The sequence below is a fragment of the Gobio gobio genome, assembly GCF_949357685.1.
Source record: "Gobio gobio genome assembly, chromosome: 20".
Classification (NCBI taxonomy): Eukaryota; Metazoa; Chordata; class Actinopteri; order Cypriniformes; family Gobionidae; genus Gobio; species Gobio gobio.
In genome coordinates this window covers 35,134,218-35,278,396 of record NC_137113.1, presented here as the reverse complement: position 1 = coordinate 35,278,396, position 144,179 = coordinate 35,134,218, and the positions used below count along the sequence as shown (strand labels likewise).

The 144,179-nt window shown below is 39.4% G+C and overlaps 3 protein-coding genes across 6 annotated transcripts in view; all 3 read right to left on the bottom strand.

Moving 5' to 3' along the window:
• The window catches only part of htra1b (HtrA serine peptidase 1b), a 51,432-nt gene extending 8,636 nt beyond the window's left edge, over window positions 1-42,796 (bottom strand). Inside the window, exons 1-3 of the mRNA XM_079846113.1 lie at window positions 42,185-42,796; window positions 25,609-25,711; window positions 24,050-24,254 (exon numbers count right to left, since the gene is read on the bottom strand). Coding sequence (XP_079702239.1) covers window positions 24,050-24,254; window positions 25,609-25,711; window positions 42,185-42,644 — 768 coding nt within the window. The 5' untranslated portion in view covers window positions 42,645-42,796. The remainder of the gene's footprint in view (window positions 1-24,049; window positions 24,255-25,608; window positions 25,712-42,184) is intronic.
• A 32,365-nt stretch (window positions 42,797-75,161) lies between these two features.
• Window positions 75,162-134,069, bottom strand: plekha1b (pleckstrin homology domain containing, family A (phosphoinositide binding specific) member 1b). Of its 4 annotated transcripts, none has more exons than XM_079801484.1 (13): window positions 133,954-134,069; window positions 114,236-114,396; window positions 108,594-108,650; window positions 107,020-107,065; window positions 104,532-104,629; window positions 100,408-100,536; window positions 98,718-98,855; window positions 98,040-98,108; window positions 90,877-90,941; window positions 90,368-90,431; window positions 84,050-84,139; window positions 82,682-82,722; window positions 75,927-77,629 (listed from the first exon to the last, which is right to left on the bottom strand). In XM_079801484.1, exons 2-13 carry the CDS (start codon window positions 114,374-114,376, stop codon window positions 77,422-77,424), a joined length of 1,146 nt encoding a protein of 381 aa, XP_079657610.1. In that variant the 5' UTR covers window positions 114,377-114,396; window positions 133,954-134,069; the 3' UTR covers window positions 75,927-77,421. The 4 variants fall into 4 exon arrangements, with proteins under 4 accessions (XP_079657608.1, XP_079657610.1, XP_079657609.1 ...); XM_079801483.1 differs by having other exon boundaries at window positions 76,488-77,629; window positions 82,652-82,722; XM_079801485.1 differs by having other exon boundaries at window positions 77,521-77,629; window positions 82,665-82,722.
• Window positions 134,070-143,450: 9,381 nt separating this feature from the next.
• btbd16 (BTB (POZ) domain containing 16) overlaps window positions 143,451-144,179 on the bottom strand; it is a gene marked incomplete at both ends in the record, with an annotated part of 44,245 nt that continues 43,516 nt past the window's right edge. The window contains one exon of the mRNA XM_079846318.1: window positions 143,451-143,516. Coding sequence (XP_079702444.1) covers window positions 143,451-143,516 — 66 coding nt within the window. The remainder of the gene's footprint in view (window positions 143,517-144,179) is intronic.

Here is a 144,179-nt window from a genome sequence, read left to right as displayed (position 1 = left end):
TGGTATATGAAGCTGCCTGAAGTGTACATATGAAGTCCCTCTGTCAGAATCGAGCATTGTTACTGTTCGTATCACTGTGTTTACAAGTGCTGAGGAAGCCTCCGGAGCTGATATTCTGATATGGTAATGAGCGTTTCATTTCTGACACGCGCTGTAAGTGGTAGACCAATCACAACAGTCTGGGTCATCTAACCAATCAGAGCAGAGAAAGCTCTTGGATAGGAGGGGTTTAGAGAGACAGAATCATTTATCAAATGGTTTCAGACACTGAGAAAAGAGGTGATGCCGCAATGTATATTATGAGAAAATGTAAGTCTTTTTCTCTTTTTTTACCTTAAGCCCGTAAATCTATTGTAGGAGACCTCCAAAACAAAATCAGGAATATTTAAAATAGCATAATCGAGGCACTTTAATATTTATGCTTTCATTTGATTCTTCATTGCTTCTTGTTTTACCTACTTCTTGCTTATGTGTTTGGGTTAACAAAGTATGGTTCAGCTTTTTGATGGATGCACACACATTTTCCACAAGTGCTCTCTGATATGGCCAGCTGAGCTGACCCTAAGGCAGTAAAACACACCCATAATGCATTCATCACCATGCACAGCTGGATATGGGTTTCTTCTGGTCAGTAGTTGTTTTACACCAAACATGAAGCCTGATATTGCGGCTAAACAGCTCTACCTTTATATCTATGTGCTGAATTTGATGGGATGTCTTGCCCATATGGTGCTTTGAAATGTTAAACATACATAGATGATCTTGTAGATAATGAAAGACCTCAAAGAGCCACATGAGGAAGCCGCACACCTCAGCTGCTTAGACTAAAGCAGACCACAGTTTTCTGATGTTTGTATGATGATTTGTCTTCCATGTTACTCTCTACTTAAGTTCTAATCATTTGCATGTCTTTTTATGCAGTTTTAGGTCTTTGATGATATTGGCTGTGTCAGCTGAATGCAGCTGTCTTATTGCCTCGCTACCAACCCAGGCTCAGTGGAAAAATGTGCCTGTGTTGACATTTCGGCAAAATTATATTATGTTTCTTCTTGTATGTTTTGCGACAAATGTCCAGTGAGTGGTGCTACAGTGTATATATATATATATACACTCACCGAAAGGATTATTAGGAACACCATACTAATACTGTGTTTGACCCCCTTTCGCCTTCAGAACTGCTTTACATGGCATTGATTCAACAAGGTGCTGAAAGCATTCAGAAATGTTGGCCCATATTGATAGGATAGCATCTTGCAGTTGATGGAGATTTGTGGGATGCACATCCAGGGCACGAAGCTCCCATTCCACCACATCCCAAAGATGCTCTATTGGGTTGAGATCTGGTGACTGTGGGGGCCATTTTAGTACAGTGAACTCATTGTCATGTTCAAGAAACCAATTTGAAATGATTCGAGTATTGTGACATGGTGCATTATCCTGCTGGAAGTAGCCATCAGAGGATGGTACATGGTGGTCATAAAGGGATGGACATGGTCAGAAACAATGCTCAGGTAGGCCGTGGCATTTAAACAATGCCCAATTGGCACTTAGGGGCCTAAAGTGTGCCAAGAAAACATCCCCCACACCATTACACCACCTCCACCAGCCTGCAAAGTGGTAACAAGGCATGATGGATCCATGTTCTCGTTCTGTTTATGCCAAATTCTGACTCTACCATTTGAATGTCTCAACAGAAATCGAGACTCATCAGACCAGGCAACATTTTTCCAGTCTTCAACTGTCCAAATTTGGTGAGCTCGCGGAAATTGTCTTGAGCAGGACCACACCCCTAAATGCATTGAAGTAACTGCCATGTGATTGGTTGATTAGATAATTGCATTAATGAGAAATTGAACAGGTGTTCCTAATAATTCTTTAGGTGAGTGTATATAAACCGATAACAGGCATAACATTATGACCTTCCTAATATTGTGTTGGTCACCCTTTTGCTGCCAAAACAGTCCTGACCAGTCGAGGCATGGACTCCACTAGACCCCTGAAGGTGTGCTGTGGTATCTGGCACCTAGATTTAAGTTGCAAGGTGGGGCCTCCATGGATCGGACTTGTTTGTTCAGCACATCCCACAGATGCTTAATTGGATTGAGATCTGGGGAATTTGGAGGCAGTCAATACCTCAAACTCGTTGTTGTGCTCCTCAAACCATTCCTGAACCATTTTTGCTTTGTGGCAGGGCACATTATCCTGCTGAGAGAGGCCACCCGTGAATACCGTTTCTATGAAAGGGTGTACATGATCTGCAACAATGCTTAGGTAGGTGGTACGTGTCAAAGTAACATCCACATGGATGGCAGGACCCAAGGTTTCCCAGCAGAACATTGCCCAAAGCTTCACACTGCCTCCGCTGGCTTGCCTTCTTCCCATAGTGCATCCTGGTGCCATGTGTTCCCCAGGTAAGCAACGCACACGTACCCGGCCATCCATGTGATGTAAAAGAAAACATGATTCATCAAACCAGGCCACCTTCTTCCGTTGCTCCATGGTCCAGTTATGATGCTCATGTGCCCACTGTTGGTGCTTTCGGCGGTGGACAGGGGTCAGCATGGGCACCCTGACTGGTGTGTGGATTTGCAGCCCCATACACAACAAACTGCAATGCACTGTGTATTCTGACACCTTTCTATCAGAATCAGCATTAACTTCTTGAGAAATTTGAGCTATAGTTATCTGTTTGACTGTGTAAAAGAAGAATCCCATGACTCATCACTTTGTGCCAAATATCATTAGAGAATTGTCAAACAATTCAAAAATCACATTTCTCAATGCAAGATTGCAAAGAATTTAGGTCTTTCACCAGCTACAATGTATAATATTGTGAAAAAATTCAGTGAATCGAGAGATATCTCAGGGCAAGGCAGGAAACCTTTACTGAATGTGCATGACCTTTGAGCCCTCAGATGGCATTGCATGAGAAACCTTGCTACTTTGTTAAATATAGCCATGCACATGGGCTCAGGAGTACTTTGGAAAACTGTTGTCACTTAACACAGTCTGCTCTGCATCGAGGAATGCCACTTGAATCTCTGTTACACAAAGAGAAAGCTATACATCAGTTCTACGCAGAGATGCCACAGAGTTCTCTGGGCCCAAGCTCATTTTTGTTGAGGTCTGTCTCTTACTGAAAATGTAAGGCACATCATGAAAAGGAGAATCAGACAACAACGACCATGGACTGTTGAGCAGCTGTGTTGAATTAGGCAAGATTGAACAAAAAAAAAATCCTCTTGCAAAATTGTATCCTGAATTCCCAGACTATTAAAAAGTGTAATTAAAAGGAAAAGTGATGTGACAGAAGTTGCAAACATGCCTCTGTCCCAACTTTTTGGAGCATGTTGCAGCAATTAAAAATACAATCAAGTTGTTCAGTGAAAACATTGGACATTTTTCCACTTTTGTCATTTAAATAAATGTGAAAGATAATTTTAAGATTCTTGATTTTAAAGCATCTTACAAAATGTATTGATTTGGGGTTGTGTGTGTAAGTACATTTTTGTAGTTTTGCAGAAATGTAGGCAGAAAATGGACATTTATGAATTTGTTTACTTTTTTCAACTATTCCATCAGATACCATTTTGTCCACCAAAATACATGCACAGGATTGTGGTATATCGTAGGCAGCTAAGGATACATTTACTGTATATGCAAACATTTAATTCAGATGCTTTCATGGCTTTCTACTTTCACATACTGTCTGTATATTTTTAGGTTTCAGACACAGCCTTGGTAAATACATTTCACAGCTCTGTTTATTCAGCTGTTATGTTGTTATATTATAACAGCTGTAATATTAAAATACACAACTACTGCTGAAACAAACCAGCCAAAATCGAATCCCTTGGTTCTGTCAAAGGCAGTGAAAGATGAGTTTTTTTCTTTCTTTTTAATGAACATTATAATATAAGCAAATAACTGCAACCTAACAATAGCTCATTGGTTTTATGTGTGGAATACTGGTTATGCACCAGATTTTCAGTTGTTTGGGAAAAAAAAATAATAAATCAAAGTGCAATCAATGCCTCCGGTGGCCACAGCTGTATGGTTGAGACAATGTTCAGTCAGATTAGAGCCTCCCTTTTTACTCTTGAGATTTCAACACCATTCCCCTTCTCGCAACAGGAAGAGAGGGAGGAAATGAAGATAAAAGTTCAGTGAGAAAGAGAAAAAGCTGCTCATATCATCTAGCTGGACAGAAAAATATCTGCTGAAAGAACTGACTACAAAAAAACAAATGTTACTGTGCAATCTGGAGAAAAAAAAAGATGTCCATATCTGAATCTGTGTGTGCACTTATGTGTATTGGTATGTACAGCTGTCAGCTTGTAGCCTAAGGATAATTCCAGATGCTGGAATAGAAATTATGGTATTCTTATTAAGGGGAGAATTCCGGAAAAACTGGAATGACATTTGGCAAACATGTTATCTGTGTGCTAGTCAAGCATCACTATTACTGTTGCTTAAACCAAAGACCTAACCTTAAGTACTAAACTCTTTATGTAACTCCCACACCATGCTTCAGACATGAATGAAAGCACAAATCATGAGAAATTAGGTGCTTGGTACTTTCTGAGACTAATTTATGATTTTTGTCTGGTTCAGGGTTTCCCAAATGGGGGCTCGTAAACCCCTGGGGGGGGGGGGGGGGGGGGGTCCATCAGTCAATAAAAAGCTAATAAGTAATTAAATCAAATCTAAAATTTAAATAAATAAATGTCTTAAATCAAAATAAAACTGAAACAGCTTGACATGACAGGTTTGATAAGGGACGTCACTCACTAGATATTCCTGGATGGGGGATGTCTTTTCATTCATGTATTTTTAGAGCAGAAACAGGTGTAAAATTTACCGACAATTTTTTTTTTCTTTGTCAAGGTTGGTTAAGTATACCTTTCTCATAGTTTGTGTTATACACTCAACTACAGCTCATGACTAACTGACTTTTTCACGGTTCCATAACATTCTGAGATGGTCACGATGTGGAGTTCTTTTGGGGTTGGGGGACGTTATTTGGCGGACCTTCAGGGAACATTCAGGACGTTCTGGGAATGTTTAGGGGAGCATTACTATAGAATGTTCCCTCTAGGTCTCTACACTACATTTCCATAACGTTTGCAGGACCTTTATGGGACAGACCTAGAATGTTATTTTTTGGTTTGGGGTTTGTCAACCGCCATTAAAAGAAAAAGAAGAAGCTCAAATGTGCTTTCGAGCTTCCTTGTTTAGCATATTTGATGAGCACTTTTGTAACGAATCACTCAAAAGTAATTGATTTACTCTTTATTTTTATCTGCCAGCTGTCAGAGATGTTGTTGCCATAAATACGTTGCTATGGGTTGCGTCTTGCTTCGTACTTGACTGACAGACTGGCATTCTGACACATAGATATGTATATGTAGATGTCACATTCAAATGCTTCAGACACGTCGGTGTACCCGCCATCTTGTGTCCCAATTCAGAGGCTGCATCCTTCAAAGGCCGCGAAGGTCAGATCGAGTGTTGTTAAATGGGATGGTCTAGCCTATGAACGGATTGTTCTTGTCGCCTAGCAACTGTGACAGCTGCCGTCAATGACTTTTTTGAATTTGAAACATTTGCAGGACCTTTAGGGGACCAACCTAGAATGTTATTTTTTTGGTTCTATTTAGGTTCTATCCATCTTTGAGAAGCAACTTTTGTGCAAATCCTGCATTCTACTGAACCTCATTTGCAAAGCAGCCCAGTGTACATAGATTCACACAAACTTGTTCTGAAAACATTCAGTAAACATGATGGAAGGGCCTAAATAGGACTAACAAATAACATTCTAGGTTGGTCTCCTAAAGGTCCTGCAAACGTTATGGGAATGTAGTGTAGAGACCTAGAGGGAACGTCCTATAGTAATGGTCCCCCAAACATTCTCAGACCATCCTTAATGTTCCCCTAAGGTCCACCAAATAACGTCCCCCAACTCTTAAAAGAACTCCACATCTTGATCGTCTCTGAATGTTTTGGGAACGTTACTAGGCGACGTCCTTGACATGTTCTGAGAACGTAAAATGTCTAATGGGGTAGTTACCTGCATATCATGTGACCACACAAAAAATGATAAACTAAAAATGGTAACACCCAAGTTAACTGGTTTTAAGTAAAAAATATGATTTAATATGGCTGAATCAGTACGTACATTCATTTATACCAATTAAACTAAATATTATGGGTTAAATCAGGTTGAAATAGCTCTTTAAAGGGTTAGTTCACCCAAAAATGAAAATTCTGTCATTAATTACTCACCCTTATGTCGTTCGAGACCCGTAAGACCTCCGTTCATATTCGGAACACAAATGAAGATATTTTTGTTGAAAGCTGATGGCTGAGAAAGGCTTCAGATAGGCCTCCATTGGCATTCAGTACACTTATACTCCCAAGACCGATAAAAGGCACTTAAAATGTCATTACAAAGTCCATCTCACCACAGTGACTCTACAATAATCTTACGATGCGACGACAATAGTTTTTGTGCGCAAAAAAAAATCAAAATAACACCTTTATCCAGCTTGTTATTGCCTTCCGCGTGTGCCTCCACGACGCATGCGCGAGAATATGACGTAGCGCCGGGGCTCGGGATTCCATGAAATGCACACTCTAACCCCATTTTGAGAACTACGCCGAGACCTAAAGCACGATCAATGTAGAATCCAACAGCTTAGATACGCGCGTCTTCCTCTGATTGTAAACAAATCACTTCTGGGTCATCTGTCCTAACGCCGGATCTGCATCATATTCTCGCGCATGCGTCGTGGAGGCACACACGGAAGGCAGTAACAAGTTGGAAAAAGGTGTTATTTTGATTTTTTTTGCGCACAAAAACTATTGTCGTCGCATCGTAAGATTATTGTAGAGTCACTGTGGTGAGATGGACTTTGTAACGATGTTTTGAGTGCCTTTTATCCGTCTTGGAAGTATAAGTGTACTGAATGCCAATGGAGGCCTTTCTCAGCCATCAGCTTTCAACAAAAATATCTTCATTTGTGTTCCGAATATGAACGGAGGTCTTACGGGTCTCGAACGACGTGAGGGTGAGTAATTAATGACAGAATTTTCATTTTTGGGTGAACTAACCCTTTAAGGCAACAGTTTGGGAAAAGTTTGGGAACCCCTGATCTGGGGTATGAGAAACCATGAGATTTACATTTTAATTAACAACAAATTGAGTAAAAACGACCCCAATGAAATGTACAACAAAACCGACTAAAAGCGTGGACCAATTATAATTCACTGTGGAGTGGAGCAGGACGTGGCCGACATCTGTGGGTGCGGAGCGAGGCCAGTGGAACGAAAGCTAATGAGAGACACCTTTAAAACATACTGGTCTTGAATTCCACGAAGGAGCTCCGGAAGGATAAAAGGAAAAGTGAAGGCAGTGGAGACAGTGGAAGACGAGAGACGAGACGAGAGTGGAAGACGAGGAGTATGGGAGAATGCCTGCTGAGCATTCCAAGCGGTCTTGTTTGCAGATGCACAATCAATGCTTTGCTAAAGATAACATGCTACTGTTCTACTCCTTCACTCACTCCCACAACCTCTGACTGCATCTGACAACCTACAATCATGCTTTTAAAGCCAGCAGGCTACGTCCTGCACCAAATCTAGCTTTGCTAAATTTACTCTTCAAATTATATGTGCTTTTGTGTGCAAAACAATATGCGTTATATGTACCAACCATCCCTTCTCCAGTTTCTCTGACACCTGTTCGAATGGGATTATAAATACATAAAGCATCATTTGTGCTCATCTGTTGCTCTTCCCTTTATTGCACCAGTGCAAAACACAAGAGACAGAATGACAAATTAGTGGAATTGTCCCCTTCTCCTAAATTTTAAATAGCACCTGCCACCAACTGGCAATAGTCTTATAACAATGCTCATACTCCGGATACCTCCTTAGTTTTTAAGATGAAATAGGTCAATGCAGTGAAATCAAATCATTTGATGGGTCTTTAATAGGGATGTCCTGAGCCGATCTCAAGGATCGGTATCGGGCCGATTAAGCATTTTTTAAACTGTTCGTATCAGCTATCCTAAGCCCGATCCTTTATTTTACCTCAGCTGTCACGCAGGTGTTGTGAAGTAGGCAGTAGGTTGCAATCACTGTGATGCTATGGGTTGCGGCTTGCTTCAGACTTGACTGACAGACTGCATTCTGAGACATATATATATGTATGTAGATGTCACATTTGACCATTCTAGACACGTTGGTGCACCCGCCATCTTAGAACGGTCAGCGTGTTCGCTCACAGTATGAATCTCTAGCTGTGTCCTAATTCAGAGGCTGCATCTATAAGAGGACTCAGACTTCAGAGGCTACATCCTTCAAAGGCTTTGTTAAATGGGATGGTCTAGCCTCTGAATTGGGACGCAGCCAATGATCCCACAACATCAAAAAGCTTCTGGTTGTGAACTGCTTACGTATAGCGACCCATTGAAACAGATGCTAATGAGGAATCTATGTATATAATCTATGTTTTGACACTGGAAGCTTAATGCTTTCAAACCTTTTTTTAGCAATTATTCTTCTTATTGTACATATAAAATACAACAAGTTTATATCAGTCCCATATTCATAATCATTACAGTCTGTTTACAATGTCTACCATTGTAACAGATGTTTACATCTACCAGTTTATTTAAATAGACCTATAAATAATTACTGTAGTAATTGTTATATTGAAATCACTCTAGTAATAGATGCCCTCTTTTTACATGTACATCTGCACAGCCCTGTATACTTTGGATTGATTTGAAAAACTTGAATGTACTGGTATTGTGCACCAAGCACATACAAGTATCGGATCGGGACTCGTTATCGGCAGATACTCAATATTCAATGAGTCCGATCGGATCAAGGGCACAAAAGACTTGATCGGGAAATCGAGTATTTTCCCTCTCATTACTCAGTCAGTCAGGACTAAAAGAGATGTTGAATTTCTGCATCTGCCTGAAATCTGATACTTTACCCTTGCTGACTATTGCTCAAAAACCATAGGACAATGACATTTAGTGCTGATTGTAGCCTACTAACTGAAGTGCTGAACTGTGCAAACTGGTGAAAGGTGACCATGTACAAACATGAGCGGATGAGTTACAGTAAATGATGGGCAAGAGCTCCTCGTGAAATTCTAAGATTTGAGGAACATAATATTTAGGATTATGTTTTTTTTTTTATTTAAATAATACATTATTTATTAATATCTTTTTTTCACATGTAAATATATTGTATTTATTTATTTGTTTACTTATTTAATTAATTTATTGTTTTGTATTCATTCTTTAATTCTATAGGCCTACAACTAGGGATTTACACTAATATATCGTTTGAATCCAAAATGTTCCATTCTTAAAAATGATGTCTAATAATAACTCCCATAATAATGCCTTCAATTCTGCTTGGGGCATCATATTTGTATTATATTTTATGCATTATTTTTTTATAATTTATATTTATGTTAAGGTTTATATAGGCCTATGACTCTAAATAGTTTGACAATATATTGTTATATATTATTTGTTCTAAAAATATAAGATGTCTATTTTTCTGCGTTCTGAATTCAGTATTGAATTCATCATTGCTTATTTATTTGCTTTAATTGTTTGCACATTTTTTCCTCCTGATTGTGTAGGATTGACTATACTTTTTCAAATGTGCAGTATAAAAAAGCATGCTGCAAGCAATACTGCAATGGGGATAGCACATTGCATTTATACATAAAATTTGATTAAAAATGCAAATACACATTTTTATGTCAAGATAGTAGCAATGTGGCATATAGCAGTATATCATATTTACTGTGCAGTATGCAGTAAGCAGTACTGTAGCATAGCGTTCCATTCCAAACACAACCATAGTTTATCTTATGTTAGATGAAGCTCAAAGGGAACATAAATAAACAGGGAATGTTTTGGAATCAACACATTTGAGCTGATTGGCAAAGTATGCCAAGCATGTACTGTTGTCTCATAATTCCATCTAATCTTGATGTTTCTTCTGTTCTTTCAGTTTCATTTTCCATCAATCAGCTAACAAAACAAAATGTTCATTGATCGTTCTACAGGGAGATTTAATCAGCTTGTGTCGTCTGTTAGAGTGGAAGCGGATTTGACGACTATTTCATTAAATCCCTCTAATCTCTTTACAAGTGGATCATTGATGTGAATTTAGAAAGCTCTCTGAGAAGAGAAAATGAACTACCCCTGCCAGACCCACAGAGATGAATAATTCCAACTGATGAGTCAGATTTTACTTCCACACGAATCCACAGGGCAAATGGACTGGCCTGATTTCAGACAACTCAACCTTGATGTAGGTCCAATCTGAACTGATGTTTTGACTGTGTTGGTCTTTTGAGTGTTAAAGCTGAAACTTTAACCTATTATGCTGAAATTCTGGGTATGATCATTATGTTATGGGTCAAATGGACCAAATTCACCAAAAATCAGTAAACCTTTAACTTAGGTTAGGGTGGTTCTAGACATTTGGAGGCCCTAGGCAAGATTTATGATGGAGCCCCCCTGAATATGATTCCAAATATATATATATATATATATATATATATATATATATATATATATATATATATATATATATATATATATATATATATATATATATATATATATATATATTAGGATGTCTGCCTTTACACGCACATGAACTTTAATGACATCCCATTCTTAATCTGTAGGGTTTAATATGGAGTTGTCCCACTCTTTGCAGCTATAACAGCTTCAACTATTCTGGGAAGGCTGGTTGAGAAGGCCTGGCTCGGATTCTTCGCTCTAATTCATCCTAAATATGTTCTAACGGGTTGAGGTCAGGGCTCTGTGCAGGCCAGTCAAGTTCCTCCACACCAAACTCGCTCATCCATGTCTTTATGGACCTTGCTTTGTGCACTGGTGCGCAGTCATGTTGGAACAGAAAGGGGCCATCCCCAAACTGTTCCCACAATGTTGGGAGCATGAAATTGTCCAAGATGTCTTGGTATGCTGAAGCATTAAGAGTTCCTTTCACTGTAATTAAGGGGCCAAGCCCAACCTCTGAAAAACTACCCCACACCATAATTTTACACTTGGCACAATGCAGTCAGACAAGTACCGTTCTCCTGGCAACCGCCAAACCCAGACAGGTCCATCGGATTGCCAGACAGAGAAGTGTGATTTGTCACTCCAGAGAACACGTCTCCACTGCTTTAGAGTCCAGTGACAGCAGCTTTACACCACTGCATCCGATGCTTTGCATTGCACTTGGTGATGTAAGGATTGGATACAGCTGCTTGGACATGGAAACCCATTAAGCTCTCTACGCACTGTTCTTGAACTAATCTGCAGGCCACAATCTGGAGGTCTGTAGCTATTTGACTCTGAAGAAGTTGGCGATTTCTGCACACTGTGCGCCTCAGCATATGCTGATCCCACTCTGTGTTTTACATGGTCTACCACTTTGTGGTAGCCTGGATGCCAGCCAAACTTATCCGCACCCACAACATTTGAGGTCGGGAAGTTTGGTCTAGACTTGATCCGTTGTAGAGCAACTATGCTCGAACCAGAGCTGTTCGGACCAATCAAATTGTCAGAGCAGGCTTTATACGATGATGGACAGATGATCAATATCATATTCTGACTAGAATCTGAGTATGACGACGTCAGGCTAACTTTGTGGCTGAATATATATATATGGTCAAGAAAAGACTGTGCAAGACACCTAACCCCTAATTTCTCCACACAGTGGATGGCTGCCCACTAGGCTAACCTGTTCTTCCAACAACAATACTTTTTTTTAATATATAATAACATAATATAAGGGCTAGTCTAAGGGTGAATGCCATGTTGTCCTAGCTAACAACTTGCATGGATTGTGGTTCTGTTAAAGAACAAACGCAACTTCCTGTGGAAAAATGCTAATAATTATATTGAACCAAATCTGACTATATCTGACCAAAAGCTACAACAAATTTGAACAACAGATACAAGTAGCTATGTTCAGTGTATGCTGTCTGAAAATATCCTAGGGATGTTATTTATAGCATATACATTTAAAAAACGTAAAACAGGAGTTGTTTTTAATGCTAAAGAAGTTCTCTCAGCCCACCCATAAAGATGATGAGAAAAGCATTCACATTTTCATGGCATTCTCCATGTCTTAGCATGATCTGAGCATCTAAATGAGATTTTAGCATGGCCTCAATGGTTAATTGGTTAAAAATGGGGAAAAACAGCAATGCAATATCCTTTCTTGATCCAAACTTCATCCATAAACATATTGAATGAAAAAGCTCTTCTGTAAATAATTAAATTGTTTTGAGTTAAAGGTCACATGATATGAATACATGTGTATTGTGCGCAAAACCTCCATCTAGAGTAAATAAATCCCAGCTGAGCCCTAAACATCCTCTCTAAAACTCCCGTGTTTTGCCAGAAAGAGCAGGAATCTTCGACTGGTTCTTCCTGTTCCGCAGCAACCGTAAATCAGATTCCATTGAGCTGGTGTTTCCAAAGTCAAAGTCACTCTTGCATAGGTCAAACTGACTGTTTAGACATTTCTGACTTTGGCTCCTTGTATATTGACAGACAAGGACTGTTTATGCCAAGTTTTAGCTTTTAGCTTCACTTTCACAACTTAAATCGCAAACAGGCAGCTCCCATAACTCTTATACAGTAGATGTGAATGTCAGAACACAATTCCCTGAAGATTCCAAATAAAATATATTGCCATATATTTCTACTATATACATAAATTAATTGTGACATTTCAAAAACATGGCTCTAAATCATCAATTTATCAAAATTTTTGAATGACAAACATATTTGTTTTTGTAATAAGTAGTCTGACCCAATTTTGGTGTCTTGCCCCATCATGGAAAAAGGCAGCAAGACTGCTTTCTTGGAAGACAAGACCAAACCCTTTCAAATATGTGCTGAAACAACCCAGGATGAATGACGACTGCATGACTGCCAGACTGCATCTCCAAAATACCCCAAGGGATGCCAAGACTCCTTGTATGTCTTTGAACTGGCATCGATCAGCTTTGAGTACAAATCTGCCAACATGAATGTTTGCGGACTACTTTTGTGGTATGCATTAACCCCTGGAAAAATACGTACATAAAATAATTCAATGATCCAGCTGCTGTTTACCCATGAAATATTTACCCTCATTTGTATGAGCAATTGAATGCCAGCAGTGAGACATTTTCTTTGCACTGATGAGTCAGGAAGATGTGTCTGAACAAGACTTTTGCATTACATGGGCCTTAACCCACATCAACCTTAAAAAAAACTGACCCAGATTTTAGAAAACCTAACATCAAACACATAGAACATAAAGCAAGTTACAACAGTGCCAGGATAGCATGTTGGCGTTGCAACTGAGCAAAGATCATCTTCAAATTATTGTTTCAGTGCATTGACATGAATTCCTTCTTATTGAGAAAGGAATTTAGCCAGCAGGGCTTCCCAAATTACCTTTAAGGGGAATTCCAGACAGAATAATCGGTCCCAAATTAAGTTGGATCCAGCCAACTAACACAGACTCATTTTTTAGGCTGTGCATGTAAACATGCCGTGGCCTCAAAAAAGTATATGGACACTTGCACCACGCTTTAAATGTTCAAATTTCATTGTGTAATATATTAAGTGACTGACATCTGCAAACTAGATGCTAGAACTTCAGAATTAACTTCCGTGTTCTGCATAATTGTTGTGATTTATATTAATAATTTTAATTAATAGTTGTGGCAAAGATTTTTATTATATATATGAAGTCGGTTCATACATCAAACCAAATTTATAAGAAATATCTTGCTTGAAAAATGAGCTTATGCTATATTTGTTTAAAATGAGTACACTGTAAAAAAAAATGCCGTAAATTGTACAGCACATTTTTTACAGTGTACATCTTTATTCTATATTGTGTGCTTAATGCAATGGTATTCAGACATTTAAGTGTCACTGCAGGTATGTTACTATGATCACATCAAACTCAAACGCAATCAGTCCTACTCAACCCGCTCTGAGCTGGATTAGAACCGGCGTCTTGCGCGCCTCTTGAGGCCAGTGGAGTGAGGTTTATTTGCACAGCTCTTGCTAGCTTACCTCCGTTACATTCACCACCCTAATCCTCACTCCAATCTGGGTCACGGCACCAAAAGAAACCAGCACTGCTCAGGGTTAAACACAACTGCAGAAGGCTGTACATCTCAGCTGCCGTTTTGGGACTCCTTAATGACAGGGGCTTCCATGAGACTGTAGTAAATTATAAAGCACAGACTACTGTCAAGCTTGTTCTTCTGTTTATGTAGTCTTCTAATAACATGAAGCTACTAATAGCGAACATAAACCACATCAATGAACATATCCCACAAACTAAAAAATCTGAAAAAACAAAGGGCCCAGATAAAAGAGACAAGATTGAACATAGCCTTCTGCTGTAGTCACCCATTCAAAGAAGAAAGGAGTGACTTGTAGCTCAGGGTTTTACTCTGACATAAATACAAAATGTTGTCATTTAATAGTTTGTTCAAACTAGATTTAAATTTGCATATACTGTTTTCCTTGGTAGTCAGAGATCCTGTGGCATTGGCCTCTTTGGCATTGTCCATAATGCATCCTTGAATCCCAATTACACACTATCAAAGGAGATTTCAAGGCAAGTCAGTTCACTTTCTTTGTTGATTAGCTAATTTATTTGGAAGGTTGGACTTATTTTACTAGAGCAGCCATACACTGATCAGGCAAAACATTATGACATTATGAGTTGAAGTGAATAACACTGATTTATCTCTTCATCACGGCACCCGTTAGTGGGTGGAATATAATAGGCAGCAAGTGAAGATTTTGTCCTCAATGATGATGTGTAAGAAGCAGGAAAAATTGGCACGTGTAAGGATTTAAGTAAGTCTGTCAAGGGCCAAATTGTGATGGCTAGACGACTGGGTCAGAACATCTCCAAAACTGCAGCTCTTGTGGGGTGTTCCCGGTCTGCAGTGGTCCGTATCTATCAAAAGTGGTCCAAGGAAGGAACAGTGGTGAACCAGCGACAGGGTCATGCGAAGGCTGGCCCGTGTGGTCCGAGCGAAGGCTGGCTCGTGTGGTCCGATCAAACAGATGAGATACTTTAGCTCAAATTGCTCAAGAAGTTAATGCTGGTTCTGATAAAAAAGGTGTCAGAATACACAGTGCATTGCAGTTTGTTGCATATGGGGCTGCATAGCCGCAGACTAGTCAGGGTGCCCATGCTGACCCCTGTCCACTGCCGAAAGCGTCAACAGTGGGCCACGGAGAACTGGACCACGGAGCAATGGAAGACGGTGGCCTGGTCTGATGAATCATGTTTTCTTTTACATCACATGGATGGCCGGGTGCGTGTGTGTCGCTTACCTGGGGAACACATGGCACCAGCATGCACTTTGGGAAGAAGGCAAGCCAGCGGAGGCAGTGTGATGCTTTGGGCAATGTTCTGCTGGGAAACCTTGGGTCCTGCCATCTATGTGGATGTTACTTTGATACGTACCGCCTACCTAAGCATTGTTGCAGACCATGTACACCCTTTCATGGAAACGGTATTTCCTGGTGGCTGTGGCCTCTTTCAGTAGGATAATGCATCCTGCCACAAAGCAAAAATGTTTCAGGAATGGTTTGAGAAGCACAACAACGAGTTTGTGGTATTGACTTGGCCTCTAAATTCCCCAGATCTCAATCCAATCGAGCATCTGTGGGATGTGCTGAACAAACAAGTCCAATCCATGGAGGCCACACCTCGCGACTTACAGGACTTAAAGAATCTGCTGTTAACATCCTGGTGCCAGATACCACAGCACACCTTCAGGGGTCAATGCCTTGATGGGTCAGGGCTGTTTTGGCAGCAAAAGGGGGACCAACACAATATTAGAATATTCAACCCTGCAGAAAACAATCCTAAGGTGTTTGTGGTTTACTAAAAGATGCCAAGTGGTTGCCAAGGTGTTCTGAGAGGTTGTTACTATAGCTTGTTCTGGATGGTTACATACTGGTACAAGTCTCTAGGACATTTTGGTCTCTAGATATGGTTCTACTTCAATGTAAGTGTATGGGATTTTTATAGCTGTTTTATCACCCCCCCCCCCCCCCCAAAAAAAAATCATCTGATTTGCCCAAGTAATAGACCCAAGTAAAATGTTCACCTTCCCCTGTGAAATTGCCTCACCGACACGGCATCCTCAATAAACCCGTCTCTGCCATGATGACTCCGATCTTTCGAATATTCCTATTTAATAATTGTTTAATCGAAATGTCACCCTCAATAAACCCATATCCGGCATGGTGACTCCGATCTTTCGAATATTCCGATCTAATATGACTTCTGACCTGTAAGGTTTCCAAGAATCATAATAATACACTGTTTGTTAATTGGCCAGAGGAGAACTGGCACCCCGACTGAGCCTGGTTTCTCCCAAGGTTTATTTTTCTCCATTTGGTCACCTAATGGGGTTTTGGTTCCTTGCCACTGTCGCCTTTGGCTTGGCTTGCTCATAGACCGTAAAAAAATATGGACGACGCGACTTCATTGACTTCCGCTGACCAAAGTTGAAGCTTTCATAGGCCCGCTCACGGCGCTGACATCTTGGGACCGAGTCTGCGCAGTAGCGATCTCGGGACCGGAGTTGCGCAGTAGAGAACAGGAAGTAGAGGCGCGATTATCAAAAGCCCGCCCACACTCTCGCAGGTGCAGAACAATTAATTATGTTGGTGTGAAATAAACAGTTATAGAAGTGTAGAAATTAAAGCTAAAGCTCCAATCTCCTCCCAAAAATCCAGAAAAAAGTCAGTTAGTGCCTCAGTGACAACTTCACTCAGAGAAGCCGTCAATCTCAGCTGTCAATCATGACGTCACACCCCCCGTTTTTATAGCATCAAATAACTCACTAAAACTAAACTTATTTAAAAAACGAACACTTGAAATGAAATTATTGTAATAAAAACTGCCTAAAATGACAGAAACCATCTTTAGGAAACAATTATTTGAAGTGTAATTAAATTGTTTAGTGTGTCTCACGCCCATTCAAATACATGGAGAGGCGGGGTTTAGGAGCTATACTGGGACCGGCCACCGGGGGGCGATCGAGGCGCGAAAGCTTCAATTTCTGACTGGAGCACTACAGGCTTGGGCTTGCTCAGTTGGGGACACTAAATTTTCAACTAAAATATCCAAATAAATCTAATTACTAAATAAAATTAACTATATCAACTAAATTGCTGATCTGCCCAGATTGTCACTATATGATAATTGAAATAAACTGATGACATCACCGTTTTCTCCAGAGCGGCTGTACAGCAGAATCAAATTCTGTTGCATTATTTTCCTGTTTAACACTGAGAAGCTGCTTTGAAACAATCTGCATTGTAAGAAGCGCTATATAAATAAAGTTGACTTGATTTGACTTGTGGTACATGACACGTTTCATTTTGCAGTGAAATCCTTACTGATTTTTATAAAGTAAACATAAGAATAACTTTTATTGTAATATGTAATATTCCAAGACTTTAGATTAAAATTTGAGTATTAAATATGATACATCAGGCTTTTAAGGAATGTTTATTTGTACATTTCTCAATCATCAATGTATTTCATTGCTTTGTTTTGCCCCCCCCCCCCCCCCCCCCAACATTTTACTAAGACATATTATTGCGAGATAGAGTAACAACTAATATCTATATGCATTTTATGTAAGCAGTTGTTAAAGTAGATGCTCAGTTTAAATGGGATTTTTTTCTGACTATTATTCAGGCCTTACAGGGTTTACAAGCTGCATGATATGAAGGATCATTCATGTCCTCAGCACAAATAGTTAAATGGGACGAGAGAATGTAACATGTTTTGCACATGGTCGTGATTCTTGTGCACCTCTGAAACTATATAAATCTGTAAACCAGAACTTCCTGAATGTGCATGACTTCACTAACAACCCATCTAACAGATCTGTCTATTTCATCTTCGAGCAACGTGTTTGGCAAACAGAACAGCTGTGGAATAAAGACAGCCGTGTGTACTCAGCCCTAGAGTGGAAATACATATACAGTACAGACCCTCCCGCCAATGTTTGCGTTGTGACCCAGATCTTATAAACAGTAGACATAGACATGTTTTTAAACATTCACACACATACACTGATCTTTTAGAAGTACCATGACCCAGGTCTAAATGAAGACGATCCAGTGTTAGTCATCCTTACCAGTAATTTCTCCTCACCCCTCTCACCCTAATGTGGCTTGTCGAGACCTGATTTTATGTGATACAAACGGGAACTCAAAGAGTAACATGCTCTATCATGCTCCACTGGCATCTGTTTTCCTCTGCATTTCTGCAGGGTATGCTTTTCTCATTGAAGGTTAGACCTGTTTCATACATACAGTATCTGGAGCAGGTTGTAGAAGCAGCAGGGATGAAATTTTTGGGCCTGGTACAAAACCGACCCCCTTTCACAAACCAATCCGGTTTTCCAGTTGTTCTCTCTTATAAGGCTCTGTGCCACTAGGGCTGGTCCGAATACAATTTTTTGAGCTTCGAAGCTTCGTTAGTAATCATTTGGAGGGAAGGGGCTGAACATATTCTTCTCTCTAATAAAAGCAGGAATCTCGAGAAGCGGCGCGCCTCATGCGGGCAGGGCATATATGCTCCGAGAATGGACACAAACACACAGGTCTGTTACGTCCCAGTTTTGATAAAGTAGTAAAACTTCTCTGGTTACGTATGTAACCTATGTTCCCTGAGAACAGGGAACGAGACGCTGCGTCAGCTGACGCTACGGGGAACGCCTCCAGCGTGACAGGTGCCTGAAATCACAATCACAAAACGTCAATCCTATTGACCGGCGACAGCCTATGACGTCATCAAGGTGCAACCAGGAAGTATAAAAGGGCGCCTTGCCAACATGACAGTATCTAAACGTCTGAAGGGACTGTTTGGCAGGCAAGCCTTGAGGCATGGCAAAGCGACGCAGCGTCTCGTTCCCTGTTCTCAGGGAACATAGGTTACATACGTAACCAGAGACGTTCCCTTTCGAAAGGGAACTCGCGCTGCGTCAGCTGACGCTACGGGGAACGATATACCAACGCTGCCATGCCGAAAGGAGTGCATGCCCACTGGCAGTGACAACTGTCAGGACAAGCAAATTCAACTGAAATGCCTGAACCACTCCCCTTCTGGTCACATTAGGCTGTCAGTGACAGCACTCCCTACGGTCAAAGCCCAAGCTATAAACCTGAGAAGGAACCTTCGCATACCATATGAAGTCCTACCCTGGCCGCTCGAAGGCCTGGAACCAGCCCATTCGACAGAAGGGGTTCCTTTAAGGGAACGTGGCAAGGGGACCCGAGGGAACCTGGTTTCTGTTCGGGCATAATTACTTCTCTACCGATCAAGTCCAGACCGAACTGCCCGAGTAAAAATTTTGTGGGCGGGGTTAAGTTCGGCTGGCATCCAGGCTAATCATGGTGTCGAGTGGAGCATGAGTTTAGTTTGAGAACAGATATATGATAAATCTATTATATTACTTTCCTCATTCAGCAAGTGCTATGCTAATGCCACCAAAGCATTGTGTACCAATTAGCAAGGTGGCATTTATTGAATTAGCTAGTTAAAGCTTCTAAAGTTTCCACTACTAAAATTTTGATTGCATGGTATTTTTAAGCTAAATTTATGAATTAGCTTACTCAAATATTTAATGTTCAGAGCAATTAAAATGTATGATTACAAAATAAAAAGTTCTTCTTACTTAAACTTAAAATTTCTTAACTTAAAAGATTTGAGGCAATCAGATTGCTTAAATTTTTTTGAGTTTTGCTAACTTATTCTAACTTATATATAGTGCACTGGCCACAATTTTGACATCAGCCATATAGATATTCTAACTGTTTATGTTCACTTAAAGCATAACTGACTGTGTACTTGCCAAGACTGGCATTTTGACTTTATTTTGTGTGTATTTGACTGTTTAAGTGCAATGAGCAGAGAAAAGAACTCAATTTAGCACTGAGAGGCGGCTTTATATTAAAATCTGAGGGAATGGGTAAAATTATGCACAATACGTGCAATCCCATGCCGAAATGTAGGCCCTGTAACACCAACAATATTCATCCAGAGCAAATGAAACGAGTGAGTGAGGTCAACTCGCTGTCGGAGAGAAGAGAGAGATGGTATTGTGTATCTATTCAGCAGAAAACTAGTATTGGAAGCGTTTCAGATATTTCAGTCTTGGTATCAAATACTATATCAGTGCTGAATAGAATGTGCTTTGTGTACCTATCACTGCAGGTGAAACTTGCATTGAGCTCAACAAAAGGAGAAAGTTTTTTGAAAGTAATTCCCTCCATTATTTTATGTGGCTTCATAAAAACATATATAGCAAAGACTGAGTTCATACATTTCTAGGTGCGTTTTCACTTTATTTTCTGATGATTTCAACTAATTAAACTCTATACTTTCAATGCTGCTTCTGTGATGCTGCTACTATTGAATCAGCCTGAATGAATATTGTACATTTTTTATATAAACGCATACAAATGAACATATTGTTGGGTGCTGAAATGCAGATGTGAGATACTGGTCTGAAGTCCAACAAGCCTTATCTTAAAACAAGGTCAACAAGTCCCTCGGGACGTGAAATGATGATGATTTAGGCTGCAATGTTCTCTCTGGTTTGAGGAACTGGCTAATTTGGTGGGAATAAAAAAAAATAATAAAAAAATTCAGATTAGATCGAGAAACACAGAAAGAAAGAACAGGTGCAAGTGCAGAAACTAGGGCAGATTTGGTTTCCCAGAGAAGGGAGCCATTGAGAGCCTCTTGACATTGCAAATAATCTGCAATGAGTTTGGAAATGACTTCCGTCCAAAAATAACCAGAATAACAAAGTGGTCGCCGTAACAACCCTGCAGCATATTTGAAAACAGCTTGAATGTGTTTCATGTCTGTTCTGTCAAATCATTTTAAATATGAAGACAAATTCGGATTTGGAATTCTCAATGGCGACAGAGACATTAACCAATCGACCAAAGTCTGGCATGAAACTCAAGCTGAAAAGAATATGAGACAGTTACCCAATATAAATAATTCACAGTACGGCAGTGACTAAGCAGAACCGGAGCCAGAGAGGAAGGGGGAGTTTTGCATGAGAGTCCGGGGAGGAATTACAGAGACGTGGCACTGCTGCTGGCCAGCACAAGAGCCAGTAACTGTTACCAAACCATATACAAACAGTAACACCACTCACATTGTAAAGCAAGTCAAGTGTCACTTGCGGTCAAAAGCTTTCTAGGTCACTGCTGCATAGGCATTTTCAATGTGTTGCAGTCCTTGGTATATTTTAAATTCAATCTGAATTGTAACTAAATGCCCTTTTTCTTTACCACTGCATCTGAAGAGGTGATGTGCCCATGACAATTTAAAACTATTTCATGACACTTTACTTGAAGCCTGAATATAATGCATTATGAAAATGATAGTTTTGGTCCTGCATACTGATTGGTCAGTACAGCGCTCCAGTTGTACCAAAATACATAACATACATATTAACAGCTATGATATGAAACCAGCTACTGTGCATCTCACCATGTAGCCACTTTATTTTGATGCTCCCCCAAATGACTTTAAGTAACTTTGCCTTGTCACCTTATATTACATGTCACCTTATACACTGAACAAAATTATACATTTCCTTATTAACTCTATGTAAAGGAGATGTGTTGCACTGCGTGAGGCAAATGGTGGTCACACCAGATACTGACTGGTTTTCGGAATAACCATAAAACTGTAATACAAATTATTAAATTATAATTTATAAGAATTTTATACAGCATACAAAAACGTACACCTGTTAACCATGAAAGCATTGTAAACATCTTTATGTGGCTTGTTTTGTCGTTTACTTACAAGCTTTTAGTAACATTTTAACATTTTCTTTTGATGACAAATGTGCAAAATGTTTCACTTTAGTATGTTACCTTCCCCCAACATAATGTGTTTATTGTGTTGTCAGTGTAATGTAATGTTATATAAGCAACTCTAATCAAATCCTTGTGTCTGGGGTCTAATTACTGTAAGTAAAAAATGGTCTCTTCATGTGTTTCCTGACCTTGCCTGGGTGTGGAGCCAGGCTTGTTTAGTGGATCAATTCAACACAGCTTATCTGGATCTGTCTCTCTTCATGATACAGAAGTGCCTTCCTTTAAAACAGGGTAATTATCCTCTGAGCCAAAAAAAAGCATATTTCTGCCCATTCTGGGCAACATCATAAAAAAGGCATGAGATAACACTGATGTTGGGGCAGTCTCTGGGGTCAGGCAGGATGTTTTGTATTTTGTTTTTTGAATTCATTGCTGAAGACATTTCATCATGGAAACAATCTCAGAGGCTAAATAAACACGACTAGACATGTTATCCATATCTCGAAAGCACCGATCCAAAAGTAGTCTTCTGAGTCAGCATTCTACCTAAAAAATGGAACCTTTTAAGTGACTGTTTTGGAGTGCTCATAGGCAGCAACTGTATATGTCACACAAATCAAGCATTCTGCGTTAGTTAAGGCAGGCCAGGTAGTCAAGCTCCGCTATCAGCTGATTGGAAAAATTCCAACTCCGCCCATATCAGCTGATCCGATTCCTATGCACTCAATTGGCAGCTCGCAAACAGAGCGCCTTACTTAAGTGTAGCTTCAGTTCAGTCTGCCTGCTTGGCTGCTTCTACTGCATGCTGCTTTGCAACCCACCTCCACCCCAGCTCCTCCTTAAACTGTGTTTAACTTAATCAGTGTCCTTCTTTTTTCATCGAGGCTTGCTCTGTTCTCAATGGGGGATTTACGCTGCCCTCCCAGTTTAAAAAAATGGGAGGTTGTCCCCAGAAGCTGCTGCTGTTCCCTGTCTTGGCTTTTCATGGAGCTCATGAAAAGGATGGGGAATTTAGATCAGAGCCATATCGCCAAATGTAAATTTGGCAAAATATGCCAATAAAAAAGTTGACTAAGTTTGTCTATGGTGATATTTACTTAAGTGGACCTGACTGAAATATGAGTTGTTGGAAAGATTATATTTATGAGTTTAAACACACATGGATGTCAACACTAGTAGTAGTAATTACAAGTGGGAAAACTCTGGCTGTTCAGAGATTGTCAGTGAGAAAATATGGTGAACGCAATCGATTCAGCATCTGTCTTGATGGTAAATTAATTTAGTTTTTTTTCCATTTGCAATAAAACTAGCTAAGTCACATGTACAAAATATGGTAGTATTGCACATCTACGATATATGATTATATAACAATTCAATGTACAGCACCTACATAAATTGAGTAAAATATAAAAAATACCTGATGCTTCGTTTTAACCCCATAAAGTAGAGTTTAAAAATTCAGATTTTTTTGTGGAAAAGGTACTTCGCCATCATTTTCAAACCAAAGTAACTTGAACGCACCTGACATTGTAATTATGACTAACCAAAAATATGAACTTCCAAGGAGGACTTGAATGCACCAATAGTCTTCACACACAAAGCACATGGTAGAATAGCAAATGATTTCAATGGAGTTCGGTTTTAGCTTGTTAGCTTGTTGCTAAGCTAATTATAGCTCACAATTATAGCGATACTCTTTAAGCTTATAGCACACACAAATATTGGGTAAAACTGACAATTTTTTGAAATAGATTGAGCTATATTTTCGGTATTAAATTAATTTAAATTGACATTTTTAAATTGATATTTTTCTTGCGTCATGCACCATCTCAGTGGATTTTTCCACTGAGCTTGTTACCATGCATTATGGAATTGGTTTCTCCATCTAAAGCTGCCCTACAATTTTCGCAAACGAATGTATCTTGCATTAAGAATCCTCCTTAGAAGTGGAAGCAGTGCCTTAAATCCTATCTATGTAGAAAGCTCATTAGGTTTTGGAACACATTAAGAGTCTTAATATATATGCGGTATCCAAACGTCCTGAGTGTGACATAGTATATGAGCGAGTATGAACAGGTACTCACTGGAACGTCTATCTTGATGAGGGCGATGTCTGCTTTCTCATCCACGTCTTTGATTTTGGCGTCATAGGTGGCACCAGTCTTTAGCTCAACCTTCACCCGATGTTTGTTGGCTACCACGTGAGCATTGGTTACGATCAGACCATCTTCAGACACCATGAAACCAGAGCCGCTGGCCACCGCCACTTCCCGCTTGGAGTACGCCATTCTAAAAAAGAAAATTTAAGAGGTTTTTGAACATTATTTTGGTGAGAAACCCTCATAGTATATCTACTTTCCACTAAGTAACAGCAAAGAATGATGGTCACTCAAAATCTTTGATTTGACAATATTTTCAACTAGACTTGAGACCAAAAATGAACTTCCTCTGAATAATGATTTGTGGAAAACATGATTGTTCTGCTTCAGATTTTTCACTGCAGTGCACGATTTCAACAGCCTAAAATTGAGTCTTATGCAATGATGAAGATGATCATGATGTTTAAGAGAGAGATACAATCTATTAATGTCCACAATGAAGTGGAAAAAACATCCAATCAGATACTTATTATAATAATATATAGAACAAAACTTTGTGGGACATTTTATACTTTTTTTCATGAAGGGCTTGACACTTTAACTTGCACAACATGATTTAGCCATGAGGAAAATATTCCTGATCAATCAATCTTAGGTCAACCTACTCCAAAAATAAGAGAGAAATAACTGGTTGATAAGAATGTTGTTTCGGGACCAATATGGATGTAATCACGCTTACTTTGAAGAAGTCATCTGATATTGATGATATAGAGGGCTATCAAAAGACAAAAATAAAGAGGGATAAAGATCTATGTTTTCCTCAGTGTCGTAAGGCAGAGAAAGATTAAGAAAATCCACAAAATTGAAATTGCTCATGATAAAGGAAAATAAAGGTTCCAAGAACCCTTTTTTGTTTTCACCAAAAAAACTTTCAAAGAAACAGTTACAAAAATAACAATTTGTCTTTGGGTGAAAACATTTTACTAATCTAAAGAATCTTTTTTTTCTCTATAAAGTTTCCATGGATATTAAATGATCTTCATGGAGCCATAGATGCCAATAAAGAACCTTTATTTTTGAGTGTTGTGTTTAAGGGTGTGCTCGAACTTGGCAGGTTTGGTTTGAGTAAAACTAATTCTGGTACGATTGCTCTGGGGTGGTTAATTTAAATAAGTGTGAACGCTGCCATCCAAACCCTCATGGGCACCAAAGAAGTGGCTTCCAAATGAACTCTGGTGTGGTTTGACTGAAATATAAATGCAACACAGACCAAAGTCATCAAAACAAACCAAAAACAGAATATTTATCACAAAATGTGACCCTAAAAAGGATAGAATGCTCAAGCATAGCTGTTTTTTCTCGTCATTTTGCCCATTACATTTCAGTACAGGACTAAATGTATAATGTTCTTTTTTGGTCTGGACACAAAAGACCAAGAGAATCGAAATACAAGCGTGACCACATCCAAAGATAGTCCTGATAAAGATGTCTTCTTGGAGACATGAAATCCTTGATTAATGGAGTGTGTGATTCAAGAGACATACTTGCGGAACAGCTCAATGTGAACCACAGCTGGAGCGATCTTCTCCACCACATCAGCGATGAAGTTATATTTGTGCCGGAGACTATCTGGATTGTCCTCGTGGCCTGGAGAACAGATGGCAAAGAAAGAGTCAGATTATACCAAGATGGTACAGCAAATAAACTGTGTTAAATTCAACCCAATTATTTTGGGTAACAGAACAGAATTGAAGATAATTCGATTCATTATTTATTCAAGGACTGGATTACGGATTGGGCCAGTGGTGTCAGGAAGTTGTACACCAAGGTTCTCAGTGCATGGAGCTCCACGGCCTGCCTTGGGGCATGGGGCAAGGCCTAGTGCGAGTTAGGGAAAGCAGGACCCCCTCATTCTAATTGCAATCACGTTCCCGGGGAGGGAAGGGGGTATGGGGTCCCCATATATCTGTTCACCGCAGCTTGAGTGTGGGACCCGGTGCGGGACAGCGCTGTAGAGCTATAATGTTGGCCAACCAAAAACTTTTCTATTTTTTGATAATTTGACATTTTTCTTCTTCAAGAAGCTCCTTCACTCATATACATCACAATTGGGAAGAAAAGACTGTCCGTTGCACTCAACGTTCCTTTTCAATGTGACAGTGAACAGTAAAAAGCAGATTTTGGTAATTCAAGTAGATAGGTATAAAAAAAATGTCATCCCATAATACCAGAAACACCATCATAGTATTTTTACAGTGCATTTCTGGCAACCACAGTGGCCAGCTTTTCACCGTAAATTTAATAGGATATGTTTTACCGTGTACAGTACTCACAAAATAATTAAATAACTGGATGTGAAATATTGATTTGAATTGAAATTGTTTCATTATATACTGTACGAGGAAAGAAAATTAGTGCGCTGTGAAAACATGAAACTAGCCCAGCTATGCAGTAATGTCTTGCCAGGAGACAGTTACTGAGAATTTTAGTGCCATTATACAAAAAAATTTGACCACAGAATGGAATGATTTCTCAGACAGAAACTGAAGAGAGTTATTCAACTAGATATATTCCATAAAACACCACTAAATGAATACGATAAATGTGAGCTTTATGGGAAACAGAGGTCGACTTGTCTAGGCAATGATGCATCCTCAAATTTACAGGAAGTCAGTAAGTGCTTATAAAACTTTGGGTCCGAGTCAAAACCTTTTATAACTTTGCACATGTAACACTATCTTTTACCTTGTATAACCCTCCTTTCACAACATCTGTAGGCAAGCACATCTGCACTGCCCCCTTGTCCATGTTAGGTAGCGTGCTATTTGTTTCTTCCCCAAGGGTCTGTGTATATCCACTGTTTGAAATCCCCGGTGATAAATAGCACCTTGACCCAAAACTCCAAAACTTTTATGACCTTTTTTTATTTCTGGGAGATGCTTGACTATTTGGGTTATAAAAGAGAGTAATTACCATAATGCAACACATATGGGTTCAACACTCATTGCACGCTTGCCAAACCAAACACCGCCTACAACATTAGTGTGGAATTAACAAATCATATATATCTGCAGTCTTGTCATGCTATTCTAAATTATATCAGATGCTAACCTCATGGGAAATGTCTTTTTTAATGAAACTTGACAACCTCTGGGAGAGGGTGAAAACCCTATAAGTTGAAAATTGGTTGTAAATAGGAATTACATTTTACTATTGTAGAAACACGCTGCTAAAAAAATTTTTTGTTGGCTTATATAACTGATTGCCATTCCCTCTAGCACATCCCATCATGACTCTGGAATCTTGATAATGGAATTGTTTTTCCTCCCTCATAACAGGGCTCCACATCTGTAGAGGGTTTAGCACGTTTAAAGCGAGAGAACGTTTCGTTTGTTATGTCATAGCTGGCACAAAATGTAACACATTTATGCAACCCACATACGAGTCATGTTTTATGTGAAAAGTACAAATAATGATTCTATATGCTTCAGGGACATGGGGAAAGGTCAGGAAATGGCCACATGGACATCTGCTCTTTGCGAGTGAAACTTTAACAAACTGAAAAGAAAATGTTGCAGCTTTCATAACATTTCATAAAAAGCCTGTGTTGGGCACTATGAGTTCAAACTCTTTTTGACTAATTTCACACATTCAAAAACCTACTGTATTTTATGTTGTTATGTGATGTCTTAACTTGTAAAAAAAAGATTTTAGCATACTTTTAAAAAGAGTACTCGTTACGGAACAAAAAAAAAATATTTAAAAGAATATGTTTTTGGAAACTTTAGTATGACACATCAAAATAAATACTTATTTAAACTTTTAAACAGTTTATTTGACATTATTACAGTGCACTTTTTAAGTGTATTAAGAATCATAGTCATAAAAATGAAGAATTTTTTATGATAAATACATTTACATCTAAGCTGTGAGTTTGATAATATGGTTTATTTCTGTTATTTCTGTTTTGGCTTGTAATTTATTTATTATACATGCAACTTCACACTAACAAATGAAACATCTGTAGGGTGTTTGTCCTTGCTATGTGTCATTTGATGCAAAATTATGTGTCATTTTGAAATTATATAAAAATATAGTAGCATGATGTTTTCATAACAGCGTAACCAATAGTGTACTGAGAGAGGAGTATCTTCAGGCATCTCCACAGTCATTTCCATGTTAGAAATTCAGCGGCTCTGCGTCCGGAAAATATGCCATTTTATGTTTTCCCTGAGAGGGGTAATCAAGGACAAATCAAATTGGGAGATCAGCAATTATCTCTGATGGTCAAGGAGGCTTCAAATGTTAACTTTAAATCGTTTGCTACATATTTGCTTTCCACTCACTGTTCTCATTTATAAATATTTGTAGAAATATTAAATGATATGATCTATATTAGAGCAGTAATTCCACCATGCTTCAATTTGACACACCCCTTCCAACATCGCAAGTTGTGTATCATCCGAATTCAGAGTTTCACTTTTTTACTACGACTTGTTTTGTTCATTCATTCTTGGAGCTCGTAATTATGACACTTCTGACTCCACATGAAGGGCACAATACATAACTCTTGAGAAAAAGAAATGCAATTAATTGTATTGAATGTGCACTTGTCACGTATTTATGGAAGTTTGTTTCCGCCACAGAATAAAAAATAAAAAAGGTAATTGCGACTTTTTATCTCACAATTCAGACTTTTTTCGGCACAATTCTAAATTTCTCAGAATTGCGTGATATAAAGTCGCAATTGCATAATATAGTCACAATAGCGTGATATCAAGTCATAATTACGAGATATAAACTCATAATTGTGTGATATAAAGTCACAATTGCAAGATATAGTCAGAATCGCGTGATTTAAAGTCACAATTGCGAGTTATAAAGTGAGAATTGTGTGATATAAAGTCAGAATTGCGAGTTATAAAGTCAGAATCGCGTGATATAAAGTCAAAATAGTGTGTTATAAAGTCAGAATTGTGAGATATAAAGTCGCAGTTGCGAGTTATAAAGTCAGAATCGCGTGGTTTAAAGTCGCAATTGTGAGTTATAAAGTCAGAATTGCGAGTAATAAAGTCAGAATCGCGTGATACAAAGTCGCAATTGCGAGTTATAAAGTCAAAATCAGGTGATTTAAAGTCAGAATTGTGTGATATAAAGTCAGAATCGTGTGATACAAAGTCAGAATTGCATGATATAAAGTCGCAATTGCGAGTTATAAAGTCAGAATCGCAAGTTATAAAGTCAGAATCACGTGATATAAAGTCAGAATTGCGTGATATAAAGTCACAATTGCGAGTTATAAAGTCAGAATAGCGAGTTATAAAGTGAGAATTACGTGATTTAAAGTCAGAATTGCGAGTTATAAAGTCAGAATTGTGTGATATAAAGTCGCAATTGCGAGTTATAAAGTCAGAAACACGTAGTTTAAAGTCGCAATTGCGAGTTATAAAGTCAAAATTGTGTGTTATAAAGTCGCAGTTGCGAGTTATAAAGTCAGAATCGCGTGATTTAAATTCGCAATTGCAAGTTATAAAGTCAGAATTGCGAGTTATAAAGTCAGAATCGCGTGATATAAAGTCGTAATTGCGAGTTATAAAGTCAGAATTGTGTGATATAAAGTCGCAATTGCGAGTTATAAAGTCAGAATCACGAGATTTAAAGTCAGAATCGTGTGATATAAAGTCGCAATTGCGAGTTATAAAGTCAGAATTGTGTGATTTAAATTCGCAATTGCAAGTTATAAAGTCGCAATTGCGAGTTATAAAGTCAGAATTGTGTGATATAAAGTCGCAATTGCGATTTTATAAAATAAGAATCACTTGATTTAAAGTAGCAATTGCGAGTTATAAAGTCAGAATTGTGTGATAAAAAGTCGCAGTTGCGAGTTATAAAGTCAGAATCGCGTGATTTAAAGTCGCAATTGCGAGTTATAAAGTCAGAATTGCAAGTTATAAAGTCAGAATCACGTGATTTAAAGTCAGAATTGCATGATATAGTCATAATTGCGCGATAAAAAAGTTGCAATTATCTTTTTTAATGTTTAGTTTTGTGGCAGAAACAAGCTTCCATACTTATTTCAAAATTTAAAGGTATATTTTTAAAACTGTACTTGCAGATAATAATACTATTTAAAGAAAACGCTTAAACAACTAAGTAATGATAGTAAACTTAATTACTTTCAAGTTAATGAGTTTTATTACATGCAATCATAGTTTGCAAATACTGTTCCATGAAAATGAATGAATAGTGCCAGAAACAGAATCCTGCCAGTGGCAAAACTCTCTATGACCTCACTTAAAAATAGCTTGCTCCAAAATGAATGTTTAATGATTAAACATTAAACGCTTTGTTTTGTTAATGTTGGATGATAGTGATATGCAAAGTGATAGAGTACAATTTGAGGAAGCATGATATATCGGCCACCATATCGGTTTCAGACGATATAGGTACATTTTTAATGTTATCGTTATTGACCCGATAAGAAAAGTTGGCCGATATATTAACGCAGATAAATAATGGATCATTTCCTTCAGCTGAGACACTTCAGATGCGCATGGTTTTGAATGGCTTGAAACATGATTAGAATCACTTCAAAAAAAGGAAAACACAGTGAGTGCAATAGTTAAGTCTGTCATATAGGCAACATAAAATTATGAGAACATGGCTTTTAATGGGGAGACATTTTTGTAATCAGGCTCTCAAAAATTATATAAAAATGTGGATTTAGATTTATCGGCCAATATATCAGTTATCAGCTTTTAAATATAAAGAATGATCATTCATCAGCCAAAATTTGCATAACAGTGCATGCCTAGTATAATTTATTAATCATAACCCTGGTCACAATTCAAATTACAAAGGGCATAATGCATATACACCTGACATAAATAAGACTATTGGAGTAGAACAAGAACATACTATTTAGTCTCTCTACTTTAAAATGTCATTGTGGCGGGGTGGGCGTGGTCCCGCGAGGTCTGTAGCGGGAGAGAGAGGGCGGAGCCGAGCGGTCGGTAAGTAGGTCAAGTGCAAATGACGAACACCTGTCTCTGATTGCAGTAATTGGCGTGGAGAGACCGCATATAAGCGGCTGCTGGGAGAGAGTGGGGAGAGAGAGACCGACTGGGACTTGCCACGTGAGCTGCCAAACAAGACCTGAGTGACTGTGCTGTACAAGAGAGATCAACTAAAAGAGAGAAGAGTGAACCATTGATGATTGAGGCGCCCTCGTGCGTGATTTATGTTTGTTTATGAGAAAGACTGTTTAATAAAGTTGCAAGTCCCAGTCACGCCGACCCCGCCTTCTTCCTTCCTGACCAAGAGTATTCCGAACCGCTTCACACTGGTGCCGAAACCCGGGAAGGAAGAAGAGAGCCGCCGCCATGCAGACCCCGCCAAAGACGCCGCTTGCGGACCTGGTGTCATCGCTCGCTGGTCTTCACCAACAGACCCACGAAGATCTGCTGGCCGTGAGGGCCGAGCAGGACAAACGTTTTGAGGCCCTCATTCTTGCCCAGCATGAAGACCGCGAGCTGTTCCGGAGCTGGATGGTCCGGGAGATTCCGGCCACCCCCCCGTCTACAACCGACTCGGCCGCCACCATCCACCTCTCGAAGATGGGCCCCGAGGATGATCCGGAGGCGTTCATCGACCTCTTCGAGAGGTCCGCCGAGTCCCGGGGGTGGCCCCGGACGGACTGGCCAATGCGGCTCCTGCCGCTGTTGTCAGGAGAAGCGCAGGTAGCCGCACACCAACTGCCAGTCCAGAATCTCCTGGACTACGAAGACCTGAAGCGCGCCATCCTGCAGCGGGTCGGCCGGAGCCCAGAGCAACAGCGGCAGCGCTTCCGAAGCCTGACCCTCGGCGAGTCCGGCCGACCCTTCACCTTCGCGCACCAGCTCCGGGACTCGTGCCGCAAGTGGCTGATGGCCGGCGGAGGCGACGTCGAGGGAATCATCGACCGTGTGGTGCTGGAGCAGTTCGTCGCGCGGCTTCCCCAGAAGACCGCGCAGTGGGTCCAGTGCCACCGCCCGACGTCGCTGTCCCAGGCCATCCAGTTGGCGGAGGACCACATGGTGGCGTGCCATGGGGTCGGCGAGCCCCTTCCTTCGGCTTCTCTCTCTCTCTCTCTCTCTCTTCTCCTTCCCCCCCTCTTCTCTCCAAGCCTGTCCCTCTTCCCAGGTCGCGCAGCGGGTTTCCGCCCAGGCCAGCACCGAGGTGGAGGACAGGGCTGCCCGCGGAGGTTCCGGCAGTACCACGACCATCAGCTAGAGGAGGGGGAGCCACCAGCGACCCGTTCCCCACCACGTCCGCGTCGGCGCTCTCTCCGCGCCAATTTGGGGAACCGCTACCAGCCACTAGAGTGGCGGGGAAGTCTGGGCCGGCTTGTTGGCGTTGTGGGGATCCCGGACATTTTATCGATCGGTGTCCGGTGATGGAGGTGGGGACATTGATCCGGGTCCCCGACGCGCCGCAAGCTGCCCCCGATCAAGCTGGCCTGTACCAGATACCCGTGAGTATCAAGGGGGGTACTTATCAAGCTCTGGTGGATTCAGGGTGTAACCAGACCTCCATCCATCAAAGCTTGATTCAACCTAAGGCGTTGGTTAACGGCCGCGTGGTTAAGGTACGGTGTGTGCACGGGGAAGTGGTGGACTATCCGTTGTTGCCCGTGGATATTCAATTTCGGGGTAAAACGCATAGTGTTGAGGTTGCAGTTAACCCGCACCTCCGGCATCCACTAATTTTGGGTACTAATTGGCCAGGATTTAATAAACTATTGGGGCACTTGTGTGTGGATGCCTCTTGGGGAAAGTGTAAAAAAAGGAAAGAGACGGTTGCTCAGGTGGGAGAGGTGGATTCGGGACCTCTGGGTGCTCTTCCAGGGGAACAGAGCGGTCTCGAGCTACCCAGCCTCACAGACCGCGATGATTTTCCCCTAGAGCAGTCCCAGGATGAGACGCTTAAACATGCGTTTACTCAGGTCCGTTCCATCGACGGCCATCTCCTCCATCCGGACCAGCCGCTCTCTTATCCTTATTTTTCTGTGTTAAAAGATAGGTTGTATCGAGTGACCCAAGACGCTCAGACAAAACAAGATACAACCCAGTTGTTAGTGCCTAAAAGCCGTCGGGAAATGCTTTTCCAGGCGGCTCACGCGAATCCTATGGCCGGGCATTTAGGAACAGCGGCGACACTTAACCGTCTAATGGCCCGATTTTTCTGGCCGGGCATCCACGAGAATGTACGCAGGTGGTGTGCGTCTTGTCGTGAATGTCAGTTGGTGAATCCACCGGCCACCCCAAAAGCACCATTGTGCCCGCTCCCGTTGATGCAGGTCCCCTTCGAACGAATTGGCATGGACCTCATCGGGCCATTGGAACGGTCAGCACGTGGGCATCGCTTTGCATTGGTTCTGGTGGACTATGCAACACGATACCCGGAGGCAGTTCCGCTCCGCACTATTTCGGCGAAAAGTGTCGCGAGCGCACTGTTTTCCTTAATCTCCCGGGTGGGAATCCCGAAAGAGATTCTCACCGATCAGGGCACGGCGTTCATGTCACGAACGATTCGCGAACTGTATGAATTATTGGGCATTAAATCGGTTCGCACCAGCGTCTATCACCCACAAACAGATGGTCTGGTGGAACGATTTAATCGCACATTGAAATCCATGATTCGTAAGTTCGTTCACGAGGACGCCAAAAATTGGGATAGGTGGCTAGAGCCTCTGTTGTTCGCTGTTCGCGAGGTCCCGCAAGCCTCCACGGGGTTTTCCCCCTTCGAGCTTCTCTATGGACGCCAGCCTCGGGGGGTGCTGGATGTCCTTAGGGAGGCTTGGGAGGACGGACCTTCGGCGAGTAAAAATGAAATTCAGTATGTCCTGGACCTGAGAACAAAACTCCACACTTTGGGGCGGCTGTCAATGGAGAATTTGTTGCAGGCTCAGGACAGACAACGACAGCTCTACAACAGAGGCACTAGACTGCGTCAATTTTCACCGGGAGATAAAGTCCTTGTATTACTCCCTACGTCGAGTTCTAAATTACTCGCGAAGTGGCAAGGGCCCTTTGAGGTCACACGGCGAGTTGGCGAGCTCAACTATGAGGTCGTGCGGTCAGATAGGGACGGGGCACGTCAAATCTATCACCTCAACCTCCTCAAAAAATGGTCTGAGGCGGAGTCAGTGATGCTTGCGACGGTAGTGAGCGGAGAGGAGGATCTCGGGCCGGAGGCGGTCCAAAAGCCTCAATCTATCGCTCTGGCCTCGGGAGGAGACCACCTCTCACCCTCGCAGCTCACTGACGTAAGTCGTTTACAAGCAGAATTTGCTGACGTCTTCTCGCCCCTACCCGGCCGGACCGACCTCATTCAGCACCACGTTGAGACGGAGCCGGGCGTGGTTGTTCGCAGCCGGCCTTATCGCTTACCTGAACACAAGAAAAAAGTCGTTCAGGCAGAATTAGAAGCTATGCTAGACATGGGGGTAATAGAAGAGTCCAACAGTGACTGGGCGAGCCCGATTGTTTTAGTCCCTAAACCTGACGGCTCGGTCCGGTTCTGCGTGGACTACCGTAAGGTAAACGCGGTGTCAAAATTCGATGCTTATCCAATGCCAAGGGTTGACGAATTGCTTGATCGGCTAGGAACTGCTCGTTTTTATTCGACACTGGACTTAACAAAGGGATATTGGCAGATCCCCTTGTCTCCTCTATCCAAAGAAAAAACAGCTTTCACCACGCCGTTTGGATTACACCAATTTATCACCCTTCCTTTCGGCTTGTTCGGGGCTCCTGCGACCTTCCAGCGTCTGATGGACAGAATTCTCCGGCCGCATGCTGCATATGCCGCTGCCTATCTAGATGATATCATCATCTATAGTGCGGACTGGCAGCGTCATATGCAGCACTTGCGAGCTGTCCTGAAGACGCTGAGAAGGGCGGGGCTCACGGCCAACCCAAAGAAGTGTGCGATTGGGCGGGTGGAGGTAAGATATCTGGGCTTCCACTTGGGTCATGGGCAGGTGCGTCCCCAAATTGATAAGACCGCAGCCGTTGCGACCTGTCCGAGACCCAAGACCAAAAAGGAGGTTAGACAGTTCCTGGGGCTGGCGGGGTATTACAGGAGGTTTGTGCCTAATTATTCGGAGCTCGCCAGCCCGCTGACTGATCTAACTAAAAAGGAGGTGCCAGATACAGTTCAGTGGACGGAGCGGTGCCAGCAGGCTTTTACCCAGATAAAGGCTGCTCTGTGTGGTGGACCGCTCCTACAAGCTCCTAACTTTTCTCTCCCTTTTTCCCTACAGACTGACGCCTCGGACAGGGGGTTGGGCGCAGTCCTGTCCCAGGAGGTGGAGGGTGAAGAGCGGCCGGTGCTGTACATCAGTCGCAAGCTCTCTAAGAGAGAGACGATGTACAGCACCATAGAGAAGGAGTGTTTGGCCATCAGGTGGGCCGTTCTCACCCTTCGCTATTACCTCCTCGGGCGGGAGTTCACCCTCTGTTCGGATCACGCCCCCTTGCAGTGGCTCCACCGCATGAAAGATACCAACGCGCGGATCACCCGTTGGTATCTGGCGTTACAACCCTTTAAGTTCAAGGTGGTCCACAGGCCGGGTGCTCAGATGGCTGTGGCTGACTTCCTCTCCAGGAGGGGGGGGGGGGGAGGCTGCAGGCCGGATGGCTCCCCGGCCTGAGACGGGCGGTGGGGGTATGTGGCGGGGTGGGCGTGGTCCCGCGAGGTCTGTAGCGGGAGAGAGAGGGCGGAGCCGAGCGGTCGGTAAGTAGGTCAAGTGCAAATGACGAACACCTGTCTCTGATTGCAGTAATTGGCGTGGAGAGACCGCATATAAGCGGCTGCTGGGAGAGAGTGGGGAGAGAGAGACCGACTGGGACTTGCCACGTGAGCTGCCAAACAAGACCTGAGTGACTGTGCTGTACAAGAGAGATCAACTAAAAGAGAGAAGAGTGAACCATTGATGATTGAGGCGCCCTCGTGCGTGATTTATGTTTGTTTATGAGAAAGACTGTTTAATAAAGTTGCAAGTCCCAGTCACGCCGACCCCGCCTTCTTCCTTCCTGACCAAGAGTATTCCGAACCGCTTCACAGTCATGTTTAATACAGTGTTAAAGCCTGTTCACACGAGGACAAAAACTATAATGACAACAATAAAGATATATCTAAAATTCGTTCTAAATATAAAAGAGCAGAGTTCACTTTCAGAACTATTTTTTTCCCAGATCATGAATAAGACAGCCAATCAGAATCCATCCTGCTCTAAAAGCTTGAGTATTTAAAGCGGTGGACGACAAACCTGAAGTGCATGCTTAGAATAAAGAGAACAATATTGTGCGTTGTTGTGGGTTAGTTATTGTTATAGTTATATTTATAGTTATCGGTCACTTTCTAAGTGAAAAGTGTACGTATATTCTACACCATTTTTTTTTTTCTTCAGTGTTGGCAAAATCATCGTTCAAACAGTTTGTATATACATAAATTATGCAATAGGCTGATATGACATCATAATCCTCACAAATGTATCCTGTGTTATCTTGTTGTGAAACCAAGATCTAGTATCCTGGCACAAAAGTTTATTCTACATTTAGAAACAAATCCTAGTCGACTACTTAGTTTCATTAATTTAAACGTTACTATGTTTTGTTTGTCATATCATGATTGGTAGGCTATATGATGGCCACCAGACTTATGTTTGAATATGTTTTGAATTTCAGCTAGTAGGCTATGGATCATGTGGAAATTTAGAATTCAGATATTCTAGGTAAATATTTGGGCCAGTTATTTTTATGAACGAGGAATCTGTCGTACATGCACTATGCAAACAGATGTCATTAGCCTAATGTGAAGTACATTGTGTCATCGCTGCCTGTGCCAGCTATAGTAAGAAGGCTTGCAAATAGACTTAGAGACAGTTGTGATGTAATGTCGTTTGTGTGCTATTAGTAGGTCACATCCTATCGGATTAAACAGAGATGATTTCTTACCAACAAGAGCAGCCACATGTTTTTCATCTTTCAAGAGCACAGTGTTAAAGATTATAATAAGTTAAATATTTCTTGAAACTTACATGTTATGAGGGGTGCACAGGATGCCATGCATATGGGCCAACCAGGATGTGCTGGTTAATTGTTAATAGTTTTTTTAATTTTTTTTTAATCTTATTTACAAAAAAATTATGTAGTAGAATAAAATGCAAATCTGTAAATTACAAAAAGTGATAAGTGAAAGTGAACTCACTCACTCGTCACTTCAAAATACAGTGCGAGTGACGTTAACAACACTATGAGGCAAAGAATGAATATAATGAATGGAACGAGGCACTCGCCCAAAAGCAAAAATATATTTAAAAAAGTGGAAACATGTTCATTTTATATGTTCTCTGAGCTACACTATATTGTCAAAAGTTTTGGGACGTCTGCCTTTACATTCACATGAACTTCAATGATATTCCATTCTTAATCCGTAGGGTTTAATATGGAGTTGGCCCACCCTTTGCAGCTATAACAGCTTCAACTCTTCTGGGAAGGCTTTCCACAAGGTTTAGGAGTGTGTTTGAATTTTTGACCATTTTTCTAGAAGCGCGTTTGTGAGGTCAGACACTGATGTTGGACGAGAAGGCCTGGCTCGCAGTCTCCGCTCTAATTCATCCCAAAGGTGTTCTATCGGGTTGAGGTCAGGACTCTGTGCAGGGCAGGCCAGTCAAGTTCATTCCAAACTCGCTCATCCATGTCTTTATGGACCTGGCTTTGTGCACTTGTGCACAGTCATGTTGGAACAGGAAGGGGCCATTCCCAAACTGTTTCCACAAAGCTGGGAGCATGAAACTGTCCAAAATGTCTTGGTATGCTGAAGCATAAAGAGTTCCTTTCCCTGGAACTAAGGGGCCAAGCCAACCACTGAAAAACAACCCCACACCATAATGCCCCCTGCACCGAACTTTACATTTGGAACAATGCAGTCAGGCAAGTACCGTTCTCCTGGCAAACGCCAAACCCAGACTGGTCCATAGGATTGCCAGACAGAGAAGCGTGATTCGTCACTCCAGAGGCCAGTGCTTTACACCACTGCATCGCATTGCACGCTTTGCATTGCACTTGGGGATGTAAGGCTTGGATGCAGCTGCTCGACCATGGAAACCATGAAGCTCTCTACGCACTGTTCTTGAGCTGATCTGAAGGCCACTCGAGGTCTGAAGCTATTGACTCTGAAGAAAGTTCACATATCACTGTACGACGCTTAAATTCACTGAGCTCCTGAGAGCGACCCATTCTTTCACAAATGTTTGTAGAAGCAGTCTGCATGCCTAGGTGCTTGATTTTATACACCGGTGGCCATGGAAATGAATGGAACACCTGACTTCAATGATTTAGATGGGTTTCCCAATACTTTTGGCAATATAGTGCATGTAAAGAATGAGGTTTGTCTAGATAGTGTACTGCTTCAAATTGCAGCTCTGCATCTTTAAGTTATTTTAGTGCTTAGGAGCTAATAGCCTTAATGTCTTCTTGAAAATAGGAAGGTTTAGCAAGATATGGAATTTTAGCAAGACATTGAATTATATTATTTAGTGAGACTCTTTTGCATGGTATATGCATTAATTTAATATAAAGAAGTATATTGTTGTATAAGAGTCTAATTTCTCAAAAATATACTGTAAATCATTTTATTTAATTGTATATATATATATATATATATATATATATATATATATATATATATATATATATATATATATATATATATATATATATATATATATATATATATATATAAACAAATTTATCTGAAAGGATACTCCTTTTAAAACTGTTTATTGCATCCCTGATCCTACATTTATTTTTTAATTGGTTTAGAAAGTTCTTGTACCAGAATAATAAGAAACTTGGACTTGATTTTTATGTTTAAGTCAAAGTCATCTAGCTCCCTATGATATTCTGGTCATTAGATATGGTTCGGGTCCCTAATTCAGTGTAAGTCTATGGGGTATTTTTTCCCCACTTTTATCATCCACTATAATAAAACCATCCAATCTATTAGAAAGGTACATCTCTCCCCAACAGTGATTTTGAGGTATCATTCATGTCTGTATGATAGACATGTGGGAAGAGTTTAAAATTAACCAATTGTTCAGATCACTAACCCTTAACATGAGCAATAGTAATAGAGATGCCTGACTTAGCTTGTCTTAGACTTAGGGCATTACATTTACTGTAAAGTGATTAAAATAATATCTATTAATCGTGTAATATCTGGCAACCATAAGTTCAAATAAGTTCTTGGCTCATTTGGTCCCAGAGGTTAAATCATTCCTAAAGCATCTCTGCTCTTTTCCACATCAATTACATTTGGCCCGATCCCAGAACTGCACTGTCGACATAAGATTCTCCAACTTTCCTTGCAGTTCTTATTCCCTGCATGCCACCATCTGAGATTGGCTTGTGGTATGCATTTCCTCCTCTGATGCAAACTCAGCACTTGGGGCAAACCAAGGAGAGTGTGTGTTGGCTTTATGCGGCATAACACCCTTCAGCTTATGTTTGAGACACACACTCTTTTTGCCGTAAATTCTGCAGTAAAAACTTCAAGACACCACTGATCCTCTTGCTCATTAAATCACCCATTAACTCAGCAATTAAAGCCAAAATGTACTATTTTCTTCAGTTAGGGGAATTTTAGAGCATGATATCACACATATGTCCTTCATGTATCATTTGGGCGTACAACAATGTAAGTGTTTGGGCAAGACCCCTAGTCCTCTCATCATAGGGGCGTTGACACCATGTAAGGGTGTTTCTTTCTTTAACTATGGGCACTTTAATGTGCCAGAAGTTGGTTATATAAGTTGTTACATAAAGTTTTTTTAATTTACCATACCATTGTCATTGTTTTAATAGGCCACTTTTCAAATGCCATTTGGGTATAGATTTTATATATATATATATATATATATATATATATATATATATATATATATATATATATATATATATATATATATATATATATATATATATATATATATATATATATATATATATATATATATATATATATATATATAAATACAAACCGGAAGACAGAGCTTCATAAGGTCTAAATAAGCAAGTACGTTTTTTTTAGAAAGGAAATTTAAAAAAGAAGTAGTTGGGAGAATCAGTGAATTCATGAGTTCACACTTATATACAATTAAATAGAGTAAAGATTATGTGTATTTGGTGTGCTGTCCGGGGGAGGGCTCCGGGCTTGGAATTTTGGCCCGAACCCAGAGTATCCCCCCTGTGCCCGTGATAGAACTAGACTATTGTATCATGGATTGTGTTGATGTCTAATAAGAGTTTATTAAAATCAAAGTGAGGAGATGGGGTGGAGGAGGGATGCTAAAATAAAAACGGTCAACGAAAGAAGGTGAATCTGCTGTATATATACGCCTCTTATCGTTGATTAAATTGTTTGTGTTTAATTAGGTTTAACTGAACGTGCTCCTCCCGAAATGTGTTAATAAAACATCACTAATGCCATTGCGCGAATAACATGTTATCAGTAAAAAAAATAACTGTAGGCTAGTCTGATTATGAGTATTTTAAAACATGATACAATATTATTACAAGTACTTCATTTTTGGAATCTGATTACATATTCCAGATTACATGTAATCAGTTACAACCCAGCACTGTATATGTGTGTAAGGAAAAACTGCTCAGACTGTCAAATTTGACCTAGATCTGGACCCTCAGAGAATAGGTTTTCTTAGATAATGTCCAGCCTCAAGAACGCCAGATGTAGATTACATCATGTGATGGGAGATGTCTTGCTGTAATAGCTCTGACTGAGTAGAAACAGAGTTTTGGCTGTAGATCTTAGATGAACTTTTGAGCAGAACTCGGGTGCCCAAAGGCATATAAAGCTATTTTTGGACAGTCAAACGCTGACAAAGGTGAGGTGATAACTTAATGAGCCAAATGGAAGACGCAGAAAGCCGGGTTACGTGGATTTGTGCAGACAGCGCCAGGCTTGATTTGGAAATCATTATGTCCAAGAAGGCCTGGTAACACCTAATTAATCACATTGGAAGAGGCTTGAACAGTGTGTTCAGAAGAACAAAACAAGTTTAGTACATTACAGATCCATTGCAAAACCTAGAGCTGTCTTAACTTTCTCAAAGTCAGAACAGATTTTATCCATCAGAGTTTTCTGTAGGCACCCTTAGAAAAACTCATCAAAACGGTCTTAGATGGTCGCATAATGTTGCTGAATACCTTTTTTGTTTAATGTTTCTAAATGCTGTGTGGGCTTTAGAAATGTGCTTTGATTGCATTTCTGATTTATGAATAACATTATGGGGGAAATTTCCCTTTGAAGATCCCTTTGAGGCACTGGATTTTATGGAGACCACATTGTCTGTTCTGAAATACTAACTTTTTTGGAATTTACTTTTCCTCCTGCAATTCCAGAAGTATCTGGATGAACTACGACTGACTCCTCTTGCAGGAAAGGGTGCAGAACTCTTCCTTGTGTGGTTATCTGATGTGGATGTGTTTTTGCACTATATTCCAATATGTTTCCAGAGCCAAGAATAAATCCCTGTAATGGGACTTGAGACGAAATGGCAACATCTAATAAGCTTCTGTGTTTACTGTCTTGAGAAGGAGCCAGTTTAAATCACGCAATACCAGATCCCGAGAATCTGCCAGCACTCTAATTTTTTCATCAGGGAAAAATAAAAGTTCGACATATTATTGTCAAATTATTTAGTAGACGAAATGTCAACAGTCAAAATCACATTATTAAAATACATTTAAATGCAATAGCATATTTTAAGAGAGGATATGTATGGATTTGGGCACGTCAGACACTTTATGGATTGAATTTAATATTCTGTCAAAAATGCCTTTGTGTAGATTGACTTTGACTTTTCTGCAGACTAAATCATTGCATCATTAAACCAAAGCAATGTGATTTATGGCACTTTGCGAACTCACAATATTTAGGAAGCTTAGCTCACTATATTTTGACATAACACTCAAACATGCATGAAAATAAACCGTCAAAAACCTCATGTCAAAAGGTTTTGGGACTCCAATTCCCTGAAACTCCATGGCTTACCTTTCCCGCAGGCTCCTCTCTGGATGAAGATGATAGGCGGCTGCTGGAGTTTTTGCGCCCGGTTACTGACTCTTTTGAGCTCGCAGATGTCCCTGTAGGACACCCCATCACTCCCGCAAACGGGATCAGTGTTCTTACACACACACACGCCGGTCTTTCCTCTCCTTCTCACGGTGGCCGTTGGTCCGACTCCCTCGGATACAGTGCACTCCAAACTCTCTCCACACTCCGGGTCTCCCAGTTTCCCTGTACCGCCGCAGGGCTCACCCTCGCCGGCCGCGCACACTGGGCAGCAGTCGCACTGGTCCAGGATGTCTCCGGCCAGACAGTCGGCCGGTATGGGCGGACACAGACTCTTATCGCAGCGCTCCGGACAGCCGATCACATAACGCTTAGAGATACGCGCATCGCACAGAAACGGCACCAGAATAACAGACACGTATAGAACCCACAGACGCATTTTAATATTAATCTCTAATAACAAACCTTTCAAGTAAAATCTCTTCAAGTAACTAAGTTGTGGAATAAGTCACAGGACAAATACAAATATAATGCACATAAACTTGACAGAGTTGGTCGTGCTGTCAAATGCCCGTTATTTTGAGCTTCAATGACAGACTTTATAAAGCTTAGGGAGTATAAACAGCAACGCCGATTGGTTGGGTGTGTATGACGTCAACGATATGGGTGGGGCGGGCCGCAATGGTAAACAAAGAGGCCACGCCTCAAGCATGTGTCTAAATATTGTGGTAACAAATCATGCACACCTGTTGAGAGATATACAGTCCTATAAAATGTCAAATAAAACGTTATGAAACTTCCAAGAAGAAGAACCCACCCAAAATCTATATTCTGAAACCGGCTTACAGAAGATTGACCCTTTTCTTCAGTAAGAGTTGCCTATGCAGTTATATAAAATAAGAGAAATGTGTGTATGTTATTGCAATTAAAAACATTGTATTATATTTCCTTATAGTAAATAATAGGCTATATGCTATTGTATAAATAGGATAATAGGCCTAGAATATATATTTTTTTTATATAATGTTTAAAAAATATATATTGCACAGTCTTTATCATTGCAATTAAATAACAGCTTTTATATAAAAAATTATCATAATTTTTGAGTCCATGGAATCAAAAGGGTTTAGAATCCCTTGAGTTTTATAATAAAGGCTGAAAGGTTGAGCTATAATCTCATAGTCATTTTCATGAAATGTTGGTACAAGTTGCCATATGTGTATACCAGTTCCCAGATAGCAAGCCACCATTGAAACAATGTTAATGTGTCAATGTTAACTGCATTGAATCAACATCAAGTTTGCACCTGCAATTAATGTTGATTTTTTTTTTAATTTCATCCAAAAATAAATGGTAATGACATTGAATCAATGCTTGCACTCTCAGAAAATGAAAGACAAGAACTACAACTGAAGCCACACAGCCTGAAATCAACTGAAGATAAAAGAAGACAACACATCTCTCAAGATCTCAGCAGAAGTTCTTTTTGAGAATTAACAAAGGATTAGATGTTGATGTGTTATTGAAAATGTTTGGTCACCATTATGGTGATCATTGTTTTCTTTGGGCAGTTTAACTATTGGCTTTTTATGTGAGTTTGTGGTCAAACTCATGAACCTGCGCTCAGCATTGTGGTCAGATAGATGGATTTTTAGATGTGTTTGTCACAAAGTTGCAGGTCCAAGCTGTCCGCCCATGCAGCTATGTGAAGGGAGTTGCTCCAGCATTATGGGAGTGGATCTCCTTCATGCTTACTGATCCAAATATGTATTTGTGAATCGCAATATTCTGGAATTTGAAGCCATGGCTTCCTCATGGTGCCAAAATACGAAATTAATAGAAATCAAATGTGTCTGGTTAGAGGAATTTGCTACGGCTATTACAATTGCTAATACTTAGCGATTTGTAATCTTTTATTTGGAGTATTGCATTATATTCTCTAGAACTGAGCACCGTAACTCTCTCGATCAAGTCACTTTGTAATTATGTCTCTACAAAATGAGAAAACTATGTGCTGAAGTGTCTTCTTAGTGCATTTCTTTTACAAAAAATAAATAAATTAACATGTTTTTGATCAAACTCTGGGGGTTATTTCACTTCAGTTTCTCAGCGACTGTTCGTATTAGAAAGACAAAAAATATATATATTAAACCCATATATGTCACCTACCTGCCCATACTGTTGCAACATGTGTACATATGATAATATTAAAGTAATTTGTACTTAAATGGACCCTGAAAACGTCTCAGGTTACATATGTAACCATGGTTCCCTGAGAGGGAACAAGACCCTGCGTCAAAGCGCTGTGGGAACGCCTCTGCGTGATTGCGTCATGAAGCACTCGTAAAATCAGTCCAATGGCGTGACGGGACGTCATATGCGGGTGACGTCATTGACCAGGAAACTATAAAGCATCCCTGAACCAAACAGTGTCAGCTTCTGAAAAAGTCGAACAAGTCAGTCACAGTCGTGCCGGGAGTATGGCAAAGCGACACAGTGTCTCGTTCCCTCTCAGGGAACCATGGTTACATACGTAACCTGAGACGTTTCCTTTTAAGGGAACTCGCACTGCGTCAAAGCGCTGCGGGAACTCAATACCCACGCCGCCATAACTCTCAAATGCCTGTATAAGTGAAGTCGTAATGCACATTAAACTACAAGCACCCGAGACCCTGGAGTAGAGGCCATGTCTAGGTTATAAAACCTTACTATGTTATGCGGAGAGGACCACCCTGCTGCATCACACACCTCCTGAAGGGAGACTCCAGACAAAAGAGCCATGGAGGCAGCCATACTCCTAGTAGAGTGGGCTTGGACCTTTAGCAGTGAAGGTTGGCCGGCCGACTCATATGCGAGTGAAATAGCCTCGACTATCCATTTACTTAGCTTCTGCTTAGACGCAGGCTTCCCTTTACTCGGGGTCCCGAAACAGGCAAACAACTGATCAGAATTGCGCCACAGGGCAGCTCTGTGGACGTAAGCATCTAGTGCCCTCACTGGGCAGAGCAGATTCAACTTATAGGATTGCATTATAGGACCTGCCATATTCATGGGAACTTCACAGAAACGCTTTCACCATACCGGGCGCAAACTCAAGAGGGAGCAACAGACAATGCTTGCAAATCCCATACTCTTTTTTTAGAGACGAAATAGCCAAGAGAAACATAGTTTTTTATGTAAGAAACTTCTCTGGCACCTCCTCAATAGGCTCAAAAGGGGCCAAAGCTAGGCCTTCTAGCACCATGGCCAGATCCCAGGTCGGCACCCTCGAGCGTGCCACAGGCCTTAGCCTCAGAGTACCACGAAGGAAGCGGGTTACCCAAGGGTGTCTCCCCACCGATGCGCCATCTAGATGAACATGGGAGGCAGATATTGCCGCCACGTATACTTTTAAGGTGGAAGGGGATAACCCTAAAGAGAACTTTTCTTGCAGAAAATCTAGCACTGAATTGACTTGGCAGTTGACTGGATTCAAAGAATGGTTTGTACACCATGCGACAAAGACTCTCCTTTTAAGGGCATAAAGCCTCCTCGTTGAAGAAGCTCTGGAATGCAATATGGTCTCTACCACCTAAGAAGAGAGCCCCGAGTCTATGAGCTGGGCCCCCTCAGGGGCCAAGCCCACAACTTCCATAACTCCGCCGCGGGTGCAGGACTGACCCCGACGCCTGGGAGAGAAGGTCCCTCCTGATCGGAATCTCCCACGGGGGACCCTCGAGAAGAGACACAATGTCGGAGAGCCATACTCGGCCCGGCCAGAACGGGGCTACTAACAACAGACGGACCCCGTCCCGGCGTACTCTCTCCAGAACTCCTGGTAGCACTGTGTAGTGTCTGGAGTGTCTCTCAACTAGGATCAAAGTGATCAGAGATGCTTTCCTCCAAACAGCTCTGCATATAAATTAAATTTCTGCCCCACTGGCTCCGGCGGGTCTGAGTCAAATGGCACCTCCGACTGTTTAATGGCCAGCTAGAAGATGACCAGAAGATACTAGCGATGGCCCTTTCTGAACTTCAATCAGATTTTAATCAGCCAGAACAGTTCCCTCACCCTTCAGTCTGGAGGGGCCATGGGGGGTTGACTCTAACACAACACACACACACACACACACACACACACACACACACACACACACACACACACACACACACACACACACACACACACACACACACACACACACACACACACACACACACACACACACACACACACACACACACACACACACACACACACACACACACACACACACACAAGCATTCCCCTCTATTTAGCCTTTAATTAAACTATCCCAGAAATTACATGATGATTTCTTAAGTGTATGAATGCTCCCTATATTTCTTATGCTTGCGTGATGTAAGAGCTATCTTAAACGCTCCAAATTGCTCTGTATAGAAGATGCACTGCCTTCATGTCTGTAAACCAAGGCATGTCTGATGTCTAAATGTTCCTTTTTCTCTGTCTTAGTCAATGGTACAAAGTATATGATTATGAGATGTACCACTAGTATGGTTAGGTCTTTAGAGTGAAACTTTACTAATTCTGGCTTCCAGCAAGAACATTCCATTGAGTAATAAAGTCCAAACAAAGAAAGTCTCTCCCGCCTGAAATTCACACCAACGATTGGTCGTCTCAGGGAAAATGGGCGTAGTTAATGGACTTTAAAGGACAGAAACACCCACACATTGTTGCTCAGTCAACTTGCAAGGACCCCGACGAGACAAATTTCCTTTTCCTCCCATCTCATCAGCGCGGCTCGCGGGCTTCGACCTGCGAGCCGGCGCGGTCCAGCCAAGCTGTTGTTTCCTTTGAAGATCGACGTGCTCCGCGACGCAGTCAGCGGCGCGTTTCACCAGACAGAGGAACTTAGCTGGACGAGATGAACTTTCCCTTCCAAGACGCTCCCTTCCCAAACACCTTTAAAAGTCCCGCGGACCAACGAAGCTCCGGAAGAACCAAACGGAGAGAGCGCTTCAGCGCACAAACACTCTGAGAAACGCCAACACACGCTTCTTGCTTTACACAACACCAAGAAACCATGCAAGTATCAATTCTACCGAAATTTAGATGCGTTTTAAGATTGTACCCCTGTTTAAGGTGATATAGTTCTTGCTGGCTCCAACGATAATGTCTGGGAAGGTGTCGGATTTCCCTTCCCCTCATCCTCCTCTTTACTTTCCACTATTCTGTAAATACATGTATTCTTTATGTAGTCATATGTAATCGTAGTATTAATCTTTATTAAAACCATGATATTCACGTTTTGATTGTCATTGTTTTGCTCACGGAACACAAGTCCCTTTAATGTCAGATCTAAGCTACAAGCTCTTATAAGCATCGTTGAATGCTTTAATTAATACCATAACTCGGAAAGTTTGTCCTTTGTGGCCAGAGGGATAAACTTCCCGAAAATTGGGTAGAAAGAATAGACCTGGTGAGTGGATAAAGAATCTCCGCTCGTTCTCTAAACGGAACGGAGAGGAATTTTGAATCAGCTCCCTAGGTTATTCTGTGATTATTTAATATAGATATATCTGTAGTTAATTGCAATAATTTGTTGTTAACCATATATATATTGTATATTGCATAAAATACTGAGGTTAGGTATTCCCCTTTTGGGTGATTTTGGAGATTTGTGATTAGATTATAACCCATTATGATTAATCATAAATCCCTAAATATTAATAACCATAATTCCCTATTGAGCTAATTTTTAATTTAAATATATATGAAGAGTTTCGTTGCAAAACGAGATATATCCATTTTGAGAAATGTTGGTTATTTGACATTATTATTTAAGACATCAACAGTCAAGTTCATTCACAATTTTTTGTACATTAAACTATTACTTGAGCTCAGTGAAGGCCAGGGACACAATATTCTTCAAATCCAGGATATTTTTTATTTATTTTTATGTCCATAAATAAGTCAAAAACCATGCCAAAATGCAACATATTTATCTTAACATTGTCAAACATCTTAAATTGGTTAAAAAAACAATACATCATAAATATATGGAATAGTATATACAAAGATTGATTAATAATAATAAGATTCCGAGTTAGTTTTGGCCAGAACATACACAACATAACTTTTTTTTTTTTTTTTGCAAAACGCTATTTATCCACCTTAGGCTATATTCTACTACTGTAATACCATTAAGAAAAGCTAGTGAATCAATGTTTTGTGTGTGTGTGTGTGTGTGTGTGTGTGTGTGTGTGTGTGTGTGTGTGTGTGTGTGTGTGTGTGTGTGTGTGTGTGTGTGTGTGTGTGTGTGTGTGTGTGTGTGTGTATGTGTGTGTGTGTGTGTGTGTCGGCATGACAGACCAACATTACTCGCAGTCGCACGATGACAACAATTAATCTTTGGATGTTTTCCCTCCCCTGAATGCCTTGCCCGTTTGGTCTTCTCCCTTTGATGATTTTCTTAAGATGCCTTCCTCTTTCTCCCAACAGCAGCTGGAATGACCGGCTCCAATCCGTCATCGAAATCCATAACGTTAGCTTGACTCTGAAGCTTTGATTCTCTGACTGACAGACAGCTGTTGATCAGTGACGTAGCCTACGTGACTGACAGCTCGCCTACAGTATAAACTGGTAAACGTTTTTTAGTTAGCCTATTGAATCCTCTTTTTAAAAATATGTTTTTTGTTTTGATATTATCGTTAAATCACTGAGCAAACTCGGAGCACTTCACCGGCGGTGACTCTCTCCTCGCGTGACATCCTGACAATGCAGACTCAGGGGAGAGATAGCTCACAAGCGTCTCTTCCACCTAAGGCATCACCGCATAACCATGCTGCTTCAACCCCATGATGTTTGAATAAGCAGTTGTTGTAGGGTTGAATGGTCTAAATGATGCTGGCTTAATCCACCGAGATGTCGAGGTCGGGAAAAAACGGCAAGCCCCGCTTTGGAGGTTGAGATCTGGATGGCAGGAAGTGCTCGTCTAATTTACTTGACTGACAGGCTTCCTGCTTCTCGGCTGGCCAATCTATCTGTAATCTAGCAACAGCATGAGTTACTACCTCCAAAAGCTCCTCTAGAGCGTGTGAATGAGGTGGCGAAGCCTCATCTAAATAATCCAGGCTCACAACATCCAGTTCCTCGGAACTGGAATGCTGCTGCACCTGCGTTTCAGCACGAGCAGAAGAAACCGCAAAGCGTGCTTCTAACTCGCAAACTGAAGCATCAGATCTAATGGGTAAGGACAGAGACAGGGGATCACCCGTCTCTAATCCTGCCGTTAGATCAATCTGTGAACCCCAGGACGTAAGCCTTCGCTGTGCCTCACCAGCAGCGGGACCTGCACCCTGGGGAACGCGAGCCGAAGCGCCCTCCTCGAAGAGCGCTCGGGGGGACCAGAGAGTTTTCATCGCTAACTTCTCACAATGCTCACAGCCAGCCCCCTCAAGGGCTGCCTGTGCATGCTCCGATCCCAAACACATCACACAGAGCAAATGTGTATCCCCACCCGTGATGTAACGAGGGCAGGGAGTGACACACTGTCTGAACTCATTCAACATATTTATTTTCTTTTTTGAGAGACACACACACAATAAATTGGACAAACGATTTCCCATAGAGCGCTTGTGAAGACACAGAAGCTGACACTGTTTGGTTCAGGGGTGCTTTATAGTTTCCTGGTCAATGATGTCACCCGCCTATGACGTCCCGTCACGCCATTGAAGTGCTTCATGACGCAATCACGCAGAGACGTTCCCGCAGCGCTTTGACGCAACGCGAGTTTCCTTAAAAGGGAAATGTTGCAACTGTCCCACTATATGGGGACATTTGCAACAGGACAGAGGGGCAGTTGCAACAGTCATTTAGATGTAATAACACCCATACTTCGGCATAATTTTTCTAATCTTTTTTTAGTTTATTTGAATTCATTGAGTTAACTTATTAAAGTAAAAAACAAGTACACAACCATGTAACACCTTTGTCAAAATCCCACAAACTGATTTATGTAGGCCCAACTGAAGTAACAAGCAGTAACAATTTCATAACACCACCAAAAGCACACAAACTGATTATTTCATAGCATCAAGTATTCACAGTTGCCCATCAGACTCACAATTGTGGCAAATGCAGGCTTCATGAGCCCATGCCTTGCACTGGCAACATTGAAGCCACACCTCTTCTGGTCTGGAGTACCTCTCCAAACAGACAATGCAAAAATCTTCTTCTTTCTCAGAGTCACTGTCCTTCTCTGTATGCTTTTTCTTTTTGGTTTTGGTTTGTTGGCTTGTTTCCGGTGTGTTTTTTGTCAGTATTCTCTTAACTTTTGCTTTCTCCCTCTCCAAAGCCTCCTTTTTGGGGGTGTCTGTCAAGATGGCCGATTTGCATTTTTTCCTACCGTTTGGTTTCGTTATCTTCCGTGGTCCTGCTCTGGGGTGAGGTCTAACAGTCTCAGGTGAGAACTCAGCTTGCACTGGAGAAACTTTAGTAGAAGCAGAAGTCCCAGCATGCACTAGAGGAACTGCAGAAGAAGCAGAAGGCCCAGCTTGCACTGGAGGAACTGCATAAGAAGCAGAAGTCCCAGCGTGCACTGAAGGAACTGCACAAGAAGCAATACTCCCAGCGTGCACTGGAGGAACTTCCAAAGGAGCAGATCTCCCATCTTGCTCTGGAAGAACTGGTGGTGGAGGCCGGTCTGTCACCAAAGATGGTGCAAAGTCACTGTCTTTGAATTTATCATGGTTATAAGGCCAAATTCCAGTGCTGCTAAAGCCATTCTGCACATTGCCTGGTGTTCCAGTCAATGGGAGGACCAACCTAACAATTCCAGGAATGTCATAGATGGACATCGTCAGGCCTGGGTGACTTCTCATCCAGGTATCGCAAAATGTGTTGACATGACGGTTTACGGGGCCATAAACAGTATGATCCAGTGGCTGTAATTTGTCGGAGCAATGGGGTGGAAACGATAGCATGACAATGCCATTTTCTCTGCAGAAATCTATTCCTCTTTCAGAAAGATGCAAGGAATGATTGTCAAGGATCAAGAGGACTTTGGCATCCAATGAGGCCCTTGTGTGGTGGATGTTCTAAATGTTTAAAGAACTGAAGGAAATGGTCCTCCAACATCCACCCTGATTTATTGGTGGCTCCAATGCATCCAGACGGGCCATCACGGATGAAATTGGCCTTGAAGTTAACCCGTGGGAAAATGAACATGGGTGGAATCATGTTCCCTAATGCATTGCCTGCACATGCAACTGTTACCAGTGTTCCTCTCTCTCCGGAGGTTACTGCCCCCACCTGTTTGACGCCGCGTCCGGCAACAACATTTTCTGTTTCTTGGACAGTTGTGACCCCGGTTTCATCCATATTCCAGATGTCCTTCCCCTCAAATTTGTTTTTGTCAAGCACACTGGTAAGATTGTCGTAAAACAAGGACACATTGTGACGGTTGAAGCTTGTGTTCTGTGTGAGACTGGTAGCTTGAGGGCACCGTAGACAGACTGGGCTCTCTTTTCATGAACCCCATAAACCAATCCCGGCCAGCCAGGGAGCACTCATTCCAGGTTTCAGGGTAGGGGCACTTTTGGTAGACAGCCAGTTGGAAGGCCAATCGACGAACCTGCGAAATGGATGGTAAATGAAAATGGAGGTAGAATGGTAATTTATCTTATCTTATTATTTTGCAGTCTCAACAATGCGTTGCAACTGTCCCACCCCCTGGCAGCCATCTTAAAACTAGTGATACTAGCCTAACACATTGGCTTGAACACATTGTACCTAAGTCTGTTAAGAGCTAAGAAACGGCACATTCAAACTATAAAACTGTAAAGATCAATACTTAAACAGTTTAGACAGTATGACAAAAAAGTTACTTTTTTACCTTGAATTTCAGTTCCCCCATAAGGAAGTTTAACATGTGGCTGTTAACTTCCAGAAAGAAGGAGAGGCATACTGAGCCTGTGCAGTAGGAGTGTCATGACTCCAGCTCATTCCTGATTGGAGAAATCTGCAATGTTGCAACTGCCACACATTGCAACTGTCCCCACTCTTCCTTATAGGTCATAAACCCGCCCCCATGTTTTCTAATGTGACAAAATCTAATAAGTCATAAAGCCCGCCCCCATGTTTTCTAATGTGACAAAACTAAACAATCAAATTACACTTCAAATAAATTTTTTCCAAAGATGGTTTCTGTCATTTTAGGTAGCTTTTATAACGCTAATGTAAGTTCAAGTGTTCGGTTTTTTTTTAATAAGTTTGGTTTTAGTTAGTCATCTGATGCTATAAAAACGGGGGTGTGACATCATGATTGACAGCTTCTCTGAGCGAAGTTGCCACTGAAGCACCAACTAATTTTTCCGGGATTTTCGTGAGAAGATTGGAGCTTTTACTTTAATTTCTACATTTCCACAACTGTTTATTTCACCCCAACATAATAAGCTGTTTCTGCAACTAACAGATACTGCGGGAGTGTGGGCAGGGTTTTAATATCGCGTCTCTACTTCCTGCTCTCTACTGCTCAGACTCAGGTCCCAAGGTCACTACTGCGCAGACTCGGTCCCAAATCAGCGCAAGATGTCAGCGCCATATTCGGACATTGTTGGCTTCACTTTTCTCCAATAGAAGATAGTGAAGGGGCGTCTTCCATCTTTTTAACAGTCTATGTAATCTACTGGCAGCAGGGTTGCCAGTATTTTACCGTTTACTGTAAAAATACATTTCACTCTGTGTTTTTTCTCTCATTTTTTCCCTCAGTTTTAAATTAATACTTAGGCCTGCGACACACTGGACGATTTTCAAATTGATTTTAAAACTGTGGGAGACCACAGACATAAGGCCAGTTTCAACTGACTTTTAGCATTACAATTCTCCGAATGCACACACTAGAAAATTTGCCCGGACCGCGAAACCACACACCTGTCGATTGTAACATTTTCACAGTGAGATGAGATCTCACAGAGACTCGCAAGATCAAACGTGACTTGAAAAGAATAACAAATGGAGGACAATCAATGTCGTCAGCTGGTTCTCCTGGCATGAGTTTTGTTTTACGGATAGAAAAACAAAGGAGAAAAAAAGAATATGGGTGATCTTCTTTCTCAATACTCCACTTTCGTGGCATGGTTTCAGCTATAGAAGCATGCAACATCTGGTTGGTGAAGCTTGCTCACTCTCATTGGACATATCTCACATATCGTGAGTATTACATCAGCGGCAGCCCAATCAAGAGTCATGTTTGATATTTACGATTTGGGATGGCTTGGGCTCCGACGCGATCGGGAGCAGTAAAATAATCATAATGACACCACAATAATTAAATTTTTGGAAAAAAAGTTGTTTGCTTCAAGCATGTTCCCTGATCGCTTTGGGGTGCAAATCAGGCTTTAAATCAGCCAGCCTTATACGTAGGCACACTACAGAGTGTTAAAGTAACACTGAAGCAGTGTTGAATTTAATGAGATAATTAAGTGTTTAAGTGATGATTGACATTTAGATGATTGACACTTGCTGTTAACAAGCAGAAACACTGAAGGAAAGAGAAACAACAAGAACAGAAAAAAGAGAAAGAGACGAACAGAATCACAAGAACTACAACTGACTTCCAGACACAGCCTTACATGAATTCAACTGGAGATAAAATACATTAAATCTCTTAATATCTCATCAGAGGACGATTAAACAACTCCACAAACAGCATTACCAGTTTCACTTATTACTAACCAGTTTGACTTTATTTCTGCCATTCGTCTACAGACATTTCTATTGAAAATGTATAGATCAGAGGTTTTCAAAGTGTGGTACGCATACCACTAGTGGTACTCAGGCTCCCTCTAGTGGTACGCAGAGAAATCACTAAATTAAAGTGGCTGACTGTAAAGGTTTAAAAAAATATATTATATTCTAAACACATTATAAATGTTTGAAATGTATTGCTGAAACACGTTACAAAAAACTGTGTTGTACTAAAACGGTGGCTCAATGACACACTGGAGCCACTGAGCCTGGCCCCTCCCCTAACATTATAACAACTAACATTAGAGTAAACTACATTTACATCAGTTCGCCCATTCAATCGCGCGTTGCTGTCACTACCGTTAGTTACTACAGCCTACAGTTAGCTAGCTAGTTATGCCTTCATCACGTAAATGCATATTACCTAACTGTAAAACGTATACAAAGCTTATAAAACAAAATCGCTGATATCAAGAAGAGGTGGATTAATTTTGTGAACAGCTACCTTGAACACCACCAACACCTGCCTCTGCAGTGATCGTTTTACACCGGATAGTTTGACAAACGTTAATCGGAGACAACTGGGATTCACTGATAATCCACTGCCGGACCGACACAGGACTTCATCCGCCCGTCCCGCCAACATCTGGTGCCGTCGTTGCAGTACGTGCCACTGGTGGCCAGTTGTCTTGTGAGCTTACTGCTGCGTCCCCGCTAGTGGGCATGGTTTCAGCGCAGACAGCGTTCGAGAGCAGAGAATGCTGCTTATTTTTTCAAGATTTTGCTTGGCTTTTTTATTTTTTATATATACATATATATAATTTAAATTTGGCACACATTTAATAACACATTTTTCTGTGGTTTGAGAACCTCAGAACAAATATTTAATTTGGACTGTAAATATAGCTAATGAATGTTAAAACAATACATTTAAATGTTATCTTTATTTGAGTACCGTTTTTTTTTACATTGAAGTACATTACAGTTTTAATTTAACTTTTAGATACAAAACATTTTAATTTAATCATTATTTAATTATTTTATTTACCTGTATGTAAGCACAGTGCAGTGTTAATGTACATTCTGTGTATTTACAATGTTAAATTGGCTGACAACAATAAATATTCCTATTAGGAATAAACTGCCTAGTTTTTGAACTGTGCAGAGCTGTAGCTGGATAGTTAGGCCTACTACGCTACTGTATTTTAAAGTTGGTCATTATGGTGGTACTTGGAGAGCCAAATATTTTACGAGGTGGTACTTGGTATAAAAAGTTTGAGAACCACTGTTATAGAGGTTTAGATAATTATTTTTATTTATTTATTTATTTTTTTTTAAAGGTCAGTGTTTTATTAATTTAGTTTAGGCTCTTGACCCTTGACTTTTTAACATTTGTTATAGCGGTAAAACCAAGAAAAAAAATCATGGGTTGTTGATGGTGACCTTATTCACCATCATTCTTATTCAGATCTCATCCAGTGTATTTCCTTATCAGAAGTGTGTTATATTGTTAATACACTTTAAATGTATGTTACCACCAATGAGGTACTACTGAAAAAGTTCCATCAGTGAAGCAGAAATCTGTTATTATAAAAGATTTTTAAACACATAGTTTACATAAAAAAGTTTTGAACAACGGTGTCATGCAGACACACAAAGACATCAAGAATCTGCATATGAATTTCAACAAAGGTAACAGATAAACTCTGAACAAGACATAATTGGCTACAAATAAGTCAACAAAAACAGCAAAAATAAAAGCAAATTGTCAAAATTAAAGAAAATAATAGGACCATATCCAACTGCATAATTTATTCATGTCGCAATGCATGCTGGTAGCCATTGGTGAGTTTTGTACTATGTTGGTACCCAGTATGCACTTGCAGCATGAAACTTGATTGTCACCATTGTTGATATGCTGATTGTTGATGTCTGTAGGTGTTCTGCTGTAGAATCACAGGTTCACTTTAACAATATAAAGTAAAAAAAAAAAAAAAACATCATAAAGATTCAACACTGGATGCGATCAGCAAATCAATCCACTACATGATGATTGTCATTATCAATAAATAGCTGACATTACCTGATCTGATCGCATTTTTACTAAACAAAATTTGCCACAACGAATGTCTCATGGTCACACAATTGCAGCAGCCAGAGAAAAAGTAATGCTAAAGAGTCAAAAAAATAGTAAAACTAAACCAAACACTGATCTCCATCATGGTGACAACATCAAACAAAACATCTAAACTTGCTCATTCTCAATAAGAACTTTTGTAGACGTATGGCAAAAATAAAGTCAAACTGGTTAATAATAAGTGAGGCTGGTAATGCTGTTTGTGGAGTTCTTGAGAGATTTAATATCTTTTATCTTCAGTTGGTTCGTGTAAGGCTGTGGCTGGAAGTAAGTTGTAGTTCTTGTGTTTCTGCTCGTTTCTCTTAACAGCTGGTATTCATCAGTGTCTGAATTAACTCACTTCTTTTCATTCACTGTCAAGTGTACTGTATTAGTAAACTAATGTAGGGAATAGTGAATGAGGGTATATGGTGTTATTTGGAACACGGCCTCTGAGCGTCGACTTTGAGCACTGGTAATTCACGGTATATCGCAGTAGGTTACTTTCTTGAAAACAATAAATATTACCCAGAATGCATTGTTTTCTACAGTATATTATTAAAACAGCATTTTACTGCCAGAATTTTTTACACCAATTTTTTACACTGAAAAATGAAGCGATTATTTTAAACATGAACATTTTTTACACATTTTTTACTTTTTGTACACTGAAAAATTTTACAATAATTTTAAACATTAAACTAAAACCAATAGTAGTTGGTGGCAAGTCACTGTCTCAATGAATGAGTCATTGAATCATTCTTTCAACTGATTTGTTCAAACAGCTGATTGATGAAAGACTGGACGTCTTTGTGAATGGGTCATTGAATTATTCACTCAACCTATTCATTCAACAATTCCGGTTCATTCATTTAACAAAACTCTCCAGGGTGTTGCTCAGAGACATGTAATTGTTCTGCTGTGTGTGTGCAAAATAGAGCAAAACAATTTTGACAATGTTGACAATATTGGGCCCTATCATACACCCAGTGTTTTTTGCTAGTTTCAGCCCGATGCAGTTATCATTTTCATGTCCAGCGCCTTTGTTTAAATAGCAAATGCACTCATGCCCGTCTGTTCACCCATGGGCGTGCTAGTCTGAAAACGAGGTGTGTTCAGATGCATTGCCATTTTAAGGCAACTGAAAACGACTGCGCCATTGACCAACAAAAACCTGGTCTAAAGTCAATAGAGCAGTATTTTTTGTGTTAGTAATATTCGCCTATAGGCGGGTGCACAACAAGCGTACACTCTGCTTATTACACACACAGGGATGCGCAGCAGCACACAAACGTTTCTAAATATTAAAAATAAAAGGATTCCTCTCTGGAGAAGCGTTCCTCCATGTAAATAGAGAATTCGCCATGTTGCAAGTACAACTGGCTTTTAAAGGGAATGGGAAAAGAGACTCTGATTGGTTTATTGCACGTTACACCCAAAACACACCCATGACTCATTTCCGCCTTTAAAATAGCAAAAGTGGATTGGGACAAGCCCTAAGTGCACCTGCGGCATGCTCTTCAGATCATACGCTCAGATCGTTAAAATAGGGCCCATTGTGTCTAAAATGTAAGTCACTTAAAGCCGCGTTTACACCGAAATTACCCGGAATAATTTGTCCCATAAACTTTTTTCCCAGGAACGTTTTTGCGTTCTAAAGTACTGTGAAGTCTTTAGACTTCACAGTTCTTTGAGGTCCCTGCAGGTCAAAACACCAACTAAATGCTAATGCCAATATATCTGCTTTAACGTAAGAGCCAGCAATGTCAGACACTCCCAGTTATTATAGCTGTACAAACACAGACGATTATGCTGATCGATGTTGCAAACAGGTATTTGTTATACTGATTTGGCGCATTTTACCATTTACTGTACTTTGTTATTCTTCTTGTTATTAACCTCTAGCAGCTAATGCATCGGAAGTCTCACACATTCACAGGAAATAGCTTACTTCTGCGTTGAAAAATAAAGATAGTTTGGTTTGAAACAGAGCAGTTTTAACACTGAAGTGTAATACAAGACAATCCACTTGCAAAAACATTTTGGCTCTTTATATTCATGAGCTTTCTTGATCATCATTCTCCTCGTGGCACCTTTCCTGTGAAAGCCTGTGTTTGTTGAAGTTACTGTTACCAGCGTCACCTCACTAAGGGTGTATTTTAAATGAAGATCATGGGTGGGAGTGATTTGATGATATCATCAGACTGTATCGATTCCAAAAACACACTTTTCACGGAACATTACAGCACAGGACTAGATCTAATTAGTAACAATGTTGTCTGAAGGAATGCCATTACATTATAAAACAACATTCTGTATGTAGTTCATAGTCTGCAATGTATGGCCTGTATAATAATGTTGACTTATGTTATGCAAAGTGATAAAGTCAGTCATATTTGGCGCTCAGTGTAACAGCAACTTGAATATGGCTGAGGTTCCTGCCTATGTAGGTTCATAGGATTTTTCAGCTGCTTTATCCTCTACCAGGTGAAATGAGTAGGCCACTGAGGAAATCAAAAGCACATTTGAAGTATCATTCATGTCTGTAAGTACAAATGGTTTCTAGATAAGTTACTGAGCTGAGCTTAGGGTAGATGCAGTATGTCTCTTGGTTACCAAGGCTGTATTTATAATGTCATTGCATGCTGAATAAAAGTATTCATTTCTTTCAACAACAACAAAAAAGGTCTTACTGAAGCCAAACTTTTTTGAATGGTAGTGTATGTTTTATCACAAAAAGTCATTGCTTTAGTCTAATAGAGAAGCACGCAAAATACTTTGAGGAGAGTCTAAGCAAGTGGAGAAAAACAGGTGTAGACAAAACAATAAAAAAATAATAGGCTGCTTTATACATTGAAAGCTTCTTCCTTTGAGTCTGCAGGAAGGTGGTCACAATCTCCATTTGTTTCTTTTTAAATAATAATTTCTCCAGGATGTATCACAGCTGCAAAGCCTATTGTGTTAATCCATTCCAGAGCAGTAGTTCTTCAACACGTTTCATCATTAAGAACCGAGCAAAAAGTTGGCAATTTTACACACATAGCCTACTGTAAACACACTGACTCACATATCGGGACAGATGTGGACGCACAGATGCATGTGCGATAAGATAGCAGTAACATGAATCACACAGTGCGCCAAACTACAGCTAAACACAGATTTGTCTGACATGCTGTTCTGCATTGCGTGTTTCTGTAACTAACCACAAATTCCCTGCATCCATTCATCAGGCTGATCACTTCCCTCTTTATGATGTGAGAATATCAAGCTGGGCTCATGTCAGATAGAGCACAGCATTCCGGGAAAACTAGCCTACCTCCTCCCAGAGTTTCCTGAAACAATCCCCAGGACAAGTGAGTCACTCTTTCACATTAGAGCATTATTTCACTCAAGCAACTTTCTATTATGGCACATCATTTGCTTTTGCTATATTTTAATACTATAATGAATCAATTTCCAAAGTCAAAAACAGTATGGAAGCTTGTTTCCACTACTAAAAAAGAAACACCCTTCATAAAACTGAATTGAATAATCATGTTGTCTTGACAAAAACATACTGATTTACTATTTAAGCTTCTTTTTTTCTGAGACCAGGCTTTTATGACCACCAGATTTACAAATTGACATAGACTTTCATTACAGAATAATTATTTTACAGTGTTTAAGCTATCACCAGCATAGCCTAACAACTAGCATTGGACAAAGTGCTACAACCTGCTAGCAATATGTTAGCAACATGCTAAAACATGCCAGAAATTAGATAAAACATGTGAGGATCATAATAGCAATATGTTAAGACATTAGCAAAGTGCATGTAGAAACATGCTAGCATGTCGTTCGACACCTGTCTTCGGAACACAAATTAAGATATTTTAGTTGAAATCTGATGGCTCTGAAAGGCCTCCATTGGCACAATGCACGGTTCACTCTCAAGACCCTTAAAAGGTACTAAAGACGTCGTTACAAAGTCCATCTCACTACAGTGGTTCTAAAATAACTTTATGAATCGGCGAGAATAGTTTTTGTGCGCAAAAAAAACCTAAATAACGACTTATATAGTGATGACGATTTCAAAACACGGCCTCATGAAGCTTCGAAGCGTTATGAATCAGTGAGTCGAATCATGATTCGGATCGCGTGTCAAACCGCCAAATTGCTGAAATTTAGCGATCCAAACTGCTGATTCGGCTCACGGATTCATAACTCTTCGAAGCTTCATGAGGCCGTGTTTTGAAATCGTCATCACTATATAAGTCGTTATTTAGGGTTTTTTTGCGCACAAAAACTATTCTCGCCGATTCATAAAGTTATTTTAGAACCACTGTAGTGAGATGGACTTTGTAACGACGTCTTTAGTACCTTTTAAGGGTCTTGAGAGTGAACCGTGCATTGTGCCAATGGAGGCCTTTCAGAGCCATCAGATTTCAACTAAAATATCTTAATTTGTGTTCCGAAGATGAACGGAGGTCTTACGGGTGTCGAACGACATGAGGGTAAGTAATTAATGACAGAATTTTCATTTTAGGGTGAACTAACCCTTTAACGGAACGCAAAAGGCCAGCTCGTCCCTACTTTACACTTCAAAACTGCTCTTCGGATCCTATGAGTGACATCACGGACACTACGTTCATATTTTTTTATAGTCTATGGGAAGAATAGGACGCAGGAGAAAAAAAGTTTAACACTTACTTCACCAATAAAAACAAGTCATTTTGCTCATGGTTTAACTGAATCATCGAAGGTCAGCAACAAGACATTGGTCAATAAAGTGAGATTAAATGCATAAAAATATTTGTTTTATTTAACATATTTAATTATTGGAGGGTATTCAGATTTTGCATTTGACTGACTTTATTCATTTTGAGGAATACTGAATCTTTTTTGTACAAGTGAGTTGAGTAAATGCACACATTTAGTCTAGAACTACAATAACCCTCATGTTCACACACAACGCATCTGAAATTATTCTTGATTCCTCTCAACATGGGGACCGGAGAGCTGTCAGTCAAATAAATGGGAAAAAGTAACTTGCGTTACTTTTTTGAAAAAGTAACTCAGATATTTTGTTGTAGTAATGCATTACTTTACTAGTTACTTTACTCAAGTTACTTGTAATGCGTTACCCCAACACTGTGCATGACCATATTCCACATCTCTCTAAAGTTAACAACTACATTATTAACTATAAATAAGCAGTAATTAGTAGTTTATTGAGGCAAAAGTTGTAGTTAATAATTCGTTAATAGTGAGAATTGGACCCTAAGTGTGACCCATTAGTTGTCTTTGAGGTCTGATAAAAATAAGTCAGACAAAACCAAGTGAGATGCCTAAATGGTAAATGGACTGCATTTATATAGCGCTTTTAACAGACCTACGGCCATCCAAAGCGCTTTACATTTTGCCTCACATTCACCCATTCATACACTCATTCACACACCGACGGCGGTGTCAGCCATGCAAGGCGCCATCCAGCTCGTCGGGAGCAGCTGGGGTTAGGTGTCTTGCTCATGGACACCTCGGCACTTGGTCAGGTGGAACCGGGGATCGAACCACCAACCTTCCGGTTTGTAGACAACCTACATGAACCACTGAGCCACTGCCGCCCCTGCCTTGAAAGTATTTTAAGGCATCATTGGTGCACTCCCAATGCAAAGGCTAATATATTTATGTTTTATTATTAACTGTTTTACCGTTATTAATTTGTATTAATTACTGTTATTAATTTGTTTGTGCTGGGGGGTCATTAGCTTAGCAACATGCTGCTAATGCTAAACTCAAGGTTTTAAACAAAACCTTTTGAACTACTATATTTTTTTAAATCACAGGACCAGTGCTTGCTTTCCCAAACCTTTTTTTCTCCCGACAATGCATTGGTGGTCCTGATTATTATCCACAACCAGCTGTGCGTTATGACACAGACCTGTGAACGAGCTGTGTCAATGCTTTTGGGAAGTAGTGGTGAAGTCAAGGTCCAGTGAGTTCCAGATAATATTCATCATTTCTACAATGAACTGAATCTCCCTTAGTTGCAGTTGAGACGACTATTACTCTTCTGTTGTCCTTATCATAATAATTGGTGCTGAAATATTTTACATTCAATCATCTTGCACAGTGATTCTCGAGGATCTGATTAGCTATATAAATTGGGTGTGTTAAATAAAGGACATCCAAAATGTGAAATGTCGGATTCCAGGACCAAGGCGAAGAAGCACTGACAAAGCAGATGCTATATCCCAAAGCGCCTTACAATACAAATGAGAAAAAACAAGCAATATATCTTCCAGGAGCACAACGATATTAGCCGTACTGCAATACCAGATTTTATTTTATTTTATCTGTTATGCACATTAAAACCTGGCATCTCACGAGCAAATGACATTCGACACCAGATGAGGGTGAATACATGATGAAAGAATTCTCAGTTTTGAGTGAACAAATGACATATCCTCTATGAAAAAGAAGTGCACTTGATTGTGTTGAATGTGCACTTTAGTGTGCTTCAAATCTTAGTATATTATAAAAAACTGTACTTGCAGATAATACCGTATATTAATGAAATAAAAGGCCACTTAAGTGTACATAAAAAGAGCACTTTCATAACGATGTTCTTAACACACTTAACATTAATAATGTCTAATTAAAAGTTTTAGTTTTTTATAATCTTATGTCATGCTTTAAAGAAGTACATCTTATTTTGATGATAGTGTGTTATTTGCGTTTAGAGTTCAAATATTTTAAATGTAGAAAATTGCAACTTCAGCATTAAACATGTGTAATTACAAATATTTTAAATTCATGACACATGCAAGTTAGTTAGAAATGAAATTAAAGTATATTATAGTTTACCATAAATTCTTGTTAGTAGGCTACATCAGAAGCACACTTATTTCAAAAGCGATAGAAGTAATAATGAAATACATATAAAGATGCACTTCAGTCCCATATTTTAATTGCATTTAATTGCAAATAACATGCAAAGTGTTCGTAACATTACATTCATCTCACACTATATTGCCAAAAGTATTGGGACACCCCTCAAAATCATTGAATTCAGGTGTTCCAATCACTTCCATGGCCACTGGTGTTTAAAATCAAGCACCTAGGCATGCAGACTGCTTCTACAAACATCTGTGAAAGAATGTGTCGCTCACAGGATCTCAGTGAATTCAAGCGTGGTACCGTGATAGGTTGCCACCTGTGCAATAAGTCCATTCGTGAAATTTCCTCACTACAAAATATTCTACGGTCAACTGTTAGTGGTATTATAACAAAGTGAAAGCAATTTAGAACAACAGAAACTCAGCCATGTAAAATCACAGAGCGGGGTCAGCTGAGGCGCACAGTGAAATAATGCTTCACAAGCTCATGATGTGAAATCGCCAGCTTTCTGCGAAGTCTGTAGCTACAGACCTCCAAACTTCGTGTGGCCTTCAGATTAGCTCAAGAACAGTGTATAGATAGCTTAATGAAATGGGTTTCCATGGCCGAGCAGCTGCATCCAAGCCTTACATCACCAAGTGCAATGCAAAGTGTCGGATGCAGTGGTGTAAAGCACGCCACCACTGGACTGGATACGTGTTCTCTGGAGTGATGAATCATGCTTCTCTGTCTGGTAATCCAATGGACGAGTCTGGGTTTGGCGGTTGCCAGGAGAACGGTACTTGCCTGACTGCATTGTGCCAAGTGTAAAGTTTGTTGGAGGGGGGATTATGGTGTGGGGTTATTTTTCAGGGGTTGGCTTGGCCCCTTAGTTCTAGTGAAAGGAATTCTTTAGTCTTAATGCTTCAGCATACCAAGAGATTTTGGACAATTTCATGCTCCCAACTTTGTGGGAACAGTTTGGGGATGGCCCCTTCCTGTTCCAACATGACTGTGCACAAAGCAAGGTCCATAAAGACATGGATGAGTGAGTTTGGTGTTGGAGAACTTGACTGGCCTGCACAGAGTCCTGACCTCAACTTAACAGAACACATTCGGGATGAATTAGAGCAGAGACATCAGTCCAACATCAGTGCCTGACCTCACAAATGCACTTCTAGAAGAATGGTCAAAAATTCCCATAAACACACTCCTAAACCTCGTAGAAATCCTTCCCAGAACACTTGAAGCTGTTATAGCTGCAAAGGGTGGGCCAATTCCATATTAAACCCCACAGTACATGTAAAGGCAGGTGTCCCAAAACTTTTGGCAATATAGTGAATATTTATTTAAAGTGTATTAGCTCCATAATCAGTGTTATGGCTGCAGAGATGAGATTTAGTCATATGTGTTGGCCAAAGAAACAACCCAAAAATCAGCCATCACCTTAGCAATGGCCAAAACCTTCCTCTGACAAATATTCATGGATTTAAACAAGGATTTATCAAATACAGATATTGATAAGCCCTTTTGCCAGCATTTATATAATAGCATTAATCAAATAAACTCCTACCATTTATCAGTTAGTCAAATCCACTCTTTTATGTTCTTAATGATCTTGGATCAGAAAAATGGATTTAGCTTAGCATAAAAACGAAAGCACACTTTCAGAAAGAAAAAATGTGCAAAAATGTAACCTTTAAAGAGATGTTTTTGTACCTTATTTACCCATAGGCCTATTATTAAAGTACAAGAGTAGAAACTGGTTTCCAACATTCTTTAAAAACTATTATTTTATGTTCCACAGAAGACAGAAACTCATACAGGTTTGTAATGACATGAGTGAGTAAATAATGACAGAATATAAATTTTTGGGTGGACTATCCCTGTAAAGGCTACTGCAGTGACAATTTGTTGTGCTCCTAAAGGTATACTTCTTCTTCTTCTTCTTCTTCTTCTTCTTCTTCTTCTTCTTCTTTTACTGAGAGTGTACACTGAAAGATGAACAAAACAATCAAATCAAAATAAGTCAGCCCCCTGAAATGTACAGTTGTGGTACATTTCAGATGTAGTTTGTCTTTTTATGTGACGAAAGACATTTGCTGTTGTTAATAAGAAACTGCACAGTAACAGGAGCAAACCAGCAGAGGGCACTATATGAACATCGTAGGAACGCTGAACAGGCATGAAGAACAGAAATCAATCTTCAACCGTTTAATACAAGGTAGGCTAACTATGACACACATGTGCTATGTGTATATAGAAATATTCATATTCTGAATATAGAGGTGGACTTTATATTTCAGTTCAGATGACATTTTACTGCATTGACTTCAGTGTTTTTCTACATGAATATGGTTCGACAGTACCGTGGGGCTAAAATATATCTGGGCATATGGACTGAACTGAACTAACTTCTGCTATTTAATGCAATGATATTCGGTGCATTTTGACAAATGATTGTTTTCTTTTCTTTTTTTTTTGCAGTAAAATTAAATGTGGTGGGGGGTTGATATAAAACTCCTAACATTTAAACATAATTTAGCCTATACTGCCGTTCAAACGTTTTTGATCGGTAAGATTTTTTATGTTTTTAGAAGAAGTCTCTTATGCTCACCAAGGCTGCATTTATACGATTAAAAATAAAACAACAAAAACACAACAGCAATATTGTAAACTCTCTCTCTCTCTCTCTCTCTCTCTCTCTCTCTCTATATATATATATATATATATATATATAAATACATTTATTCAGCAAGGATGCATTCAATTGATCAAAAGTGACAGTAAAGAAAGACATTTATAATGTTACAAAAGATTATATTTAAAATAAATGCAATTCTTTTGAACCTTCTATTCATCAAAGAATCCTAAAAAAAAAAAGTTTTCCTGTTTTCTAGTAGTGTTCCAACAGCTCTGATGTGCCGATGCATGGACTCTGAACATGTCCTGTTGTATCTGTCACCAAGACCTGCAAGTTGCATGGATCGGATTTGTTGGTCCAGCACATCCCATAGATTCTCAGTCGGATTGAAATATGGGGAATTTGGAGGCCAATGCAACACCTTGAGCTTTGTCATGCTCAAACCATTCCGGAACAATTTTCCAGTGTGGCAGGATGCATTATCCTGCTGAAAGAGGCCACTGCCATCAGGGAACATCATTGCCATGAAGGGGTGTGCATGCTTTGCCACAGCCTTAAGGTAGGTGGTACTGTCAAAGTTACATCCACATGCATGCCAGGACCCAAGGTTTCCCAGCAGAACATTGCCCAGAGCATAACAATGCAACCTTCCAATGCTTTTATAGCGGTGGACAGGTGTCATCATGGGCTCTCTGGCTACGCAGCCCTGTACACACCAAACTGTGAAAATAATAATTTGTTACATTTATATAGCGCTTTTCTGGGTACTCAAAGCGCATTAAATTTAGAAGGGGGAATCTCCTCAAAGTGCAGCATCCACCTGGATGATGCGACAGCAGCCATATTGCGCCAGAACGCCCACCACACACCAGCTGATTGATGGAGAGGAGATAGAGTGATGAAGCCAATCAGTATATGGGGATGATTAGAAGGCCATGATGGACAGAGGCCAATGGGAAAATTTGGCCAGGATGCCGAGGTTACACCCCTACTCTTTTTTCGAAGGACATCCTGGGATTTTAATGACCACAAAGAGTCAGGACCTCGGTTTAACGTCTTATCCGAAGGACGGTGCTCTTTGACAGTATAGTGTTCCCATCACTATAGGACCCACACAGACCACAGGGTGAACACCCCCTGTTGGCCTCACTAACACCTCTTCCAGCAGCTACCTAGTTTTCCCAGGAGGTCTCCCAACCAGGTACTGACCAAGCTTAGCCCTTGCAGCTTCAGTGGGAAACCAGTCTTGGGTTACAGGGTGATAAGGCTGCTGACACTGATGTACTGTGTATTCTAAAAACTTTCTATCATAGACAGCATTGAGTTTTTCAGCAATTGACGCTACAGCAGCTCATTTGTGTGATCGGACCATACACACTCACATGCATCAGTGAGCCTTGGGTAGTCATGGCTCCTGACGGCGGTTCACTGATTGCTATGCCTTGCAACACTTTCCGGTACTAACCGTTGCATACCTGGAACCCTCCACAAGACTTGCTGTTTTGTAGATGCTCTGACCTAAGGCCATTTACACTGCTGGTCTTGATTTCCCAATAGAGTTGTGCAGGTATGATGTCAGAACCCGAAAGTCTAATTCCGCTGTTTCCTATGTTTTTTTTTTTCAATTTATGAGTAAAATAAAGCCTGTGGTAAATGACGATACTTTGACATTTTGTTCTACAATGTACACTACACGCTCACAACCCAAGCTGTCTTATCTAGTAACTTAGATACTCTTTACCCTCCAGAGTTTTTGAAAAAAAAAAAAAAAACAGTTGACAGCTACCACCATTTTTGATCATTTTCACAAACGTTTCAGGGCCCCCAAAATATTTTGACATTATTTTCAACATATCTGAACATGCAGTATTTCAAAAGAAAGTACAGACCCTCTGCTTTTAAACAAACAAAGGCAAGGCAAGGCAATTTTATTTCTAAAGCACATTTAAAACAGCTACTGCTGACCAAAGTGCTGTACAATCTACCACTTTGTACAATTAAGTACAATTTAGTGCAGATTTGAAGCCTTCTACATAGGAGGAGAGCCAAATGTTGACCGGCAAATCATTCCACAGACATGGAGCAGCAACAGAAAAGGTACAATCTCCTTTTAACTTCAAACAAGGCCGCGGCACGGAAAGCATCAACCTGTTGACAACCCTTTAGGGCCTAGAACATTTCCGGTGGAGAAGCAAATCTGTGATATATTGTGGAGCCTGGCCATTTAACCCCTTATACACATATAGTAAAACCTTAAATGTAACACGGTATTCAACCGGCAACCAGTGAAGAGAAGCCAAAACCGGCGAATATGTTCCCTCTTTCTTGTCCCAGTAAGAAGTCTGGCAGCAGCGTTTTGTACCAATTGCAGCCGGGATAGAGAGGACTTAGCCACAACAAGGTATAATGAGTTCCAGTAATCCAGCCTGGAGGAAATAAAAGCATGAATCTCCAAATCTTTTGGTGATAAAAACGCTTTCAATTTTGCAATGGATCTGAGGTTATAAAAGGTACTCTTCACTACTGAATTTATTTGTTTGTCAAATTTAAGTCCGTTATCAAAAATCACTCCCAATTTTTTTGCATGACCATGATAATTCACAGATAAAGGACCCAGATGGTCATTTATCTGAAAAATAGAATCTGATGGTCCAAAAACTACAATTTCAGTTTTAGAGTCATTCATTGTTAAAAAATTAGCTGCCAGCCAGCATCTTACCTCCGCAAGACAGTCCAACAGAGCGTGTGTTATAGTTATCCTCATGTTACAAAGGGAAGTATACCTGGGTATCATCCACACAAAAATGGTAAGTAATATTATGCTTTCGAAAGATCGAGCCTATCAAGGGAGCAAGTACAGCGAGAACAAAAGCGGGCCCAAAATAGATCCCTGTGGTACACCACAAGTTAATTCAAACAAAAAGTTTTATTCTAGCTTCATTCATTCCTTCTTTATCAACTCTCGAATATGGGTAAGTTTAATTAAAAAAAGCTAAATTTTGAGCAAAAAGCTGAGAAAATAATGTTGCAAGCAGCGCGACGAGACCGGTGTGGCGCGCAGCTGGCGCTGATTAAAACACTCGCTACCGGCCCGCTCTCACGGTCCCTCGCCTCGCTACTTGCCACAAAGTCTTTGACAAAAAAATTATTTTCTCAGCTTTTTGCTCACAATTTAGCTTTTTTTAATGAAAAAATAAAACAGATGGAGTATATTGAGTCCATCAACACCCAAGGTTGCACAGTCCTATAGCTCAACCTGGGTTGACATTTCATTCAGTAATGTAGGATTGAAAATAATCAAAGATATTTGAAAATGAACAAAGACATTTGCTTTAATGTTTCAACCCCCACAAGGGCCATTTGTAATTCCTAAAGACAAAGAGATGTTGAAAGGCCTGTAGGCCAAAATGTGTGTCACACCTTTACAGTAGGAGAAGTTATAATTATTTAATTGGTCAGTTTGAATATCTCACATTTGGGTTTCAGTCACATGGTCAAAGAAGGGATAAAAGGATATTGCAAATGTCGCCTTTGCTTGCTCAGTTAGGGACATTACATTTTCAACTAAATATTCAAATAAATTTTCAACTAAATTACAGATCTGCCCACATTGTCACTATATGATAATTGAAATGAGCTGTTTTCTCCATCACCGTTTTCTCCAGAGCGGCTGTTCAGCCGAATCAAATTCTGTTGCATTATTTATTTTCCTGTTTAACACTGTGAAGCTGCTTCGAAACAATCGGCATTGTAAAAAGCGCTATATAAAAAAAGGTGACTTGACTTGACTTGAGCTGTTGCTCTGGCTCTGTTAATTTCTGACTCTCTCTTTTCTTGGGGCCTGCTCTTTGGCTCTTATCTTGATTCTCTGCCTCTCTCTCTTCTTTCAGTCTGCTCTCTGGCTCTTCTTTTCGCTGGGCTTCTTTGCTCTGGCTTTTTCTCTCTTCTCTTGTCTAAATCCTCTCTCTCCCTCTCTCTCACTTTCTATCCCTCAGGTAAGATTTTATTCATCCAAGGTACGATTAATGGTATATGTTTTTATCATCTCATACATCTATTTTGTAACTATATTAAGTGTTTATATTAATATTTGAAGTGTTACCTATTGCAATACAATATAGTCACATTATAGCAACGCTCTCCCACATATTTTGCTATTGTAATGTACCTGTCATTGGTATAAGTTGCAGTGGGTGGTTATAGACGAGAAATTTACAGTTTTCTACAATCTTGCTGATAATGTTTCTTTAGTGATTCGGCAACCCTGCAGCCTGAACCACTGTAGGCGAACCACCCTTACAGAAACATTAAGCAGTTTTGATTTATATAGTGTTTAATATTGATGATCGCGTTATTTTACATATGCATCTGCTTACATATGATATCATTTGTTTCTGCTTCTTTTTCACCTGTGTTTTGACCAGGAGATTCAGTACTCTTTCAGGAGTTGCGTAATCGTGTCCCTACCATATAACAGTGAAAACACGTAAAGCCCGAAATTTTCGTCAATGGCTGGGAAGCGTTGTTTCACAAATGACGGAAATTTCCATCAATGGCGGGGAAAGAGTTAAAAAATGTATTCAAGAGAGTTTTTTCAAAATTCTAATTTTCGCTATGGGTTTGTGTAGTTTACCTTGTACAAAACGTCAAAGTATAGTACAGTTATGTTTACTACAGGCTTTATTTTACACATATTTTGAAAAAGCCCATTAGGAAAATCTCAAAGGATCGAGCGGTAATTAGACTTCCAGGATCTGGTGTCATACCTGCACTACTCTATTCCAATTTGTAGACTATATCCAATTTTTTTGACGACAAACTTACATCTTCTTTTAAAAGTGACCCATATCTGATATCTACATTTACACTATATACTATTTGGTGAAACAACTCAAGGTAGACGACCTGGAAAATCTTTGGCTGAAAAGGAAGTAAAACTGCAATTGCAATGGATGCAGACGAAATGATAATACAAGCTTTTGCTTTCCGCTCCATCTTTAAAGATCAAGCAAAACATTGTCTCTTAAAGCGGATAAAAAAAGAGGAGAGCCCTTGTTAAAGCCAGGGCATTGAAGAGTCATGTGATCACAGTTGGTGTCCGCCTGAGTTGACGTAATTCGCCACCGCCGCTTTTTCAATGACGTACGACTCGCATTGACGAGAATATCCAATCTGTCCTCTCACATGGCAGACACAAATGCTCCTATCTGATTCAAATCAGATTTATTTCCACATAAATGAGGTCTGAACTCAATCTGAGAATATCGGAATCCATGTGCTTTTTTCCTGCTTGCACGTCGTGGGTCATATCCAATCTGTGCCACATAGGAGAAAGAAAAAATCACAATTGGTTCACTTGAACCTTGTAATGTAAATGCATCCCAAATGACTCAGATCTCGGACTTAAATCCAAATGAGCTCAACTACAACACTGGATTGAGTCTTTAGTAATGACCGTGTCAAATATCAGGCTTCACAAAGCTCTACTTCAACAGTCTCGAACTACAGTACATCCATTCTACAGTAAACTGAGTGAAATTTGGTTACTAAACCAATAAGAAATTGTTCTGGGGTAGGATATTTTCTGTAATACATAGCCTGGGCTCAAGCAATGATCTACAATTCATAGTTTTCATGTGACGTCACACGCTTATAGGAACATCCACCTGGAGGGCAAAACAAGGCTTTCCTCCGTTGCACAGTCATTTTTACCAGGTTTGTAGTCAGTATTAATGCAGTAAGACAGTGATATTAAAAGACCAAATTCCATATACACATTATTGATGATGCATACTTTATTCAGGAAAGCAGATGGACAGAATATTAACACAACACATGGTTTCTCGTTAAGCGTTTTTTCCCCTGAAACCCATTATAAACAAAACATGTTGCGTTCATATTCTGGGCTCATCTGTTTATAGTATAGGCTACATCATAAAAAAGGTGTAAACTGAATCTGATCTTTTAATATCAGTTTACGGCACTTTAAGGGTGGGTTGCACTAATAAGGATTTTTTAGCCTGGCGTCGGTTCACCCTCCGTCTGCTGCTTGATCAGCTCTATAATTCTAACGGTTTTACTGCGTAATTAATATGTTTAAAATTAAGTGGTGCAACAACTCGATTTAAAACAAAACCCACATCAACAAATCCTAGATTACTGTTAAACTTTACTTAATCCCTTACGAAAATGAACCATGGTTTTACAACAAATAAAAACAAAAAACCATGGCTATTATAGTTAAACCATGGTAACCACAAATTAACCATGGTTGTGCAACTCTAACCATAGTTTAACCATGGTATTTGTGGTAAAACTGTGGTTATATAAATGGTAATCAATTAGCCAAAAAACCATGGTTAACTACATTTTTACTACAATAAAACCATGGTTAATTTTCGTAAGGGATTGAAGCCTTATTGGTGCGACCCACACTAAAGTGTTTTTCACGTTAAATGTTTTAGAACGTCCTGTTGTTTTTAGAGATTGAAATACTGCAGCAGTTGCTGTATGTGGACCACAAGTACCCAAAACGTGCTTGTGCTGCAGTTCAATGGAGTTCTATGGCGGTTTTGCCCTCCAAGGCTCCGCGACAGTCACGTGACTGAAAACTATGAATAGGGAAATTGATTGCTGATGACATCATAACCATAGACAGTAAAATAAATGGACACAGCGACCCCATAGACTTAAACGCAGAAAAGTGAAGTCAATTAGAAGCACTCACTTCCTGATGGCTGAGCCTCAGACTGAGCTTGACGACATAGATGTGACGTGAGCAACCTGTCTGACAGTTGTAAGTCTTCTAGTAATTGTGCTAAGTGAAATCTGAATCACCGAATCTTGCAGAGACGGAGAGTGTGAGCAGGGGCAACTTTTGGTAAGTATTCTGATTAATTATTTTATAATTTTGCATAGTAATTTATTTTAAAATTTAACGCCAGTATGCCATTTTAAGTTAATGCATCCTGTCTATACGGGTATATACGGTAATTTCTCTACTGCGAGACAGAGAGTCGTGTGGTTATGACGCAATCGTTAGGCTATTTTTACAAAAACGGCTTCTACAGGGCGATAGTGTAAGATACAAGGTAATGGAGCCTTTTATACATTGTTGTGTTTCTTTAGAAATAAATAATGGACACATGGAGCCTTTAAACGCATCAGATGTAAAGTTATTCGCTGTCAAAGTGACGCCAAAATGAATGGGAGTCAATGAAATGCTGGCAGCAGGTGATGGCTTGGTTAGCAATGGCTGCCCCTATGGAAGGTACGCTTTCCGGGTGTAGGATTACCCCCTTGATCATAACATTGAAGTCACAGGGATGGGGAGTTCTGCAGCAGACTTATTCTCGACAGTCAAAGCGGCGTTACATCATGAAAGTGGGGACTCGTAGGAAGACTGCGAGGGTTTAGAGTGCCATTTGGGACAGGGCCTCAGAGTCGGGGTCGACTCCAGCACAGGAATCGACTCTCGGGCTGCGTCTGAAACCTGGAAAATGCTGCCTTCGGACTCGGAGGACACATTTCAAGGCAGGAAGGCACCAAGGCACGTCCGAATATAATGTTAGCTTCACTTCCTGTCTCCTGAGACACCTTCTTTTGATCGATTTTTGAAGGCAGCATATGTCCCTACAAGGACAAGGATTTTGGATATTGCCATCTTTGTGGGGACATTGTATCATCATAATGTACAGGGCTGGTTTCACAGACAGAGCTTAGATTAAGCCAGAACTAGGCCTTAGTTCAATTAGAGCATTTTAGTAACTTGTATAAACATGTCCTAAAAAAACATTACTGATGTACTTGAGACAAAACAATGGCACTGACATATTTTAAGATATTTCAGTTCAAGAGTTAAAACAGCTCAAACATTTTAGTCTATGACTAGCTTAAACCTTGTATGTGAAACAGGGGGATAGGGTTTACACACACACACACACACACACACACACACACACACACACACACACACACACACACACACACACACACACACACACACACACACACACACACACACACACACACACACACACACACACACACACACACACACACACACACACACACACACACACACACACACACACACACACACACACACACACACACACACACACACACACACACACCTTATATATTATATATCTTCTCATTATTATAGACTAACCATGACTCAAACCCTAACCCTAAAAGATCAGCAAAAACATAATTTTTACTCATTTAAAAAGTTAATAATTTTTTCCAGCCAAATACATTACAGGAAAAAAAACATGGTGCAGCATATGAATCCACAGTCAAACAACATACAGCATTTATCATTGGAGTCATTGTACATTCACACTAATACTATCATATGGACCCTTTTCACATTTCCAGGGTTCTCAGAAGCGGGTTCTTCTAGTGAATGGAAACCAAAACAAATGTAATGTTTGCGTTCCCATTTTTTCCAATAAAAAAAAAGAAAAAATCCATGATAGTGTTTGTGACTTTCCAAAAAAAAAAAAAAGAAGAGTGATTGATTACAATGATCAGAATAGAAAGGGGTCAAATTTGCCATCACACCTCAGCCATTAGAGAAACATTCACGCAGCAGCGTTAACTAGTTTTCTGTCATTTATTGCCACGGTAACAATGTATAGTACATGATTTATATATATCAAAACTTACAATTAGATTTACAATGTTAACAACTGTGGAAATGCATAACTAGTCTGTGAAAAGGGTCCATATACGGATGCTCTGCTTTGTTGGTAATACTTTAGGTTAAATTCGTTAACATTAATTAATGCATTAGGTTTAAGGAACTAACAATGAAAAAATACTCAGCATTTATTAATGTTCTACTAATTATATACATAAACACATTTAATTTAAAATTACCGATCATGGTAGCCTGTGTAATGCAATGTTAACAAATTGAACCCTTTTGCCTAACTGGTATCACACATCTCTGGAGTGTTTCTCGTGTAGAAATATACAGTCATGCGTTCACATGCATCTGTTAAACAAAAGTGCCACTAAAAAGAGAGCTTTAACTCCCCATAAGAGTGGCAGTATGTTACACTGAAATATAATAACAACACAAACACATTCTCGACAGCATTATGAAACGTACTGTATCAGCAGAAGCTATTGCTATGTTGTTGTGGTCAAACACTTCCACAAAGTCCAATTCAATTTATACATAAAGCATTCAAAACAGAAAATAGAATTCAATTGACAATAAACACAAGACCAAGGATCAATGACCTATAAAGAAGGAATATGTTACCGTAGGAAAAAAGCCTAAACTTGTACCCCAACAAAAAGGATGTAAAAGCACCAGAATAACTCAAATAAAACTAACCAGAATTTATGACATGTTGATCCTAGGATGCAGGATAATCAGTGGCATTACTGATATCAGCAATAGTTAGCCTTTTTTTTTTTTTTTTATTAATTTATCAGTGTCAGTCTGATTTGGTCAAAACTGGAAACAAGTATTAATTAATAATATAATAAATAATATTAATAATTAAGTTATTTTTACTACATTGAAAAAATATATATAAATACCTCATTTTATTCAAACAATATATTTTCCAGTTTAAACCATATAGCCTTGTACTAAGCATCCACATTTTTCGACTGTACATTGATGCCAGATTTCACTCGAAGCAAGTGAATTCACTTTGTGTAAATAGTACTTTAGGGAAAAATAGATTTATAATATCAGCCGTAATATTGCTTATTGGCATAACAGGAAAATAATTATTGGCTATCAACGTTTTGGTATGTTTACACGTCAACGATGTACCAAAAACAGATGACAATAATGTCAAAACGATCCCTGTTCATACGGATTTGCGAAAATTACTAAGAAGGCTGTATTATGCAGCCAGGACGTCAAGAAACACCTCGTGAACACGTAATACGCATGATTGTGACCGTTTTCATAAATTCACATTTAGATGGTAAAGGAATCGCTTTCGAAAAGCTTGCGTTTCAGGCCCCTAAACTCCGTTGTCGTGTCAATAAATGGGCAACAAAACACATAAAAAGTTTTCTGTTTTCAGTTGAAAGCGGTGTCGTGTAAACATACCCTTAAAGGGGGTATATGTAGAATTCAGAAACCCTTGTTATTAGCGACACCCGTGGCCATTAAAGTGGACATATTATGCAAAATTCACTTTAAGAAGGTGTCTTTAAGAAAATCCATCCAATACTTTTTTTTATAATCTCCATCAATCATAGAATTAAGGCAGTTCTGAAGGCGAAAGGGGGTCAAACACAGTATTAGTACGGTGTTCTTAATAATCATTTAGGTGAGTGTACAGTAACTACTGCTATATCTGCTGTTAATATGAATCAAACAACAGAAGAACAAACAGAAAATCACTCACTGCTCTTGAGTGAATGGACTTAAGGTGCTTTATTAAGAACACGTTTCTTACTTACTGAATGCTCTGGCGAGGAGATAAACATGGCCGACGGTGTACAGCTCACTGAGGCCGGGGTCTATGCTAATACGACAATGTCAATCAACACTTATGGGCGTGGCCTGTGAAATGTGACGTCACTTTACCAGGAATCTGCAAACGGCTTGTTCTGAGACACTGCTTATGATTTATGGGGATAAAAAAAAGGAATGGGTGGATTTTTACCATTATAGGGTGGTTGTGTACACACACTGCCAACACACATTTATGTTCAAACACCATGTAAAAGTGAATTTTGCATAATAGGTGCCCTTTAAATCTGGTGAAAATGGGCATAATATGTCCCCTTTAAGTGAACTGCAGCCAGCAACTTATTTCTCATGCTTGCACTTGTGTGCACGTAACGTACAGGAGACTGAATGCGATTCAATGCCCTGAAATACTCACAACAAAGTTATATTTTGTCCTAGTGATGTGGATGTGTTTGCGCAAGTTCTGCAATTCACCGGCATCATGTGTTTTATAATTTTTTTATAAAGTAGGCCTATATTTGAGACTATAGAGATCTGACTATGCGAGACTATAGTTTGAATTAATTCCTTTTCTTTGCATGACACATTGATATTACAGTGCAGAATAGCTCTTTCGGCATTATCCTGAACATTGTATAAGCACTTATTGAATGTGTCATTAAACAGAAGAGAGAGCATGCATAATGGCTCGGGTATAGTTCATTTTCTATGTTCAGTTGAGCATGCAAACCTTTCAATTTATACTCTTTTGGCCGTGAGCGCGGAAAAACGTGTTCGCTGTGTGCTTATCATTTTGTGGAATTTGTTTTCTGTGCGGAAACAAAACTTGGGCTGCACATGGAAAGTGTGCGCGGACGTCCTCGGACACTCCTGATGATGAAAATGACATCACATGGACAGTGCGCGGACCGTCGCAGAATAGGACGGCCTAAGTATACTTTGGGCTTGAACGTCACATCCTTTTGATTTTCCTGGCAAAAACGTCTCAAGTCCTTTGCATAAAAAGCAGTCTACAGGCTCTCATAGACAACCTAGGAAGTTGGGGAAGTCTCGTTTGTTACGTTTCGTTACAAGCTGTTCACACATTGGCAATAAAAAAGTGATTAATATATGTCAATTCTTACATATAGCCTCTTAACAAACAGTCTAGTTTATGAATCTATGTTATAGTGTACAGTTCTTCTGAAAGGCTTGAGAATGACCACGGAAAACTCCAAATTCCATAGTCCTCCATATCCCATGATGCACTGGACTCGATTCACATTCATCCTGAGTCCCTGTTCTGCTTTTGACTTTAATAGTTTGTTGTAATATGTGTGTGTAATATACCAAGTACATTGTTACACTTTGGTAACTTGCCGGTCTTTATCTTTAGGGTAATCCGGAGGTTCCGTTACGTCGCTTCTCCGTTGCCATGGCGACGAGTCATCAGCATTTACTTGAAGATTTGGGGCGACTCCTGAAGCGACAGGCGCGATCGGGCCCCGGGCGGCAGGCTGTTCAGGTCTGGCCCCTCCCATGCCATGCTGAGGGCCCGAGGGGGAACGGCATTCTGGGTAGTGAAGTTCGGTGGGGAGGGGTGAGCGAGGAATTGGGAGACACGGTTCACTGTAGTAGAATATGGCGGTGGGTTCAGCGTGCTCCTGCAGAGATTGAGTAACGGTTATAGAAACAGCACGGCTAGAATGCAGCAATTGCCACCAATGCCACGTCAGAGAAAACTTCTATGGTAGCGAGGGAAGACAGAGCAAAAACTCAAGAAAAAGGAGCAGGTGAAGCAGGAAGGAACAGCAGGAAGTTTAGTACAGTTTAGGACATGGGTCACGTCAGCAAAGTGAAAGTTACAGCAAGTGGCAGACTGGAGATCATTCTGGGATATAGCAGGAACAGGACAGCTGGTAGTGCAGAAGAAGGGCTTGTTTTGGGATTGTTAGTGTCTCAGTGTCAAATTTAATCTCTGAAAGGAAAGAATGAGAGGTGGACATCAGTTTAAACGCAATTAGAAGAAGGCACAGAAAGGACAAGGATTCAACATAAAAAGCTTTGAGGTGACGGTATTCCTCTTCATCATTTGTTAGTTCAAAACTAAAGGTATGTTCAGACCAAGACGAATGTTCGCATTTTTATTTGAATGAACAGTTGTTTATGCGTCCGTTAAGATTGACAGGAACATTTGCACGCATAGTGAATTTGCGTTTTCATTCAGCCCATCTGCCGGGTTTTTTTCACATTGATATGAACAGATAAATAGTATGCAAAAATAGGACTGAATTGTCGTGACGCACATTTGTGTTGGTGTGAACAGGCCTTGACATTAAAAGAATCCCTTGTGAAAAAGAAGTACACTTTGGTATCCTTTTAAAAAGAGTACTTATGGAAATCATATCATTTAAAAGAAACTGAATGTAATATTTTCAGACAATTGCTTAAATGCTTTTTTAGAATTAATAATAATAAATAATAATAATAATAATAATTAATAATAATTTGTTACATTTATATAGCGCTTTACATGGAAGTGGGGGAATCTCCTCAATCACCACCAATGTGCAGGTTTTGACCAGGATTTTGTTGGTCAATGGCACAGTCGTTTCAGTAGCCTTAAAAATAGCAAACGGGCCAACAATGTGTCTGAACAGACCTCGTTGTCAGACCAGCTCGCCCATGGGCGAACAGATGGGCATGAGTGCATTTGCTATTTAAACAACGTAAAGCTGGACATGAAAATAATAACTGCGTTGGGGTGAAACTAGCAAAAAACACTTGCCTGGCATTGCATTACGCCATGTGTATGATATGGCCCTGATTGTGTTAAGAAAGGGTTACACTTTATTTTTAAGGTGCCATTTTTACACTGTAATTATACATTTAAGTACTGAGTAATATTAAGTAACTACATGTACTTACTATAGGGGCAGGATCAGGGTTTGGTTCTTAAGGTGTCATTTTTACACTATAATTTTACATTTAAGTACTAAGTAAAAGGTTAAGTAACTAGGCTACATGTACTTACTATAGGGTTAGGATTAGGGTTTGGTTTAGGTTTAGTTGCATGCAATTATGCTTAATTTATAGTTATTACTATAGTAACTGCATGTAACATATGTAACAATGACACTGTAAAATAAAGTTTTACCCCTTCAAAAGTGTACTCATTTTAAGTGCACTTCATTTCATTAAGTACAGTTTTCTTAAATCTACAAGTGCACATTCAATACAATTAAGAGCACTTCTTTTTCACAAGAGGTAGCTTAGTCAGAACTTAAAATTCTGTCATCATTTATTCATCCTTTGTCACTCCAAACCTGCATGACTTGCTCTCTTATGTGGAAGTTCACGCATATTCAAATCAACAAAATGAAGGTGAGGAAATTATGACAGAATGTTTTGGTGAATTATCCTTAAAAAGGTGCACCAAGTCCATTTTTATTTATGTTTTGCTGGCTGTTTCATCTCCATTAGGTGCATTCATCTAAAATGTGTTTATGAACTTGGTTCTTCATAAAATGTGTTAATTTCAATCTCCCATATCACCTCTGTGGAATTCACCATTCACAACATGCATTGCAATTTAGTTAAACAAACTTGTAACTCTTTTCATTAGTATTACGATTTTGATATTCCAAAACTAGAATAAGTCCCTGTAACATCAAACATCAAGTCATTTTTAACGTAAAAGCAGGTGAGGTTATGAAATGGATTGTAAAATGTAAGTTTGTAAATATTTGGCCATTCCAGCCAAGTAACCAAAGACCTAAACTTACAAGCTGCGTACTACAATTCAGAACCATTAGAATGAAGAAATACAAACAATTTCTTCTTGTTCAAACTGTGTGTGGGATGGGGTAACAAGTAACAACTTTACACCACCCAGACAAAAGATCTGCATGGGTCAACTATTTGATACATTGTGTACACTCTTAAACCATTAAGAGTTTTGAGTGAACAGCTTTTAAAAGAACCATTTTATTCTTAGTGTGAAGAAAATTTTAATAATCTAAATAACCTTTTTTCCACAATAAACAACCTTTTATCTAATGGAAAGGTTTCACAGATGTAAAAGTTCTTCATGGAACCATAGATGCCGATAAAAAAACTTTAATGAGTTTTTGAGTCCTTTTATTATCTAGAATGATTTAGTATGATTTACTTCTGTTATAACAATATGATTTCAAGCATTCCTACAAGAAGCATAATTTGATGATTTTTATGGAAAGATGTGTTAACAATGCAGTTATTTCATAGATTTAACAAACTTGCAAATTCACAATTGAGTAAAGCATCTATTAAACTGAACGAATAATTTCCAGATGTGCTGAATTTTTTTTGAGTTTGTTGAAATGACTCACTGTGTTTAAACACTTTTAGAATAATACTCATATAAACTACTAGATGACAAATGGAAATGTTTTTTGTTTTTTTTGTAAAGAGAATATTAAATGTTCTTATGAATCAGTGTGGACACACTAGTAAATATTGACCAACTGTGCTGGGAAATGTGATGATTCAAATATTGTGTTTTTTGTGTGGTTTTTTTTACACTTCTGTACAGAGTAGCCAGAGGGTTGCCTGGGGTGACATCTGATTGGCCACCCCAAAATCGAACTCACTGCTTTCATATCACCTCCTGTTGAAAGAAGCATTTATTTTGACGTGCGGCGGTGTGGCACATTGTTAATGTATTAACATAGATTATTAAGGGATTAATACAATTATTAAAGTTAGTTGCAAATGATGATGATTAAAAATAAAGGGGGTGCACAAGTACAGAGCTGTTCAAAATCCTGCTGTGCCACAGAGCAACACTCACATAGTTTTCCATTAAATGACATAATTTATCTCAAACTGTTGTTAATGTATCTACATAATGAGGCTGGAAAAGTGTGTATAGACATTTTTCAACATTTTTCTTTTTGTGTATTTAATAATGTCTGTGCTTTTGGCCTGTATGGTGATTAGATTCAATGTTTCAATGATTCAATGTTTGGCGCTTTGAACTTGAGAACGCATCTGGTGTGAGGCATATGTGATGCTTCTTCCATAGCATGCACACAAAGAGCGCACAAATACTCTTCTTACTCTTGAATGGAAAAATACAAATAAAATTATGGCTAAATAGCTGTCTTGGCGAGTCTCATAGTAAACACAGTTATGTCTTAAAGGGGTCATGAATTGAGAAATCAACTTTGCCTTGAGCTTTTGATATATAAAAGGTCATGGTAATATAAGAATATCTGGCTCAGCAAACGATCGATCTGCGAATGTGCGTCCCTGTGACATCAGAGAGTAGTGAAACGCCGCCTTAACCGAAGAAGATGAACGCCTAATTCTGTAGCCCCACCCAACGATTCATGCCTGGCATGTTAGATAAATAACAGGCCTACGTGGAGCTAAACCGGATTTCAAACATGCCATAAGCTTCCTTCGGATTCCAAAATGCATGGTTGAACTTTATTTTTCATGAACATCCAGCTTACGTGGGGAAGACATTGCATTTGTTCTCTTCATTTCATTGTGGATTCGTTTGTAAACAAGAGACTGGATTTGCAGACAGAATGAGATTAAAAAACAATGCTGTGGCTTCTGGATCTGACAGGAATGATGCAACACAATTATGTGAGTAAAAAAATTGTATTTATATGTGATAGTATTGCATTGTTACGTTTGATATCTACTGATTATGTACGTGTTTAACTAAACATAACTTCCACGATGTCACAGGCTTTGTATTTGAGGTGTTGTTGGTCCATTGTCCTGCGATTCATGATCAGAGTCGAAAGCATGGGCCAGGGCTCTTAAATAGTGAAATACATGTGTTGTTGTGTGTGTGTCTGTGTGTTATGCACGGTTCACGGTTATATCCACTGATCGGGCCGGCTAAGTGATAAAAAAATTTCCAAATAATTGTGGGTGGGTGAGAGATAAATGTGTTTGTTTGATAAAGACATTTTGCGAGCCCTGTGGGCGAATCATTCCGGTTGCCGTTTCTCATTATAATATGTAAAACTGTTATCCAATCATAGCAGTGGGCGTTAACTTCCAAGTCTTCAATGCGGCACGCCCATAAAAACCGAGCGTTTCAAGAGCTAGGCTCAAAACCAGGGTTGAAAATAGCCTATTACTTATTCATTATGATGTTTTTGAATGTAAAAACCAGGCGAAGGTCATAAGTTGACCTCAGACAATAGTATATATTTTTTTAAAAAGCCAGTTCATGACCCCTTTTGACCGTATGTAAACCGTTCACAAAGAAATCAGATGCGTGTCAATATATTGGATGCAATACATTGTAATACATTAAAGTATCAGCAGCCTAAAATAACCTGCCTGCTTTGTAAACAAACCTCTTTGTAAATCACTGTTATCAAAAATTTGCATTACTCAGCCCTAGAGAGAAGTGTTGGTGAGATGAGTGAATGAGATGTTTAGTATGGATGTACCGAAAGTATATTAAAAGAGTAAATGGGGATGATGCGTGTCAAAGGTCACTCTAGCAAGATATAGCTGGTTTTAGTGCGGTTTGTCTGCGGGGTTGGATTGTTTAGGTGAGGCAGCTCTACCCTGCTCAGATCTAGTTCAAGGTCTACAAGCCTCTAAACTCTAAGCAGGGGGCTGAGTGCAAACAAAAAGGGACAAAGCGCGAGGGGTTTGATCTCAACACATACGTGCTGCATTCACCATTGCAGGATGTATACCTCTGTATACAAGGGTTTGAGAGCCGTCTGGCCTGACGCATCTGCAACACAGCGCACATTCATTAGGCACGGACATGGCAGAAAAAGAGACAAAAGGGCTTTTCACACCGTGCTTAACCCCAGGTTGTTGTCATTCTAAACACAGATTTTAACCCTAGCTAAAGGAACGTTTCACACATATAATTTAGAAGCGGGGCTAGCACTGCTTTTTACCATAGACTTTTACATACAACATAGACAATTTGGGGAGTCACTGCCCTCAGACCCAGATTTTTTCTGAGCTATGAAAAAAAATTAAATAAATTATATAATAATTTTTTTCTTATCTTATTATTTTAGAGTAGAATGAGTAAAGCTGTTTGTTGTTAGGATGACAAAAAGTTTTAAAAGTAACATTTTTAGGCTGATCTAAACGCTCGAATGTTAAAATGATCGAGATGACCTATCAAATCACAACACAACGACAGTTTGTGGAAAGATGCAAGTAGATGTGTGTATTAGACAATTGTTTTAAGATTAAAAATTAATGTTACGATACAAGAAACATTAGTGTTTTCGACATAGACATACAAATAAGAGTGAATGTGTGTGCATGTTAAATTATCATTTTTAGAAAAGTTTAAATTGATTACTTCATAACTACAATTAGACCTAGAACTTATTTTACCATTCTTATTTATTCCCTTAAATTCCTTTTAATCCTTTAATTATTGAATTCCTTTATTATTATTTATCAAGTAATAACCCCCAATCAGCCGGTGTTAACCCCACATTGTGGTGCCAAAATTGTACATTGTGACATGATGCGGTGTTTGAATAATACAACATATCACATGCAGCGTTCTTCCAATCAGTGACACTGACACTGCAAATATGCAAATAAGGACGTTAACCCAGGGTTTAACAACCCCACCGTATGAATACCCAAGATTGATTGTTAACCACGGGTAAATTATAAGCAATGTGAAACTTGAAGCAAGATAACCCAGGATTCAGTTTACCCGTGGTTTACAATGACTCAGGGTTAACTATTTAAACTGTGAAAAGCCCAAGAGAGACATACAGACAAAAAGAGGATATAGTAGAGTAGGCCGCCTGGTAAATTCTGCTAAATTGGGACAGTTTTTGAGTGGACAATGACAATGGTTTGACTTTAATTTTTGACAATGGTTTTGATTTTAGTGAACTAACGTTTAAGATTGGAACTTTGGCTGTTCCATCAGCCAACATAAATTTGAAGAGAAATATGGTTGGGCAGGACATGGACAGTATAGTGTGGGTGGCTACAAAACATTTGACAAAAGGCAAATAAAACCAGAAGAGCAGAAATTGGCTCAGAATATGTCACTAAACAAAGTAAAATCTTACAGAGGCTGCTGAGCGTCCAGGACCCCGTTGAGCAACTATGGCCCCAGAGATAGCCTTGATCCAGCCGTGCATCTCCTCTGGGCTGTCCGACTGAGATGGAAAAATACAGACAGATTTAATGTTTTTATGTTAAAACGTTTGGTAAATATGATTTGAAAACAATCAATTGAAACATTTACTCATGCTTGAAATTATTTACATCAGTGGCTCTTAAACCTTTGAGACTAATTATGAAAATTGAAAACTGCCCAAAAATGTATTGCCTGAGCCTGGAGGTCACTGGGTTGCTGTATTGTTGGTTGCTAGGAGGCATTCCTACTGCCCTAGCGTTATTGGTCAGTGGCACAACTTTTAAAAATCTGATCACAATTGGGATTGCCAGTAATTTTATTTGGACAAGAAATTACAGGTTAGGGACAGGTTTGGTGGGTTTAACGATGGCTTAAGGTGTAAGGGAGGGGTCAACAGTGTAATTATAGATGTAATTACAGAAATCAACTACAGCTGTAATTACTTGCAGGCATTTTTTAAATACAAATATAATAAAAACATGTGCATTGTACCAAATTATTTAAATGTTAGTACATAGTAGTTAAAGACACTGAATATAAAGGGCGTGTCAGGGCTCTGCTTTGTTTGTTCTGTCTTTGTTTAATTTTTCCATGTTTGTTTTGTGCTAGAGCACATGGCTTTGTCTTTGTTTATGTTGGCCATGTGCTCCACTGGTCTTACCACGTTACCCTCGTTTAGTCCTTGTCCAGTCTTCGTTTCACTAATTATGCTCCCCTGGTCCTCGTGTGTTTTCCTCCCTTTATATTGTGCTTCCTTCCTTCATGTCTTTGCTGGATCGTTTTGTTTGTGTCATAGACCTGTCTGAAGTATTACGTGCATATCCAGAGTTTTTCCTGTAGTTATTTGTATCCTTGCAATTCTTTCTTCGTTGTGTTTATTTTAGTTATTTAGCGTGTCTATACTTATTTATACATAGCCTTCTTTTGCTCTAGTCCTGTTTTGCTTCAGCTACTTATTTTAGCTTTTGTTAGTGTTTTCCCTTAAATTTATTGGTTAGTTTTTCAGTCACTTAACTCTAGTGTTTGCCTCACCTGCTACTTATTTATTGTTTGAGTGTTTTTGTTCTTCTGTCTTGTTTCTCCCCTGTTGTGTTGGATGTATGTGTGTTTTGAGTCCTGTCCTGTCCTGTCCTGCCCAGCCTGAAGTCTTGTTTATACTTTCGTCTGGCTCCGCAGCACGAGCCTCCGCTGACTGCGCATGCTTCGTCTGTTTGAGGAGGTGTTTATACTCGACGCTCTCGCTGTTGTGCTATTCTTTGAAACGACAGAGGGCGACACGGAGTAATTGTTCTATCCATCAGGAAACAGCGGTGAGAAGAAGTACACACGTGACAATGTTTACTTTAGTAAACAAGTACTTTGCCAAAACCAAACCTACGAAATAATCGTGTAAAACACAGTAAGCCCAGTATTACTTGTGACATTAGAACAGAATACATGGATGGGAGAACAAAAATTAATGATCTCTTAAACATTTTCTAATTTCTCTAAACATTTTCAATTCGTTTCGTGAGTTTTTATTAAACATGGATCTTCATTTTTATTAAAAGGGCTTATTTCTGCTATTGTTGGCTCATTTTGTAAATATAAGCAACTGATTTAGACGCGCAAACTGGGTGCCAGTGTGACCGGCAAGCAAAATGGGGTCTCGTGCTCTCAACGCACACGACCGCCCACTCCGCGTTGGCGTCCTTTTTACCGCGCGCATCCTCGCGCTCGTGTGGACACGTCGAGTATAAACAAGACTCCACTGACTGCTGGTTCCTGGGCCGCTCAATCGTGTGGCCAAGTCTCCTGTCTAGACCTCTGTTGTGGGACTGTCTCTGGACTATTTAATTGTTACACCTTGTTCCCTTTGTTAATAAATCACCGTTCACTGTTCATCTCTGCACTTGGGTCCTATTATTTCCAGTGAATCCTGACAGTGGGACCCAATAATAAAACATCATCAATTTGGATAAAATGTAAATGCTTTTCAGCAAATATTTTCAGTAGAGTAATGTTTTTATTTAGTATGTCACCTGAACGGAATATTCAAACAGTTTAGTAGAGTAATTTAGTATAGTTATAGTAATATAGAATTGTAGATGTACAATTTAGACACACAATTTAGCAATGTTTTATGAGCCTCAGTTATCGCCCTTCAAGAACAATTGCAGTGCTTGACAACTATAGGACAGGAAGAGCTAAATCAACTTTTAATTGCATCTACTAAACCAACATGTTTATTAGATCCAATACCCACTAAACTACTGAAAGAGTTGTTACCTGTAGCAGAAGAGCCTCTTCTTAATATTATTAACTCATCTCTATCTCTGGGTCAAGTCCCAAGACCCTTTGGTTTATGTAGATTTATGTCTAAAATACTAGAAAATACTAGAAAAACTTGCAAACAAACTATATTTATGAAAAATTTCAGTCAGGATTCAGGCCCCTTTATAGCACAGAAACTGCGCTTGTTAAACTAACAAATGACTTCTAGCTTCTGATCAAGGCTGCATCTCAATACAAGTTTTACTTGTGCTGCGTTCAACACTATAGATCGGTGACAGGTGCTCAGCACAGGTCAGTAGCGACAAGATCTCAGTAGACGGCAAATGCAGTGATAACAACAGCTTTGTATGGGTCTGTACAAACAGCAGCTCAACACAGACCAGCCCCAAAGAAAGCGAAGAGCCAGTCAGCAACAGCTCAGAACAGTACTCCACTACCAGCTCTGAACGGGTCAGCACCGACAAAAGCATGACAAATGCTCTTGTCAGAAAAAAAAAAAACAGGCAACAATCTCAGAACAGCTTTACTTTGTGGCAAAAGAGAGATTAGCATTCAGTAAAATGTGCAGACTGATTAGGCTACAAGAGATCAGTGGAGCAAAAATGGGCCCTTCACACCAATCAGATCATACTTGTATCGCCATGATTGAACACATTGCCACTAAACTGAAAAAGTCAATGATATTTGCATTGCAAGAAGAATGATTCTTTTGTGAGTTTGACAGTTGATGAAAGCAGAAATTTTGGCTAAATCTATTTAAATTACTTGAGATGTGAAAACATTTTCCTTGATCTTATAGAGCTAGATAAGGGAATAACAGCAGATGCATTGTATCAAGCTCGTTTGATAGCCTTTTGACAGCAGGTTTGGACAATGAATATTTAAAATCACACCTGATCAGCATTGCCACAGATGGAGCATCAGTTATGACAGGAAGAGAGGGTAGTCTGACTGCGAAGTTGACCAAAGACTTCTCTTCGCTGAAGGGCATACATTGTCTTGCACACAACTAGCTTGGCAGTGCACAATGCATGCAAGTCTGTAACTGGATGTAACCTCTTTGAAATCTTTATTTCAAAGTTGTATACATTTTACCACCAATCTCCAAAAAATGCCAGACTGATCTATGATGCTGCCACTCATGTTAACATCACAAAGCTGAAGATTGGGCAGCTTTTCTCCATTCGCTGGACTGCCATCAGTTTCTGTTTCAGCACTGTCAGAGCTGTTTGGCAGGAAATTCCAGCACTTGCCACACAAAGGCAGAATGCTTCTTTGGATGTTTCCTGCACTGATTTGGATCGGCGAAAGTGCAGTGGACTACTCAGCAGCATAGGATTTGTTAAAGACCTTGCACTGATGAAAGATATGCGGCGTGAATTATCTCTCTCTGAAACTGCAAAATTGAAACATCTCTCACTGATGCCAGTTGGTGGACTCATTTGACTATGGAGGTCCTGGAGGCCATGACCAGGAAAGTCACAGAAAAGGCAGAAGTGAGGATCACATCATGCATGTTCAAAGGCTTCACACTCCACACTGCTCCCTGACTCAGAGCTTACTGACCTTCTGACACCACTCAAAACTTCCTGTTGACCCAAAACATCTAGGAGTGCCGACCATCGATGGCATTCGAGTAGAGCAGTTAGACCCAAAATCGTTTGTGCTCTCTTGTCTGAAAGACGGCCATCGGCTGTCAACTGCAACCAAGACAGGAAGGCAAGCACAGACAAAACCCTCAAGCCCGCCATTCTCAGCACAGTCTGTTCCAGAGACTGAACATTTTAGAGTCCATTCCAGTGGGTGAAATTCCCGGGTCCGTTCCAGTGAGAGAAATCCCAGAGTCCGTTCCATTAAATAAAATTCCAGAGCCCGCTCCAGAGGAAACAGTTCCTGAGCCTGCACCAGAGGAAGCAGCTTCAGAGCCGCCTCTTCCTATCAGTTCTGGTGTTATCGAAGAAGTGGTCTTTTTCATATACGTGGCTGCTGTGTGTGTTTGGGCCACACACATATCTACTCTAGTCCCTGAGCACAGTCCAGTGTCAATTCCAGCTCCTGATCACAGTCCAGTGTCGGCTCCAGCCCCTGAGCGTAGTCCAGAGTCAGCTCCAGCCCCTGAGCACAGTCCAGTGTCTTCTCCAGCCCCAGAGCTATGTCACAAGCACGCTCCAGACCCAGAGCTCTGTCATGAGCCAGCCCCTGAATCTCCACCAGAGTCCGCTCCTCCCCCAGAGCTCGGCCAGGAGGCCCCTCAAGCACCTCCCAAGAAAATTTGGTAACACTTTAGTTTAGGGTCCAGTTCTCACTATAAACTAGTTGCTTTTTAGCATGCACATTACTAGGATATTAGCTGTTTATAAGTACTTATAAAGAACATATTAATGCCTTATTCTGCATGACCATATTCTACATCCCTTAATCCTACACCATACCTAAACTTAACAACTACCTTACCAACTATTAATAAGTAGTAATTAGGAGTTTATTGAGGCAAAATTCGTAGTTAATAGTTAGTCCAACCTGGCTCCCTACACTGTAGGCACCTCCCTGGTTCCTTGAACTTCCTACATCTCCCTGGCTCCCTGAACTGCCAGATTCGCCTTGCCTATTGTACCTGTCGGCTTCGCCTTGGTCTCTGAGCCCACTTCCGCCAAATGGATCTGGCCCACCATCCCTCTTCCCGTTCTGCCTCTGCTCCACCACCCTCCTGAACTATAGTTTGAACTTGTTTTGTTTACACCGCAAGGAGTTGCCTTCCGGAGGGTAGGAGTTCTGTCACAAATTCTCTGAGTCTAGGTCCATGAACTTTTGTTTTGATATTCTTTTGTCTAACTTTGCATATGTTCAGTTCCACTGTGTTTAGTTCCTTACTCCTTGGTTGCCATAGTCATTTATTGTTTCACTGTCTAATTGATTAATGCCTCACCTGTCCGCTATTGCCACTGTGTAGCCTCTGGTCTTTTTTTGCAACCAAGGATGTTATCTTTGTTTGTTTACTGGATTATTCGTGATTGTTTCTTGGTTTCTATTAAAATACTACTTAACGGATTAGTTCATCTAAAAATGAAAATTAGCCCATGATTTACTCACTAACCCTTTAACTGCTCTTCGAGCCTTATTCTATCTAGATCAACCAGCCAGCTAGCCTGACAAGCCAGACCCACATTAAGATGTTGGGTCTGGGAACTCACCATTGGCAGGGCTCAATCTGAAGGGCAGGATAAACGGTTGTCTTTCAAATTCCCTCTGCACGCAATAGGATAGCGCTACAACCAACCAGAGCAACGAAGGTGGTGAAGCGGAGTTAGTTGATAGATTAAACTTTCGCTGTATCCGGTCGGCAAAACTCCGAACACATCTTCCTTTTTTAAGAATGACTTCAGTGCCATTCTTTGTTCTTTTCTCAAAGAAAAGCTTAACTCTGAGTCTTCCAGCGTCGCGGCCTAGGCCGATTCGAAAGACCGCTGTTCGCCAGCTTCTTTGTTAAAGAGTAGCACGCGGAACCGCGGCAACTCTGCCGTCATTATGTTAAGCCGCCCACCGACTCTATACACGATGTGATTGGCCTGACCAGAGTTTGTTTTTTCCAGCTCGCAAGCCAGCGGAGAGTTGCTAGACTACCCTGGCTGCAAATTAGATTTGCTGCCGCTAGGGTGCATCTAGATTTCTAGGCTACCAGCCAGCAGGTGTGACAGAATAATCATACTACTATACTACCTCTTTAACTCTCGTAGTACCTAGGATATTTAAGTCCTTAGATGATTACTTTTATTTTGTAATAATGTTATGACCTTATTCTTAAAACTTTACTTTATTCTTGAAAATGAAAAATCAAATCATATAAAAGCAACTCTATCATTTTTTTTACCGCCAATGAAATATCATTGTGATATGCATTTCGTTCACCATCAAATATCAATGCATACATTACATAAAACCCACTGGGAAATTAACATGAATTTGACATTCCTACCTGAATGTAGAAAGTTCTTGTGGTAGTAACCAGTTCAAAAAGATTGTCCCTCATCATCAAGTCACTAGAATATAAATCAATATCAGACACAACATATTTATGGGTAAAATGTTCAACCGTTGAAACATCACATGCAGTACAGCTGCATGATGAGAATGCTGTCATTGTTTAATGTTTGCTTGTACACTATTATGATGGGTCTGCCCAAGTCCCAAACCGTGGAACTTTTAGACATTGTGAACTTTGTCAAATGTCAACATTAAGATAAACTTGGCTGCCTGGATATAAATAAAAATATAACAAATGCCATGTTTGCCTGACCTAACCTGACAGCACACATATATCACCATGACATTTGTTCAGTGTGTGTTTTCAACCGGAAGATGCCATTTTTAAAATGTTTTCTCATCTGTAAGATAATGTTAACATCACTAATGTTTCCTAAGAACGTCATTTGTCAAAAAACAAATGACAAACAAAACAAAAAGCACAAATGAAGCAGTACTGACCTTTGTTTACACTCCTGCACCTTATTTACTTCTTTCAGAGGAACAACTCGTAATGGTTCTCGGTCCTAAAAACAGAGTTTCAGTTAATTAATATTGTCTTCATGTGAACGACTGTACAAGCACTGAGCAAGCATTCCAGCCGCGCTGAGTGCGTGCAGAGAGGAAGTACAGGCCCGAGCAGGATGCTGCAGCGAGCGTAGGCCTGTGATTATCAGCCCTGAAATAGCCTTTATTGGCATCTACTGTATGATTTAGCCTTTGACCAAGCCTTGTGTTTCTGCCTACAATTTGCCTGCCCTCCTCACACACACGCACACACACACGCACGCACACGCACACACACACACACACACACACACACACACACACACACACACACACACACACACACACACACACACACACACACACACACACACACACACACACACACACACACACACACACACACACACACACACACACACACACACACACACACACACACACACACACACACACACACACACAGATTTGTTTTGCTCAGTAAGTGAGGACATTCCATAGGCGCAATGGTTTTTATACTGTACAAACTGTACATTCTACCTCCCTACACTACCCTACACATGACAGAAAACATTCAGCATTTTTAATATTATGTTTTTAAAGCTATTTTAAATACAAGGACATCTGAAATGTCCTCATATTTCATGTTTACGTCGTAATACCAGTGTAATACCTGTCATTATACAAATTTGTGTCCTCATACATCACAAAAAAAAACACACACACACACGTTGTGTTTTCATGTTTTATGGGGACTTTCAATAGACATAATGATTTTTATACTCTACCATGGGCGTCTGAAGCAAAAATACCGCTTTGCTTGCTAAATGTATAGTTCGGAAAGACAAAATTACGGAAATCGCCATATCATTGAGAGCGGCAGTAGTGCCGGGGTAAGACACACAGCATCTAGTTTTGACACAAATCGACCCGCGGTTCGAGTCCGCCTTTCGCCGAGCTCAATCTTCTCCCTTTTCCCATCACATATCAGATCGGAAAGCCATTTATTTTCAATAAAAATGAAGAAAATATTAGAAAAGTGGAAATAAAGCTTCTAACATGTGTTTAATAATAAGTGTTTATCGATTAGGGGTAGGTAAACAGACATGTGCTGAATGTTAAAGACGATAAAAGTGAGTGGGTCCAATATCATTGATCGTAAAAAGTGGGTGGGTCTTGTCTTGACGCCCATGTACTCTACAAACTGTATATTCTATCCCCTAACCCTAACCCTTAAACCTACCCATCACAGAAAACGTTTTGCATTTTTACATTTTCAAAAAACATCACTTAAGTCTGATTTACAAGATCTTTTCCTCATGGGGTCCAAAAAATGTCCCCACAAGGACAATGATTTCAGATATTGTCATCCTTGTGGGGAAATGTTGTCCCCATAATGTAAGGTTTACCAGGCCACACACACATGCACTGCATCAGTGGCTTCCTGTGCTCTTTCTGAAGCTGTAACAAGTTCTTGTCACCCAAGATGTCACAGTTAATGTCTTTGTCTATGTTGTTTTACAATTATAATACTTCATCACCACATATCGCAGTCCATTAGCTTTTACTTATGACGTAAATCTGAAATCTGGTCACGGTTTGGTTCAGTTTGATTTAATTCAATTATTTCTGTATGATTTCTGACAGTTTCACAATTGAACATAGGTCAAGAATACTAAACATTCCTGTTGTCAAAACGTATCATGTAGTACAGATATTGATATACTACAAAGGATCACTGCTTTACATTATTTACACATGGACTGGTGTGTGATTATAGGTAAGTGTTTATTAAAGGGGTCATGAATTGAGAAATAAAACTTTCATTCAGCCTTTGATATATGGATGTATATATATATACTGTATATATATATATATATATATATATATATATATATATATATATATATATATATATATATATATATATATATATATATATATATATATATATATACATATATGTGTGACAGTATTGCATTGTTACAGATCATTTGATATCTATTGATTATGTGTACGTGTCTTACTGAACTCAGCTTAGCACGCTGACACAGGCTGGGGAATCCTTTATTTAAGGTGTTGTTGGCTCATTGTGCTGCGATTCGTGGTCAGACTCGGGCCAGGGCTCGCAAAGATTTTTCAGATTTTCCTTATCTTAAGTAGTGAAATAACATTTCTTGGTGTGCGTTGTTCACTCTCTTGACTTGATATTTGAGGGAAAAATACAATTGCGGAAGTTCTGATCTTTGATTTGTCTGACTGTGCAGTGAGGCTTGTGCGTGTGTGTGTTTTAGTCATCCACGGCTTGTGGTTATAGCCACCGATCAGGCGGGCCAAGTCATATAAAAATAACATTCCAATTAATTGTGGGTGGATGAAAGATTAATCACTGTGTTTGTTTGATAAAGACATTTTGCGAGCCCTTTGGGCGAATCATTCCAGGTGCCGTTTCCCACACGCTTTCAAAACAATTCCTTACGTTGAACTCACGGGAGAGCAGAAGCTCATTGTAATATGCAAAATTTATCCAATCATAGCAGTGGGTGTTTACTTCCAAGTCTTAAGTGCGGCACACCTATAAAAACCGAGCGTTACATGAGAGAGGCTCAAAACCAGGGTAGAAAATAGCCTATTACTTATTCATTATGATGTTTTTGAATGTAAAAACCACGCGAACGTCATAAGTCATAAGTTGACCTCAGACAACAGTATATATATATATATATATATATATATATATATATATATATATATATATATATATATATATATATATATATATATATATATATATATATATATATATATATATATATATATATATAAAAACAAGTTCATATTTTACAATGAACAAGCAATATAGTTAAAATATATGAACAAATTGGATTTATTCATGATACATACTGTATATATAAACCAGGTTATTATGTATTTTTATGGTTATGGTTTGTGGTATTTTTTAGGTTATTAACGCATTCAGTTTATTATTACTATAACAGAAATTGCACCTATTTTATTTATGTATGACTGACAAATATATCACATTAATATATTTATGTTAAAATAGGTGGACATTTTACATGCAATTCAATAAAAAAATAAAAAATGTAGGCCTAAATATGTGTCCTTAACTACTATGTACTAACATTTAAATTAATCATTTGATACAATGCACTTATTGTGTACATACATGTTTTTACATTGTACTTATATATTTAAAATACCTGCATGTAATTACATCTGTAATTCATTTCTGTAATTACATCTATAATTACACCTAACCCTACCCTTAAACTTACCCATACCACCACACCTGTCCCTAACCATGCTCATATATCACCGCAGTAACAGCAAACGTGTTTTGAAATACAATATGAGCACAAGTACATTGTACTTATTTTGATGCAAGTACATAGTAGTTAAAGACACCTAATATGAAGTGTGACCTTTTTTTCTTTTTCTTTTTTGCGTTTGCACTGTCAGAGGCAGAAGACCAGTCTCTGCTATTCTTAACTTCATGGGAATAAAAATAATTAGGCTTCTATAAATCTGTGGGAAATAACGTTTGTCAATAAAGTTTCAACAGGAAGTTGTGTGTTTGAACAGTGAAACGACTCTCCATTGTTCTCCCCCCTCAGTCAAAACAATTTATAACCGTTTACCAGGATTTTAAACCACTACAGCCAAAAAGTGAGCCAAAGATGGTTCCCTCATCAGACAAGACATGGCAGTCACTTTATTTGAGAGGAAACGTACATCATATGCCAAACAAATGTCCACCCATCCGTATTCCCCAACCCTTTACCCATAGGGTAAGTAATTCACAATGTTAAAAAGCAGGGCTTCATAACCCAGTGTTGAAATTGGAGTTCAAAATTACAAGTGGCCTTGACCTGTTTAATATGCATTATGTCATTTAATTATAGCATTAAAAGCCTATTTATATAGTTGGTGCCTATTTTTAGTTAGTTTTATTTGCATGTTATTTTTTTTTTCAAAAGCAACTTCTTAACATACTAAAAAGATATTACAGCAAACTAAATTTAAATGTAATATTTGGTCCCACTTAATACCAGGTGTCTTTAAAGGAATAGTTCACCCTACAATAAAAATTAAGTCATCATTTACGCACCCTAGAATTGTTCTAATGCAGCGTTCTTTCTTTTTCAGACCACAAAAGGAGAATTAAAAAAAAGTCCTGCACGTGCTTGCCCATATAATGGCAGTGAATAGTGACCAGCATCAAGTTGAAAAAAAAAAAGATGTACAAGAATCACAGAATGATCCCATGCAATGTGACATATATTCCAAGTGTTCTGGGTGTGTGCGATAAGGTTTGGTGAAATACAAACTGAAATGTAATGTATTATTTTAAGAAACTCCTGACCTTGCCTGTTGGTCTGTGCACGACTGCACATTCATGAGACTCTATTTAGCGCCGTTGTTCACTCTTCAACTCGCCCAGAAAACAAAAATCAAGATTAATAACAACATAATACAACAACTCCTAGAAATGTCAAAAAAGTATCCGAGTTAAATATCTCTGGACCGGAGCTACGGTTGTCAGATGAGGGTCAGAATGATAGCTGACAGATGTGAATGCGGTAACTTTTTGTTGCGACAAACACAACAGCTAAATTCACCTCAGGCAAGAACACAGACTGTAATTTGTGTTGCGTTTTTATAAATCTTGATTCCTCACAAACTGTGTGCTTTTTCTGGAGTCGGAGTGAACTACGGTCAAATAGAGTGTCATGAGCGCCGTGCACAGAAGATCAACGGCCAATGTCAGGATTTTTGATAAATAATACATACATGTACCCTGTTGTATACCCCAACACTTGGAACATACAACACGTGACACATGGGACCATTCTGTGATACTTTTCTAAAATCTTGATGCTGGTCACTATTCAATGCCATTATATGGATGAACGCAAGCGGGTCCGAAAAAGAAAGGTCATATGGCATTAGATCAACACCAGGGTGACTTAATGACTTAATCTTCATTTTAGGGTGAACTATCCTTTAACTACCATGTACTTACAAAATTATTGCTTGTTGCAATGTAATTATTGTGTTCATGCTGTAGAACACTTTTGCTACTATTGAGGTGGAATACGGGTAAGGTTAAAACGTAATTCACCCTTCGCCATGAGTTTGATTGACAGGCGATCTGACCAATCACATCGCCAAATCTGCCAATCTGCCAATCTGAAACCACATTTCTTTTAGTGTTCATTCATGTTAATTTGATGCTTATCAATGAACTAGAAGGAAGAGAAGATCGGTTCACGGGCAGCTTTAACTTAGGCGCTACAGCGATCACAACACATTAAAGAGCCACAAAACGGTACTTGTTGTTTCAATTTTAAAGTTGAGACTTTGTTTCATATCAAAAGTAACTTGCTCTGTCCTGTCTGTCGCCATGTTGTCAGTATCCTCTTTTCTCTATGTGAGAATGTGTGTGGTGTGAGAATGCCAAGGCTTGTCGGACATATAGCAACAGTAACTAAAGGGGGCGGGTCTTTGCGAACGGTCAATTACATGCAGGTATTTGTTACATATAAAAAGTAAAAATATTTATGCACAATAAGTACTTTGTATGAACAGATTAATTTATATGTTAGTACACAGTGGCAAATTATATATATATATATATATATATATATATATATATATATATATATATATATATATATATATATATATATATATATATATATATATATATATATATATATATATATATATATATATATATATATATATATATATATATATATATATATATATATAGTTCCAGTCCTTGATTCTGATTGGTCAATAGCTGTTTTTTATTCACAATAAAACACAGCTATGATTTATCACCCTGTTTTGTGTATCACTGCACAACACCCTTAGCAACAACTCTTAGCAACTTAAAAATTTGTTTGTTCTCAATTGATATTGTTAATTGAAGCTTACTGTATTATGCAGAGTATATATATAGAGTATCGTGTGAGAGAGAGATTGAGTGCCCGAGTGTATTACCTGCATTCAGATTTAGCATTTTCCCTCAGGTCAGGCCTATGTTCATTATTTAAAAAAAATAGTTTGAATGTCCGCTGTGATATCTTGTCTTTTAACAGCTAATGGGTTTCACCGTGTCCTGCGTCTTCCGTGTTCACAACAAATTTCAGTCCTTTCAATATAAAAGTCTTGGCTACTGACTGACTCAATCTAATGGCGTAATAATGTAATTTATGTTGCTTTTCACGGCCAGGGACTATTTTTTTTCCAGCAGAAGGAAGGCTTTTAGAGATTTTACTTCATAAAAGGTGCATTGATACATATTTTTTGGTATTGTGTGGTAACCGTTTCTGCTTCGTGCCTAACAACACCCTTCAGCCGTGACTTATTCACAATACAGCACAGTCTCTCGTACACTATTGCTTACATATATTTTAAGTAAAACTTAATTATTTTTGTTTCTAAATATAATTATAAGTTGAACAACATTCTGAGGAAATTTAAAAGGGAGATGTGCTTCTTGTGTAGTCCTACAGCAATCGCCACTACTGCAGACATGTTTAGACACTGACTGACTGTTAACATAGCAAGAGGAATTCATAACACTGAGAACAAGTTCAAACAACCACTCAAGCACGCGTATGCGCACATATACACACACACACACACACACACACACACACACACACACACACACACACACACACACACACACACACACACACACACACACACACACACACACACACACACACACACACACACACACACACACACACACACACACACACACACACACACACACACTTACACACTATAGCCTCCACTAGACTTTCACTCCCACATGAGTCACTGGTCTAATTCTGGGGACACATATGAAAATATGCTTCATTGCTGAAATGTGATTCGACACAGGATCAGATGGCATGAACAATACACAGGCCGGACTTTCACTTATCAGATGGGAGCTTACAGACGGGCTCACGGACGCACAGGTGCAAAACACAATGGAAACAAAGAGTCAAACAGGTCAATGGGTTCTAGCAGCATTCAAGGACGCAGGGCTCTTGAGACATGGAGGAGGAGGTAGCAAGAGAGAGACTGACCATTTCTGATTTAAAGTAGCTGAGTGCATTGTCATCCAACATGAAGTATCTCCTCTTCCAGTTTTTCATCTACAGAAAGACAAAAAGACACCTCAGTTATAAAAACTATAAACAGAATTTAAAGGCATGTAGGCAGTATGATTATGCATTTGACACATGACAGGTGTTAATTTTGGACCCAGTTGTTTTAATAAGAATCCACACAATCAGGAGCTTTTTGATAGTTTATACTTTCTTAGCAAGTAAGATTCTTTTTCGTTTCATTCTAAAAATGTCACCTTGATATGGAAGCTTGTTTCCGCCACAGAATAAAACTGTTTAAAAGATAATTGCGACTTTTTATATTACAATTGCGATATAAACTTGCGATTGCGAGTTATAAAGTTAGAATTGTGAGATATAAAGTCAGAATTGCGTGGTATAAAGTCACAATTGTGAAAGTCCAATTCTGAGAAAAAAAGACTCTTTTTCTAATAATCGAGTTTATACCTCACAATTCTGAATTTATAACTTGCAATTACGTGTTATAAAGTCATGATTATGTGATATAAAGTCGCAGTTGCATGTTATAAAGTCAGAATTTATTTAATCTAAATATTTAATAAACTATTTAGTATGTCAGAGTTTACGGAGTTAATGGCACATCATCATTTCATGCATTCTGCACTTTTTACTTACCAAAGCTCCCTGTTTGACACAATATCCGGCTTTTATGACCGACTGGTCTTGGTTACTCCGGCTCAGGTAATACGGCAGCGGACCATGAGGTTTCCTCAGCCCACTCCTGTCTGCACCATTCTGACCTTCGCCCTTTTCCTGAGAGTCAGTGCAATGCAAAATATTAAAAATCCATCTTTTTTTATTCAAATGTGTTACATTAGCTACCTCAGTACTGATACAACAAAAAACACAAATATGAATACATTAGGTATATAGTAAGTATACGAATGTGCAAATCATTAATTTTAAGTATAAACCAGTGTTATTCAAGTTTAATAACGTTTTTATTTTAGTTTTATTTATATTTTGAATTATATTTTATTTTTTGTTGTTTTCATGTGCTTTTGTCAATTTATTAGTTTTTTGCTTTTTAGGTTTAATTTATTTTACATTTTTAGAATTCCAGTTAATAATTTTATTTCATGTTTAAATTAAACTTATTTAATGTTTATATTTTATTCTATTTCAAATGTTTTTAATAGTTTTAGTTAACGATAATAACCCTGGTATAAACTATGTGATATATGTCATCAGTAGCGGTTTTGGGCATGGGCAAACCGGGCAGTTGCCCGGGGCGGCATTTTTTCATGACACATGGGGGCGGCACGAGCAGTTAAAAAAACAAATAATCCTCTGCGCCGCGAAGCGGTTTTCTATCATTTCACCGAGTGGGGAATTGGTAAATTGACGCCCTCTGCACAGTCTGCAGCTGCAGGTGCCCCTGCTTGCTGAGAAGGTGCCGTGCACTTTGGTTGTGTGTGTGAGAAGGGGGCGAGGGGAACAGTTCACCTCTGGGTCTCTCCCAGAAGCAGAGGTACGTGTTCATCTGAGCAATGGTCTGTCACCACTCGTCAATGTCAAAATATTTGAGAAAACCAATCAAATCAGAGTAGGCGGGCTTTATGTTCACACAGAAGCTGATGAGGCGCGAATTTTAGCAGCGCGTCTCGACACATTTCATTTTTGATCTCCTTATTCAAGTCAGAAATGTTGAACAAATTACAAAAATATTCAGGCAAATGAATAAACTTTTGTCTAATTTCACAATTTTTAATTGAAAATAGGCCTATGTAATGTGATTCATAATGTAATTAACAAACAAAGAAATATTAACAAACTAACAAATACTAACAAAGCCAGATCAGGCAAGATTAATGAATGTGTACATTGTAAATAAATATAATTCCATTTGTAGCATTCAGTAAATAAAAAAGCTCTGGTTTTTTCAGCCTGTATTGGGCTTAAGATTAGTAATGAATGTGTGCATATTGTGAATTTATTTAATAAACTTAGTTACCTAGCTTTCCTGGTAGCCTTCAATAAATTAACGTGTCTACGAAAATGATTAATAAAACATATAAATATCAGTTAACCATATGTTTACTACTTTCTTCACTGATGAAAATCTCTGCCCACTGACATGGTTTTCAAGCTATTGTTATCAAATTTTTTGGCCTTCAGAACCCCCCTAACCTCACATTTGGGATCTCTGTGATTATAAACCTGGCTACTTTCCTGGGTATGATAAGGGATGTACAATGTGGTCATGCAGAATAAGGCGTTAACCGCTCGAAGGAGGTCTTGCCCAGGGTGCAATTCAATGTAGAACCACCACTGTATGTCATGGGGTTAAAGGCTGCTGTGTGACCTGTGTGGTGGTGATGATGGGCACTCCAGCGATGATCTCGGTCTTGTAGGACACTTGTTTTGTGACACCCGGTGTGTCCACACACGCTTCTGCTGTATTAGGAGCCACCTGCTCGCCTGACTTTGGCACCTGGAGAAGAACAGAGGAAACACAAACCAGTATAAATGAACAAACCTGTGTGAGAAAGCGGCATTATCTTTATATGAGATCTAAGAGTATTTTTAATTCCCAAAGCATAGACAAGGGCAATCAATTCCAGGTCAAACCATTCCATTTGGAGTCCATATACAATTTATATCCTGCCCAAAATGTGCTCAAAAATAACCATATTTTAAAATTTTAATGAATGGATTCTGGATTGGGAAAAAACCCAAAGGATTATATATACAGCTCTGGAAAAAATGTAGAGACCGTGTTCTCAAATTTTTTTCCAGAGCTGTATATATATATATATATATATACCATTCAAGCATAACATTATGACCACCCTCCTAATATTTTGTAAATATTGTGTTGGTCCCCCTTCTGCTGCCAAAACAGCCCTGACCCATCCAGGCATGGACTCCAATAGACCCCTGAAGCTGTGCTGTGGTATCTGGAACCAAGCAGCAGATGTTAGCAGCAGATCCTTTAAATCCTGTAAGTTGCGAGGTGGAGCCTCCATGGTTCGGACTTGTTTGTTCAGCACAAACTCGTTGTGCTCCTCAAACCATTCCTGAACCATTTTTGCTTTGCGGCAGGGTGCATTATCCTGCTGAAAGTGGCCACAGCAACCAGAAAATAACGTTTCCATTAAAGGGTGTACATGGTCTACAACAATGCTAAGGTAGGTGGTATGTGTCAAAGTAACATCCACATGGATGGCAGGATCCAAGGTTTCCCAGCAAAAAATTGCCCAAAGCATCACACTGCCTCTGCCGGCTTGCCTTCTTCCCATAGTGCATCCTGGTGCCATGTGTTCCCCAGGTAAGCCTGCCATCCACGTGATGCAAAAGAAAACGCTCCCAATGTGCATCAATGAGCCCTGGCTGCCCATGACCCTGTCGCCAGTTGGGGAACACCCCACGAGAGCTGCAGTTTTGGAGATGCTCTGACACAGTCATTGACACATCAACTTTGAGGAAAAAATGTTCACTTGCTGCCTAATATCCCTCCAGCCCCCCACTAACAGGTGCCATGATGAAGAGCTAATCAGTGTTATTCACTTCACCTGTCAGTGGTCATAATGTAATGCCTGATCGGTGTATATATGTGTGTGTATATATTATATATATATATATATATATATATATATATATATATATATATATATATATATATATATATATATATATATATATATATATATATATATATATATATATATATATATATATATATTTATATATATATATATAATGACCAACTGTTCCATCCTTCAATAACAATAGTTTCTTTGTAAAGCTGCATTACATTGTTACAGATTCACAAAACAATCTATACGGTCATGTGTCACTCAAACTTTTTGAATTTGACTGAAATCACCAGGGAGCTTGTGAAAATAAACTTCAGTTGCTTGTTGGGATTCTGCAGAAGAATCTGCAGAGCTGTAGGTGCTACACACAACAAGAAACACAGAAAGTTTGAAGAGCAAGGGCACATTCATTTGTTCAAAAGTGACAGTAAAGACATTTATAATGTTTCAAAAAAGCTATTTAAGAATAAATGCTGTATCAAGGTTTCCAAAAAATAATAAGTAACACAACTGTTTTCAACTGATAATAATAATATGTTTCTTGAGCACCAAATAAGAATATTAGAATGATTTGTGTAGGATTTGACTGAAGACTTGAGCAATGGCTGCTGAAAATTCAGTTATGCCATCACAAGAACAAATTACACCTTAAAATATTAAACTAGAATTTGAACAACATTTTAACAATATTACTGTTTTTACTGTATCTTTGTGTATTACTGTATACTGTGCCTTCGTGAGCATAAGAGATCCCAATTTGTTATCCTGGTGTTCTGGAATAATAGTATTTAGCAAAGTTTATAATGCTTTTTTTATGTTATTGGAATAAAAATACTGAAATTTAGACTAGATAAAACTCGATTTTTTCCTCTGTTAAATGAATAATTTGTCCTGGTCCAGCAGATACAGTGATAAACCACCTGCTAGTAAACATCGACTGACAGTAAAGAAGCATCTGTGGGGATGGCAGTTAATCATTTACTGCCTTTAGGCTAAAAACACTTCAACTGATCAATACACCATCACTACACATGCTGGCTCTGACCCAAAACAAACCGTCAGTTGTAATCATCTTAACATCTTAGCATTTAGTGGTGAAAAGATGCATCATAACACTGCCATTAACATTCAAAACCATGGTATTAGCAGCATGGAAATTATGATTTGACTTTGTCCACTTTGAATATTCTGATTATGCATGCAGCATGTACTAACGTGTTTGCAAAAAGATGATTAAGCCAATATTGACTTTTAGAATTTTAGAATGACACGACACTGAATTCAACAACAGCTTGTTCTGCATGTCATCTGTCATTACACCATTTCTGTAACTGCACAGGTGCAGAACTTTTCAGTTTCAGTTTCCAATCTGATTATTTCCTATCAAATGGATTAGAAAAGGTTTAAATCACCCCTTATAATTGGAATTTTAATTTCGATTGGCCTGGTTACACCATAGACTGTACAAAAATATGGACGTAGTGTTGGTGACTTCACCCATTGGATTCTGAAGAGCAGTTTTGAAGCATAAAGTAGGGTCGAGCTGGCGTTGCCATCTTGGCAGCGCGTCACCACGTGCCACACCCGACTAACTGAAATAACATAACATAAATGAAAATGGGCAAGGAGGCGGGACGTGGGTGGAGCTGAGGTGACGTGATGACTAACAGACATCAAACAAACGACAATCCAGCTGTCACTCAAAGTGACCATGCCCTTAATTATGCAGAACTTTAAGGCTTTATATAATGTAAACGAATGAGTTATAAAAAAAATTCTCCCCCCTCACAGTTGTCATGAAGGGCAAAATTAGCTATATAGACCAAAACTACAATTTGTTCCAGGCTGTAAGCATTTTAACATGGGGCTCAATGAGATTCTGCTCTCTTTTGGAGCCTGTCCCTAGCGGCCAGTCGATGAATTGCAGTTTAAGTCACTTCCGTATTGGCTTCAAGAGAAACTGGGAGAGGTTGCCGCTTGGGTTACACTTGACTTTTTTATTCCGACTGTGCTACTAGTCTGATTACAAACAGGGTTTGTAATTTTAGGGTCAATGTAAAAACAGCTAATAGGGGTGTGAGCTGATTTCATTTACGTCAATAACAATTCACTGCTTTTCAATTAATTCTAAAGCAAATTTTGGCATTTGAGATCAGTTTTACTCCATACATATATACATACTAGGGATGCACCGATACCACTTTTTCCAGAACGAATCTGAAACCGATACTTTTATTTTTAGTACTTGCCAAAACCAAGTACCGAGACCTGTATTTTCCTGTATTTTTTTTTTTTTTAAATATTGGGTATAGAAACTAAAAGAATATGAATCAAATTAGTAAGATATTTCCTTCACTTATTTTCATGCCTAATTATGCCTTTTAAAATGTATTTAAATGTCAAGAGCAGTGAGTGATTTTCTCTTTGTCTTTTGTTTTTAGATTAACATTGAGGACAAAAACAGCAGTAGTCTTATTAGGCTGCTGCCCCTTTCACTAGTATCCTTTCACAAGGCAAGTATCCTTGTGCAACACAACCGACTATGTTTCACAAGGATACTTGCCTATATGGGTATTTTGACATAATTTTGTATGAATTTGAAAGAAGACTTGAAAGAGAACTCAATTCAGTGAGCTATTCACACTCTGTCTGTGAGGCAGCTTCTGTGTGCGCACTTTGGATGTTTGCACAAAGAAAACCTCTAGAAAACGGCATGTGATTACTGTACCGCCCTCCTGTAATAATGTAGGGAACCACTCATTATACATAAATCATGTAACAGTCGTGCTGTATGCATCATTCTATGAAGGTTAAGCAGTGAGTTACATCATTGTATGGGAAACGTACCGCTGGTAAGTAAGAGGAATCTGATCCAAGGTCAGGGACTCACTGTGATTTTGGTGGCGTTGTTGAGTGCACTGACCCACTCCACTAAATCCTGCTTATCATTCGCCTGCAAGTAAAACTTCCTCATTCCAGCGTTGATGACTGTGGGAAGACACAGATTTATATTTAAACAATCTGGAGGTGTTGATATATTTACATTCTTGTGGCATTATGTATTGGGCAACATGTCGGTCAGACAGTAATTCCTCTTTTAAGTGTGCACTTCTTGGCCTGAATAATGGTGCTTCACACTAGCACTTTTAGAGTGCACCTGGGTTTATTTGACAGCAAAGTGTGGTTCATTTCGGATGTTGTTAATGCTGTTTAACAAACTTGCCCACCAGGGTTAGTAGCAAAATTTCTCATTTTCATTTAGCTTAACTTGATATATAAAATGAAGTAAAACTGAAATGTGGTGCTAAACACATTTCAGAGTTGCAGACCCAGCACACATAAAACTCATTTAATACGGGCATGCAAAAAAAGCTAATTAAATCACTTGTGATATCAAGACTCAAATGTTACAACATAATAGCATGCCATAATTCTGCCATACTGTCTTACTACATAATAAAAAAGTATGGATTTTCCCATGACAAGTGAAGATCATACTGCCAAAAGTATTGGGACACCCCTCCAAATAATTGAATGAAGGTGTTCTCATGACTTCCATGGCCAAGGGTGTATAAAATCAAGCACCTAGGCATGCAGACTGCTTCTACAACCATTTGTGAAAGAATGGGTTGCTCTCAGGAGCTCAGTAATTTCAAGCGTGGTACCGTGATAGGTTGTCACAAGTGCAATAAGTCCATTCATGAAATTTCCTCACTACTAAATATTGCATGGTCAAGTGTTAGTGGTTTGGAAAATTGGGAAAAACAGCAACTCATATAATCACAGAGCGGGTCAGCGCCTTCTGAGGCGTACAGTGCGCAGAAGTCGCCAACTTTCTACAGAGACCTCCAAACATCATGTGACCTTCAGATTAGCTCAAGAACTGTGCGTAGAGAGCTTCATGGAATGGGTTTCCATGGCCAAGCAGCTGCATCCAAGCCTTACATTACCAAGTGCAATGCAAAGCATCAGATGCAGTGGTGTAAAGCACGCCGCCACTGGACTCTAGAGCAGTGGAGACGTGTTATCTGGAGTGATGAATCACACTTCTCTGTCTGGCAATCTGATGGAAGAGGCTGGTTTTAGTGGTTGTTAGGAGAACGGTACTTACCTGACTGTGTAAAGTTTGGTGGAGGGGGGATTATGGTGTGGGGTTGTTTTTCAGGGGATGGGCTTGGCCTCTTAGTTCCAGTGAAAGGAACTCGTCAGCTGAATACGTCAGCATACCAAGACATTTTGGGCAATTTCAAACATTTTGGGCAATTTCCTGTTCCAACATGACTGCGCACCAGTGCACAAAACAAGGTCCATAAAGACATGGATGAGCGAGTTTGGTGTGGAGGAACTTGACTGGCTTGCATCCTGAGTTCTGACCTCAAGTCGATAGAACACCTTTGGGATGAATTAGAGTGGACTCTGTGAGCCAGGCCTTCTCGTCCAACATCAGTGCACAAATGCGCTTCTTGAAGAATGGGAAAAATTCCCATAAACACACTCCTAAACCTTGTGGAAAGCCTTCCCAGAAGAGTTGAAGCTGTTATAGCTGCAAAGGGTGGGCCAACTCCATATTAAACCCTTCAGATTAAGAATGGAATGTCATTAAAGTTTATGTGCATGTAAAGGCAGGCGTCCCAAAACTTTTGGCAAATAGTGTAGTTAACATTAGTTTCCATTGAAGCTAAATCACTTCAGGAAGGTCGAAATAAGGTCGAGTTCACACAGATTGTGCTTTTGCTTTGAGACGTATGTCAGTGGAATGGAAAATGTTTTTTAAAAAAACACAAAAGGACGCAAGAACAACGGTCAAATACAAGAAAAGCAGCACAGTGGAATACAAAAACATGTACTATGTGAACGGCTGCTAATATTAAACACTTCACACTAGGAGACTCAACATGTGACTAAGTTTAGTATTATGTATTATGTTTCTGACACACATACGATGTCTCAAACACACTTGACAGTGGCCTCCAGTCTAACTCCGCCGGGTTAAGTATCAAAACTTCAAGGCCCGGTTTCACAGACAGGGCTTAGACTAAGCCAGGATTAGGCCTTAGTTCAATTAGGATATTTAAGTAACTTTTATAAACGTGCCCAAGAAAAAAACATTACTGGTGTGCATCTTGAGACAAAACAATGCCACTGACATTTTTCAAGATTTGTCAGTGCAAGATTCTTTCAGCTAAAATAGCTCAAACATGCATTTTAGTCTAGGATTAGCTTAAGCATTGTCTGTGAAACCGGGGGTATGTGTCTCTGGCTCTGATCTCAGAAACAATAGCTGGGGTCAGGGATCATGGTCTAACATGCCCTCTGGTCGCCCTTTCTTCTGCATACAGTATCCTCTGAGAAACACGGAGAGAGAATCGCTTGCTCACCGAAGCAGAACTCCGCCTTTGGCCGCAATTTGGTGGCATCACTAACCTTTAATGACAAAATAAGAGCAGATTAATAACACTGTACACACATGCACACACATTTTTAAAGGTGCACTAAATCATTTTCCACTATGAAAACATTATGCCCCTAAAGGACAAATCTGTTTGTATGTGTACTAAGGTGTAATATTTGACTGAAATGTTTTTGTTTTTTTTACCTTTGTAAGGGCATTTTTTTAATAAAAACCTTTTAAAAAATGTATCTGTGTTGTGTTAATTATAGTCAAATTTTTCATTTTAAATCAATTAATTCAATCAATCAACGCTGCAAAAATATGCGTAAAAGGAAATCTTTGATGTAACGTGAGTAGATCTAAATGTAATGCCACAGAGTATGTGAGCGTAGTGGGAGCGAAGCGAGGAGTGGAGCGGCGTGATTTTGAATGGAGTGAGGAGTGGATTTTTTAAAAGTCGGAGCGTCGTGGTTTTCACTCGCTCCAAGAGCACTCCACTACCGCTCCATCACGAGTACATTTCTTGCCAACGGCCCATAATATAATTGCATTATTAGCCAGAACTCGCACTTTAAACACATTTAACTAGCTTGATACAAATGGATCACTCAAATTAGAAAGAATGTAAAGATTATGATGACGGCGATGGACATGAGCAGAATGTTATAGTTCAAGGAATTTTTTGTACCTTCTACATATTGAATATGATCGGGTGAAAGCACATTTCAAACAGGTAGCAATCAATCTCTCTAATACATTCGAAAACAAATCTTACAGTGCTTATCTGCTTACAGTTAGAGCCAATCTATCTGATTTTGAATGAGCAGAAATCTGTAATGTAGTGACCCGTAGATAAAATAACTGATGAAAACGTAGCCTACTATTTTCATCTTTCCAAACTAAATTTGCAATGCAATAAACACAACAAACTACATTGAAACTATATCCTATTGTTTTTTTGTTTGTTTTGTTTTTTCATTTAATATATGTTATAAACTGACCTGTTGTGATATTTCAGAGCTTACTTAACTACTTTAGCCGCAAATTTCCTCGGAGCGAAGACGGAGCGGTGTTTCTCATATCAGTGAGCGAGGAGTGGAGCGGGGAACGGGAAATGGTCACTCCGCTCACATACTCTGATGCCATAATTAACACTTTTCATTCATTTTCACATCTCACTTTAATCGCGACAGCTGTAATACATTTTGTTTAATACTACAGGGACATTTCTTGACCCCTTATCTTGAATTTATTTTGTTCACTGTGGAAAAATGTTTGCTCCAAGACCCCTTTCATTTTCATCCCAGTACATTCACACACATTCAGAAGAAGAATCATTTAACTGTATAGAAAAAAATGTTTCATTATACATAAGAGTGAACCTCCTCATGGCAGTCGGTTCAGAGCGGATTGCGACTCATTTTATCTCTAGGAGAAAATGATGAATATGAACACGTAGAAAAGTCATAGCACACTTTTTCTGCACAATTTGTAGTGTCATTCATGTCTGTGAATATAATGTAGGTAATAAATAGTCAGCACTGGTCAGAAATAACAAACCTTGGATATGTATGTCAGTTTTAGGGAGCCGACGTTGGCTGTTCGTTCTGGAAGATTCTGTAGAAAGAGAGGGTTGAAGTAATTAAAACTGAAATTATTAATATAAAATGATACAAACTCGATGCGAGAAGTGAGTTTGTTTCGAGAAGTATATGAAAACAAACGTGGATAGAATACATTTGTGGCGAGTGTACGGTTTTCTACAAAGTTGTAGAATTGCACACTGGTCTATGAAAGTTTTAACACACATCTACAGATGCAGTGAGGTAAATTATTCAAAGTCAGACGTGGCATCAATAAAAGATGCTGGCTGGGGCTACTGACTGAGTCTTAGATAAAGTGATTGGTACAGAACCTGCAGCAGCCAGGAGAAAAAAGGGAATTCATTAAAATAAACAAAGAAAGAATATCAAGAATAAAAAGAGACAGGTCCTGACACGAGCTCCTTCTTAGAGAACTCCACCAGAGTTCGCTTTTACTCTAAGAAAAATGACAATAAGACACTGAGAGAATCAGAGTAGTTAATATCAAGCTTTCTCTCTGACCCAACTCCCAAAAAACACATTAAACAAGAGTAAAATTGTTTGCAGAATTATGCTACCAAATCTGATTTCAGTATTTTGAAAATTATGAGTAACACTTTACAAATAACTTCCCATTAGTTCATGTTAGTAAATGAATTAACATTAACAGACCATGAACAATACATTTGTTACAGCATTTAATAATCTTTAGCCACTCTCATCCGTTGATCCCGGAAAATTGCCATAAAATTGCAGGTGCCTTCTGTGTGAACGGAAACATGTGCCGGGATTGATTTCGGGATCGATCCCGGAATGGGGACCTAGAAACTATGTGCATTGTGTGAACAAAAGCCATAATCAATGCCATAAGGGGAATGTCATAGTTTCGCTCTCTCTGCGGCAACATTACACGTCACATCGATGTCACGTGTCTTTACAGGATCTTTACGGGATGTGTGTGAACACACGCACACACAGATTCCGGGAAAACACTTGCAGTGTGAATGAACCAAAAATCAAACGATCCCGGGACAAATCTGGGACACATTATTAGGGTATTTTCCAGAATCTCTGTGTGAAAGGGGCTTTTGTTAGCATTAGTAGATAAATATACAACTGTTCACAGGATCATGTTAGTTCAGGTCCATTAAATAACATAAACAGATACAACTTTTGATTTTTAAAATGTTTTAGTAAACTAATAGTGTATTAGAGTAATAAATGCCTCAGAAGTATTGTCATTGTTAGTTCATGTTAACTAATGTAGTTAACTTATGTTAAAGCTACAGTCCGTAAGTTTTGCCTCTTTGTCGCCATCTCTGTTTGAAACCTGCAATTGCAGTTATTTGCGGAATTATCATCTTTATGTGGGTTGTGCATCGGCATGGCTCCTCAGCGCAGATTTCAGGAGTATGTGCGGCTGTTATTCACTCACTGCACCGGTGTGGATATACTGTACTACGGAATTACATTTTCTACATCTTGGAAGTATGACCAAAATAAGAATTTTCCCCGCAAAATGTCATCTGAACAAGCAAGTAACATGTCTGCCACTTTTGTTCTGACCAACTGAGAGAAAAAGCATTACAATAAATCGTGCTACCAACGGCTCATATCACATCAAACCGTGCAAATTATTATTATTGTTATACTTTGTTCCCAAATTGTAAATGTTAACAACATCAGCATTGCATGACTATGTGTATTTAGTAGTATTTAGTAAGATGCATCGCGATGCAGATGATTCTGAATAGATTCACAAATGTCAAAAAAATCGTTTTATGTTGATAAAGTAATGTTAAAGGATTAGTTCACCCAAAAATGAAAATTCTGTCATTAATTACTTACCCTCATGTCGTTCGACACCCGTAAGACCTCCGTTCATCTTCGGAACAGAAATGAAGATATTTTAGTTGAAATCTGATGGCTCTGAAAGGCCTCCATTGGCACAATGCACGGTTCACTCTCAAGACCCTTAAAAGGTACTAAAGACGTCGTTACAAAGTCCATCTCACTACAGTGGTTCTACAATAACTTTATGGAGTGATGAGAATAGTTTTTGTGCGCAAAAAACCCCTAAATAACGACTTATATAGTGATGACGATTTCAAAACACGGCATCATGAAGCTTCGAAGCGTTATGAATCAGCGAGTCGATTCAGCAGTTTGGCGGTTTGACATGTGATCCGAATCGTGATTCGACTCACTGATTCATGACGCTTCGAAGCTTCATGATGCCGTGTTTTGAAAACTTCATCATTATATAAGTCGTTATTTAGGGTATTTTTTGCGCACAAAAACTATTCTCGTCACTCCATAAAGTTATTGTAGAACCACTGTAGTGAGATGGACTTTGTAACGACGTCTTTAGTACCTTTTAAGGGTCTTGAGAGTGTACCGTGCATTGTGCCAATGGAGGCCTTTCAGAGCCATCAGATTTCAACTAAAATACCTTCATCTGTGTTCTGAAGATGAACGGAGGTCTTACGGGTGTCGAACGACATGAGGGTAAGTAATTAATGACAGAATTTTCATTTTTGGGTGAACTAACCCTTTAACGGAACGCAAAAGGCGCAACTCTGAAGCGCGGGAAGTGCAGCACCCGGACCGTCTGTGGCGTGCACATAACAGAGACGCATGATAGCTGAGCGAGAAATCCAACCACATTATCTGCATTAAAAGCTAGCGTATGGAAGCACTTCTATGAAGTTGAAGGGGAAAATGACCTGGACAAGAGCCCCACTATATGCAAGTTGAGTCAAACTAAACTAAAATATTTTTTTCATAAAAGCTGTTTTCGATTGTGGTATACAGCAAAAAATATGTCTGTGCCCAGGATTTAGTTTTAAGTCATAAGACTTAGACTCTATTATCTATTTGTGTATAAGAGCAGCTGTATGTTACTAGTTATTCAGAAAATGCTGAAGTCTACTTTTGTATAGAATTCTATATTTTTGTATTAAAGCTGTGATTTTGGTACAGCAAAATGTTTATTTTGTTGTCTGAAGGATTATATTGCTCATTGCACATAACAGGAGGTTATTACTTTATATTAGTGATTGGTTATTACTTTATATGTCAGTGTTTCAGAATATGCTGAAGTCTGTATTAATTTACAACAAGTATGCTGCTACAGACACTTTTCTGTTGGTTTTTTGCAATGTTGGGACATATTCTGGCAAATGTAACCTTCCTGTTGACTTGTAAATCACTTCCATTTGTTTTATTAATAAAAGATATTGGAAGTAAATTCATTATGGGTCATTACAAATACTTTGCTTTCACCAAGTGAGAAAAAAGAAAATCTGTATAGAAAAAAAGATGCATAAATAATCGTTTTATCATCGCATTGCAGCCCTCTGAATCGTAATCGAATCGAATCGTGAGGTGCCTAGAGATTCCCACCCCCTAGTATTTAGTAAGTATTAGCATTACAGTAGATTTCAATTTCTTGAAAAAAGGCTATAAATGATCCACCACCTGCATCATCCTCACATGCGATGGCCTATGAGCCGGACTCCTTCTTTATGTATACAGACGTGACATGATGATGCAAAGACGAACGTTGTGATGCTCGAATTTCCCATGGAAATCCACCAGTACCACTCAAATTTTAACACATTATTACACTGGCTGATCATGTAAAAAAATGTATTTTGGATCATTTTTAACCAAAAAAAGAAAATTTACAGACTGCAGCTTTAACAAATGGAACCTTATTGTAAAGTGTTACCAAAACATGACATTTATGCAGGGTTTTCGAGTGTCTTTCTATATATCTATATTTAAATTTCAGAGGAAGTTAAGAGAAATTTCTGAGAAAATATATATATCCATCCATTTGCAGTATATGCAAAATCTAAAATCTATATTAGTATATTCCTAAAAGTATATTCCTTAATTTAATTTAAATTTAATTAAAAAAAAAAAGAATATTGCAGAATATACAGTATCAAATGTTCAGTTCTCTCTTCTGGGAAAACCAACCAAAAATATCAATGACAACCCTCAGTTTGCACAGTTTTTGTTCAACAAAATGTTCTCTGGAATGAGAAATAATGGAAAGCTCACATAGGTCTAAAGTTTTCATTTTTCACATTGCAAAGTATAAAAGGTGCACACCCTCATAAAAGGTGCACACAGTGAAGCAAAGTGTGGCTCACACAGATGCAAATACATTTATGCACATACATACACTGTAACTGTGCTCGCTCTTAATGTTTAAAGTGGTCTGGAGGCAAAGACAGATCAATGAACTCAAAACACTTCATGAGATTATAAGTCAACCAGAGGACACAACGAACATATCCTTCACCTAGAGGCTCATGGGAAGTGAAAGTGAACACAGCCACTTTCAGCAACGTCTGCGCTGACAGTTGACAAACTAATGCTTTTCAAAACTATAATAAAAAGGTGTGTAGGAGAGGAAATGTTTTGCATAACAAGATTCTACCTATGATAGCTGAAAAAGGTCAACTGTGGCTCAGCTGCAGAACTATTGTGTACAGTATGTCTATCCAGGGGCGTAGTTTGCAGGGGGAAAGGGGTGAGGTAATCGAATTGTTATTTTTATGTTTATCATATGTATGACTTGTCAATTTAAACATTCAACAATTTTAAAGCATTCAGTAGTACTCGTGCACTCTCTGAGAGACAGTTTTGTAATATCAGATTCACCGATAAATGCCATTAATGCAAAAATGATATGAACAAATAAGATATATTACATAAATTCTTGTTCTGTAGTTTAAACTTGGGACAAACTTGCAGTCACGCAATCCGTCATGTCCCAATAAAGATGTAACTTGACGTGAATTAAATAAAACAGCCATGAATGAGAGCATATTGGAAATAAAAGTGCTTTTTTTGGAATTGCGCTCTCATGCTAATTTTCCCTGTTTAGTAAATCTGGCCCATAGTTTCTAAATGTGTAGGTCAACTGGCCTATTGAGGAGCCATCAATGGTCTCATCTGTAATTATAGCCTTATTGTAACAAATGCTTAACAATTAAAAAAAAAATTACAATTACAAGAACTATGGTAAATTTTCATAAGGGCAAGTACAAGTTAGAATCAAGAGCTGTAAAGGTGCAGTATGTAGTATTGGCAGCTAGCGGTTGAAATGGGTTCTGCAGTCCAAATTCTAAATATTTGACAGAGTTGTTTCCTCCGCGTTTTGAGTAAGAAATACTCGAGGGAAAGATTCAGTAGTTCAGTAAGTGCATCTGATTAATCCAGTAACAGCTGTTTATTAATTTAGTAACAGTAATCAGTGTTTTTGATTCACTAAAAATGCCACCAATTCTGACCCACTGAATTTTTTTGTCCACATAGGCAGAAGAATGTTCAAAAACAAAATATTATGATCATTCCGTTCTGATATTTTTTAAAAACATAATGATAATTTTTTGTTTGATTCCCAACGTTATCGTAACACACATTATGAGAAACTTAACTGGGCCAACGACTAGCCCCTGAGGAACACCATACTGTCGTATTTGATATGTAACAAATTCTACAGGAGAGATAAAACAAGGGAAGACCTTCAGACGTAGAATTAGGAGCCACTGCTTTTAGCGACGCACTGACAGAGTGAATGAGATGAAGATGGCTTGGTACCTGAGGGTTATCCATGTACCACACCAGACTGCCCTCCAACGTGTCCAGAATGAAGTAGCGTCGTAAAAACTTGCCGCTGTTCTCCACTTCCTCGATATCTAGAAAGCCACAGATCCGATTCTGACGATCTACGTACGGCATTTCTGAGACTAAGCATTACCCTGCAACACAAAGAAAATGATACTCATTATAAAGTAGATGAGAATAAGGGTAGAGAAAGAGGTGGAGGAAAATAAATTCGCCATCTTTGTATGCAAGCGTCTGCCATTTTCTGTCACTTATGGTCATGCTCCATGGAAGTGACACCTATTTCATTTCAGACCTCAGTGCTGATGAAAACCCTGTCAGACGAAGCTGTATGAATACAAATGACTTGATTGTGACATTACCCAAGCTGTGAAGCAAAGCACGCACACTTAAACGGTGTAATTTCCCATTTACCTGCAGCCTCTCTAAATGACATAATAGCACTGTGATAACTGTGAATAATGCAGAAGTTATGACCATCAGGGTCAGAAATAAGCCAAGGCTTGGGGGACAAAAAGCCACCAAAAGTGATGAAAATGCCACAGATATTTAAAATGTGGGACCAGTCATCTAGTGGCCAGCGTCAGTCCTTTTTATATGGCTCTTTGATGTGTTATAAGGATATTTAAATGAACACATCTTCAGTGTGTACGGACAGGGCTCAATATGCGGAAATGGATTTGGAAACATTGCTGTGTTGCGTCCAGTGTAGGAAGTCTCAAGCTGAAAGACTGTACCGCTAATAGCTTGACATACAGTGAGCACTCAAGCCGCCGGCCTCTAATAGCTCAAAAGCTTTATGTATAAATAGAGCTGTATAGCTTTACTTTTGATGGAGACTATGTTTCATTCCAGTTATTTAGAATATAACAATATGTAGACGTATGACTGTGAGGGACTGAGAGACAATTCTGAGAGAAAGGGATGTTTTCCCTATTCTTTTCGTCTTTACCATCCACTGTTAGAGTTTTGTAGAGCTGAAAAGTGCCCTCCAAAGGCATTTAGCATTCAGGCTAGACTGTTTGCCATGCAAGGATAGTGTGTGTGTGTGTGTGTGTGTAAGTGAGAGAGAGAGCGAGAGAGAGAAGGAGAAAGAGAGAGAGAGAGAGTCTGGTGCTCAGTCATCCAATACTACAGTCATATAAATTATTTCACGAATAACGCCTATGAAGATTTTTATTCTATTCTTTGATCCTCCCAAGATGACAGCCAAATCTGAGTAACAAGTTCATGGCTATGAACCATTACAGAAAATATTGTGATGTCGTGTTTAATTCAAGATTGTTTTGACAGTTGCAATTAAATACATGCCTTTTGTTTTTATGGCTCCCAGTTTATTTAATAAAACTTATGTTTTGTTCAATAAGAATGTGTAGGTAGGACTACAAGCTCTTGTGATTGAGTGGAGGCAGGGCATGGTTCCGTCCATGTATACTAAATGAAGCATGGGTGAAGAGTTACATTAAAAAAAAATGTCACCGGAAAAAACTTTAAATGTCATTTTGGGGATCAAAGACAAGTTTTAAGGGATAAAATGATTGACTACAAGGGGACTTTAAACACATTGTTCCTGACTCAAAAATATGCAATATGTGTAAATTCATTAAACTAAGGATGTTTGCTCAGAATTACTTGTTCTCTACAAAGTTTTGAGAAGTTTGGACTACGCATACAAGACAGGCATAATGGGTTATAACAGACACATATAAAATATACACAAAATTGTATCTGCTAAACAGTTTAATTAATCAAAATTCTTTTGATACGTTTTCTTTTTTGCCATCGTGGTCTAGAGCTGACATGTGGAAAGCTTGTTTAAGGTCGAACAAACAGCCTAAGAGCAGTTTGAGAAAGTAGTTTTTTAACAAATTAAAATGAAATGTTAGATAATATTTTTAGATAATCATACAAATTTAGGCTACTATTGTTGGGGGTTAAAGCAAGAATTCGGAAGAAAAAATAATTTTGATTTTATCTCACACGGTTGAGGAGTTATTAGCTAAAATGTAGAGTTATTAGCCTGACATTGTCATACTCAATTTTAGTCAGAATATGAGTCTGAAACTGCTCCAGTTGGGCTGTGATTATAAGGCGTGTTTCAACCGAACTAGGAAAGAAAATGCCTCTGCACTGAATTGGATATACCTACAACCAATCAGAGCAACGGAGCGACACATACACTCACCTAAAGGATTATTAGGAACACCTGTTCAATTTCTCATTAATGCAATTATCTAATCAACCAATCACATGGCAGTTGCTTCAAAGCATTTAGGGGTGTGGTCCTGGTCAAGACAATCTCCTGAACTCCAAACTGAATGTCAGAATGCGAAAGAAAGGTGATTTAAGCAATTTTGAGCGTGGCATGGTTGTTGGTGCCAGACGGGCCATATGAGTATTTCACAATCAGCTCAGTTACTGGGATTTTCACGCACAACCATTTCTAGGGTTTACAAAGAATGGTGTGAAAAGGGAAAAACATCCAGTATGTGGCAGTCCTGTGGGCGAAAATGCCTTGTTGATGCTAGAGGTCAGAGGGGGCCCATAAAGAATGGGCCGACTGATTCAAGCTGATAGAAGAGCTACTTTGACTGAAAAAAACACTTGTTACAACCGAGGTATGCAGCAAAGCATTTGTGAAGCCACAACACGCACAACCTTGAGGCAGATGCTACAACAGCAGAAGACCCCACCGGGTACCACTCATCTCCACTACAAATAGGAAAAAGAGGCTACAATTTGCACGAGCTCACCAAAATTGGACAGTTGAAGACTGGAAAAATGTTGCCTGCTCTGATGAGTCTCAATTTCTGTTGGTTCTGTTCAGATGGTAGAGTCAGAATTTGGCGTAAACAGAATGAGAACATGGATCCATCATGCCTTGTTACCACTGTGCAGGCTGGTGGTGGTGGTGTAATGGTGTGGGGGATGTTTTTTTGGCACACTTTAGGCCCCTTAGTGCCAATTTGGCATCGTTTAAATGCCACAGCCTACCTGAGCATTGTTTCTGACCATGTCCATCCCTTTATGACCACCATGTACCCATCCTCTGATGGCTACTTCCAGCAGGATAATGCACCATTTCACAAAGCTCGAATCATTTCAAATTGGTTTCTTGAACATGACAAGTAGTTCACTGTACTAAAATGGCCCCCACAGTCACCAGATCTCAACCCAATAGAGCATCTTTGGGATGTGGTGGTGGAACGGGAGTTTCGTGCCCTGGATGTGCATCCCACAAATCTCCATCAACTGCAAGATGCTATCCTATCAATATGGGCCAACATTTCTAAAGAATGCTTTCAGCACCTTGTTGAATCAATGCCACGTAGAATTAAGGCAGTTCTGAAGGTGAAAGGGGGTCAACCACAGTATTAGTATGGTGTTCCTAATAATCCTTTAGGTGAGTGTAGTTGTCAACATAACTCAACTGCACGCACGTTATAATAAGTAGAAGAAGAAGATGTGTAAACAATCTTTTCCGGTGTTGTAAAAAAATAATTTAAGGATATACGGAGTACTTGCCAACACGATCATAATTTTTGAGAAAAATAGTAAAGGTGAATGCATATACAAACAAGTTCTCTGTTTAGGATTAGAACGAATTCAACCCAAGCGCTCTTTGGTGACGTGCATGATTACGTTACTGTTGATCATCTGTCCATCATCGTATAAAGCCCGCCTTGACAATTTGATTGGTCTGAACAGCTCTGGTTCGAGCATAGTTGCTCCACAACGGATCAAGTCCAGACCGAACTTCCTGACCTCAAATGTTGCGGGTGGGGCTGAGTTCGGCTGGCATCCAGGCTATAGAGTTATAGCACTACTTTGAAACTAGGGCTGCACGAAATTTAAGAAAATGCGACAACTGAAATAAATAATGTTAAATAATGCAACGTTCAATATGCGATACGATAATGCTTTAAGAGTGTAAAATCAATTTAAATGATATTTAAAAACGGAAAATTATATAACCAATATATGTTTCACATTCTTTCTGGGAAAAGAAAGCATCGCTACAACTTCTGAAAGTGAACAGCAGTGTTTTAGCATTTCATAAAAAGTAATGTCACAAATGTCATTTTAACATAAATGTAAACAAAAATGTCAATATATCGTGCAGCCCTACTTGAAACCGATTTTCACAAAATGTTGTACTTATATTAATTTTACACAAAGTACGTTACACCATTCAGATTTGCTATTATTAGCCGCTGAAATTTGATTGGCAGCTGGCAGCAATATTTTTTCAACTATTCAAGTCATATTAGAGGACATGTTAGGACGTCCACAAATGAAGATGCATACCAATTTTTTACTTCATGGATCGTAGGGTTCTTATAATACTTGTGGTTTTGTTGTTGTAGCGTCCCCTATTGGCAGAATTTTACGAAACTTGGTGTGTGTTCTTAGAATGTCCTGTTGTCACTGTGTGTCAAGTTTAATTAAGATTGGATGTTGCATGTAGCAGCAATAGGTCAACTCCTAAAAATTGGTGTTGCCTCACCAAGTAATTAACTTATAACTTTACAATGCTTTGACAAATCAACGTTCTTTTGATAACTTTTTGCCATCACCATCCCTAGCTGCTGTGTGCCTACTTTGGTGAAGCTCAGGCCAACGGTCTAGGTAGAGTTTGAAAAAGTGAGTTGTTTAGAAAATCCAAAATGGCTGGAAATTTTTAAAGGTTGAAATTAATAATTTTGTAGGGTTTGACTCAATGGTTCCAGGAAAATTTAGTTTGTGGCCCCCTGGGTTCAAAAAGCAAATTGTGCAGCTAGTGTACCTGAGTAGCAGAGCACAATTGGGACCATCCTGCTGAGTTTGGGGTCTCTGACGCCCATACAATTTTAAGGCAGAAAATAAGGAAGAAGAACAAGAACAGGAAGAACAAGAACAAATACAATACAAAAGGGTTCCATCTTTGGTGCTTGGACCCCTAAAATGTACAGCCTATGCCAGTGGTACTCAACTCTGGCCCTCAAGATTTACTTTTCATGCACACTTTAGCTCCAACCTTTTGTCATGAGTTACTCACCTTCATGTTGTTCCAAACCCTTAAAGGAACACTCCCCTTTTTTTGAAAATAGCCTCATTTTCCAACTCCCCTAGAGTTAAACAGTTGAGTTTTACCATTTTCGAATCCATTCAGCCGATCTCCGGATCTGGCGGTAGAACTTTTAGCATAGCTTAGCATAGATCATTGAATCTCTTTACACCGTTAGCATCTCGCTCAAAAGTGACCAAAGAGTTTCTATATTTTTCCTATTTAAAGCTACACTATGTAACTTTTCCGTCCACTAGAGGTCGCCTGTTCAAAACAAAGGCGTAGTTTGATGACGCCACGTTTGAGCACAGAATCTTGGGACATGTGGTCTTCACCTCACAGCCGGTGGAAAAGACTCGGGCAGAAATCATGTTCATGGATGCGATTATTAACATTACTGTAGTATGAAGCAGAGCAGGGCCGAGTGTTGTGGAGCTGAGCAAGGCCGCAGGAGCGATTGAAGAGCGGGACTGTTATTATGGCATAGTCACCGGCGGGACTTTTATTATGACACGGTCGCCGGCGCCACTTCCTCTTTTCCAGTCATGAGTATATGAGGTAACGCAACTCTGTTTATCGTATTAGATATATCTGAGTGTGAAAAGGAAGTTATGACGTTCGCTCAGCGGCTGCTATGACACTTGTTCACACTGCAGTGAGAGTAAAGCGTCTCTGCTAAATAACACCGGAAACCGAGGGGAACGCAGATATGATGCAATCGACAGGCGACTCCCTCAAACGCATAGCTCTAACGTCCCGGTTCCTTGGTTAAAATAGCAATTTCTCACGATTTACAAATAGTTGGAAACATTTGGGTTATTCTAAGTACTCAACTGAACAAAATATATAACACAGGCCTAGTGGTTTTGGGATATTTTACTGCAAAAATCTTACATAGTTCACCTTTAAAACTTGACTCTTCTGTAGTTACATTGTGTACTAAGACCGACGGAAAATTAAAAATAGCAATTTTCTAGACCGTTATGACTAGGAAGTTTATTGTTTATTGTTAAAAGGATCCCCATTAGCTGTCACCAAAGTGAGACAAGCTAGTCTTCCTGGGGGTCCACATCAAAAACAAAACAATCAGATAACAATGATAATCTAAAAGCAGTAAAACATTTTAGACATCAATATAAACATCAAGAATTATTCCGAATAAATAATTACAGTATTACATTCATCCAGAAAAAATATTTCCATTAATACTTAATAGGCAACTCTGCGTAATATCATTGCAAGTCAAAGTTTTGGTTTAAATGAACTTTCAATCGAGAGACAGAAATCTGTCAGGTTTCATTGAAAATATCTTCATTAGTGTCCTTTTTTCTTTTTTTTTATGAATGGAAAAGTCTTTTGAGCTTCATGTATGACCAAATATTCATTTTTGAGTGAACTAACCCTTTAAGGACATAGCAGACCATTTAGTAAAGAATGGAATGCAAAATATCTGTTCCTAGCAAAACAAAGCTAGTGTGGTTGCCATATAATAAGCAAAGTGCTATGATAAAAGAATCTGAGAAGGCAAGCACTTAAACTTTGACACAATTTCCTCCAGGCTCTGATTCTTGCTGACATAACGTGAAAAGCCTAACAAGATATCATGGTCAGATCATGTTTCTAGCAAAAGAAAGCTCCTTCAGCCTTTTTCTGGTAGCATGGATCCACAAAAAAAGAAGAAATTGTCAACTGGCTTTTATGAAAATAAAAGATTTTATGTTAACTGTAGAGGGAATTGTGATAAAGTCAGAAACATCATCATCACATCTATTCAGAAAATACTAATGTCTGACACAATAAACAAGACTAACAAAAGGTGTCACTAACAGTGAGTGAATACACTGATGCAATATAGGAAAGCTGTGTCTAAGTGAGAATTTTGGATGGCGCATCAACTATTAATTTCATAAGAGCACCACTTGTTTCAAAGTTTCCTATGAGGTATGCAGCCAATCACAGTGATTTACTTAAATGTAATTAATACATTGTTTAAATAAATACATTGTCAGCTAACTGTGTGATTTGTATATGTACAATGAAATGCATAACTTGGACTATCACCTCTGATAACAGATCACTCTAAATTGTAATGTAGACACTGTAATTGTAAAGCATTTTCTGTAAAGCTGCTTTGAAATGATATGTTTTGTGAAAAGCGCTATACAAATAAATGTGAATTGAATTGATTTGAATCACGATGACAAATGGCAAGAGAAATGGAAATGATTTTGTGGATTCAGGCAGGAGTATGTTGCTTTTCTCCATGGCTACCATCACTGAGAGCTGTAACATTTCTAACTCAAATGCTTGATGAGAATTTCATGGCCGAAGTGTGTTTTCTGTGTGACAGCTTTCATCACTCGAACGGCCTTAATCTGGGATTGCAGTGAAGGGATAAAACGGTCAGTGATATTGTAGCAATACTCAACGGATTTAAACTTAAGATGTGCTTGTTTTGGGTTTTTTTAACTTCTTGGACCATTGTGAAAGCAGTACTTTCCAACACTGCAGGACTTCATAAATAACTTGTCAGAACAAATTAGCAGAGATACAACGAAACTTTGCTGCAAGGTTTAACGACTGCAACACAGCCACAGAGGCAATTTAATTTACCAGGAACCCATTTACTATTGATGCAGAGAGTTTGTTCACATAACTGGATGAAGGTTCCTTACAATTAGTACTGACAGACATCCAAACATCACCTGATTTGAAGCAGGGGCTGGGGAACACTCATCTGAAGCAGGGTCTGGGGAACACTAATCGACTCTTGTGTCTTGTGACACTTACACATGTAAATCAAGCTTCTCAAATATGTGTAGTTTTTGTAACTGTTAAGAAACACACTATTAAACAGTGTAAGTGGACTAGCACCAGGTTTATTCCATTCATTTATTTCAGTAGTTTGCCATGATTTATGCTAATTTCTGTATTATTTACCGTTTCTTATGTATTTGCTGTAGATTTGATTTTGTAACATAATTGTTCATATAACGATTTCAAATAGTTCAATATATAGAAGTATTTGAACTAATTATTGCCACTCAATAAAAGTGACACTAGCCGTGTTTTCATTACCCTTCAAATTGCTCAAATTGAAATTGCGAATTGAAAATACGCCCAATGGAAAACCCGTCAATTTCGCAAAATCGCACATATAAATAGCAAAAACTTTTTTACGCTCGGATGAGGTGGTTTTTCAGGCAATTCGAAAAAGGACATTTTCGCAAAACTGCAATGGAAATGTTTTCGCATTTACAGGTCACGTAAAAGTTGATCATTCTTTACAGATGACGCCGTATGTTTGGACAAAAGATGAGACAGTTCTTTATCAAACTCATAAAAGACAAAAGAATTTCAGGAATACTGGATTCTAGACAACAAAGAAATGCCACAAATGATCATGAAGACCTTGAAGCAGATATGAGGGAGAAACACCCAGGAACACCTCATACAAGCTCAAGTATAAGGCGCTTTCATTGCCATTAATGCTTGAATAACACGCCTACGTCTCCTTCCATTAAAAATAATGGCTAGTGCGGTGGATGGGATATACATTAACCTACCAACATCTGTGGCATAATTTTTGGAATGACTTATCGCAAAAGGGAAAAAACAAAGTTTTAGTCGCATAACATCGGTTAACGGAAACGGCGTCATTTTGCAACGTTTTTTTATCGATATTTAGAAAATATCGCAAAAGTTTTGCGTAAATCGGTAATGGAAACACGGCTACTGATGCCTCCCTTCTGAAATGCGGCAGATCCCTGTGATATGTACCAATCCCAACCTCTACCTACATTTTTGCAAATACATATATATGTATATATATATATATATATATATATATATATATATATACAGTATATGTGTGTATATATGTGTGTGTATACAGTATATATATATATATACACACACACACATATATACACACACCGATCAGGCATAACATCACAGACAGGGTCATGGTGGCCAAGGTGGGGAGCGAAGGCTGGCCCGTGTGGTCTGATCAAACAGACGAGCTACTGTAGCTCATATTGCTCAAGAAGTTAATGCTGGTTCTGATAGAAAGATGTCAGAATACACAGTGCATCACAGTTTGTTGCGTAGACCTGTCAGGGTGCCCATGCTGACCCCTGTCCACAGCCGAAAGTGGCAACAGTGGGCACATGAGCATCAGAACTGGACCACAGAGCAATGGAAGAAGGTAGCCTGGTCTGATGAATCACATTTTCTTTTACATAATGTGGATGGCCGGGTGCGTATGCATCACTTACCTGGGGAACACATGGTACCAGGATGCACTATGGGAAGAAGGCAAGCTGGCAGAGAAACATTGCATACTTTGGGCAATGTTCTGCTGTGAAACCTTGGGTCCTGCCATCCATGTGGATGTTACTTTGACACGTACCACCTACCTAAGCATTGTTGCAGACCATGCGCACCCTTTCATGGAAACTGTGGCCTCTTTCAGCAGGATAATGCATCTGGCCACAAAGCAAAAATGGTTCAGGAATGGTTTGAGGAGCACAACAACAAGTTTGAGGTGTTGAATTGGCTTCCAAATTCCCCATATCTCAATCCAATCGAGCATTTGTGGAATGTGCTGAACAAACTTGTCCGATCCCCTTGCAATTTACAGGACTAAAAGGATCTGCTGATAACATCTTGGTGCCAGATACCTCAGCACACCTTTAGGGGTATAGTGGAGCCCATGCCTCGATGGGTCAGGGCTGTTTTGACAGCAAAAGGACCAACACAATATTAGGAAGGTGGTCATAATGTGATGCCTGATCTGTGTATATGAAAAATTATTCCCATGTTTTCTTATGTTAACAATACTATATAGGTTGTGTTTAAGGTTAGGGTTAGTGTGGGAGGCATGTTATTTCTCATACGCGATTAACCTTTCAGCTTCACTCCCTAGACATTTAATTTCCAAACTGCCAAGATACAGTATGTGTAACAATGTAATAAAATGTTGGTACAGTCACGTTTATCTGTTTCGGATAAATCTGAACATGCTTTTTAGCACCACTCACTGGACAATTTACTTTGAAACTAACGCAAAACATGCAAAAAGCAATGTAATATAATTTTTGCAAAAAATGTCACTTCTGGCACAGATTTATCATGAGCCTGGCCAATGGCCAATCCTCTAGCCCTTCTCTCCAAAGTAATTTCCTGTCACTTTCTACTGTATCTGTGAGGGATAAGCAGTGTGCACAACAACCATTATCATAAAAGACTAGTCAGCACTTTGTCTGAACAACTAGTGGAGCAGTTGGTCTCATAACCCTGTATAATTAGGCTGCGATTATGTAGCATCACAACATATTTTGCATTCAGTGTGAAGAGACAAATTACCTGTCACTGGAAACTTGTTGAGTTGCTGCTTTGGACAGAGTTTAGAACATGTTAGGAAGGTGGAGATTAGAAAGTTACTGTGCGTTTAAAGAGGAAGAGAGAGTGCGAAGTGGTTTAACCCATCACAGGTACAGTGTGTACACATGCACATAACTGCTTCAAATCTTTTGCCGTGGTCTGATGGGAGTTTGGAACAAGGACAGTATTTTTATCTTGCCAAATTGACCCAAAGTAAGCCCTCAGTTTTTCACACCATAACATTTTTGTACATTTTTAAATGCCACATTATTACATAGAGTAGTAATAGCAATAGCAATAGCAACAGCAACAATGGTATGTTCTGAAGAACAACAGCCTTAAAAAAACAACATTTTAACAATCCTTTCACAGACCTATGTACATTTTTCACATAGCAGACAATAAAATGAAAAAAAAAAATTCACATGAATTTACACTGAAGGTGAAACCCAAATCTCATCTAGAGGTCTAGCATTCACAATATATACAACTTTAAATATATCACTGGCCCATCAGCAGAACAAAGAAACTCATAAAGGTTTGGAAGAACTTGAGGGTGAGTAAATGATGACAGAATTTCATTTTTGGGTGAACTATCCCTTTAACATCAATCTAGCTTTACTGCTAAGGAGACATACGGATGGCCAATAGTAATCAAGGGCTCGACAGTCAAAGGGACGAGGCGCTGACAGCGAACAACCCGCTAGATCTGAACAAGATCTGTGTGAAGCCCTTCCTCTTTAATAACACACTTAAGATAGAAAAGTGGGTCACGAATGTGAACACTCCAACTTTGCTTAAAAACAGTCCTTCCAGAAAAATGCGGCTTTTTTTTGTGATTGTTGCGGGCAAAAATCCTTGATTATGCGGCACGTTTTCTTAAAAAATGCGATGAAAAATGCGGGATATTTATGCAATTTTATGCGATAAAATTGCGGGAACTTGCAAAAACTGCGGTTTGATGAGAAAGAGAAAAAAAGCACTACATCACAGAAAGTGCTGGAATATTTAAGTTCTCATCTTGTTTTATTGAAGACCTTAATAATGGCTCAAATTTACAAAACATTTAGTCAATCAAGTTCTGTAGCTTTACAAAAGGAATATGCTACAACTTCTGAAAAAATTAATAAATAACTTCCTGTTTTACAGATGTCGCTATACAAAACAGACATTTGAGTGCTTCCAATGCACAAAGTGCAATCTCTTAAAGGGTTAGTTCACCTAAAAATGAAAATTCTGTCATTAATGACTTCCCTTTATGTTGTTGGACACAAATTAAGATATTTTAGTTGAATTCCGATGGCTCAGAAAGGCCTCCATTGGCACAATGTACACTCTCAAGACCCATAAAAGGTAGCCTACTAAAGACGTCGTTACAAAGTCCATCTCACTACAGTGGTTCTACAATAACTTTATGAAGCGACGATAATAGTTATTGTGTGCAAAAAAAACTAAATAACGACTTATATAGTGATGACTGATTTCAAAACACAGCATCATGATGCTATGAATCATCGAGTCGATTCATGATTCGGATCGCGTGTCAAACTGCTGAAATACGTGACTTTGGCGATCCAATCCGCTGAATCGACTCATTGATTCATAACGCTTCAAACCGCTGAATCAACTCATTGATTCATAACGCTTCAAACCGCTGAATCGACTCATTGATTCATAACGCTTCAAAGCTGTGTTTTGAAATCAGTCAGCACACAGGGAAACTGCTTTGCTCTTTTGCTGTTATTTTTGTTGGCCAATGGGAGTTTGTGCTTCATCATGGTTTCACCGGTATCTATGGTTTCTCCACGGGGTTTGAAGCTTTTCGATGACGTTCGCGTCGGGTAATCACGTCACTTCAAAACGTTCCCATGGCAATAGGCGGAAATGGCGGCTTTTGTGTGAAGTAAACGAACATTTTTCAACTTTCTGCTAATATATATGACTTTTTTTGCAACGAAAATGCTGGGATTATGAAATCATGATAGCCCCGCATATTTTGCACGCGGAAATAGGCAATTTATGCGGCGAAAGTGCGGCGTATTTGAAAAAATGCGGCCCCCGCATGAATATGCGGACTTTGGCTGATTATGCGTTAAATCACGCGATCGCATAATCGCGTTTTTCTGGAGGGACTGTAAAAAGGTTGATTATAAGGGAATCACAATAATCAGCTAAAAAAAAAGTGGACAATGTGGAGCCACTTATTTGATTTGCAACTCTGTTTCCCAGGCTCAGATAAAGATAATACCTGAGCCAATACTACTGAACTAGTCAGATTGTCATTCAAGAAGTGAGCAATGATGACAGATATTATTCCTCAATCTCCTAGCTCAGTGCTGGAGAGCGCTCCTGGCTCTCCTTCTCCAGAAACCTAGTATGATATAGGTTGCATGAGGTCCAACCCCTGCAACAGACTTTTCCTCATACATATTTGGAGGGGAGAATTATTTATACGGGAGGAAGTAAAACTTAACCTCAACCGCCGTTTCACTCATGCTTCATCATACAAACTTTCCTTATTGCTCAATCTTATGGCGCCAAATACCCCTTGCCAACGAGCCTTGACATCAGTTGGCGAGGTCTCCATGGTAAGGCTGGTGTGGGTCATTACGTCTACCTGCTCCTTGTATGTGGGGGTAAGGGAGGAGACAGACTCACTCATCACGTCTGCCTCAACTCCCGTCACATCTAGATCCTCAGAACCCACAGAGTGAGCTTCCGGATCTGGCATGAGAGCTAAAAAGCTAGCAGGCGGTGTCTGACTAGCCAATCGAGATTGGCACGCGCTTCAGACACCGGCTTCAGACACTGGCTCACCAGCAGCCTTCCCACAGTGTCAACTCCATGATGCAGTGTTGAATTCCACTTCGAAAGGGAACTGACATAAGCTGTCCTATAAATACTATTTCTTGTGCTCAAATAGCATTAAAAAAGCATATTTTTCCGATTAGACCAGCCAATGCACATGCGCAGTCCTAAGAATGCATCGCAGAACATTGGCGCAGCATCCAAAATAATCAGAAAACTTCCCTACTATATGCAGCCAACAGATTAAGGGCTTTTGTTACCTTTTTTTCCTGCTGGTGCAACAAGATTTTGTTAGAAGCCGCACTGTTGCACGACACGTTGCCCATTTATGTTACATACGAAAAACATAAAATGGCAAACTAAACGAAAGCGGAACCTAACCGCACCGTGAGCTCATACACGGGCCGATTTCGATCACGCAACACCGTTACTACACAGCACTGGGAGATACAGTGAAAAAGCATTTGAATTCACCACAGAATTAATAACATCGCTACTGTGAGAACTAGTCGGAAGCGTTCGGTGCAAAATTCTCTGTTATAAACCACAGATATCAGATCAAACAGCGCTGACATGGAAACCAGGAGAAATGTGCCATGAACAAAGTTAAGGGGTTTCAGTCCACAAATTATAAACATTCACCATGGATTTAGTGTAGTAACACCTCATGGTATTGTGGAAGAAATAGTCAAATGTTTTTTGTTTTTTTTTACATTATTCATCTCAGGGTTCGTACAACCCTTTTGAGAGTAGGAAGAGAGTAGGAAAAAAGGAGGATGTCACAAAGTCTCATGAAAAACAAAAACTTCTTCAAATTGTGATTGAATTACACAGAAAACAAGTAAAGAACGCTCCTTGTATAATCATTGAAGCTGCCGCTCAGTTCAGTATGAGACTATAGAAGAACAATAGTACATTTAATAAGAGTAGAATATTTAAATTTCACCTATAATTTTTATTGTTTTTGCACATTACTGTTGTTAACAAAAGTTAATTTTATCTCCATATCAATTCAAGCTCTGTGCTTCACTGTTAAATTTCCAATAAACATTTACTATTATTAGTAACTGCAATTAACAAAACAATAGTATTTTAATGATTAAACCAAATTTTTCCTCAAACGCCACCAATCAGGTGCTGGCGCCACCATCTGTAGAACTTAGTGCCACTGCTCTCAAATGTTAGTCTGGAGCCCTGAGATTAGTATATCCGAATACATAGTACTCGAAAAACAGTAGGCGAAAAGTACCCGGATGACCTACTACTACCCTCAAGATTCTGAAGTGTGCATTTGATGGGGACTTTACTATCCCATGATGAGGCTACAGGAGAGTATTTATAGCAGTGAAGCCATGCAACTGACGTTGGTAGGTCACGTGATAGTAATAACATGTAGTATGTAGTGTGTCCAAATTTTATTCATACTACCATATTCATACTACATAAAAAGTATTATTTTTAACAGTCGCGACAAGTGGATGCAATGAGACCTGTTTTCCTGTTTGTTCACGTGAAGTTCGGCATAAAGCCTTGATAGAACTTGCTTCTACAATCCCACAGGACTCATAAAAAGCATACCATGTGAGGTACCGGGCAAGTTTGCTATCAGAAAAGCCACATGGAGCTGATTGTGTGATGCAAACATCAAAATGTAACATGCAACTGCGCATGACTTGAGACTAACATAAGTTTAAAGACTCCCACCAGGTTCTCTCCCACACCTGTGACCCGCCTGCTCTCGCTTCTATTTATTGTTTTGTCCACCTGCCATCAACCTGTAGTGATCCCGCTTTCCAGAAAGTCACATTGCTGTATTTTAAAATGCAAGTTATTGCTGTGAAGGCAAAGCTGAATTTTCAGCAGCCATTACTCCAGTCTTCAGTGTCACATGATCCTTCAGAAATAATTTGATGAATCACTTGAAAAGTTCCAAAAGAACAGCATTTATTTAGCATCAGGAAATCTTTTTTGTAACATTAGAATTGTCTTTACTGTCACTTTTTATTAAATTTAATACATTCTTGCAGAATAAAAATATTTATTTATTTTCTAATAAAGTCTTATTGCCCCTAAACTTTTGAACAGCAGTGTACTAAAACTGTAATATGGTATCACCCTAGTACTTTTTTTGTTGTTGTACAAATTCTATGTTGCTTTATGTGCAAAACTGTTGTGATATACACTCACCTAAAGGATTATTAGGAACACCATACTAATACTGTGTTTGACCCCCGGAACTGCCTTAATTCTACGTGGCATTGATTCAACAAGGTGCTGAAAGCATTCTTTAGAAATGTTGGCCCATATTGATAGGATAGCATCTTGCAGTTGATGGAGATTTGTGGGATGCACATCCAGGAAACAAAGCTCCCGTTCCACCACATCCCAAATATGCTCTATTGGGCTGAGATCTGGTGACTGTTGTGGCCATTAGTACAGTGAACTCATTGTCATGTTCAAGAAACCAATTTGAAATGATTCGAGCTTTGTGACATGGTGCATTATCCTGCTGGAAGTAGCCATCAGAGGATGGGTACATGGTGGTCATAAAGGGATGGACATGGTCAGAAACAATGCTCAGGTAGGCCGTGGCATTTAAACCATGCCCAATTGGCACTAAGGGGCCTAAAGTGTGCCAAGAAAACATCCCCCACACCATTACACCACCACCACCAGCCTGCACAGTGGTAACAAGGCATGATGGATCCATGTTCTCATTCTGTTTACGCCAAATTCTGACTCTACCATCTGAACAGAACCAACAGAAATCGAGACTCATCAGAGCAGGCAACATTTTTCCAGTCTTCAACTGTCCAATTTTGGTGAGCTTGTGCAAATTGTAGCCTATTTTTCCTATTTGTAGTGGAGATGAGTGGTACCCGTGGGGTCTTCTGCTGTTGTAGCCCATCCGCCTCAAGGTTGTGCGTGTTGTGGCTTCACAAATGCTTTGCTGCATACCTCGGTTGTAACGAGTGGTTATTTCAGTCAAAGTAGCTCTTCTATCAGCTTGAATCAGTCGTCCCTTCTCCTTTGACCATTCGCATAAACAAGGCATTTTCGCCCACAGGACTGCCGCATACTGGATGTTTTTCCCTTTTCACACCATTCTTTGTAAACCCTAGAAATGGTTGTGCGTGAAAATCCCAGTAACTGAGCAGATTGTGAAATACTCAGACCGGCCCGTCTGGCACCAACAACCATGCCACGCTCAAAATTGCTTAAATCACCTTTCTTTCCCATTCTGACATTCAGTTTGGAGTTCAGGAGATTGTCTTGACCAGGACCACACCCCTAAATGCATTGAAGCAACTGCCATGTGATTGGTTGATTAGATAATTGCATTAATGAGAAATTGAACAGATGTTCCTAATAATCCTTTAGGTGAGTGTACATCAGCAAAACACTAGACAGTTTTCAGTTTCGCACTGCATTTTGGAGGAACTTTTGATATATATTTGATACCCTTGACATACTTGCTTGACAGGTTTGACTATACTTGAGTGAAATGCCTCGAGTATAACATCACACAAGAACCCAAAAATTCTGTAACGGCTGGTGTGTTGAACTCTCATGTTACAATCGAACTGTTTATACTTCCGTAGTTACTAAATTTTTTTTTTTTATAAATGTCAATCTTGACAGTAATCAGCTGTTTAAATTGAAACTGGTTGTTTTCAGAAAATATTAGCTGTAGGGAGATGCACTTTACTGTCAGGGATTAGAAACGGTGTGTATGTAGGGATGCATGCAACACAATAATGATAAAAAACAAACACATCCTTAATGCATCAATTCACACAGTTCCTAACTCAGCATGAGTGTCTGTGTGGAAATAGAAAACACTGGGATAGCTGCTAATTGTTCACCAAAATATGGAATTATGTCATTAGTTATTGTTTTTATGGTCCCACTTTATATTAGGTGGCTTTAACTACTTTGTACTTACATCAAAATATATAAGTACAATGTACTTATTGTGTTCATATTGTATTTCAAAACACGTTTGCTGATATTGAGGTGGGATACGGGTAAAGTTAGGGACAGGTGTGGTGCTATGGGTAAGTTTAAGGGTAGGGTTAGGTGTAAGGGAAGTGTCAACAGTATAATTATAAATGTAACTTCAGAAATTAATTACAGATACAGGCATTTTTAAAAATGTAAGTACAATGTAAAAACATGTATATACACAATGTTTGTACATAGTAGTTAAGGCCACCTAATATAAAGTGGATCCATTATTATTATTTAGAAATTTGTCACAGCTCTTTTCTATTCAATAAAAATTAGTAGATTATCTGGGTACTTTTTGCCTATGAATGCTATGAATTCATACATACTATACTACTACAACTTGTGTGCAATCAACGGCTAGCCACTACAGCAGGGATGCCCAATCCTGATCCTGGAGATCTATCTACCTGATCTAACCCTGATCCAACACACCTGTCGGTAATTATCGACAGGTGTGTGCTCCTGCCGAGCTGGTTTAGTTCAATTTGATCTGGGTTGGACCTGAATGTTGCAGGAAGGTAGATCTCCAGGATTAGGATTGGGTAGTCCTGCACTACAGAATACCCATGGCGCTGTGAGCGCCGCGGTGAATGAATTCTACCGAATCAGAAGTCGGCATCCCAAGCACTTCCGGAGCACTCTGTGTCTTAAATTTGTTTTCATTTAGTGCACTATATTAGTGGAGTAATGTAGGGAATAGTGAATGATATAGGGGACGATTTCGGATGCAGCCAAGCAAATCCCACCCCCCAAAAAATTCTAGCTCTCACTTTACTCCCATGAGGCACTGTAAATTATGTAACTGAGATTCTTGTAACTGACTTATTTTGCAATAAATGTAAAATATATTGATTCCATATTGAATAAACATCTTTAATGCTATTTTTTTTATTTGCCCATTTTTTTTATTGTTACCTGCAATGATGCATTCGATTGTAGTTCTTTCCTTCATTAAAGCCGTTAAGTGTCTTATACAGTACCTTAAAGGGTATATAACACACACAGTTTCTGCCAATCTCATGTTAATCTTGAGTACCTATAGAGTAGTATTGCATCCTTCATTTCTCCAAAGAGTCTTTAGTTTTATCATATTTATAAAAGACATACGCTGTACCGATTCTTTTACGAAAACAGCCAAACTTGTGGAGGCGTGCAGTGGGCGGAGCTTAAGAGTCGCGAGCACACACACACACACACACAAAATACATAATTTTGATTCACTATACATCTGTTTAACTCACCGCCTGCGGTTTCCACTCATGACGGGAACAAACACACACACACACTCGCAGAACTCCATTGCTGCTCCGGAAAAACAAAATGCATTAACTGTTTACTTAAGTGTGGGTTATTTGTAACACGTTTATCTTTCCCTCAAAACCAGAAACACACTTTTTAGTGACATTGTTGATTTCGTGGTCTAAAAACAAAATGACAGCGCTGCCGACGGCTTCCGTAACCTGAATGAAGCTCGTTGATGGACGCGCTCTCGCTCTGGTTGATGTGTGTACACGCTCATCCAGAAGTGCCCATACAAGGAATTCCGCACCATGTGACATCATACAAGGCCATACTCGAAAAACACTTTCCGAAACTTGTTTGAATCCTGAAAGAGTGTATTTGGCACACAAACACTCTGTTATACAGCATTAGACCCCCCTTTAATCTTTTGTCCGATATTTAAATCATTTTTCAATATTGGGATTCACCGTGTAGCTGCTGGTTTGGTTCATGGCTTTTTAGCTCACCACTTATTTTTAAATATTCCAATGGGGGAAAAAATTATGAGAAAAATACTTCCAGAACCAAGGGCTAAAAAAAGTGGGCGCGCACTGTTGGAGTATACCGATCAAAACAGTGATTGACAGCTGTCACAACACTACACCTACATAAATAAATACTATGGTACTACCATCGTTTTTTGAACAAGGTATCATATATCATGCATTTCAGTAACAGTAATATGGCAATACCACCTGATACCATCACGGCATCACTGTACCACAGACCAGGTGCCTCTATAGCACTGACTTATGCATTGCAGGCGCGTTTCTGCGTTCCATTCATGCCTATAATGTCTAAAAATGCTGTCTAGTTAAGCAGTGCACTAACGTCCATGAAAAACAGCCATGCCAGTAACGTTAACGTTACACACAGAGCTAACTTGTCCACATCCATAACGCATTAATGCCATATCAGACATAAATAATCTATCGTTTTAAGAGAAAAAAAAAAGTTTTATATGTAAAGGACACGTTCTGATCATTTAATAATATTTAAATGAAAACGGCTGTCTGAAACAGAAGCGACAGGTTTTGCATAAAGTGAGCTATTGAACTGCCAAAGTAAATGTGTAACTACTGATTAGAACACAACGAACACACATTCAAAGTTTAAAATGTTAAAATATATCTCGTTAGTATATGAGCAGAGCACTTACACACTTATAAGCAGCTGTGAGACTCCAGTGCAGTAGTGTTCTGTCTGCCTTGTGCTAGACTTTCAGCCCATCTCCCACAAACTTCCGACGGTTTGCCTATCCCGCAACTGACGGGCGGGGAGCGGAATTGCAAATCCTACTATGACCAAGGTTTATCTCATGAATAATAATTAGTTCATGCTGACGTCGCTAGGTAACCTTCCTAGACCGTCCAGTCATGATTCCTCATTAATAATCATGAGCCAAGCCCTCGGCGGCAGCTGACTAACGCCCACGTTCCTATGTCTGCATTCAGCCAATCAACTAGGCCCATGTCAGGGAATACATTAATATTCAGGAGCCTAACCTTCACCATAGTAGGATTCACGAATTCGCGAACGAAGGCGGAAAAGGCCCCTTCTTTTCCGGATATGTAGAAAAGGACGATGGGAATTGTAGTAATAAATAGAATGCCTGGTGTGCTGGTTACGTATAGCCTATTAACCATCTTTTCTGAAACAGATTAAGCAAATGCTGTTAAGCAAATTATTATTTCAAAATAATATTGATTTCTATTCAAATAACTGCTGTTAATTGAACTTTATTCAAGTAAGAATTCCGATGAACAGGATCACGTTTTTTTCACAAAAATATTAAGCAGCAATCAATATTAATAATAAGAACGATTATTAATAAAAGAGAACCAGTACTAACTGAAAATAACTGACCACCAAATCAGCAAATTAGAATGATTTCTGAAGGATCATGTGAGAGAGAGAAAAATTAAAGAACACTTAATGATTCCAAGATATTGGCCGGTAATGCTGCCACACTACAGGTACATAAAATGCATTTTGGGTTATCTTAAGTGTGTATAAATGCTTGATTCATGTCGTCTGATGCCATAGGTGACTTAAGAAACTGAAGAAGGAAACTGCATTGCACAGTTTCAAACTGAAGGATATCCTCATTGTATTGTTCAGATGCACGGTTAAGATTTGAGTAAAGGTTATTAGAGGTTATAGTGACCTGCATTCAGGTGTATTGAGACACACACACACACGCACACACACACACACACACACACACACACACACACACACACACACACACACACACACACACACACACACACACACACACACACACACACACACACACACACACACACACACACACACACACACACACACAGTACTAACAATATAAACAGCAGGCTGTAAAACAATTATGTTTCACAATATGTTTCTAATTAATAACTAAATGAATAGATAATATTTAATGAATTTATAGTTTGAATAATGCAAATACATTGTCTGCATGGACAAAATGTTGTGCATGGAATTGCTAATTGAATTTCTGAAATGACTAAATAAATAAACTCACGTTGTTCTCACAGTTTTTTGTTTTTTGTTTTTGTTTTTACAACCGCTAGGACACACTTTCTCAAAACTCTTCACACATTTCTCCTAACCAACTTTCAGCTTGGGACAGCAGTTAAAGCTGCAGTCCGTAACTTTTTTTGGTTAAAAATGATCCAAAATAAATTTTTGAGCAAGTACATAACCAGCAAGTGTTCAATCTCCTTACCTTATCCCGATTCACAACAGTAAACTTGTAATGTGTTATAATTTGAGTAGTACTGGTAGATTTCCGCAGGAAATTTGAGCATGGCGTCGTTCATCTTTGCATCATTACGTCACGTCTGTATACATAAATAAGGAGTCCGGCTAGTAGGCTATCGCATGTGAGGATGATGTAGGTGGTGGATCATTTATAGCTTTTTCTCACAGCAGCTGGAATAATTAAACATATCATTTTAATGGCGGATTGTAATCCAGAAAGGTCCAAACAATCATCTGTGACAACTGGAGATTCACCCGTAGTCAAAAGCAAAAGCTCAGTTCAGTTCTCATATAGTGTCAATGTGGGCAGATCAGTAATATAGTTGAATATTTAGACAAAACACCCGACCTCATACATTTCTCCCTCATACACCTCATGTCTCAAATCAAGCTATTCGTCCATAACACTAGCAAAGATTGTCATCCAAAACACACTTTGTCATAAAAAAAAAGATGGGTAGCATTATACAATGTTTTCTTTTGTAAAGTTTCCTTGCAAAACAAGAATGACATTCTCTGCCTTTTAGAATTCAATATACCAATCAGGCATAACATTATGACAGGTGAAGTGAATAACACTGATTATCTCTTCATCACGGCACCTGTTAGTGGGTGGGATGTATTAGGCAGAAACTTAACATTTGTGTCCTCCAAGTTGATGTGTTAGAAGCAGGAAAAATGGGCATGCGTAAGGATTTGACTGAGTTTGACAAGGGCCAAATTGTGATGGCTGGACGACTGGGTCAGAGCATCTCCAAAACTGCAGCTCTTGTGGGGTGTTCCCGGTCTGCTGTGGTCAGTATCTATCAAAAAGTTCTCCAAGGAAGGATCAGTGCTGAACCGGCGACAGGGTCATGGGCGGCCAAGGCTCATTGATGCACATGGGGAGCGAAGGCTGGCCCGTGTGGTCTGATCAAACAGACGAGCTACTGTAGTTCAAAATGCTCATGCAAGAAGTTAATGCTGGTTCTGATAGAAAGATGTCAGAATACACAGTGCATTGCAGTTTGTTGCGTATGGGGCTGCACAGCCACAGACCAGTCAGGGTGCCCATGCTCACCCCTGTCGACTGTCGAAAACACCAACAGTGGGCACGTGAGCCTCAGAACTGGACCACGGAGCAATGGAAGAAGGTGGCCTGGTCTGATGAATCAGGTTTTCTTTTACATCACATGGATGGCCGTGTGATTGTGCGTGACTTACCTGAGGAACACATGGCACCAGGATGCACTATGGGGAGAAGGCAAGCCAGCGGAGGCAGTGTGATGCTTTGAGCAATGTTCTGCTTGGAAACCTTGGGTCCTGCCATCCATGTGGATGTTACTTTGACACGTACCACCTACCTGAGCATTTTTGCAGACCATCCCTTTCATGGAAACAATATTCCCTGGTGGCTGTAACCTCTTTCAGCAGGATGGAGGCAAAAAGCAAAGCAGAAATGGTTCAGGAATGGTTTGAGGAGCACAACAACGAGTTTGAGGTGTTGACTTGGCCTCCAAATTCCCCAGATCTCAATCCAATTGGCCCCACCTCAGGACTTAGGATCTGCTGCTAACATCTTGGTGTAAGATACCACAGCACACCTTCAGGGGTCTAGTGGAGTCCATGACTCGACAGGTCAGGGCTGTTTTGGCAGCAAAAGGGGGGCCAACACAATATTAGGTCATAATGTTATGCCTGATCGGTGTATGTACCCATGTTTACATTACATTACAAAATAATTTATTTTCCCTTTTTGTATGGTAATGAAATTGAAAGATTAAACATGTGTAGGTGTTCAGCTACATCTAACTCTTTTGATTTAATTTTGGTAATACTTTAGTTTAGGGTCCAATTATCACGATTAACTTTCTTATTAGTATGCATATTACAAGGATATTGGCTGTTTATTAGTACTTATAAAGTACATATTACAGTTTTTTTTAATTGCTTACACACAATTTCTGAAACTATGGCTCCATTTCTCAAAACCCTTCACACAAACCCCCAAAACACGCATACAAGATATAAAACATCACATCTCTTGCAAAAGTAGACACTTCTTAACTATTTTAGCTCTTCTAAAAAAAATTTTTTGTGTGTAACTCTACACAAAAACCATCTACTGATTAGCCACATACAAGCCAAACTACACACAGATGTGAAAAATGTAAAGCACTACTCTCTTGTGTTGTTTGCTTGTTTAGTTTATAGTGTACAGGAGTTTGTCATAGCACTTACAAATACATGTATGTACACAAATACACTGTATATACAGTATATACAGTGGGGAGAACAAGTATTTGATACACTGCCGATTTTGCAGGTTTGCCCACTTACAAAGTATGTAGAAGTCTGTAATTTTATCATAGGTACTCTTCAACTGTGAGTGACGGAATCTAAAACAAAAATCCAGAAAATCACATTGTATGATTTTTAAGTAATTAATTTGCATTTTATTGCATGACATAAGTATTTGATACATCAGAAAAGCAGAATGTAATATTTGGTACAGAAACCTTTGTTTGCAATTACAGAGATCTTAGGCTACTTTTCCTCTAGTTCTTGACCAGGTTTGCACACACTGCAGCAGGGATTTTGGCCCACTCCTCCATACAGACCTTCTCCAGATCCTTCAGGTCTCGGGGCTGTCGCTGGGCAATACGGACTTTCAGCTCCCTCCAAAGATTTTGTATTTGGTTCTGGTCTGGTTCACTCCTTAGTTGCCCTGGCAGTGTGTTTCGGGTCATTGTCATACTGGAAGACCCAGCCACGACCCATCTTCAATGCTCTTACTGAGGGAAGGAGGTTGTTGGCCAAGATCTCGCGATACATGGCCCAGCAGTTTTCAGCAATTTGGTGGTTTGACATGCGATCCGAACCATGATTCAACACACTGATTCATAACGCTCTGAAGCGTCATGAAGCATTGTTTTGAAATCGGTCATCACTATATAAGTCGTTATTTAGTTTTTTGGCGCACCAAAAATATAATTGTTGCTTTATAATATTAATATTGAACCACTGTGAACACAGCTGAAAATAATCATGTCTGATGAGACGGGCAAAGGATTATGGGAGATGTAGTCTGGGATGGTATGGCAATAGTCCGGGGTGGAGTGCCCTCTGATGGTAATCACGGTCACTATTGCTGGTGATAGTGACATAGCCCCCTTCTTAAGGAGCTGCTTCCAGACGCTCCTATAATTATCCAGGAGGGAGGTGGAGCGGAGGCGGACCTGGGGGTGGGATAGATGGCCAGGCCCGTGGAGAAATAGAGGGCCTGGAGATTGAGGCAGAGCAGGAGGCCAGGACGGAGCAGGCCGGGTAGATTACCAGGGTGGAGCAGGCTGGGCAGAGGACCAGGGCGGCGGAGCAGACGACCACCACAGCTGCACAGATGAGGTTGAAGACCCCCACGGCGGAGCAGACAACCACCACAGCAGTACAGACGGGCTTGAAGACCCCCACGGCGGAGCAGACGACCACCACAGCAGTACAGATGGGCCCGAAGACCCCCACAGTGGAGTAGACGACCACCACGGCAGTGCAGGTAGTTCAGGGGACCATGGTGGTGCAGGTAGTTCAGGGGTCCATGGCAGTGCAGGTAGTTCAGGGAGCCAGAGAGGTCCGGCCTCCATGGCCTTAGCCAGGTACCTAATAACCCCCAAATTTTCTTGGGCAGAGCTATGAATCTTGAATGCTGATCATAGCCTGAAGTCACCTCTTGACTCTGAACATGGGCTGAAGTCCCCCCTGAACTCGGGATATTCTGGACTTGGGACTGGAGACAGAGTCCTCTCATGGGTAGGAAACAAAGTCCTCCCTGGACTCTGGGCAGGAGACAAAGTCCTCTCTGGACTCTGAGCAGGAGACAAAGTCCTCTCTGGACTCTGTGCAGGAGACAAAGTCCTCTCTGGACTCTGGGTAGGAGACAGAGCTGATGTGCGTGCAGCCCACACACACAAAATGGCCGTTGCCATAACAGATGCATTGTTATGCACTGCATCTTGGCAGATGGTTCTGGTGTGGCAGCGGCCATCTTAGCAAGGGGCTCTGGTGTGGTGGCGGCCATATTGGCAGAGGGCTCTGGATTGGCGGTGGCCATCTTGTCCAAGGACACTGGCTCGGTGGCCATCTTGTCCGAGGACACAGGCTCGGCGGCCATCTTGTTCGGGGACACAGGCTTGACGGCCATCTTGTCCGAGGTAGAAAAGTTGATTGATTCAACTTTTGCCGTATCCAGCCGGCAAAACTCAGAACACATCTTCCTTTTTTAAGAATGACTTCAGTGCCGTTCTTTGTTCTTTTCTCAAAGAAAATCTTAACTCCAAGTCTTCCAGAGTGGCGGCCAAAGCCGATTCGAAAGACCGCTGTTCGCCAGCTTCTGTGTTTACAAATAGCACGCGGAACCACCACAACTCTGCCATCATTATGTTAAGCCCGCCCGCCGACTCTATACACAATGTGATTGGCCTGACTAGAGTTTGGTTTTTCCAGCTCGCAAGCCAACGGAGAGTTGCTAGACGCCCTGGCTGCAAATTATATTTGCTGCTGCTAGGATGCGTCTAGATTTCTAGGCTAGTGTCGTGGCACTAGTGCAAATTGCACTTGCCAAAAGGCACGCTATTTGCACTTGGTGTAAATAGACACTCTTTTATGGGCGGCAATGAGTAATGTGACGTGTACGATTGTGGTAGAAAACTCAAGACTGCAATCTAGGCATCAGAAACACTTACTGATATAAGTGCCTTTGGAGTGGACTTTGTGCTTTGTCACTTTTCAGACCTTTTTCATGCTCAAACAGCAACAAAGAAAGTTGATCATGTAAAAAAGCATAATAGAACCCCTTTAAAATCTAAAGTTTTTCTGCTTTCTCATACTTTCAGATTAAAATGTGGGTCAGGGGAAGTCAGTCACGGGTCAAAGCAGCAGAGTAGCTTTATTTAAAGCATGCAGCGGGTCAAGGAGTCGTGCAGTAGTCTGTGGACGGCTGCTTTATATCCTGAGCATTTTCCAGCATGTATTGTGATCAGGATAGCTTTGCTTCCTCAGTGGCAGTTTGCCCATGTGAAAACACAGAGCACACCACGCAAACCACGCTTCCTCTTCCCACAATTCGCAGCCCCTGAAAACAATAGCATTGCAGCACATTTCAAGTGGGGGGAAAAACTATTTTGAGGTTGCATGAGCCAAATGACGGCAGCCCACAGTGTTGACGTGGCCAGTCTGTCATATCTATGCATGAGAAATGAGCTTTAAACAGCATCTAATGATGCAATAACTGCTGCCTGTAGAAAAGCACTTTTTTTCAACATTAACTTTCAGAGATTATAATGTATAAATAACATTGGATATTTTCTGTGTGCATGAAATACCTGGATAAGCTTCTATGTTTGGCAAAATGTGCAGTAACCGGAACACACTGGGTAACATATTGGATCCCACAATGCAATGCATTTGACTTGAACTTCAATTTTGCCAAAAGTGACCAGGGTTCAACCTGCAAGGCTTTTCACAGCCTCAGCTGTCTAGTGTATGAATTTATTATGAGTGTATGAGGTTATTTTGTCATCCAACATAGGAGTCTGAAATTCACAAATGTGTGAATCCTATATGGCGAAGGTTAGGTTATTGAATATTAATTTTATTCCCTGACATATTTCTAATTAATTGGCTGAATGCAGACACAGGAATGTGGGGGGTGCATAATCGAATCTGACTGCGGAAACGGCTTGGCTTAATAAAGGATTGTGACCGGATGCTCTCGGAATGTTACCTAGTGATGTCAGCATGAACAAATTAATTCATGAAAATTCATAAAACTCATCTACTGTATATATATATATATAAACAATTATAAATAACTACTCAATATTCTGTAATATATGCACAAATTAAAATATGTGCAAAAAAAGAAAAAGAAAACTGGGTATGCATCAACATTACTTTCCCGCCAGAACACGCTCCCCTCAGCCGGGACTGAGTGGCAAAAGAGCTGCTGCATGACTGGAGTTAATAGGGGAAAACGTGAGTAAAACAAACGGTTATCAATTTAAACTAAAGGTTGGACTTGATACAGTGTTCCTTACAAGTGAGAAGGTTGGACTTGATACAGTGTTCCTTATAACTGATCAAAGATCCAGTGATCCATGGATATTGACATGCGGCCAGGAATCATGTTTTCATGACATTTATATTAGCCTGATTTCGATACATAAATATTTATCACTGTCAGTCATGCGGATGGGCCTATGTATTGAAGCGTGCACATGGCCGCTTGTCAAGCATGGGAAAAAAAGCTTTATTCAAATTCTGAATATTTTATAGGCCTATTATTTATTTTATCGCTTAGACAGTGCGTAATGAGCACTCCCTTTATACTCACTAAAAGTTTGTGACAGGATGTCCATGGGGACCAAAACCCCACACACCTCCCACCCCCGATTTGGCGCCGGGCCTGGTTTTGTGTGTTTTTCGAGGCATTAACTCTGAAAACCAATGCTGCCTCTTTTTCCCACTCAGTAGGCGTACTCGCAGTCACTCCGGCTGACGGTGACGTTACGTGCATACCCTCTCTATACTTACCATCTACCTGTTTGAATAAAGACTGTTTATTGTTACTACTTTTGCGAGTCTGTTTTCTGACAAATAGCAAAAAGTGCTATTATAATTATCCTATTTGTGATGGATGTTTTCTTAATCTAAATTTGAATCTTTGCCAATTTTTTTACTTTGCCTCTTTGTTCTTTGTATCATTGCTTTCTGTTTATTATTTTTTTTTCTGTTACGCTATTGTCACAGTTGCATTCAGTTTGGACATTGTATTCATTTGCACAGTTTCTCCCTCGTCTTGTTTGTTGTTGTCACTCATCTGGTTCGTCATTCAGTTCAGGGGGGTTTCCAGAAAGCATGGTTAACTTCCTGTCACACATACCCTGAACTCTCGGTTGATTAACCTAAATATTGCTTACTTGAGGTATGCTGGTTCCAAAAATGTGAGCAAGTTCAGAGAACCTAGAGTATGTTCCCGGTTAACACATAAGACATTCTCAACTGAGCAAGAAAATGTAGTTATATTAATATAACTATATTAATTATATAGGCTAACACGCATCTAAATACCTCTTAAGCAAACTAATCCTGGAACATAACTTGCTCCGGAGGAGGGAGTGAGTTGCTATGGCTACTTACATACCATGAAAGTTACCTCCGTTTTTAGAACTGAAAGTTGAGGTTATCTGCTTTCTTACTCTTAAACATTCCCAGGAATGTCACATAACCTGCTTTCTTGATTACCCTCAGGTGTGTGTGATTGATTATACTTTTTTTGCATGTGTATTTAAGTTCCCTTGTTTCTGTTTATTGTTGTCAGGTCACGTCAATGTTTGGATGTGTTAGGCTACTCTCTTCATGTGGATCTTCCCTGTGGATTTATTAAAGACTGCATATTTACCTTTACCTTCGTTTTCGTGTGTGTTTTAGCAACCCAATCCAGTAAAGAATCGCCCACAAGCTGCACGCACAATAAAGCCCTGCTTCCTCGTTGAGCAGCTTCATAGTTTTGTTTCCTTCAATGGATTGTACATTCTAAAAAATTCTGGGTTTCATCCTTTTATCTTCGCAAGAACTTTGTCATATAAACCTAAGCATTTTTGTTCTATTTTAGTACTGTTGATTAAATACAGCATCAACAATTAAACACGCATAAGCATGTGCATTACTCATGTATAATTCAGTGACTCTAAGAGCATAAGTAGCATAAATAGCTGTTATTATACATAGCTGTTCAAAAAATATGAACATGGAAAATATACAAAAGCATTTTGACATTAGGTAATCCATGAATATATTTACTATGAAATGGATTGATATTTGTTTTATTTAACAGCAAAAGCCCAGGCAGATGCAGCATCAAAATGGGAATGCCAAAGCAAAGGTCACCAGCATGGGTGGAAAAAGTCCTTCAATCTGAAATGGCTGTTAAAAAAAAGGAACACATTAGAAAAGAAGAATCTGTCATATTGTTTTCATTACAGATCGACCAACTTTTTTTTCCTTATAATGTGATATATAAGATTTTTTCCTGATAATGATCTGCTTTTTGAAAAGATAATAATTCAGTAATAATGATTAAATAAATAATGTTTAGTTATTTGTATTATTATTATTTCTATAATGTTAGGGCAATTATAGTTAACTAAAACTAATACCATAAAAACTATTTTGTTACTTAAAATAATAAAACAAATGTTATTCCTTTTATTTAAGCTTTTATTTAAAAATTAAAATTAAAAAATTAAAACTCATTTTCATTTAGTTTATATATATTTATTTTTAAACAGTTAACTGCAATAACTGTTTAAACTGGCAGTGTTCAGAGGCCTGTTGCATGAAGTTTCAAACTTCATGAGTTTCAAACACAAACGTACAAAAACTTACAAATCCAACCTGGTTTAGTAGATCAGGGGCCTATAACATGAAGCTAGGTATGGTTTAGGTGGAACCAGTTTTTGGAACCAACCCTGGGTTTTAGGCACCATGAAAGTGGCTCATTATTTAGGTGTTAAAGGGATAGTTCACCCAAAAATGAAGATGATCCCATAATTTACTCACCCTCAAGTCATCCTAGGTGTATATGAC

Bases quoted from the DNA above. Each gene is read 5' to 3' on its own strand.
- plekha1b (XM_079801482.1), bottom strand. From the start codon at position 114,376: ATGCCGTACGTAGATCGTCAGAATCGGATCTGTGGCTTTCTAGATATC. The intron at 84,140-90,367 runs GTAGGAATGTCA...TTTCCATCTCAG, and splicing joins CAAGAACTTTCTACATTCAG to TCGGACAGCCCAGAGGAGAT. The intron at 77,630-84,049 runs GTAAGATTTTAC...CAATCTCTGCAG, and splicing joins CTGGACGCTCAGCAGCCTCT to GAGCACGCTGAACCCACCGC.